Here is a 138,010-nt window from a genome sequence, read left to right on the forward strand (position 1 = left end):
GATGTTGATTCAAAAGAGTAAGCTAGGGGAAGCAAAGCCCGCAGATACGATACGCTAAGTAAAGAAATGGAACTGCTGAGAGACTACTTCACAAACACTGGTGGTTTTAGGTAACTTGGATGATATGGTGGGATGTGTTGTGGAGGTAGTTGGGAAGTAGGAAATCACTGTATTTTTAGGAGAATCAGAAATCATCATTGCCTGTGGCCTGGGAGAATGAAGAATTTAGCCATAGAAGTTGACCTTTTTATTTAATGTGAGGGAAATTCACCCGTGCCACTGTCAGATGGGGTTTGAGTTTCTGGACCCTAGATCAGATCACATTGGCCAAGGAAATGCATTAGGTTGAGTTTTAGATGGAAGAAAAAAAAGTACCGTGATACCTTGAAGCCAGTTAAAAATCGTAAACACAGATACGACAAAAATGAGTGACCAGTACATGAGCTACATATGTATAGAATGGGCTGGTAAGTAACGGTAAAGAACCTCACTTGTTTTATCAATGCTATATCTCATAGAGAACAGGTATTATTTATACTGTGGTGTTTATTTGACAAATAAGGGGCACTCTTTTGGAGAATGTTTTAGTTTTGTAAAGACCTTGGGATAAAGTAAGAATTGGGCCAGCTAAACTGTACAGAAAAGGCTAGATTTAGATGTATACCTGACTGGGATGCCAGAATTCCAAATGTTTAGAGAGGAGAATAAATTAGGGGTGTTGGAAAATTCCATGTTTGAATTTTAGTTAAATTAATCCTAATCAGGAAGGCCTCAAAAGAAAATGTGGTTGCATTAGTAACTTTTAAATTAATCAAAAAACAATATCCCAATTATGAAAAGCAGGACCTGTGTAGAGAGTTGGAGTTAAAGCCCTGTTTGAGCTGGGGTGGGCTTCTGCCTTAAGTCAGGACTACAATAGAAGGGATAGTGTAATGGGGTGAATGCCAAAAAGACAAGTAGCTAACTAAATAGGAGTAGAAGCCCAAGATTTTTAGGAGTCCCACAAAGAAGTTGAAGGAAATAAAAATGTTCTGAAGATTTGACAAAAATTTGCTTGTGCAAAATGACTCTTACAGGACTTTCATAAACCTAAAATGAATAAAAATACTGTTATAGTATGTTAAATTAGTTGTTGAATGGATCTCAACTTTGGTTGTGCATTAGAATTACCAAGGGAGCTTTTAAAATCCTGGCACCCAGGTGTGTACTCCAGACCAATTAAATGTCTGCAGTTGGGACTCGACAGTAATTTTCAGTTTGCTAGCAACACAGGGAACCCGTGCACTGAGAGGCAAAGTGTCCTTTCCAAGGTAAATAAGGTAGAAGGGAGGAATTAGGGCCTTTAGAGAGGGTGTCTGGGTGACTGGCTGGCTAATAAGTTAGTACAAGAATGTTCATGTCGTGTTAAGTGGGTTAAGACAAGTGCTCAAAGTAAAAAAGCATGATGGTGACACTATTTAAAATGACAGCATCTGGTGAAAGGGTGAGCTTGTACCTGCCTTGAAATCTATGGCCAAAGTATAGAAAGCACTGAAGGAGAGGTGTCTGGATAGGGTTAAAAGGTGAGATAAGCTAGGGTTGAGGGAGAGATGCATTGACTAATGTGCTAGTTCTATGGCTGCTAAGCCCTTGAAATGTGGCTAATGTGACTGAGTAATCGGATTTTCAGTTTATTTTTAATCTGAATAGTGTGGCTCTCTTAACTGGATAGTGTAGTGCTACAAAATGAGTAGTTTTAAAATGTACAGATACTGATACGTTAGCTGTAACTTAGGTGAACCAAATGTGACTTTCCGAGGTGTTCCATGTCCTGAGTTCATTGAAAATACGTATTTCTAGGCCCTAGACCTCAACATTGAAGACTTCCTTAGAACATCGTAGACGAACATGGAATACTTGACTGGTAGGACATCTACAAGTACAGACATAGTGTGTGTTACCTTCATTTAGCAATGTTTCTCGCAAAATAAAATCTTAAGTGGGAGCCCATCTTGTCATTGGGTGCCTTGTGCATCCAAGAATGATGCTGGGCAAGCATTTAAGATAAAATCTTAGTTGATTTTCACACAATCCTATTACATATGTATGGAAGTAATTCGTAAGTTTCAAAGAGTGCCCTGTTGAAAGCCCCATAGGTATTAAATGGTAGAGCCAACATTTCAGCCTGTGATCTGGCTTATCCATTGGATTTTGGACCCAAGGAGAGGAAATGGTATCTTTGAGCTTACATCCTGAATCAAAAAATGACACAACTATTTCCAAAGCACGATAACAGACTACGGTCCCAGCACCTTCTCTCTCAAATTTAACAAGAGGTAAAATAACCATTTTTCTCTTGATTCTGTACACTGAATACTAGAGTGGTTCATAGACTTAACAGTTGCAAACGCGTGTTGAAAAACACCTGGCTGAGAGCAGAAACTCTGCTGGGCTATGCAACATGGTTGGGCTTTAGAAATGTAGCAAGAATACAGAGAATAGTCTCCCATCCATTTTCCTTAGCTCTTCCTGGGGAACCCAGGGGCACTATTATAAATTATTTCTTCTATCTCAAACTTTCCAAATATCTTGTAAAAATCATTATTTGTCAGGATAATACCCTGATTATACAACTTCCGACCCTCTACCAGGATGCCTGCATGGTCCATTAGAAGCACCTGGCAATGTCATTACAAGAAAAGTCCTAAAAAGGATTTGGTCTTTCCCAAAAGGATTTATTAATGTGAAAGGGATTCAGTGACACAGGTTGAGTCACCTTTGCAGATTCATACAAGCCTCGATAATGAGTTTCTGGTATGAATGTGGGACCTAAGTGACCAAAAAAGTTTGAACCTGAGAATCTACCTGTCAAGTTCAGTGACTCAGAAACTCCCACCCATTTACTGCTTGGTAAAGAGCTTTAGTAGTTCCCATCCAAGAAATCTTCCTATGGACCATAAAGTCTTATATTTTCTGCCTATTTTTTCCCTGCTCTAAAGGATTATGAATGAGATCCTTAAAGCCTCTCCTGACCCTACTTGGGAGAAATTACCCACCCAGAGGGCTTGTAGTGGAGCCAGAGGTCTGCTAGATAGCTAGAGCCAGCTCGCTGCCCGACCTCACTCAGTGTTCCTCTCCCTACTCAGAACCCCGATACTCCATTTTGTTAGTTTCCTCAGCCAGCCAAACCTGCCCTTTTCCCAGAACTTTATATGGACTCCACAAAAGTTCTGTAGCAGCAGCTAGGTCATTCACAAAGTGACAAGCTGCTGGGGTTTAGTTGCCAAAAGTTACCTGCTTAACTGCTAGAAATGCTGCAGTGGTCTGCTCTCTTGGGCAGAAGGAGGAGCAGCCTTTATTAGACTCTCCGGGGTGGGGGGTTGGCGGGGTGGGGGGATGAAGCAGCAACCTAACTTGCTCACTGTTACCTGACCACCTACGGAGATGGCTTCAGTGTTTGCTGTCAGTGTTTTCATTCCCTATCCTGGGCATACAGTCCTGATTCATTCCCCTGGTGGGACCCAGCAACTGCCTGGGTACATACACTGGTCCCTACTATCTCCCTTTCAGCCTGTGGTTGAGGCACATGGCAGTACTACTCTGAAGTTTATCCTGTCTTGTCCTCATATGCACTCACCTAAGTGTAAAGATACGCATCTTTCCTTCAAAATCTTAACCCTCCAGCACAGTCCCTCACTTGGCAAAGTAATCTGCAGTCTTCACACAAATGACTTGAAAGTTTATTTTCCCTATATCTCTACAAACCTAGGGAAGCTTTGTTTTTAGCTTTGGTGTATCTGAGGAATGCTGTTTTAACTTTTTCCACCAAGATGGCAGCCTCCTGCCTGCCCTGTATACACTGGTTTTTCTTTTTGCCTTCCTTGCAAAGCCTTTTGGGTGTCTGTGGTCCCATAGCCATGTTTTCCTCCACCCCGCCCTCTTTTTTGCAACATTTTGGCAATCTTCAATCCTCTCCTTGAAGAGTATTTATACTTAACAGCTTCAGAATATCCTAGGCACAATTCAGTTGCAACATAACCACACACCATTTTCCTAAGAAATATGCTAGTGAAAGAACAACCACCAAGCTTAACATAATCCATACTCCTGTATCTAACTGATGTAAATACTTGATTATATTTGCTCTGTTCAGAAATAAAAGTGACATGCCATTTTTATAGCTACTGTTAAAGCTCCTGTGCTTCCTATAATGTGTGTCCAATCATTTTTATTTTCTCCCAATCTTCACGGGCACCATTCCAGTCCAAGTTGTCATTCCTTTGCTCCTGGTTTACTGCGATACCCTCCTGTATACCCACAGCCACTGTGATCCTTTTCCAATCACTTCTCCACACAACAGCCTTTGTGATCTTTTCAAAACATAATGACAAAACTTCTTAACCACAGTGCACATGGCATACACGGTCTTTCCTTGCCTGCCTGTCCAGCCTCTCTCTCACGTGCTCCTCACTTCCCTTGTTCAAACTTTCATGCCTCTCACTCCCCATGCTCACTCCCTCCACCTTTGTCCATTTGGTTCCCTAGTGAACTTAGTTCACCCCTAGAGTTCAGCTCAAGTGTTTTCTCCAGGAATCCTCCCCGCCCTGCAGGGTCTCCCAGAACCAAGAATCTCTTTGTAGCACTAATTACAGCCACACTCAGCAATCTGATTACTTGATATTGTTTTTCTTATTAGAGTGGCACTCGAGAGCAGGAGCTACATCTATTACTGTTCAATATTACCCCAAGTGTTTCAGAGTGTCTGATACATCAAAATATGTTGAATGAATGGGCTGGAAAGGAAAAAGTATGGGAGGGTCAGCCCTGGATGAGGCAGTCTTGGAAACAGACTGAATGCCCAGCAAAGCTGGAGAAACTGGCTGTGCAGGACACACCTGGAGGAATGTTGCAATGTCTTGGGCCTGTCCCAAGGGGATGCATTCTTGCAGGTGAACTTTACTGCCCCTGCTTTCACTGTAATATTTCACAATCCTTTCCCAGTGCCTCCAACAAATCCCTAATAATCCATGTCTGATTGCCAAGGATGAGAGAGACAGTGCATTATCCAAAAAAGATGGATGTGCTCATTGAAATTAACCTCATTCAGGGCACATGGGTGGCTCAGTCAGTTAAGCATCTGCCTTCAGCTCGGGTCGTGATCCTGGGAGTCTGGGAGTCTGGGATCAAGCCCTGTGTCAGGCTCCCTGCTCAGCAGAGAGTCTGCTTTGCTTCTCCCTCTCCTCCTCCTCCTCTCCTGTTCATGCTCTCTCTCTCTCTCAAATAAATAGATAAAATCTTTTTTAAAGAAAAATTAATCTCTTTCAATACCTGTAAGTCCAATTTCCCTTACAAAGTGCACTCTCCCCTTAGTGGGCAGTTCTACCCCTCAACACCTGCATTCTTATTAAAGTATACATATGTGCTATAAAATGCATGCATTTTAAGCATACCGCTTCATGAAGATTTACAAAATGAACATACCTGTGTGAACACCACCCTTATCAGGATATGGAACATTACCAGCACCCCAGAAACAACCTTCATACCCCCTCCAACCATTAACCCCCTCTAGGTAACCACTACTCTGACTTCTATCACCATAGATAGGCATCCTCTGTTTGTGAACTATACGTAGATGGAATAGTAAGTACTATTGATGTTTGGGCTCCCCGTGGTAGACACTTGGATGTGGTTTTTTTGGGGAATGATTCCAGGAGACAGGACTTGTGAGAAAGTGGAAGAGTGAGACGTTAAGAAAAAGCCAGTAGAAAGATGTGTAACAGATTAGGTATATAATGCTGCTCAGGGTTTTCTGAGGATGGGAGAACAGGAAGCTGGAATATTTATCCACTAGCTCCTGTTCCCCACTGACTGAGGGATGCCACAAGGAGGTTCACTTCTCTGCAATTTTGGGCTATAACTGATCTGAACTGGCTCTGGCAGCATCGAAGGACATGTAGATTGTTTTTGGTTTGAGATAATTATTTTCCCATGAGCATTCTAGGACATGCCTTTGGAGAACACATCTGTATACATTTCTGTTATGTATGTATATAATTGGGTGGAATTGGGCATAGGGTATGTGTATATTCAGCTTTAATAGATATTGCCAAACACCTCTCCAAAGTGATTGTACTAATTTATACTTTCACTAGCTGTAAATGAAATTTTTAGTTGCTCCACATCCTTGTCAGCACTTGGTATTGTCAGTCCTTATAATTTGTTTTTTTTAATGAGTGTGTTTGAGTTTGTCTCACTTTGCTCTTCGGTAAACTTTTGTGTAATTTACATAAAAGTGCACAAATGTGTACAGCTGTTACTTTTTGCACACTGAACACAAAAATTAGCAAGAAATCAAGAATTGGAGAATCACCAGCACTGCAGAAGTCCCACGCATGCATGCCCTCTTCTGGCCACTTAACACCACCATCCCAAGGACATCTATTATCCTGACAGCATAGATTCTTTTCGCCTGTTTTTGAACTTCAAATAAGTGAAATAATATATTATGTGGTTTTATATGTCTAGCTTCTTTGATTCAACATTATGTCTTTTCAGTTCATCTATATTGTTGCATGTTGTAGTTTGTTCATACTATTGTATAGTATTACATTATACAGTTATACTGCAGTTTATTCATTCTGTGAATAGGCATTTAGACTTTTCAGTTTTGGCTATTATGAATAAAGCTGCTATGAACATTCAAGAGCATGTCTTTTTTTTAAACAAGTGTGTATTTCTGCTGGGTATAAGTCTAAGAATTAAATCACTGGAACAAAGAGTATTATCTCATGCCTTTGCATACCTGCTATTTTCCAATCTTAGCTATTCTGGTAGGTATCCTAGTGGTGTCACTTTAAAAACTTTTTCTTAAGGGGCTCCTGGGCAGCTCAGTTGACTAAGTCTCAGACTCTGGATTTCGGTTCAGGTCATGATCTCAGGGTCGTGGGATCGAGCCCCATGTCAGGCTCCGTGCTCAGCTGGGAGTCGGCTTGAGATTTTCTCTCTCCCTCTCCCTCTGTTCCTCCCACCCCACCCCGCTCACGCTCTGTCTCTCCCCCTAAAATAAATAGATATTCAAAACGAACTTTAAGAATTTTTTTCTTAAAAATTTTTCTTTCCTGGGACACCTGGGTGGCTTAGTCAGCTAAGCATCTACCTTTGGCTCAGGTCATGATCCCAGGGTCCTGGGATCAAGTCCCACATCAGGCTCCCTGCTTAGTGAGGAGCCTGCTTCTGCCTGCCCCTCCCCCTGCTTGTGCTCTCTCTCTCTCTCTCTCTCTCTCTCTGACAGATAAACTCTTCTAAAAAAAAAAATTGATCTTTTTTATTTATTTTTTTTTTAAGATTTTTATTTATTGAGAGAGAGAGCATGAGAGGGAAGAAGGTCAGAGGGAGAAGCAGACTCCCCGCTGAGCAGGGAGCCCGATGTGGGACTCAATCCCGGGACTCCAGGATCATGACCTGAGCCGAAGGCAGTCGCTTAACCAACTGAGCCACCCAGGCGCCCAAATTGATCTTTTTTAAAAATCAGCTTCTAGGGGCACTTGGCTGGCTCACTCAGAAGAGCATACGACTCGATCTCAGGATTGTGAGTTCGAGCCCCACGTTGGGTATAGAGATTACTTAAATAAATAAAACTTTAAAAAAAAAAATAAGCTTCAGGGACGCCTGGGTGGCTGAGTCACTTAAGCGTATGCCTTTGGCTCAGGTCATGATCCCAGGGTCCTGGGATTGAGCCCTACATCCAGCTCCTTGCTCAGTGGGGAGCCTATTTCTCCCTCTACCTGCCACTCCCCCTGCTTGTGCTCTCTCTCTCTTTCTCTCTCTCTCTCTCTGACAAATCTTTTAAAAAAAATAAGCTCTAAAGTTGGAGTAACAGATTTTCAGAAAAATTGCAAAGACAGTACAGAGAGTAAGTGATGAATCACTGAATTCTACTGAAACCAATATTGCACTGAATGTTAACTAGAATTTAAATAAAATTTTAATAAATGCAAGCCTCATCATAAAAAAGACTGTACAGAGAGTTCCCTATATGCCCATCCTCAGTTTCCCCTAATGTTTGTTTGTTGTTGTTTTTTTTTAAGATTTTATTTGACAGAGAAACACAGCGAGAGAGGGAACACAAGCCACAAGCAGGGGTGTGGGAGAGGGAGAAGCAGGCTTCCTGCCTAACAGGGAGCCCAATGTGGGGCTCGATCTCAGGACCCCTGGGATCATGACCTGAGCCGAAGGCAGACGCTTAACAACTGAGCCACCCAGGCGCCCCCTCTAATGTTTTTTTTTTTTTTTTTAAGATTTTTTAATTTATTTATTTGAGAGAGAAACAGCATGAGAAGGGGTAGGGTCAGAGGGAGAAGCGGGCTCCCCGCTGAGCCGGGAGCCTGATGGTGGGACTCAATCCCTGGACTCCGGGATCATGACCCAAGCTAAGGCAGATGCTTAACAACTGAGCCACCAGGTGCGCTTCACCTAATGTTAACATCTTAGTGCCTTTGTCAAAACTAAGAAATCAACACTGGTACATTACTATTAAACTCCAGACCTGGGGTGCCTGGGCGGCTCAGTCAGTTGGGCCTCCGACTCTTGATTTCAGCTCAGGTCATGATCTCAGGGTCCTGAGATTGAACCCTGCATCAGGCTCCATACTGGGCATGGAGCCTGCTTGAGATTCTCCTTTCTCTCTGTCGCTCCCGTGTGTTCACGTTCTCTCTCGTGCATGCTCTCTCTCTTAAAAACAAGAAACTCCAGACCTTATTAGATTTCAGCAGTTACTACATTCACTCGTGTGTTTGTGTTTCCACACAATTTTATCGCATGTATAAATTCATGTAACTACCACCACACTCGATATACAGAAATGTCCCATTACCACAAAAGAACCCTTATACTACTTACTGTCATACTATGTCCCCCATCCTTCTACAGCCATTCCTAACCCTTGGAAACCACTAATCTGTTCATTACTATAATTTTGCCGTTTCAAGAAGTTATATAAATGGCATCACACAGTGTGTAACCTTTTGAGAATGGCTGCCCACCCCGGCAACACACAGCACAATGCCCTTGAATTCCATCCAAGTTGTTACATGTAACAATAGTTTGTTCCTTTTTGTTGCTGTGGATGTACCAGTCTGTTTAACCATTCATCTATTGAAGGACATTTGGGATGTTTCCAGTTTGGGGCTATTACAAATAAAGTTGCTATGAATATTTGTGTATCCGTTTTTGTGGACATACGTTTTCATTTCTCTGGGATAAATGCCCAGGAAGGAGTGTGGTGATGGGTGAGTAGGATGGTGGTAAGTATATGTAATTTTATGAGAAATTGCCAAACCATTTCCCAGAGTTGCTGTGTTATTTTACATTCCCACCAACAAGAACAAGAGATCCAGTTTCTCTGCATTCTTGGCAAGATTTGGGATTGTCACTAGTTACTTTTTTTTTTTTAATGTAATCTCCCCACCCAATCTGGGGCTCAAAATCAAACCCTGAGATCAAGAGTCACATGCTCCACTGACTAAGCCGGTCAGATGTCCCAGAATTGTGACTAGTTTTTATTTTCACTTTTTTAATAGGTATTGAGTGGGGTTTTGTTCTTGTTTGTTTGTTTGCATTTCCCTAATGATTAATGATACCATCATTTCAAGTGGTTATCTGCCACTTGGTGAACTGTCCATGCCTTTTGTCCATGTTATAATTGGATTTTTTTTTTTTTAAGGTAAGCTCTTTGCCCGCCATGGGGCTTGAACTCATGACCCTGAGATCAAGAGATGCATGCTCTACTGACTGAGCCAGCCAGGTGTCCCTATAATTCGATATTTTTAAACTGCTGAATCTCTCTCTTTTTTTTTTAGATTTTATTTATTTGACAGAGCGAGAGAGGGAACACAAGCAGGGGGAGTGGGAGAGGGAGAAGCAGACTCCCCGCTGAGCAGGGAGCCTGATGCAGGGCTCGATCCCAGAACCCTGGGATCATGACCTGAGCCGAAGGCAGACGCTTAACGACCGAGCCACCCAGGTGCCCCTAAACTGCTGAATCTTGAGGGGATTCACCACGTTCCGTGTAGAGCTTATGTAAACAAAAGCTGCTGATTTTGAGAGTTCTTTATATATTCTAGATACAGATCCTTTGTCAAATAGTTTGCAAATATTTCCTCTCATTTCTGTAGCTTGTCTTTGCATCTTAACAGACCTTTTGTAGAGCAAATGTTTTTAATTTTGATAAAGTCCAATTTATCAATTTTTGTCTTTTATGGATCATGGTTTTAGTGTCATTTCTAATAACTCTTTACCAAGAACTAGGTCCTGACCTGATGATTTTCTCCTATATTTTCTCTAATAAGGTTTTTTATGTAAATTCAATTTGCCAACATATAGTAACTTAATAGTTTCAGATGTAGAGTTAAATAATTCATCAGTTGCATATAACACCTAGTGCTTGTCACATCACATGCCCTCCTTAATACCCATCATCCAATTACCCCAACCCCCCACCCACCTCCCCTCCAACAACCCTCAATTTGTTTCCTATAGTTAAGAGTCTCTCATGGTTTGTCTCTCTCTGATGACTTCCCATTCAGTTTTCCCTCCCTTACCCTATGATCCTCTGTGCTGTTTCTTATATTCCACATGAGTGAAACTACATGATAATTGTCTTCTCTGATTGACTTCACTCAGCATAATACCCTAGAGTTCCATCCACATCCGTGTAAATGGTAAGTATTCATCCATTTTGATGGCTGAGCAATATCCCGTTATATATATATACACACCACATCTTCTTGATCCATTCATATGTCGATGGACATCTTGGCTCTTTCCATAGTTTGGCTATTGTGGACATTGCTGCTATAAACATTGGGGTGCATGTGCCCCTTCGGATCATTACATTTGTGTCTTTGGGGTAAAGACCTAGTAGTGCAATTGCTGGGTCATAGGGTAGCTCTAATTTTAACTTCTTGAGGAACCTCCATACTGTTTTCCAGAGTGGCTGCACCAGCTTGCATTCCCACCAACAGTGTAGGAGGGTTCCCCTTTATCCCGCATCCTCACCAACATCTGTTTCCTGACTTGTCAGTTTTAGCCATTCTGACTGGTGTGAGGTGATAATCTCGTTGTGGTTTTGATTTGTATTTCCTGATGCCGAATAATGTTGAGCATTTTTTCATGTGTCTGTTGGTCATGTATATGTCTTCTTTGGAGAAATGTCTGTTCATATCTTCTGCCCGTTTCTTGACTGGATTATTTGTTTTTTGGGTGTTGAGTTTGATAAGTTCTTTATAGATCTTGGATACTAGCCCTTTATCTGATATGTCATTTGCAAATATCTTCTCCCATTCCATAGGTTGCCTTTTAGTTTTTTTGGTTGTTTCCTTTGCTGTGCAAAAGCTTTCTATCTTGATGAAGTCCCAATAGTTCATTTTTGCTTTTGTTTCCTTGCCTTTGGAGATGTGTCTAGCAAGAAGTTGCTGCGGTTGAGGTCGAAGAGGTTGCTACCTACCTGTGTTCTACTCTAGGATTTTGATGGATTCCTGTCCTGTTCACATTTAGGTCTTTTATCCATTTTGAGTTTATCTTTGTGTGTGGTGTAAGAGAATGGTCCAGCTTCATTTTTCTGCACGTGGCTGTCCAATTTTCCCAACACCATTTGTTGAAGAGATTGTCCTTTTTCCATTGGATATTCTTTTCTGCTTTGTTGAAGATTAGGGTTCATTTCTGGGTTCTCTTCTAATAAGTTTTATAGTTTTATCTTTTACATTTAAATCTATGATCCATTAAAAAAAATTTTGTGTGTGTAATATGTAGGGTTTAGATTGAAGGGTTTTTTTTTTAATTTGTTTTTACCTATGGCTGTTCAACTGCTCCAGCGCCATTTGTTGAAAAGACTATCCTACCAGTGAATTGCTTTTGCAATTTGTCAAAAGTCAGTTGTGCATAATTATTTGAGTTCTGTTTTTGGGTTCTCTATTTTGTTCCATTGATCAATGTTTTTATCCACCTGTCCATACCATATTTTTGTTAACTGTAGCAATATAGTCTTAAAATTGGGTAGAATGATTATTTTATTCTTTTATTTTTATATCTTGATCTTGTATCTTGCAACCTCACTGCACTCTTATTCTAAGAGTTTTGTTGATTGCTTGGTTGGTAGCTTCATTGAAAAAGCAATTTTCTCAATTCATTGAGAAGTTTGTAGACCCCTCTGCCTAGATAGTCACGTCAACTGCAAAAAGAGATAGTTATATTTCTTCCTTTCCAATATGTATGCCTTTTGTTTCCTTTTCTTGCATTCTTGCATTCTTGCACTGGCTAGGAGTTCCAGTACAATGATGTATAAGGGTGGTAAGAGCAGATATCCTTGCTTTGTTCCCATTTTTAAAGGGAAAAGTATGCAGTCTTTTACCATACGTATGATGTTAGCTGCAGGTTTTATCAGGTTATGGTAATTTTCCATTTTCCTCTACTTTTAACTTGCTGAGTGGTTTGTTTGTTTGTTTTCCCCATGACCTAGTGTTGAATTTTGTCAAGTGCTTTTTGTGCATCAGTTGATGTTATTGTGTGCCTTTCTTCTTTCACCTATTAATATGGTGGGTTCTATTGACTGCTTTCCAAATGTTGAAGGAATCTTGCATCCCAGAATCAACCCCACTGAGTCACGTTACATAATTCATTCTACATGCATGGTTAGATTCTATGTGCTAATATTTTGTTGCAGACTTTCATGTCTATATTCATGAGGCTTTTTTTTTTTTTAATTAGTGTGGTCTTATTCTGGTTTTTGGTTTGGTTTGATTTGGTATCATAGTTTGGAAATAGTACCCTACATAATAGCCTACAGTTCCATCCACATCAGTGTAAATGGTAAGTATTCATCCTTTTTGATGGCTGAGCAATATTCCGTTATATATATATATACCACATCTTCTTGATCCATTCATATGTTGATAGACATCTTGGCTCTTTCCTTCTATTTTCTTGAAGAGATTATGTAGGATCGGTGTAATTCTTTTTTAAACATTTGGTGGTGGGCGCCTGGGTGGCTCAGTTGGTTAAGCGACTGCCTTCGGCTCAGGTCATGATCCTGGAGTCCCGGGATCGAGTCCCGCATCGGGCTCCCCGCTCAGTGGGGAGTCTGCTTCTCCCTCTGACCCTCTTCCCTCTCGTGCTCTCTATCTCTCATTCTCTCTCTCTCTGTCTCTCAAATAAATAAATAAAATCTTAAAAAAAAATAAAAAAAATAAACATTTGGTGGAACTATCCACTGAAACCATCTAGACCTAGAGATTTATTTTTAAGGATTTTTAAAATAGGTAACTCAGTTACTCATTATCTATTTTGTATTAAGTGATTTTAGTACTTTTTATTTTTTAGGAATTGATCCATCTTATCAAAGTTGTTGAATTTATGTGGGTAGAGTTGTTTCACCTATGCTCTATTTATTCCTTTTTTTCCTATGTTCTTATTATTCTTTTAATGTCTGTGGGCTCTGTAGTGATATCTACTGTTTCATTGTTGATATTAGTAACTTGTGTCTTCTTTTTTTTCTTCTTCGTTAGTCTTGCTGGAGATTTATCAAGATTGTTGATCCATTCAAAGAGCCACATTTTTTCAGTTTTTTCTATTTTTCCATTCTCAATTTTTCTTATCTTTATTATTCTCCTTCTTCTGCTTGTTTTGGGTTTGTTTTGCACTTTTTGTAGGTTCTTAAGGTATAAACATTTACTGCTACAAATTTATTTTTCTGCTCTGTTTTAGCTTTGTCCCACAAATTTTGATATGTTGTAATTTAATTTTTATTAAACTTGAAACTTTTTTCATCCACAAGTTATTTAGATTTGTGTTGTTTAAACATTCAAGTGTTTGCATATTTTCCTATTTCCTATTCTGTTATTGATTTCTAGTTTGTTGCCATTATGATCAGAGGACATATTCTGTATCATTTCAATTATTTTTTAAAGAGTTTATTTGAGAGAGAGAGTGAGAGAGCATGAGCGGGGGGAAGGGCAGAGGGAGAAGCAGACTCTCCACTGAGCAGGGAGCCTGACTGAGGCTTGATCCCAGGACCCCAAGATCATGACCTGAGCCGAAGGCAGCCACTTAATTGGCTGAGCCACCCAGGTGCCCCTTGATTATTTTAAAGTTGCGCTGAAGTTTGTTTTATGATCCAGGATATGGTCCATCTTGGTGGATGTTCCGTGGATGCTTAGAAAGTATTCTGCTCTGTTGTTTAGTGGAGTGATGTATAAATTTCAGTAAGATCCTGTTGGTTGATGATGTTGTCCAGATTTTCCATATCTTTTTTTTTTAAGTAGGTTCCACACCCAACTTGGGACTCAAACTCACGACCGCAAGATCAAGAGTCACATGCTCTACCAGCTGAGCCAGTCAGTTGCCCCTCCATATCTTTGTTTATAATCTAGTAGTTATATACATTGTTTAGAGAGGGATATTGAAGTTTCCAACTATGATTGTGGATTTATCTACTTCTTTCAGTTATCTCAGTTTTTGCTTTATGCATTTGAAACTCTATTGTTTGGTCCATACATATTTAGGACTTAAAGCTAACACTAACAAATGGCAAGTGGGAAAAATAAAATATAAGGCATTCTCAGGAAAACATTGTCTTAAGATGAAGTTGAGGATGACAGTAAATTTTGTTAAGACTTCAGAAAGACCCAAGGTGCTACTTCAGAGAGTAAGTAGTTCAGTCTAACAATAGGGCTTCTCGAAAGTTTAAAGGTGTTGTCCTTCAGCAGTCCCCGCAGAAGCTCAAGGTACAGAGTTATCTCAAAGACATACTAATGTGATTTTTGCTAGGAGACAAATCCTAGTAAGATTCAGAGAAGACCCTCAAGTTTCTAAGAGAATCACAGTGGCAGAACCACTGCCAGCTTGAACTGTAAGTTAGTAGAAAATAAAAGGAAGAGTTTCAATCCTCACACTTTTTTGGACAGGAAGCAAACTGGGAAAATTACTCAGCTACAAACATAACCTAGCTTTCATTATAAAATAAAGAAGAGTTCTGTGGGCAGAACCATGATTTCAGAGGTGGAGACAAGAGCCATGGACAATTATTTCCAGAACTTGAATCCTAATCAAGGAATTGCCATCAAGTGCCCTACTGGATTTCAGAATTTCTATGACTCAGTGACTTTTGTGTGCCTACCTTCCCCATCTCCCCTTTTTATTCTATAGTGGTTATCCCATACCTGTCCTGCCATTATATGTTGTGAGTATAGAAGCCAGATGTAACTTGTATGTTCATCAGTCTTATGATTGAGTGAAATTTTACTGGAGAAATGCTAGGTAACTCTGCCTAATGAGTTTCATCCTTACCTGTACCTAATTTAGATGATGTGATCATGGACTTGAGCTGACACTGTAATGGGATGTGACTGCAGAGGGCCTTGGGAGGGAGTATTTTGCATATAAGGTGGACATGAATCATGGAGAGCCAGAGGGCAGACTGTGATAGCCAGTCTTCAAGATGGCCCCCAGGATTTTCATCTTCTGGTATTGATACCCTTGTGTAGTTCACTCCCACAGCGAATAGGGCCGATCTGTGTAACCAACAGGATACTGTGGAAAATATAGTATGTCACTTCTAAGGAGGATAATATAATCAATGTTTATTGATTTATTTTTTTAAGATCTTATTTATTTATTTGACACAGAGAGAATGTGAGCACACAAGCAGGGGGAGCAGCAGAGGAAGAGGGAGAAACAGGCTCTCTGCTGAGCAGAGTCCAATGCAGGACCCTGAGATCATGACCTGAGCCAAAGGCAGACACTTACCGACTGAGCCACCCAGGTGCCCCTCAGTGTTTTGATTCAAACTACTAAATTATGGGAGAATTTATTGTATGGCAATAGAGAACTAATCCAGTGACTAATTAATTTACTTAAATATCACTATGAACTCAGGGTCCCTGGGTTGGTTAAATGTCTGACCCCTGGCTTCCACTCAGGTCATGATCTCAGGGTCATGAGATCCAGCCTCGTGATGGATTCTGAGCTGAGCATGGAGTCTGCTTGAAATTCTCTCTCCCTCTCCCTCTGCCTTCCTGCTCATGCTCTCTCTCTCCCTAAAATAAATAAATAAATAAATCTTTTAAAAAATATATCATTATGAACATATTTGATAAGCATATTTGATAGACTTAAATATCATTGTTAAATATTTAATGATAGCTAATAGAAATAAAAAATCAGTAGAAGGGGAAAAAAGCACATTGAAAAACAAAGAAAATTTAATCCAAAAATTTATAAAAATAAGGCCGGAGAGTGGGAGAGGGAAGCAAATTGGAAAAAGTATGATAAATGGAAAAATCAAAGTGAGATGTAAAAATAAATTCAATATATATCAAAAGTCCCCCAAATTGTAAAAAAAAAAAAAAGCCAAAAATCAAAACCAAAACCCCCAAATCTCACCAACATAAAAATAGAGATACTCTGGCTAAAAGGGAAAATTCCAGATATATGATGTTTACAAAAGCAACACCTAAAACTTGGGAGTGTTGGTTCTCAAAGTGATTTTAATGAGTAGCAAGCTAACAGAAACAAATAAAGGACATAGTAAAGGATGTGAGGGACTAACTGAATAACAATACCCGCACAGGGAAGAAGACACAGCTGCACTCTAGCAATGGGACAACTATCCCCGGCTTTCAGGTCTCCACAGGTCTCCACTCCCTAGGATAGCATCTGATCAGGGTGAGGATCTTGTCCCCTTCTTCACAAAGTTGCCTTTCACAGTGTTTGTTTGATTTTTGCTTAGTCCATACCAGTTTTTCTAGTAAAGCTTCAAAACATTCCTGAATATTTACTGTGTGGCAAGGTACATCTGAAATCAGTTTTTCAGGCCTACCATCATCCTAAAAAGACCCAGATTTCAGGTCTGCTTAGGGAAATTCTGCAAACATAATGGCACAGAAAAGTTGAAAATAAAAAGTTAAGAGTAAAGGGATGGTAAAAGATCTAAGATCTACCATGCTAGTAGTAATCAATAAAATTGTAGTGACAGTATTGCTATCAGAAAAAGTGTATTTCAGAGCAAAAAGTATCAGCAGGCATAAATAAAGTAATTTTATAATGGTAAGTGGGTAAATTTATCAAGAGGGCATAACAATCTTTACATGCTTATTTGCCTAATAAAGGAACTTCAGAATACCCGAAGCAAAAGGTAAAGAACTGTAGGGAGAAATAAGCAAACTCACAATTATAGTTAGAGATTCATTATACTCCCCCCTCAATACTTTATGGAACAAGTAGGCAGAAAATCAGAAAGGATATAGTAGACTTGAACAACACTACCAAGCAACTTGACCTAATTGGTGATTATGGAACACACTCTACCCAAGAACAGCAGAATATGTATTCTTTTTAAGTGAACATGGAGCATTCACAAAAACAGAACATATTCTGGACCATAAAACAAGTCTCAATAAATTCACAAGCATTCAAGTCATACGAAGTATGTTTTTTGACCACATGCTATTAAATTAGAAATCAAGAACAGAAAGATCCCTAGGAAATCCCCAAATATTTGGAAACTAAGTATATAGCTTTAATTTTACTATGACCTTGGGCAGGGAGGTCTTAGGTGTACATTGGCTAACTGGCATACAAGAAAGAAAAGCTACAAAAACGTTTTCCAGTGGAGCAGAAATACAATTAATAATTACATAAGAGTTAAGTTTAGGGTTAAGGGAGAGCAGTCCTTTGGGGCTAATGATGAGCATATTTATTGCGCTCTCGTGTGGATCCATTCTTTCTATTCCCAGGTTCACAGTCACCTTATTATTCTTCTGGATAGAGGCTCTTGGAGATGCTACTAACTTCGCAAATACATTAATGGGTCTACCTGGGGCCAATTATTCTTACTTCCTCAGCTGCCTCCTAAACTCTCATCAGTGAACACATCATCCTCCCCAGCTGTGAGCTGCTGGGCTGCCCAGGGGAAGGGATGTCTCTCCCCACCCTTGAGGATCAGTTGAGAGGATGTCTTGGGGAGTGGGGGGTGTTTTCTTCCATCACCACGTGAGAGGTTGAAGTCAGTAGCAGTCTCTGATTTCCACATTCAGTCTACATCCAGGTTCATTACTTGCTTTAAATCCACTCTCTCGGGGTGCCCAGGTGGCTCAGTCGGTTAAGCCTCTGCCTTCGGCTCAGGTCATGATCTCAGGGTCCTGGGATAAAGTCCCACATCCGGCTCCCTGCTCAGTGGAGAGCCTGCTTCTCCCTCTCCCTCTGCACCTCCCCTGCTCATGCTCTCTCTCTCTTTCTGTATCTCTCTGTCTCAAATGAAAAAATTTTAAAAATCTTAAAAAAAAAATCCACTCTCTCTCTTCCCCTCCACTTTCCCCTCTCATCTCTCTTCTCCAATCTGCACTCAATTCAGAATGAGTCTCTTTGGGTCAATGGACCCAAAGAGTCTGGCTTTGTTTTTATTGTTTTTCTACTGAAGGCTTGTGTTCTGATTCCCAGAGTAAGAGCTTTGCCATCAAGTCATATGCTTTACTAGAAATAAATGATTTGTTTAAGAACATGTCAAGCAACTTTGAAGGAGGAAGTTCTCTGGTGTTTGATTATCACGAGGTAATATTCAGATTTCTGGAAATTGTTGACCATTGATACACATTCGGGAAGGAAGAGAATAGCCTGGACAACCATCCTACTCACGGGCTGATTTTCCAGGACATGGAGAATTCCAGCAGTTTAGAAAAGGATGTTTATATGTGGCTCAGGAAGATCTGTCTGCTCCTGCAGGTACCCCATGGTTTAGTGTTTCTCAAAGTGTGGTTCAGAGATCCCCTGTTTCAGAATCACTGGATTTGGGGGCCCAGCTATAGACCTACTTGATCAAATTTTCTGAGGTTGGGACCCAGAATCTGCACATTTAACAAGCTTCTCCGGTGAACCTTGGGCAGGGCACCTTAATGCTTGAGAACCATTGTTTGGGGTCACTATTGCTCAAGACACACTAGCTGTTTCCTTGGCTGCCTTCTCTCTATCTGCGCTCCCAGTCCGCTGTCCCTGGGAGGAGGGCGAGGAGGCAGCTGTAAATAAAGCCCCTTGCCTAGTCCACCCTCACCTACAGGCCCCAGGCATCGGTAATCACTCCTAGACACTCTCCTCCCCAATCCATTTCCATGTGAAAAGACCACCCTTAAGTTTTCTTCCTAGTTTTCATTTACGGGTACAAACTGTAGCCAACAGAAATAGTGGTTATTCCAGCGTCCTTTGAAAAACTGACAGAGATGTCAGTTTCTTCACCATCCCTTGCTTGGCTTACTCTATATTCTGAATAATTCTGAATTGAGTGCAGATTGGAGAAGAGAGGGGAAAGTGGAGGGGAAGAGAGAGAGTGGATTTTTTTTTTTAAGATTTAAAAAATTTTTTCATTTGAGACAGAGAGATACAGAAAGAGAGAGAGAGCATGAGCGGGGGAGGGGCAGAGGCAGAGGGAGAAGCAGGCTCCCCACTGAGCAGGGAGCCCGATGCGGGGCTCGATCCCAGGACCCTGGGATCATGACCTGAGCCGAAGGCAGAGGCTTAACCGACTGAGCCACCCAGGCGCCCCGAGAGAGTGGATTTAAAGCAAGTAATGAACCTGGAGCCTCCGATCAGCGACCTGCTGTATTCCCACCACCCTATCCTGCCCCATCGCACCTCCCCACCTCATCGACGGAATCCTGACCATTGACCACGTTCCCACTTTTCTCAGCTGTTGTCCACTCTTTTCTTGAGAGAGACACCTGCAGGCCAGTTACCTACAATGAAATAGACTATGGAGGGAAGATGTGAAGTTGGGTCTCAAGAAGTCCTATTCCGCTCTTCACAGCCATTTCTCAGCTTACTTGAAGTTCCTGTAAGTTATTCCATCCTGGGATTTTTATAGTCATTTCTCTGAAGGCCTTGTAATTTGCTTTGAAGTTGGGTTGGCTTTTGAAACCAATGGAGCCAGCCACATTTGCAACCCAAATCTAGGGCTGCCCACACTCCTACAATAATGTAGTTTATTATAAACTAGCAGCTATTAGTTTAAGAATGGCTGAATGGGGGCACCTGGGTGTCTCAGTCGGTTAAGCATCCAACTCTTGATTTTTGGCTCAGGTCATGATCTCAGGATCATGAGATCGAGCCCCACATTGGGCTCTGCCCCTAGTGCTCAGTGCAGTGTCTGCTTGGGATCCTCTCCGGCTCCCTCTGTCCCTCCCACTGCGCTCATAAATGCTCTCTCTCCCCCTCCTTCAAATAAATAAATAAATAAATAAATTAATTAATTAATTACAAAAAGAATGGCTGAATGTTACATCTCAGTGACATCAAATAAATCACAGAGTTATGCTTCATGTGCTTTAAAAGAAGTTACCAAGGCTCTGTGTTCAAATTTGCCCTCTTATATTTTGAGTGTCTCAACTTTAGTGGGGCATGTGACCTCTTCGGGCATTACAATGCTTTCTGCTTGTCACCATTCACAGTGCTCTAGCAATAGCCATAGTGCCTTCATTACCTACTTGACAGTCGAGTTTAGTTATCCATATATTTAGAGTCTTCTCCTGCCCTGGTAGTTTGATGATTCTGGAAACTCTGCCAGTGGGATAAATCAGAAACTTTGCTCAATCCAGCTCTCCTCTCCCAAATCCTCCCAACGTCATCCACAGCTGTGTCATTCACTTACACTCCTGCCCTGAGGAGCTCCTTGAAGAGCTTCCATCCTACCCAATCACATCTGCTGGCTTCAAAGTCTTGGCAGCTGAGGGTCCTCACCAAAGAGCATGGAGTGCTTAACTGACTCCAGAACCCAGAGGTAATTCAGAAACATGGGCAGCACAGCAGCCAATGGAGTGGAAAAGAGTATGGTGTTTAGGTGGTGCAACCATGGCCTTGTTCATTCTCTGAATAGGAAAGGCATTTACAAAGCCCTGGGGAGGAGCTATTCCTTCCCCTCTGGCCCCAATGGCCTTCGAGTTCAGGGTAAACCTATTCCTTGGAAATGATTCGAGACTCTGCAAAGGATGCTTCCAAGAACAAGGTCTCGGTTTGCTCTTCATGGCCCTACACCATCCCCATCTCTCCACATCCCCAACCCTCATCACTGTTAGAACTCACAGTAGTGCTTAACTTGTGCCAAGTTCAGAGGCCATTTTAGAGCTGAGTCAACAAATCGCCTTCAGCTCCTCTAGAACATTCCTCTGAAGGTCTCTTCAGTCACGCTTGCTCAGCCTACATGTCTCTGTCTGTGTTGTTTGGTGGTGGGTTGCTTGCCAAATTTTGTCATTGTTTCATTTTATTGATCATATTTAGTTATGCACTAGGTCTGTCTCTCCAATGAGAATAATTAAAGCTAACATTCTTTGAACTTTCTTAACACGCCAGGCTTTGTTCAAGTGCTTTATGTGGATTAACTCATTGAATTATTATAACAATCTTTTGAGATTAGTGCTATTATCCCTATTGTACAGATGAGAAAACTGAAACTCAGAGAGGTTAAATAAATTCCCAAGTTTACACAGCTAGTTAGTGGTGAGGTCCCAGCTTGGAACCCTGGCAGTCTGATGCCAGGGCCTGTGTGCTTTAACATAAAATATACTATCCCTAGAATGTAAGCTTCCTAAAGACAGACACTTGAATTTCTGACAGGAAGAACACAGAGCTCAGCATATGGAAGGCTATCAACAAATATTTCTTAACTGTTTCATTATTTAGAACTTCTTAAGGTTGCGTAGAGACCAAATTGTATACATTTCTTTTCTGTGTTCCACTACTACTCTAGTAATGCTTACAAACTAACCAAACAACCAAGTAGAGAAGACCTTCTCTATGAAAGAGTTCTACCTACAGAGGACCTCCGCAGTGAGACCAATCTTCAGACGGCTACCCTTGGCTAAAGCAGAACCAAATCCAGTGAGAGCCTCTGGGTGTTCCCCCTCATTTTGGGTGGTACCCTCGTTCTGCACACCAGGGCACTGGAGAAATATGGAAGGGGCAAATCTGAGCCAAGAGATTGAGTTTGAGCTCTTCGGCCTCACCAGTGACCCCCAGCTCCAGAAGCTGCTCTTCACCATGTTCCTGGGCATGTACACCATCACTGTGCTGGGGAACCTAATCATGTTCCTTCTGATCCACATGAGTGCCACTCTGCACACACCCATGTACTCCCTCCTGAAGAGCCTCTCCTTGGACTTCTGCTACTCCTCCACCGTTGTCCCGCAGACCCTGGTGAACTTCTTGGCCAAGAAGAAAGTGATCTCCTATTTTGGCTGCATGGCCCAGTTATTCTTCTATGCGGGTTTCACCACCAGTGAATGTATCTCATTGCCGCCATGGCCTTTGACTGCTCTGCCACCATTTGTAACCCCCTGCTCTTCCCACTCACTGTGTCTCCTGAGATCTGTGTCTCTTTGATTGTGGGCTCCTATGGTGCAGGATTTCTCAATTCCCTTATCCACACAAGCTGTATCTTTAGTCCGAAATTCTGTGTTGCTCATGTGGTCACTCACTTTTTCTGTGATGGACCACCTATCTTGTCTCTCTCTTGTGTGGACACCTCGATGTGTGAGATCCTGCTCTTCATTTTTGCTGGTTTCAACCTTTTGAGCTGCACCCTTACCATCTTGGTCTCCTACCTCTTAATCCTCATTTCCTTCCTGAGAATGAACTCAGTCCAGTGCAGGTTCAAGGCCTTTTCCACCTGTGCTTCCCACCTCACTGCTGTCTGCCTCTTCTATGGCACAACACTTTTTATATACCTGTGCCCCAGGTCCAGCTACTCATTGACCCAAGACCGCACAGTTGCTGTGATCTACACAGTGGTAATCCCAATGCTGAACCCCCTTATGTACTCCTTGAGAAACAAGGATGCGAAGGATGATTTAAGAAAGGTTTGGGGCAGGAAAATAATGGAATGATCCTCTCAACCCATTACCACATATCTTTAGAAAGCCAAAGGAGGGGCGCCTGGGTGGCTCAGTCGGTTAAGTGTCTGCTTTCGGCTCAGATCATGATCCCAGAGTCCTAGGAATGAGTCCCTGTGTTGGGCTCCCTGCTCAGCAGGGAGTCTGCTTCTCCCTCTCCCTCGGCCAGCCCCTCTCTCCCCCCACCTCAAATAAGTGCCCTCTCTCTCTCAAATAAATAAATAAAATCAAAAGAAAGAAAGAAATAAGAAAGAAAAAGAAAAAGAAAGAAAGAAAGAAAGAAAAAGAAAGAAAGAAAGAAAAAGAAAGAAAGAAAGAAAGAAAAAGAAAGAAAGAAAGAAAGAAAGAAAGAAAGAAAGAAAGAAAGAAAGAAAGAAAGAAAGAAAGAAAGAAAGAAAGAAAGAAAGATAGAAATCCAAGGAAACTACCTTATGTGGTGCCAACCCAAGCTCATGTCCATGCTCCTCCCTGTGAATAAATGGCATATGCTCTGGTCGCTGGTGCTTCTGCATCCACCTGCCACAGAAAGAATTGGTGGTATCATAGAGACTAACCAGAACTGAGAAGGGAGTGTCTGCTTGTGGCCGAATTTGACCCATTGGCAAGATTTAGCTATGCCTTTTTTCAGATGCTTCGCTCATATTTCCACGTTTGTGAATACTTTATTTTTAGAAACTGATGTTTATATTCTTCATAATAAAGTCTCTCATTAACTAAGTTGAAGACTTTGACTGCTTGGGGAACTCCTCCCCTTCTGTATAGTCTCCTCTTTGTAAAAACTGACTCCTGATTGTCTGATTATTTGACAATTATCATATTGTCTAATGATACTGTAACAATGTCAAAAGTTCACATGATGTTTTATTGTCTTTGTTGACCTTTCCCCCCACTGCCTGGCCAAATAGCCACTTGGTCACTTTCAAACTGGATAAACTTGGGCAACTTACTTAACTTTTCCGAATCACAGACCTTTCCCCTTTTAACTGGTGTGAGTTTTAAATTAAGTGTTCCGGGCGCCTGGGTGGCTCAGTTGGTTAAGCAACTGCCTTCGGCTCAGGTCATGATCCTGGAGTCCCGGGATCGAGTCCCGCGTCGGGCTCCCTGCTCGGCAGGGAGTCTGCTTCTCCCTCTGACCCTCTTCCCTCTCGTGCTCTCTATCTCTCATTCTCTCTCTCTCAAATAAATAAATAAAATCCTTTAAAAATAAATTAATTAATTAATTAAGTGTTCAGTGAAATATTGCAGGTAAATTGTTCAGCGCATGGTCGGCATTTGTATGCTTCTTCACCTTTTCCTTTATAGCAGAACCTAAGCTCTCACAAAGTGAGAGAGAGGACTGTTTTGCCTAGCTCTCTCTGCCAGCGTTTGATTCTTGATAACTTGTAAGTTGTGATTAAATTAAGTTAAATCTATTTATTTATTTATGTATTTGAGAGAGGGGGGTGGTGGAGAAGCAGAGGGAGAAGGACAAGCAGACTCTGTGCTTAGCGCAGAGCCTGACTGAAGCCCGATATCATGACCCTGAGATCATGACCTGAGCCAAGACCAAGAGTTGGATGCTTAACTGACTGAGTCACCCAGGCGCCCCTAAATTAAACCTTTAATTTTAAATAAGAAGAATCACTTAGAGGGAGTTCAATCAAACATGATGTTCCTGGGATCTCTGTACCCACTGATAAAGGTGAAGAAAATAAACCAGGAGGGCTTGGCTAGTCCCCTCACCAGGGAGACCTGCCTCAGCTCAGTGCATCCATCTGGTGCTGACTGGGTCAGCAAAGTCTGCCTAACTCTGCAGTTTAGCTTCATAAAGACCGATTTCCCGCAGATGCAATCCATGGACTCTGATCCAGCCTTTAATAGTTTCCCATCTTATTATATTTTATCCTTTCTCTAATGTGTTCAGAATTAGGAGGGAAGATGGTGCTGTATATTGACACATCCTCACAGAGATTTGGACACTGAACTTGTTCCTGAAATTTGGCCTTTTATTTGTAAAGTTTATTGTTAGTCTTTCATAATATTATTAATGTTGATCATATTTAAGTATAGTGATTTCTTTTTAGTGCTAACCAGAGATTTTGTTAGAAGCAGCGCAGTATAGCTCGGTTTGGGTTCAGGAGCCACTCTGCCTTGGCTCACATCCTAGCTTCAACATTTCCAAAATGCGTGACATTGTTTCACCTCTCTGAGTTTCAGTTTTCTCTTTTGTAAAATAGGAAAACTAATAATTGTAGCAATACAGTTGTTGCTAGGAGAATTAAGTTGATGCCAGCAAAGCACTTAGAACAGTGCCTGGAACAGAGCAAGCACTTAATAAACATGAGCTCCTATTATTGGAAATGGCTGCTAACTTTTAGCAAAAGCCTTTCAGTAACTCTTGATATAATTGTGTGATCTTCCTCCTTTATTTTGTTCCTGTGCTGAATTGGAGACACATATGTCCTAATGTTAAACCATTTTTGTTTCCTGGAATTCTACCTGGTCGTGAAATGATTTTCTTTTAATAGATGGTTGGATTTGATTTGCAAAGATTTTATTTAGACTCTTGGCATCTATATTCAAAGATAAAGTTGGTCTGTTTTCCTTTTGTATTATCTTTATTATGTTTTAGTATTAAGAGTAAACTAGGCTTGTAAAATGTATCAAAGTTCTTTCTTCTTTGATGTAGTGTGGAATAATTTAAGTAAGATAGGAATATCTGTTCTTTAAAAATGCTGTATACTTTGTGGTGCCTGGATGGCTCAGTTAAGTGTCTGACTCTTGGTTTCAGCTCAGGTCTCCATCTCAGGGTCATGGGTTCATGCCCCACATTGGGCTTCACGCTGGGCATGGAGCCCACTTAAAAAAAAAGTAAAATAAATAAAAATTCTGTATACTTAGCTATAAAACCATCTGAGACTGTTGCTTTCTTAAAAGGTAGATCATTAATTAACTTTCTTATTTCTTATATGATTATTGGTTTCATTTTAGTTTTTTTCCCCTGCTTATTAAGTCAACTTGGTCATTTGTATTTTGTTCAAAAATTATTTCCTTCTGGGGCACCTGGGTGGCTCAGTTGGTTGAGCACCCTTACCATCTTGGTCTCCTACCTCTTAATCCTCATTTCCTTCCTGAGAATGAACTCAGTCCAGTGCAGGTTCAAGGCCTTTTCCACCTGTGCTTCCCACCTCACTGCTGTCTGCCTCTTCTATGGCACAGTACTTTTTATATACCTGCAACCCAGGTTCAGCTACTCATTGACCCAAGACCGCACAGTTGCTGTGATCTACACAGTGGTAATCCCAATGCTGAACCCCCTTATGTACTCTATGTAATATATAGTATTTTTAAAAATAACATTATCTGGATATTTATTGCATGTGTACAGAAGTAAAATTGCCTTTTATATATTTACTTTTTTGTCCAAACACACTGCTACACTTTCTCTATCAATGCCAAATTTTATCTATAGACTGGGAAGGGTTTTCATGTAGGGAATATTATCTTTTCCCTTTCCAATCCTTATGCTTAAAATAATTTTTTTATTGCTTGACTGCACTGATTTGGAACTTCAGCCTGATGCTGAATAGAAATAGTAAAGAAAGACTTTTCTGTGCGTCAGGAATCTGGGCATGGCTCATCTGGGTCCTTAGCTTCAGGGTCTCAGAAGGCCACAGTCAAGGTGTCAGCCAGGACTGGGTCTCATCTGAGGCTCAGCTGGGGAAGGATACATTTCCAAGCTAACATCCTTGTTGTCAGGAGTCAGTTCCTTGTGCTCATGGGCTGCCAGCCAGAGGCCATGCTCAGTTCCTTGGCATGTGGGCCTCTCTGTAGGGCAGTTTACTTCATGAAATCTAACAAGAGGGAGGGTCAGTAGAGTCTGTAGCAAGATGGAAGTTACAATTGCATTTAACATGATCACAAAAATGATATCCATTACTTTTGTTGTATTCTATTTTCTAGAAACATATCTCAGGCCCCATTCATACTCCAAAGGCAATGGACTACACATGGGCGTGAATATCAGGAAGCAGCGATGACTGGAAGCATTTTAGAATCTGTCTGTCACTACCTCCTACTCCACATCCCCAGTTCCTATTTTCAGGGGAGCAGCTCCTCTTACCTGTTCCTTGCAAACCCATCTAGAAATATTGTATGCATCTATGGGAAATCACACCTCCAACACACACTCAAAAATGTATACACTTGTATACACAGTGCTCAGCACCCAGATTTTTACATTTAACAATATGTATGTTTTAAAAACTAGTCCATGTTAGTAGTTACAGATCTCGTGTTCTCTTTTATGACTGTATATTCTTGCATTGTTTGGATATCCCACCATTTATTTTACCAGCCCCCTCTTTCATAGATACTTAGATTGTTGCAAATCTTTTGCTATTACTAACAATGCTGGAAGGTATGCTGCAATTCCTGACAAAAAGTACATACATTTTAAGCTTTGATAGTTATTGCCAAATGGCCTTCCTAACAAGCTGAAGAACCAGTTTATACATTGATCCGCACTGAATTAGAGTGCCTGTTTCCATTCTCAGTTTACGCTTTGGAAATACTGATCTGTTTGTACATCCCAGAGTATACCATGCTTCCTTAAGCTTTTTTCCCTTGGCCTCATACTTGTACACTGTCTGTAACCTTTTCCTTCCATTTGCTTTCTTGGAAAAAATCCTACACATTCTTCAAGTTCTTTGCTCAAATGTCACCTTTCTGTGAAGTCTCCTTTTGCCGAGGATCCTATGTTCCCGATAACCTTGTGCGTATCTTTATTAAGGGATGTGATTATTTTGATTTACAATATTATAATTATAATAGAATCATTTCTCTCCTTCTCCACTAGAAGGCAGGAACAATTTCTTTTCATTTTTATTTCCAGCACATAACACCATGCTTGGCTTGTAACCACGCAAGTATTTGTTGAGTTAATTAAGACGAATCTTAATCGACAATGTAGTCCAGATCCCTTCCCAAGGTGCTAATTATTGCACCAATGACAGTAAATCAGCCTTCTATAAGTGGTGCAGTTTGGGGGTTAAAAATATCTCCAGGCCAACGCCTCCTCTCAATAACAATGCAGTAACCTCCCCCAGTAACTGCAAGAACTTGTGATGAACCAGAACACACCAGAAACCATTCAGATGGCAAATTAGCTCAGGTTGCTGGCTCCTTCCTCGAAAATCAATCCTGGGGAAAATATAAAGTAAGAGGAAAGCAGAGAATCCAGGAATGAACCACCATAACCACTCCCTCGGTGAGAAACTCCTGGGGAAACCAGTCTGTCTTCAACTGGAATGTGTGGGAAGAGATGGGAGAAGATGGGGGTTGGGAATGGAGAGTAACAGAGTCAGCAGGCTCTGCTCTGGGAAGAGGGTAGCAGTGAGAGTAGGCGGAGAAAAGCTTCCTGAAGTTCTGCTCTCCAGTACAAACTTCCAGTTACAAAATAAAGTCACAGAGAGGAGAAGTACAGCATAGGGAACAGAGTCAATAATATGGTAACAACGTTGTATGGTGACTACACTTACTGTGGTGAGTACTAAGTAATGTATAGACTTGTCAAATCATTTTATTGTACACATGAAACTAACATAACATTGTATGTCAGCTATACTTCAATAATAAATTTGAAAATATTTGCTTGTGCGATGCCTGGGTGGCTCAGTTGGTTAAGCGGTTGCCTTTGGTTCAAGGTTGGGATTCCGGGGTCCAGAGATTGAGCCCTGCATCAGGCTTCCTGCTCGGCGGGGAGCCTGCTTCTCCCTCTCCTCCCCACTCATGCTGTCTCTTGCTCTCTCTCTTAAATAAATAAAATATTAAAAAAAAAAAGCTCTGCTCTTGCCTTTCTGCAGAGTTGTTTTGGGACAGACAGTTATTCCTGCCCTTTCACCGCAAAACGAGTGGCAGCATCCTAGACCCTTGGGGATGGTATCCATGGGAATTGTATCTAACAACTGCACGATACTCCATGATTTTATTGGTTATTCTGTTACCCACTCTACCAGAGCTGCACACCAGTTTGCCTCCAAATTCCCTGCCACAATTCTATTCCCTTAAATTGTTTCTTTTTCTGTTTCTATTTATTTATTTGTTTGTTTATTTTTAAAGTAGGCTCCACACTCAACATGGAGCCCAACATGGGGCTTGAACTCATGACCCTGAGATCAAGACCTGAGCTGAGATCAAGAGTTGGACGCTTAACCAACTGTGCCACCCAGGCACCCCTCTTTTTCTGTTTAAACCATCCAGTTAGTTTTTGCTCTTTGTAACTATTAACCTCGACCATTAGTGGAAACAAGTCTGGAAGAAAGGAAAGTGTCAGGAGGTTATCATAATAAACCCGATGAGAGATGTATGGGCAAGAATGTTGGAGGAATAAGAGGTTATTGGATTGGGGATATATTTTGGATATAAAAGAGACAGAACTTCCTAAAGGATTGGAGAAGGAAGAGGAAGAAAGTAAAGTAGTTAAGGATGACTCCTAGGTTTTTGGCCTGCACGACTGTGTGACTGGTAGTGCCATTAATTGAAATGGGAAAGACTGAAGGAGAAGGTTTTTCTTAAGGGTGGAAATAGAAGTTCTGCTTTGGTCATGCTCCACTCCAGATTCCTGTTAGACATCCAAGTGGAGATGATATATGAGTTTGGGCTTCCACACAGAGACATGGCTGGAGCTACAAACTTATGGAATCAGCAGCAAATAGAGAGAGTATTTAAAGTCATAGGACTGTGCGCCTGGGCGGCTCAGTCAGTTAAGCATCCGACTCTTGGTTTCAGCTCATGGCATGATCTCAGGGTCATGGGATCGAGCCCCGCATTGAGCTCTGCATTCAGCTGGGAGTCTGCTTGAGATTCTCTCTCCCTCTGTTCCTCCCCCAACTCGTGTTCTCTCTCTCCAATAAATAAAAAAAATCTTGAAAAAAAAATAAAGTCATAGGACTGGATGAGACCATTAGGAAAATAGTATATATATATACATATATATATGAAGAAGATGTCCACGAAATGAAGCCTGAGGCAACTGATACTTAGATATTGGGAAAAAGGTGGATCTAGCAAAGGAAATGAGAAAGAAGCAGCCGGTGAAATACAAAAAAACCAGGAGAATGCGGAGTCTTTGATGCCAGATAAAAGCACTGTTCCAAAAGGAGGGAGAGATTGGTATGTCAACATGCCGCTAAGAGTTCAGTAAGCTGAGAACAGAAAATTTATTGTGAGATATGAACAGACAAAAGTAATCCATGAACTTGGCAAAGGCATTTTCATACAGCACGGTGTGGAGAAAAGCCTGGGCTTTGCTTCCTTTTTCCCTCTGTCCAATGTTCTCTCTTCTTGCCTGGAACCTAGATAAAATGGCTGAAACTATTGCAGCCATACTGGGTCATGAGGTGAACTTGAGAATGGAAGCTTTGTACTAAAGATGACAGAGCAGGAAGCCAAAGGGCGCCTGGGTCCCTAGTGACAACATGGAACCATAATATCTACCTCTGAGCTTCCTTCACATAAAAGAAAACAAACCCTATCTTATATATATGACTCTAATTTGGGTTTTCTATTTCTTTTTTTTTTAGATCTTATTTATTTATTTGAGAGAGAAAGGGAGACGGAGCATGAGCAGGGGAAGGGGCAGAGTGAGAAGCAGGTTCCCCACCGAGCAGGGAACCTGATGCGGGGCTTGATTCCAGGACCCTGAGATCATGACCTCAGCTGAAGGCAGACGCTTAACCGACTGAGCCACCCAGGTGCCCCTAATTACAATTTTCTGCTATGTGTGACTAAAACTAATTCACACTGACATAGGAGAACAAAGAAAAGAGGCAGTGTGCTGACAGAAACAAAGTGTTTTTTTCCCCCCCGTTGTGTGTGTGTGTGTGTGTGTGTGTGTGTTTTAAAGAGGGGAGATACTAGGGGCGCCAGGGTGGCTCAATTGTTGAGCATCTGCCTTCGGCTCAGGTCATGGTCCCAGGGTCCTGGGATTGAGCCCCGCATCGGGCTCCCTGCTCAGCGGGAAGCCTGCTTCTCCCTCTCCTACTCCCCCTGCTTGTGTTCCCTCTCTCGCTGTGTCTCTCTCTGTCAAATAAATAAAATCTTTAAAAAAATAAATAAAGATGGGAGATACTATAACATATTTGTAAGCTGGTGGGAATAATTATATAGAAAAAGAAATTGATGATGCAGACGAGAGATGGTATAATAGAGGACCAAAGCATGTAAGGAAGGAAAAGGGACTGGAGTCCAGTACACGGGTGAGGGGATTGGCTTTTGATGGTAGTGAGACTAGTTCATCCGTTATAAGGAGAGAAGGCAGACAAGTACAGGCCCAGGAACTTGGTAGCTTTGGTGAGGAAAAGGAAGTAGTTTCCAACTAGATTCTTCTATTTTCTCAAGCCAATATGAAGTGAGTCCTGAAATTAATTACAGTTTATCTGTGCGATGGGGATAGTAATAGTGTTGCTTCCAAGGGTTAATTCGCACGCATGTACATCACGTATGGTATATAGGCCACGGCTAGGTTTGCTGTGCCGCAATTTCTGGGAGACCTGATTGCACAGCCAGAAACGACACTTGCAAGGAGCTAAGTTATATGAAATGATGCCTGTGCATTTCATGACTGGGTTATACTTTCACGGCACAGGATGAATACATGAACCTAGAACTCAGGTATTAATTAGTTGGGGTAACAGACATTCTCTCCCAAGGCTCAAAATGGAAGAAAGGTCTACTGTTCTTGGCCCTTACGGCTGAGGTCATTGAACTTTGGGTGCAGCCCCATGAGAAACAAGGGAAGGGCTGGGAAGCTGCTTCAACTTTGTCCTCATTCTCAAAGTCCTCATTCTTTCATCCTCCAAGTCCTTGAACCTTGGCCAACCCTTGTAGTCTGTCCTAGCCTAAGTGGTCACTTTGGAATTTGTATTATCATCTGGGTTGACGTAGTTTGTTGGAGAAAATAAGTGGCTAAAATAGTACACTAAATCAGTTATGCCTTTTATCAACCCTCCCTTTTGGTTGTTGAACAATTCTCTCATGCTTAGAGGTCATATAGAAAAATGTCATGCCGGGGGCGCCTGGGTGGCTCAGTTATAAGACCACTCTTGATTTCGGCTCAGGTCATGATCTCTGGGTTGTGGGATCGAACCTCATGTTGGGCTCCACTGTCAGTGGGGAGCCTGCTTGGGATTCTCCCTCTCCTTCTGCCCTTCCCTCCCCGCCTCGCGCATGCTCTTTCTCTTCCTCTCTCTCAAAAAAAAAAAAAAAAGTCATGCCAAATATGAGAATCCTTATGACAATGTCAGTAGTATGGCACTCTAGCCAACTCAAACTTGCAGTCGACTGGGAATTCCGCCTCACCTGATTGACCCTTGCTACCTAATATTAGATGGAAACCTGCCTCCAGGTTAGCTTTGACCTACTGGTATCTTTTGTACTTTCTGGAGTCACACAGGTCTTTATATATGGTGATCACTTTTATTTCTGCAAGTTTTCTTTTCAAGCTAAACAACCACTAAACCAGTGTTTTTCAATGTGTGGTTAGTGGGTCTTTTGCTTCAGAATCAACTTTTCAGCTTAAAAAAAAAAAAGAAAAAGAAAATTCCTGAGTCCTATTGTCTAAAAACTGAATCGGTATCTCTTGGGGTAAAGCCCCAGAATTTGCACTTTTAATTAATTTATCGAAGGATTCCCATGCACCCTTATGTTTTAGGACCATTGCTCTAAACTCCATGAGTCAAGGGACTTCGCTACTCTTGTTCACTGCCATAGTCCCTGCACCTGATACAATACCTGCAATGTAGTGCTCAACAATGAATGAATGAATGAATGAATGAATGAACAAATGAATAAATTATGGCAAGCAGCCTTGATTATTCCTTCAGAAACCATGTTCCCTTTACTTTAGGTCAGGCGATGGTTCTCAAACATCTTGATTTGAGGATCCCAAACAGCCTGACATAGAAAACCCTAGAAAACGCAAGACTGTACAAACACATTTTTTATTAGCCATTAAAGTTGACATCATTGGGGCGCCTGGGGGGCTCAGTTGGTTAAGCGTCTGCCTTAGGCTCAGGTCACCATCTCAGGGTCTTGGGATCGAGCCCCACATTGGGCTCCCTGCTCAGTGAGGAGTCTGCTCCCTCTGCCTCTGCTTCTTCCCTCACAGTCCCCCAGCTTTACTCTCAATTTCTCTCTCATAAATAAATAAATAAATACCTTAAAAAAATAAAGTTGACGTCATCACACTTCCTATAGCCTCTGGAAAACTCTGTATACTCTTAAGAGAGTGAGAAAAAAAATTTTAGCGTTATTATAGAAATAATTTTGACCTCCTGGACTTCCTGAAAGGCCTACCCTTAGCGAACCACTGCTGGAGGGGATGTTTTGGCCACGGGGCTGGTAAAACATCACGGTTAAGTGTGTGAACTCTAGAGTAAGGATGACAGGATATGAATTGGCTCTTTCACTTATTAGCTGTGTGACATTGAATTGTGACACTACGTGACCTTCCTGTGCTTCCTTCTCTGTAAAACAGGGATAACAGCGCCTGCTTCTTAGGGATGTTGTGAGAGTTCAGTGAGTTAAAACACCGAGAGTGCTTAGGACAGCCTCAAGCACACAGTAAGTAGGACAGAGGTACATGTAAATACTATTATTAGAAATGAAGGTATCATTAGCAGGAGTAGTCCTAGTATAAATGCTACATGATTGCTTATAACTGCTATGTTCTCAGGCCCCTTCCGAATGCTTTCTCACGGATACAAACCACATTTGCAGCCCATCTGCCCTGCAACCCAGTGGCCAGCTATAGTCAGAGATCACCGTTTTGGACTACAGTTTTCTAACTCCTTCTCTGACTTCTTTTTAAATCCCCGGGTGCTGTTTGTCACATACTGTTGCAAAAGCAATTTCTAGTCTACGCTTAGTATGATTCGGTTGCGTCATTTTCTTTGCTTGCCTTTCCCTTTTAGAAGAAAGGTACTTCTCCCTTACAATAATAATGTTTATGAGTCTGTTAGTTAGCTCTGCAAGAGAGTTTTTTTTTCTTTCTAAGCACATGCTCATCTCTGAATATTCTCTTGCTTTTTCCTTTTAATAGTTTCCAGGTTCTTTGGTGTTATTTCCCTTTAAAACTTTATCTTGCATTTTTTCCCCAACTAAAGTTTTCATTTAACAAGCAAGGAGAGTTGTTGGCTCAATATAAGGAAAACTTTGAAGAGCATATTTAAAACGCAGATTATGAAGGTAATATATATTCACTGGAGGAATTCTGAAAATGTATGTATGTATGTATTTATTTATTTTATTATGTTCAGTTACCCAACATATAGTACACCATTAGTTTTTGATATAGTGTTCAACGATTCATTAGTTGCGTATAACACCCAGTGCTGAAAATGTATTTTTAAAAAAGTAAATAAAATTCACCTATAATCACTCCACTGAAATATAACAATTAATATGTTGGCATATGCTCTTCCAATAGGGTTTTTTTTTTGCAATAGGTGTATTTTTACAATAATTGGGACCATTTAAATATACTGTTTTGATAGCATATAAATATATGATGAACACTCACTCCTCTATTTCATTACATATTATTTTAGAGCATTTTTAAAAAGATTTTTATTTATTCATTTATTTGTCACAGAGAGAGAGTGCTCACGCACAAGCAAGGAGAACAGGGCAGGAAGGGGGAGAACGTGGAACTCGATCCCAGGACACTGGGATCAGGGCCGGAGCCGAAGGCAGAGGCTTAACCGACTGAGCCATCCAGGCGTCTCCCTACAGTATGTTTTAAAAAAGGACTCAAGTAATCCAAGATTACTGTAGAAAAATTAGAACATTAGTTCTAAATGACCATCAAAGGACAACCAGAGTAACTTGATATTTATCCTTCTACACTTTTTTTCTATGCATGTTCTAGAAAAACAAAACCAACTATACCTTCTATTTTGTAATGTACTTGTTTTTATTGTGGTAAAATTCACATAATATACAATTTACCACTTTAACTATTTTAAAGAGTTCAATTCAGTGGCATTTAGTACTTTTACAATGTTGTGCAACCATCCCCACTCTCTAGTTCCAGAACATTTTCACCATTACAAAAGGAAACCCCATAGCCATTACGTGGCCACTCCCATTCTCTCCTTCCCCCAGCTCCTGGCAACCATTAATATACTTTCTGTTTCTATGGATTTGCCTATTACTGCATATTTCAGATAAATGGAATCATACAGTATGTGGCCTTTTGTAATGGCTTCTTTCACTTAGCATAAAATTTTCTGGGGTCTTCCATGTTGTAGCCTAGTGGAATAGGAAATATTCCATTATACAGATATATACCACATTTTGTTTTTCCATTTATCAGTTGATGGACACTTGAGTTGTTTCCCCCTTTTGGCTACTGTAAATAGTACTGCTAAGAACATTCATGTGCAATTTTTCGTTTGAACATCTGTTTTCTGTATACCTATGAGTGGAATTGCTGGATCCTATGGTATTTTATATGTTTAACGTATTGAGAAACCACCAAGCTATTTTCCACAGGGGCATTTTCCATTCATACCGGCAGTACGTAAGAGTTCCAGTTTCTCCACATCCTTGCCAACACTAGCTTCTTTCCATTTACTGTTGTTTTTATAGCTAGCCATTAGGTGGGAAGTGGTAAAGTGGCATCCTACTGTGGTTCTGAATTGCATTTCCCTAAAGACGAATGATGCTCAACATCATTTTCATGTACTTATTGGCCACTTGTAAATCCTCTTTGGAGAAATGTCTCTCCAAGTCTTTTACCTATTTTTCAATTGGATGCATTGTTTTTTTTTGTTTTTTGTTTTTTTTGTTTTAGTTAGAATAATACCATGGGCATCTTTTACTCTTTATCATTTTTGTGCCAGGGTAATGTAGTATATTTCATTCTCTAGGTTTATTACACTTTAGAAATCAATTACCTTACCATTAGATATTTAGACTGTTTGCACTTTTAAACTTTTTAATTGATGCTGTAGTGAACATTTCAATAGGTGACTCCTTGGATGCATGTCCAAGAGTATTCCTGAGAAAAACTCCTTGAAGCAGAATTGCTCAGCCAAAGATAGGCAATTCTCTCTCTCTCTTTTTTAATATTTTATTTATTTGACAGAGAGAGACACAGTGGGAGAGGGAACACAAGCAGGGGGAGCGGGAGAGGGAGAAACAGGCTCCCCACCGAGCAGAGAGCCTGATGAAGGGCTCGATCTCAGGACCCTGAGGTCATGAACTGAGCCGAAGGCAGATGCTTAACGACTGAGCCACCCAGGTGCCCCAAGACAGGCAATTCTTAATCTGTAGATAAAACATGTTAACTTGCTTTCCATTCTGGTTGTACCCATCTACAGTCTTACCAGAGGCACTAGAATGTGTCTATTTCCTTGCATATTCATCAACAATGGGTTATATGTATTTAACAATGTTAATAATGTGATTGGCACAAAATGGCATCTTATCATTTTAAATCTCATTGATTTAACTACTGTAAATATAAATCATCTTTCATAGATTTATTGGCCATTTCAATTTCTTTATTTCTTTTTGGTAAATTGGTTGTTTTGTCTTTATCAATTTTTTAATTCTTTTCAATATTAATGCTATCAATCTTTAAGCTATATGTCACTTTCTGTCATCCTCCCTTAACTTTTCATTTGTTTTTATTTTTCTTTTTAAAAGATTTATTTATTTATTTGAGAGAGAGCAGGGGGAAGGGGCAGAGGGGGAGGGAGAGAGAATCTCCCGCAGACTCCCTGCTGAGCACAGAGCCTGATGCAGAGCTTGATCCCAGGACCCCAAGATCAAGACCTGAACTGAAGGCAGACCCTTAACCAACTGAGCCACCCAGGTGCCCCATCTTTTTCAAAATTTTTAAAAAGTAAGTTCTATACCCAACTTGGGGCTTGAACTCAAGACTCCCAAGATCAAGAGTCTCATGCTCAACCAACTAAGCCAGCCAGGCACGCCTACATGAGCTCATGTTTTACTCTATTCTGTTCCATTCATCTGTCTGTCTATTCTGGTGCCAATACCACACTTTTAATTTTTTATCTTCATAATATACATTAATAGCTGATAGACCAAGTCTCATCTTATTACTCTTTTTTTTTTTTAAAGATTTTATTTATTTATTTGACAGAGAGAGACACAGCGAGAGAGGGAACACAAGCAGGGGGAGCAGGAGAGGGAGAAGCAGGCTTCCCGCGGAGCAAGGAGTCCGATGTGGGGCTTGATTCCAGGACCCTGGGATCATGACTTGAACCGAAGGCAGACGCTTAACGACTGAGCCACCCAGGCACCCCTCATCTTATTACTCTTGTTAGAGGCTCTTTCTCTTTCTTTTTCTTCCTTCCTTCCCTCCCCCCCCACCCTCCCTCTTTTCCTTCCTTCCTTTCTTTCCTTATCATGTGTTTATTCTTCCAGATGCACTTTACAGTAACTATCGAGAACAAGGTGAAAAACTTGAAGCAGCAGCTCGGGAAACTGAGAGCTGCCAGTAATAGTGTTACGCTGTAGCCTTCAAGATCTCGTGCAGTTTGTGACCATGACTTTGTTGCGGCAGCTGCTGCCACATTTGAATGATTTTCTCCAGTGGCACCATTATTGTTAATGTTTTAGCCGACTGAATAAGGCAAAAGACTGCACAGGACTTTATATGTTGAGTAGAATGCCTTTTAAGGTTCCTTCTGGGGTGCCTGGGTGGCTCAGTGTGTTGAGAGTCTGCATTTGGATCGGGTCATGATCCCAAGGTCCCGGGATCAAACCCCGCATCAGGCTCCCTGCTTGGTGGGGAGTCTGCTTCACCCTCTTCCTCTGTCTCTCCCCCTGCTCATGCTCTGTCTCTCTCTCTCTCTCAAATAAATAAATAAATAAATAAATAAATAAATAAATAAATAAATAAAATCTTAAAAAAATAAGGCTCCTTCTGTCAGTCTATTTATTCATTTATTCGGTAAATATTGAATGTTTCCTATGTGTCATTCACTTGGCTAAATTCTGGGGCTGTAAAGATGAATAAAACAGTTTTTCCTTCAAAGATGGACACATAAATGATAATTTCAATTGTAGGGGAAGAAAAAAACTTTTCTCTATCCTCTTAGGCTTAATAGCTGGAGCTTGCAAATTAAATTGACAAGAGTCAAATTAACAGGAGAAGGGGCACCTGGGTAGCTCAGTCGGTTAAGCATCTGCCTTCGGCTCAGGTCATGATCTCAGGGTCCTGGGATGGAGCCCCACATCGGGCTCCCTGCTCGGTGGGGAGCCTGCTTCTCTCCCTCCCTCTGCGTGCCACTCCCCCTGCTTATGCTCTCTCTGTCTCTATCAAATAAACAAATAAAATCTTAAATTAAAAAATACAATATTTTAAAAAATAAATAAAAAACTTGGACCTGATCTTATAGGTGATGGGAGCCACTGAAGGGCTTTTAAGCAGGGAAGCCATGTGGTCACATTTTCATGACTACGTGCAAGACGTATAGCAGAAGGACAAGTCTGGAGGCATAGAAATTCTTTCAGAAGCTTTTCCTGTGGTCTAGGTGAAGGACGGTGAGGGCCTCACGTGGGACACTGGTGGTGGAGAAAATTGATTCAAGCAGGAAGAGAATCTATAGAACATGGTGAGCATTTGGCTACAGGAAATGAGGGAGAAGAGCTTAGCATCCAGCTTGTGTGACCAAATAGCAATACCGGTTAAGAAAGCAAATTCAGGGGGAAACAAAGATAGAAAATTCAGAAGGGGAAAAAAAATCAGAAGGGGGAGTAAGAGGCAGACAATAAGGGTAGGATTTCAGGCTTGGGATGTGCAATATTGTTCTTGTAGGTCTTTATAGGTCTCCTTCAGTGTAAGAATCTTGGAGAAGTTAGACATTAAGTTCATGAAATCTTTCTTACTGTAGCTCTCTGAGGGATTGGTTTTCAAGGAGGGGGCTATTTTGCTCCCCAGGGGACATTTGGCAATGTCTGAAACATTTTTGATTGTCACGACTCAGGGGAGGGGTGCTATTGGTATCTAGTGGTTAGAGGTCAGGGCTCCTGCGAAGCATTCGACATTCCCCAGGACAGCCTTTCACAACAAAGAGTTATCTGGCCCAAAAGTCAGTAGCGCCTGGGTTGATAAGCTCTGTTCTAGGGACTAGAGGAATACTTGACATCTTATTTTACAATGGTGCCCAGGGCCAGTCATTCTGATGAGAGGGTCGGGATGGGTCAATTAAAAAACATTATCGCTGCTGAAAAGCCAAATACTACTGTTGGAAAAGAAATTAGAAGTCCTCTATTCTGATCATTCAGCTGGTATTTGAATAGTTGCTTCAATAATCTACCAGTGCAGAAGTACATAGCACAGAACACCTCTAACATATCCAGAGGTTGAAAGCCAAGTTCAAAGCAGATCATTGTTTTTTAAGACTTTTATTTATTTATTTGTCAGAGAGAGAGAGAGGGAGAGAGAGCATGAGCAGGCAGAGGGAGAAGCAGTCTCCCCACTGAGCAAGGATCCTGATCGGGGACTCAATCCTAGGACCCTGGGATCATGACCTGAGCCGAAGGCAGACGCCCAACTGACTGAGCCACCCAGGCGCCCCAAAATGAGCCCCAGCTCATTTTTTTGAAAAGTGTTCAGTTTTTTCTCTTTTTTGATCTAAAATTGGCCTCTCTGTAACAAGTAACCACTGGACCCAGCTTCGCTTCTTAGGTTCACAAAGAACAGCTTCTCTTCATCACAATTATCTTTGAGATTTATAAAGACATCAATCCTGTTTCTCCTAGGCCACGACTTTAAGTCCTCTAGCTTTATCTAAAGCTTAAGTGTGGGTGTAGAGCATTTTCTTTATACATAAAGGGAACAAATAATTATAAAGAAGCAAAACAAATTAAATTATATCTTGGGGGAAAACATTTCAAACAACAAAACTTTATAAAGGCAAGGAAAAACAACCAAGAATCAGCGAAGACAACTCATTTACTTTGGGCAGAACATAGGAAAAGTTTCTGAAAAAAATAAACCAAAGATTCACATGATAAGTAGAATCAAGAATAACATGCAATATAAAATATAGATGAGGGGCACCTGGGTGGCTCAGTCGGTTAAGTGTCTGCTTTGGGCTCAGGTCATGATCCCAGGGTCCTGGGAATGAGTCCCACGTCCGGCTCCCTGCTCAGCAGGGTACCTGCTTCTCCTCCCTCTGCCTTCCGCTCTTCCTGTTTGTGCTCTCTCTCTCTGTCAAATAAATAAATAAAATCTTAAAAAATATACATATATAAATGAAATAAGGCAGAAAAATATATACAAAGAAGGAAAAACAGAAGGAACAGAAGACAACTCCCATTAAGTAAATAGCATCTGAATTTTAAAGAGAAGCAATACACACAGGCTTAGTAGCAAGCTATTCCCAGCCTGAGGCCCTAGGAAATTAATTATACAAGGAGCCCCTTCTCCCTGAAAATTTTTTAAAGATTTTATTTATTTATTTATTTGAGAGAGAGGGAGAGAGAGAGAGAGAGAGAGAGAGAGAGAAAGTGCCCGGGGCAGGGGAGGGGAAGGCAGAGGCAGAGGGAGAAGCAGACCCCTCGCTGAACAGGGAGTCCTAGGTGGGGCTCAATCCCAGGACCCTGAGATCATGACCCAAGCCCAAGGCAGATGGTGACTGACTGAGCCACCCAGGCTGCCCCCTCCCCCGCTCAATTTTTATGCAGGGAAAAGCTGGTTAGAATAAACATCAAGGGTGGTGGTTTCTCCTCCTCCTCCTTCCTCCTCCTCCTCTTCTGGGGTTGGGGTAATGGGGCTGTGGTACAATCAGTGCTCTCCATAAAATGGTGAACATATGGAAAGTATATGGGAGGGGCTAACAACTGTCCAGTTCTACAAATTTGCTTTGGCAACTAGAAGGTTTTCAACACAGTAGTATAATGAAAAAAAAAATAGCACCAACTAAAAATGTTTTCTGCCTTCCCCTCTGGCGGAGTCACTGCTCGGTCACCAGTAGCCCAGATTCCCTGTACCCTGGAGAGGGACCTCTGGTCAGTACGGTGTACAGATCCTGTGGTATTTATAGGAAACATTGCCTCACTGGGAGCACACTGCCACTGTCCTGCTCAACCCATCAATCAAATATTGAACTTGAGGGCGCCTGGGTGGCTCAGTCTGTTAAGCATCTGACTTCAGCTCGGGTCATGATTCCGGGGTCCTGGGATCCAGACCCGCATGGGACTTCCTGCTCAGTGGGGAGCCTGCTTCTCCCTCTGTGCCCCCCCTCCCCCATTCGTGCTCTGTCTCTCTCTCTCTCTCTCAAGTAAATGAATAAAATCTTAAAAAAAAAAACCCAAAAACCAAGGATCAAACTTGAGGAAGCATGGGCTGGGCAAGCCAAGATGAAGGCCGTGGACACAAAGCAACACAAAATGGGCCTACACAAGAAAAAGAAATCCAGAAGTCCAACAAGCGAATCTCTTCTCGCTGAGATTAAGAACACCCCAGGCCTGGGTGGCACTGGCAAGAGGCTGCAGGCCAACCAGGCTCCGACTACTCCTGGATCCTTGGGTTTACTGACGTAGGTGGCTCAAGTCCGGGCCCGCACGACAAAGAGAGGCCCACCAGGGTGACGCGGAGGGGCCCCGCACCTCCCGCCTGCCCGCCGCGGCCGGGTTCCGCGCCACGCGGCGTGCGCCTCGGCCCTGGTGGAGCCACTGCACGGGAGGCATCTGGGCAGCGGCCGCAGCGTGCAGAGGTTCTCCAACTGAACCACTGCCTCACGCCGTTCCCTGGTGGAAAGGCTCTTTGTGAGACCTCGACCGGGACAGCCGAGAGGCCACGAGATGGCAGCAGAGGACACAGCCCAGGACAGAAACCCTGAACCATTTGCAAAAGCAGATCTTTCATTAGGGAGATATGGTCAGTTGCCTATAACCTTGTATTCAAGGCCAGAATAAATGACTGAATTTCAAAGAAATGAGGGCAAAATTCATCAACATGGAGAATTTCCCAACCACCACAGAATTCAGCAGCACATGAAGCCACATATGAATCGGAGATTTCTCCAGGGCTTAAAGCAAGGGATAGGGGTCAAGGCCTTGAAAAACTGACGTCAGCAGGAACCTTGTCACAGTCACTTCTTTCTGTGAACTTCCAATAGGCCGTAATTCAAGTATAATACGAGTGACTTCCACAGAGGCTGCCAAACCGATGAAGGGGCGGATAAGGGTGGTTGCTGGGAAGCCGTGCAGCAGAGCAGAATGCTTTCATGGAGCGGCCAGGAACTCGGGCAGTAGGCAGGGGTGGGGGCAGATAATGAAGATCACAGGACGCCTCAGACAACCTTCACTAGCAGCTGGGGGAGGATGATGCATAGTGAAGGGGCATCAGTAGCCCTGGGACTTAATCTCTGATCTTCTGACTTGTCATCTAATCATCTAATGCTCCTTCCATTATAAACCCCACCCCCAGCACCCAGTTGTTACAAGCCAAAATATCTCTAGACATTGCCAAATAACCCTTAGTGGGCAAAATACCCCTCCCTGAGAATCAGTGCCATAGAGAGATACCGATTAAAAAAAAGGTTAAGATCGTAATGTTAAACCTCTCCAAGACTCTTGAATTTCAAGAGAGGCCTCAAAGGCCTACAAGAGGTATTGCACACCCCAAACCTGAATTCCTATCATATGTTTGAATAGGAAGAGATTATAATTGAAGGACGACAGGCTGAATGTGGTCCACAGTTTAAGAAAAATTTGTTCTCAACATTCTAAAATCAGAAGAGTTCACATTTAAAAAGTCAGAATTTCTGAGGTCCCTGAGTGGCTCAGTCAGTTAGGTGTCTGCCTTCAGCTCAGATTATGGTCTCAGGGTCCTGGGACGGAGCCACATGGGACTCCCTGCTCGGTGGGGAAGTCTCTTTTCCCTCTCCCTCTGCCCCTCTCCACTCCCCCTCCCCCCTACCTCCCAGTTCATGCTGTCTCTCAAATGAATAAAATTTAAAAATAAATAACTAATTAAAAAGTCAGAATTTCTGACTTGTCTAGGAAAATTGGAACTATGTCAATACCAGGCCCACAGTCCCACCTGGCAGTAACTGGGTGGAGCTGAGTGGGGGTAAAGTCTTGAAGTAGTGTGTGTGCATTCTAGCTTCCCACAGTTCCCACCAGTCCCTGTTACATCACACCCAATCTGTTTCACTCATTTACACTACTCCTCATCTCTGTAGGCAATTTATTTTCAACTTCTGAAGTGGCCTTAGAGTTTCAAAGTATTTTCCCATGTATGATTTTATTTTAGCCGGGTACTCCAGTAGAGAGGATAAATACTATGATTATAATCTCCATGTAAGCCAAATGTACTTTAGAGAGGTTGACTTGCCCAAACCTACACAACAAAACCAGAATCTGAATTTCCCAACTCCTAGTCCTATTATTTTTTAAGGAAAAGTTTCTTTTTTTTTTAAGACTTTATTTATTTGAGAGAGAGAACAAGCACATGAGCAGGGGGAGGGGCAGAGGGAGAGGGAGAAGCAGACTCCCCACTGAGCAGGGAGCCTGATTCAAGGCTCAATCCCAGGACCCGGGGATCATGACCTGGGCCAAAAGCATACCCTCAACCAACTGAGCCACCCAGGTGCCCCTGGAAAAGTTTCTATTAACAACTGCCTTTAGTGGTTCAGGGAAAACCGAAGAGGTAGATATGGGCATAACTGCTGGGAAAGATGAGTTCCAATTACTAAACTTTTCAAGAATCACCACAAATGATTAACATTTTTTTCTTTTAATATTTCTGCTTCCCTTCTTCTAGGCATTTGAAAAGATTGCCCTTCTAGCAGTCCTGAAGTTGGGGGTGGCTATATGACTTGCTTTGGCCAATGAAAGCGCTATGTGTTCTGTTGAGGCAGAAGCATGGAAGAGCTCACGAACAATTCATGCTTACTTCACACAGGAGTGGGGGGGTGGGGACTCTAAGCCTCATGGTGACTTAGGTAGGATCTCAAAATGGTGGAGCTCCACCAGCTTGGGTTCCTGAATAACTTACAGTGAGCCGAGCCCACTGCCAGACTAGACATGTACCGTTGAGACCAACCTTTGTGGTTTAAAGCCATTAAGATTTGGGCATTGTTGGGGGGCCTGGCTGGCTTAGTAGGTAGAGCATGTGACTCTTAATCTCAGAGCTGTGGGTTCAATCCCCATGTGGGTCACAGAGCTTACTTAAGGGGAAAAAAAAAAAAAGATTTGGGCATTGTTACTAAAGTATAGCCTAACCTAACCTGACTGATAAGGTTCATTTGTAGGGTCACTGAACTCCAAGAACTAGAACGCAATTCTTAGATTTCTGATATCACTAAAAGCCGTTGATCCTATCTAGAAGACACAGTGAACTGTTGATTTTTTTTACTCCCATTTCCTTATCACCACCATCTTCTTCTCACTTTGAAGAAAATTATTTTCCGAGTCTTGCACACAGAACCTCTGCATTGTTCCTCCGGCAGTTAGACTGGGAGAAGGGGGAGGCCCAGATCTTGTTTTCTCCATTTAAGAGTCTAATTCCACAACTGTCTCCACCCACTAGTACTCACACAACCTTGTCATAGGGCGACTATTACCACTCCCAAGGTGTCACAAACAGAAGCTCTGCCGCGGGCACCACTGCAATGTCAGGGCAAGGCAGCCAGGCTGCGCTCTTTCCTCACTGATGCCTGGGCTTGGCTAAGTCCGGAGAAGCAGCATTCTATAGGGAAAGAAGCCTTCTCAAGTGGGAACAAAAATGAGTGTGAGGCGCACACCCATCCCGGGCACTATGTGAATTTGGGGTGAGTTCTCTTAGTACTCCAACTGTGGTCAATTTCTAGTTTCTCTGGCGGCTAGTAAGCTGCCCGGCTGGTGCTACTGGGTCTCCCAGTTTTCCTGGGCTTTTCGCAAGCCCAGTCGAGCTTGTCATCTTTGCACACGTGCAAAGGTCATAAACAGTGGGGGTTGAGCCCAACCAGAGCTTCAGGACCAGACGGCAGCCGGGATCAAAGGTCGGCGAGGCAGCCGAGAGGCTGAGCCTGCGCAGTCCCGCTCCCGCCTGGAGAGAAAGGGTGGCGGCAACACGGGCTCGTTACACCGGCGTGCTCGCAAGAGGCAGGAAAGTCTTAGCTCGGGTCGCCGCGTCCCCTCCTCTTCCTGCCCCGTCCACCCGTCTGCCCAGCGAGCCTGTCGTCGTCCAGCACCTGGGCCCCGAGGGAGGGGGACGAGAAGGGCCCCGGGCTTCTGACTCATCATCTCCAACCCCTTTCTCGCGCGCGCTCCAAGTCTCAGGACTTTGGATTTGGGCTCTGTGGGAGGGGGCGCGCCGACAGCATTTGGGAAACCCAGCCCTGCCGAGGGCCAGCCCCCAGCCCCTGTCCGTCCCCGAAGCTGCCAGAGGGAGGCCCGTGGACCCACAGTCAGCTCTCAGTTGCCGTGGGTGGGGCGGCGGCGCCCCCGCGCAGGATAACCCGCCTGGCGCTCCCCCGCACGCGGGGCCAGTGGTCGCGTCCGAGGAAACTCTCGGCTAGGCCCCGACTTCCAGCGCCTCGCGTCACTCAGCAGATGCACAGCGCCCCCATCCCGGAGGGAAGGCTCTTTATTTCCCATCAGGCCACGGGGCAGCGGGGCATCCCGGGACTTGTAGTCTTCGCTAGAGTAGAAAGGAACCGGATCGAAGGGAGAAAAAAATAAAGCACCCGTGAATTGATTGCCGAGAATGGGCTTGTACGGGACCCCGGGCTTGGAGTGGATGGGCTTGTGAAAGGTGGAAAGAAGAGAAATAAGTGAGATGAGGCAGATGTGAAGCTGTATGGGGAGGCGATGGGTAGGGAGGGGAAGGATGGAAGGGAGGAAGGGGGTACAGCTGAAAGTTGGTTTAAGGATGTCCTGCAGGAGGGCAGCTTTCCAGGGCAATGAGGCGAGGGAAGACTCCGGTTCAGGTATAGCTTCCCCTAGCGGGGAAGGGAAGAGCAAGGGGCCTAGTCTGGATGAAAACTGAAGGCGCTCCTCCGGACTTCATGTAGGTCTCAGAGGACTCCATCTAGCTTCTGAGTTCTGTGGAGTGGGGGCAGGACGGACGGTCTGGAGAACGCTCCTGCCGGGTTAGTGGAGCAGGACTTGTCTGCCTCCGCTTGTCCCCTCACTCATTTATTGCATTTGCTCTCCTAGCCACTGTGGGACCATTCTCCAAAGCAGCAACTTCCTCCAACTCCGAGAGACCCTAAAAGCCAGACAGTTGTGAGGGGAGCAAACTGTAGGGGTGAGAAAGGAGGAATCCCAGACAGAAACAACTTCCTCCTTTTCTTCCATTTTTTTCTTGTTCCTATAGTTCTTCCGATATTTAGGCAGCTTCCTAATGCTCTCCTGCATTTTTAGTCTCAGCCATTTAGATACCCAGTTCCCTCTTACTCAACACTACGGAAGAAATGTCTAAAACCAGAAAACCAATCAGTTTCCGGCTACGACCCCTTCTCTCCCTCTGCCCCCACTAGCCCCATTATTTTCTCTTAAGTGCCACTGACCACAATAGCCAGTAAAAAAATCAGCTGCTAGCTAACTGCTCCATATTTTCCTCCATGCCCTGAATACCTCCTCCAGCTCCTGGTAGTGCAGACTCTGGCTCCTGCAGCATCCTGGCTTCCTCTGGCTCAGCAGGAATAGCGAGTATGTGGAGACCAGCACTCCCCCTAGGGTGAAGGCCTCAGTGCTGAGCTCCACCACCAGCAAGCCAGCCAGCTGCGGGTAGACAGGGCTGAGGATGCTACAGGGAACCTGTGTGCCCTGCCCCTTTCCCTCTTCATCTCCTCATCCTCCCACCTTCTCCTTTATTCACCCATACCTGGGAGGGGGCAGCTGGGGCAGGCCCCAAGGCTGTCTTCATCACCTCGACCACCACCACGATAAAGCCCAAGATCAGACTGAAGATGTTGAGTATCATCATGGCCTGCACCTGCCAGTGAGCCAGTTCAGCCCTGCCCAGCCTAGGGGACTCATTGCCACCCCTAGGCCCAAAACAAACTCAGGTCCTATTCCAGCCTAGGGGACTCATTGCCAGCCTAGCCCCAAAACAAAACTCAGCTCCTATTCCTCCACCTCCAAACAGGGCCATGAGCCCTCTAATTTCTTGCTTTACCTCCTCAGTTTTTGAGTCCAGTCAGGGTCAGAGAGCTGGAAGGATTAGTTAACATTTAGTCACTTCCTGGGCTGAGTGGTTTGCGTGCGTGGACGTGTGTGCATGCATGTGTGTGGGGGGGGCGGGTGTGGGAGAACAGCGCTGCGTTCTCTTCCCCTCTTACCTTCCAGAGGCGGGGTGCTCTGCGCAGCTCAAGGGTGACAATCCCAGTGAGGAGACCCAGAATGGTGAGAAAGGCAAGTGTTGAGCTCTGGCCCCATTAAGGAGGGGCCTCCAGGACCTTCCTTCCACCCTTCCTTGCAGTGGGTCTTACCAATGCTCCAGGCCCAAGTGGCAGTGCTGTGGCCATGTGACAAGCAGAGTTCAGGCAGGCAACGGATACAGCAAAGGGCACCATAGCCACTGCCAGCCATAGCTGGCTCACCTGGAGGCCGGACACAGGGTAGTTGAAGGGGATACAGAGATCAGCAAGTGGGAGGAATGCACGTTACGTTGGCGGAAAGTAGTCAACCAAGGACAAGTGAAGGAATGGGATATTATATTTCATTTTTCTGCCTCATGTCCAAGTTTGGTTACTTACCTATGTGTTTTCCCCACACGATGGAAGCTAATTGGGGATTAAGTGTCTTGCTTCATTATTCTATGCTTTCTCCACCCTCCTCCCACTCAGAGGCTAGTACAGTTTCAGGCACAGGGTGGGTGCTCCCTAAACACAGATAGAATCGAATTGGGGTGCAATTGGACATGCTGAAGGTTGGGGTGGGGCAGCCTGGCCTCACTGCCAGCACCAAGAGGTGCCCACTCTGCCTGTGCCTTGCCCAGTGCTGTAGCTTTTCCAGACGAAGCCTGGGTCTCTCCTGCTCCCACTGAGCAGCTTTCTCCTCCATGGCTCCCTTGATCACTGGAGTTCAGTGCTTCCTAGGCTGGGAGAAATGCATTATGGCACCTATCAGGAGATAGGACATGCAGAAACATCTCTTTCAGCTGTCCCTTTGCCCACTTCCAAAATCTGGGGAGTTGAGGCTCAGGGCCTCAGACCTACCTAGTCTGAAGGTGCTACTCCAAAGGGTTGGGACCCAGCCGAGCCTGGAGCTCCTGGCAGGGTCCAGTAGCTCAGAGCAGACGACGACAAACTTGTTTTGGCAGAGACGGGCTGTCAGGGCCGGGTGTGGTGGGGCAAAGGTCCCCATGAGAGCCTAAGGATCCAGGGAGTGGCCATGGGCAGACACCAGCCTCAGTTCATTCCACAAGACCGCCCAGCCCTGCCTTGCTCTGTCCCTCTTTCCCGCTGCCGCCCTCTCTCCCCATCCAAGGTCCTCTTCTGATTGCTCACCTCATCCCAATGAACACTACCACCCTGGGGTCCCAGTTTCCCCCCATTTCCATCTAATCTTTCTCCTTTTTTTTGCTTCCACCTCAGATTACCTGCTGTTCCCTAGGGAAATCCCATGTTATTGTCTGGATTGGTCCCCTGTCATTACCACTTGAAGTGTTGTCTCAAGACCAGGCAAGGTTTAATTCCCCTGGCTTCCTGTCTCTCACTTTCTGGACAGTTTCTCCTCTCTTCTTCCTTTCTTGAAGGATTTACTCTGGATTGAACATGAAGTAGATGGGGATCCCTATTTATAGTGGGGATTTTTTAATGTTATGGTGTTAACTTGCAGCGAGATATGTATAGAAAATAGTCCCCAAATGGTCAGTCTTCGGAAGGACACTACCGCACCAAAGGATATTTTTGAGAGATACAGGTTGCCTTGCAGTCAGGCTGACCTGGACTAGAATCTCAGTTCTGTCACTTTCCCACCTGTGTGACCTTGGATACATTATTCTACCTATTTGAACCTCAGTTTGTTCAAACTGAGTGATAAAAAGAGGGCTAATAATATGACTCACGCTGGGCACTTAATAACCATTGGTGGGGCAGTGAGGTCACACTGATGTGCCTGATGCCCATATACTGCAGGCTTATTCAGAAGTAAGCTGGGGACATCTGTTTCTACAGTAAGAAGCAGAACCAGCTGGGCCCGAATATATACTCTCTGGATCAAAAATAGGAAAGGTGCAGAACCCGAGATCTGGAGAAAACCAGACCTATGTTCAAATCCCAGATCTACAGGGGTGACCTAGGGCAAGTTACTTAATCTCTCTGTTTCCTTATCTATAAAGGGAAGTTAATAATACTGATCTCAATCCAGTACTCAAGGGGTTGCCTTGAGTATTAAAAGAGAAAATGCAATGAACTAGCTCAGCCGGGTACCTAGCACTTAAGTGCTCAATAATTGTTAGTGACTATTATCATTATTATTACTGAAGGTATTAGAAGACAGAGCCAGAAGACTTCTGGGAGTTAGTACTGACAGGCAGGGTCCTGGGAGGCAAGTGGTCCTTTGTAAGACCCTTCTGTCCTGCTTCTGCTGGGCCAACACTCATTGGAGCACTGTGTCCACTCTTCTTTCCTGGGGAGTGGGAATCACATTTAAAGGGATCTGGAGAAGTTGTGTGTCTACTCCTGCCTCAGTCCCCGTGTGCATTAATTTTCTTTGGTGGCAGTGGCCTGGCAGAATGTGAAATGTTCAGCTTGCTCTGAGGATCCCTGAGCTGGTAGGCCAGTGGAAAGAGACTCTAGCTTCATTTTCCTTACCTGTAAATGCAGACTGATTATATTTCAGAATGTTATTGCAAGGATTCTATCCTATTAAATATGTGAACAGGCATTCTGTCAATATTGATTAAATCTGAGTATACTACTTACAAATTTGTAGCCCCTGTCTAGATTACAATCTGCTTATGGGAGGGTACTACAAGCCCCTCATCTGCTCATCCCCCACAGTGCTAAGCATAGTGCCTGGTACTCGGTAAGCAATTAGGAAATATTTGTTGTATTGAAGAGCCATTAAAGTGACTTAGGGAATGGAAAAGAGGATTCGAGAGGAAGGAGTAGGAATGGTTTATCAAGAACAGAAAGGACCGAAGAGTAACTTTAATAATGTTTCTTATACGGCAGACATTAACTATCTCTATTATCGCCCCTCCTCCTCCTCCCCAAAAAGAGAGACAGAAATTGTAAGGGAGAGGCTTTGAGATAAAACCCCAGGAAGAACTTCCCGAGTCTGTGCATGTTGGGGCAGAAAGAGCGGCAGAGCCAACTCCTTCCCTGGTATGTCCGGGTTTAGGGTGGGAGGGGCAGTCCGGCTTGGAGGCTGGGGGAAGGACGAGATGACCTTTCAAAATCTCTTCCAGTCTCCTGTTGGAATCGTCTGTGCGTCCCACCCCCGCTCACTCCCTCCCTCCCTCCGACAGCGCCCCCCGTCTCCAAACTGCCCGTACCCCGCCCCTGGCGGCCGCCTCTCGCGGCTCCCGGGGTCCCCAGCTCCCTGTCCCCGGAGCCAGAGCCCCGCTCCCGCTCCCGCGCGGCTCCCAGCCCCGCCGCGCCGCCCCCCGCATGCTAATGGCCGGGCCGCCTCCCGCCGCACACAATGCGGGCCAGGGCCGGGGGCGGGGGACCGGGGAGGGGGCGGGGGCCGGGCCGGGGGCGGGGGGGCCGGGGCCCGGCGCATCTCCCCCGGCCCCACGTAACGCTGACGCCCGCGCCGCCGGCCCGCCGCCCGCCGCCGCCGCCGCCGCCCGCTCCGCCGCCGCCCGCCCGGGGCTCGTGAGTAGCCGCTCCCCCCACTCCCGGCCCCCCCCCTCCGCCACCCGGCCCCCGCCCCCGGCCCCCTCCCCCCCACCCGGAGGGGGGGCCCGCTCCGCGCGCCCGGCTCGGAGCAGGTGCAGGGGGCGGGGGCGGGGGAGGGGCGCCGGCTCGGCCCCAAGCAAACTTCGCCCAGAGCTCCTGGGGGGGCGGGGTGGGGGCGGCGGCCTCGGGAGCCGAGAGAGCTGGGGGGCCTCGAGGGAGGGGGGGCCAGGTGGGGGAGCCGGGAAAGCGGACACCAAAGGGGAAAGGCCAGCGGGTGGGGGGGGCGCGGACGTCTTTGTAGGGGCCCGAAGGCAGGGCGCGAGGGGCCTGGGGGTGCAGGGCGGCCGAGCCGGGAGCCAGAGTGGATGAGCGCCCCCCGGCTCAGGTAGGGCTGATAGAAGAGGGGGAAGGGACCCAAACTCTCCCGGAGCGGGGGTGGGGGAGGGGAGAGGATGGGGGGTGCTTCCCTCTCTGCGTCCCAAACAAAGTGTCACAAAGAGCTCGGCCGGCGGCAGCGGCGGAGGCGGCTGCAACTCAGCTTTTGTTCTCCCGGCCGGGGTAGCTGAGCCCTGGCCTCCCAATCTCCCAACCCTGCCCCCCATCATCCTTCTAGCTTATCTTCCCCGGGAAGGGACTAGGGTGCTGCTGGAAGAATCTCTTGTGCAGGATCACAGGTCCTGCCCTACTTGCCAACCTACTTCTGGGAGGGAGATTTTCCCAGAGGCTCTCCTGCCCACCCCCCACCCCCTAATCTGAGGACTGAGGCTCATATGGGTACTAAGACTCTGACCTTTCTAGGGTCAGCTCCAGTTAAGGGGACTTAAGGCTGGTGCCGTGCCCCCTCCCCCAAATCAAGGTCCTCTAGAACTTTCAGAAGAGGGGTCAAGTTGGGACATGCCTGTGGAATAAGATCCACCATGGTGGCGTGGCAATAGGTCAGCAGGTGTACCTTCCTCTTGTCTCCTGCTGCACATTTGGAGTCAGTGACTGAGGTGCCGTGCCCCCACATCAGGACAGTGAGGATGGAGGCAAGGAGGCTTTACCAAGAACTCAGTGTAAAAGATGGGCATGCTGTGATGTGGGGTCAGTTTAGAGGAACTCCCTGAGCAGTGAGGTTCAGAGGGCCATGGAGAGGAGACCATAAAAGTGAGCTACTGGCATTTGCTTGTGATAAAACTGGTCTTGACTCTAGACCACCCGAGAAGCCCCCTTTCTTTCTTACCTCATCTTGTGCAGCGTTAATCATAATTGGTAGCCGACTTCGGAGGTGTGGGATTCTCAACAGAGGGAAGAACATCAAGTATTAGAAATGACCAGTGACAGAGGCTTAGCCACAGCTATACCTCAGAACTCCTGAATCCTTGCCCCTTACACTTTGACCCTAAAAACTTTTGAACCACAGGTTTGAGGGACAATCTTTGAGGTCCTTCAGGCAGCAGATGCTTCTGTGTACTTGTCCTTGTTTCTAAGTCTTCTCACCAACCCTTCCAGCCCTCCCTAACGCAGTAAGATTTGATGGTCCACATCCCCTTCCCCACCAGCTTTTCTAGCACATAAAAATAATTGGCCTGTTGCTTTGGAACGATTTCCGATCCCTATCCCTGGCTCTGTATCCCTATAGGACCCAAAGAAGGACCAGATAACCCCCGATTCCCGGTGGGAGTGGAAAGTAGGTCATTACTACTGTCTGGCCAAGTCTCGTGGATGGTGTTTAGGGCCTAACTCTAGAAAACTCTGTGATTATTGCCCACAGGCAATACATGCATGCTGTGGGGTCCGAGCCAGTTCATAGATCTTGGACCCTGCCGGTCGGTGCTCTCTCCTATTGAAAACAAAACAGAACACTCATGGGATCGGGTGCCTGGGGCCTCCTTTGGTGTGGAGATGATTCAGGAGGTCTTGACTGGACCTGGGAAGGTGTCTAAGTGGGTTTTGTTGATTTGAGGCTACCCTCTAGGGAAACTTTCCCTGCTTGGGAATTCAGCTTCAATTTAAGCCTCCTTGTATATCACTTTTTTCCATCCTGGAAAATGCTATGTGCAAAGGAGTTCTTTTGTTTTTGTTTTGTTTTGGCGGAGGAAGCTTTGCCCTGTTCCTACTCTACTAGCTTCATATGTGAGGTCAGCCTCCCGTGAGGTATTTTGCTTGCTGTCCTACAGGCAGTTTTAGGGGCCCTAGAATCTTCTCAGAATCAGAATATGTGCCCATAGGTTAGTCAGCTATGACCATGCAGTATTCCCAGCCTCCCCCCTCCTCCCCCACCATCTGCTTCCTCTGAATATACCAGATTGGCTGTACACCAGGATGTTCCGGGAATCCCCAGGAGAGCAACAGAATGTGATGGACCCAAATACGATGCCTCAGTAACTCATTCCAGGATGTACAAACTGTAACTGTCAGGACACTCCTTATAGCTAATTAAAATTCTTCTAGTTACATCTATTTTCTATTACATTTATCTATTTTCAGTGACATCTAAAAGGCCAAAATAATCCCTCTGGTACCACAGTTCTCCCCCTCCCCCCCCATGGTTCCCAGATAGGAATTTAAAAAAATCCTCCAGCTTTTCTCAGTGCTTTATCTGTGGTGCTAAAATGGCAAATGTGGCCCCTCTAGGACTTCTAGCTCTTTCTATGGTACCGAGGTGGCCAAAGTGGCTCCTCTGGTAGCCCACTGCACTCTCCATGGTACTGAAGGGATGACCATTTGTTTTTAACATCTCTCTGGGGTCCAGAAGAGTCCTGTGACTCAGAACCACAAATTTTCGAGCTGGAAGGGACCATCAATATAAATTAGTCCAACCTCCTTATTTTACAGATGAGTAAACTGGGAGGTTAAGTGATTTACTGAAGGTTGCTGGGCTATTAATAGACTGGGCCCACAATAGCCTTGCACTCCTCAGCCCTACTCTTTAATTCACCTTTCATGACACTACTCACGGAGTCTAGCTGGCCTCTTGGTCTCAGGAAAGGGGTTTGTTTGGAGGATCCAGAAGATGACAGTGGATGCCCTAATTTGGAGCTACAGAAATACAAATATTAAACGTGGTGGTGGAGGTTGTTTAGTGACCCTTGGATGAGGACACTTTGTCAATCAACCAACCTCCTGTTAATAAAACTCCCTTAACCCAGATTTCACATGTAACAGGTACCTGCCCCTTCATGGAGTCTTACCACATTCACATTCATTAAATGTCAAAAATTAAAGAAGCCTTGGACCTCCAGAGCCTTTTCTCTTCCCTGATAAGCAGGGCTGACTCCTGGCACAGTTCTATTCTGTTAAAGATCCTTAAGCAAAGTAATGCTTGAGTCCTTTTCTTTCTCAGTAACCCATTTCAGTTTCACAATGCCTATTGTAAGGAAGTTCTTTATATCTCAAATATTCTTTCTATCTCAGGCAAAAAAATAGGTTAGGCCCACATTCATCTAGTGTCGACCAGATACAATTCTATATGTAAGCTAGGCTGGCTGACTTTTCCTCGGGCTCCCCAGGCCTATTTTCATGAATGTTAATTCTGGGGTTGCTTCTAAGTCCTAATGCTAACCTCTGCAGCTTAGAATCAGGAGAGCCCCCCCACCCCATCTTCTTCTCAGTGTTCTTCTCCTTCCTCAGAACTGGAGCTCTGCACATCCCAGGCCCAGGGAATTTCAGCCTGGAGAATTTTAACCCTTTCCTGCTCAGAGCATGTGCTGAGCCCCTATCTGTGCAGATGGCCCAGCCCCGCCCCCCGTCCCTCACTCCAGCCTCTTGAGCTCAGAGCCAGTGTAATCCTCCTCTTGTGTGAGGGAGCCTCTCCCCTGCAGAGAGGAGGAAAGCCTGCCTCGGAACAGCCCTGGACAAAGGGGCTGAGATGCCCCATCAAACTGCAGGCTCCAAGGTTTGAAACACGGGGATGAATCCTATCTGGTATTTGCAGTTTTTAACCCCTTCCCCAGGCCAGGAGCGCCCCTTAACTTCCACTCCTCCCCCAACTCTCTCTTCATTCCCTCTCCCTCTGGCTCTCTCCCCCTTCATGCCCCTCCCCCTCTGTCTGTCTCCAGACTCTCTGCTGCTGGGAGGTGTTTCTCTCCCATGCATGAATGAGTCTCTGTAATGAATGGAAATGAATGGATCAGGAATCCAGGCGGAGGGAGGGAGAACGAGGGGGAAGAGACAGAAAGACAGGATAAGGGCAGAAGGAAGGACTGTGGAGTGTGGAAGGATGTTTGGCTGGCGGGTCAGTTAGGGGTCTGAGAGCAACTGGTCTCACTTGGATAACTGGGGAGCATGGCAGGCCCACCCTGTTTGCTCATTAAGCTGCACAGCCTAACTTAAATGAGAGAGGGGTGTACTGTGATGGTTTCTACCACCAGGGGGTGGTGGTGGTGGTGGTGATGATATTGGTGGTGGTGATGGTAGTGGTGGTTTTGGGCTAGGCATTTAAAATGAATAATTTGGGGGAAGGCATCTGGGCTATCAGGGAGCCTGTGGGGTGGGCAAATCAAGGAGTACAAATTTTGAAGACGGCAGCCCCCTCCTGTCTCAGGGAGGGCAAGGAAGGGTAATGAAGGGATAGGTTGCCGGAGTAGGGGCTGCTAAGAGTATGGGGTTGGGGGTGCCTCTTTCCATTGCTGAAAACCAGGGCTCATCTTTCCCTCAAAACCTGTCTCTCTTGCTTTAGCTCTTCAGCACCTGTTGCCTTCACTAGCAGCTTTTCCTCCTTCTCTTCCCTGCACTCCCCAGAACCAAAGAATGTGAAGGGGGTCCATGGAGGTGAGTGAAGAAGCCCTGGCCTGAACCAGCAAGTACTTACAATTATACTCCTTCCCCTCCCTACCTCTCTTAGAAGTTATGTCTATGGCCCCAACAGCTCAATTCCTATTCATATCCCACTGCCCCCAAGGTGAGTGGGAAGGGCACTTGGTGTTCCTGATCCAGGCCCCAACCCACCCTCCCTCGAGTTCTTCTGGCCTTCCACGCCCTTGCTTTCCCCCACAGCTGTCCCTTCGCCACCCCTTGCTCTACTCAGGTCTTTCTCCACAGGGCTCACGTCCCCGCGCCCCGGGCGGCCACTTAGCGCCCTCGCCGCCCGCCTTCGACGGCGAACTGGATCTGCAGCGCTACTCCAACGGGCCAGGCGTGAGCGCCGGGTCTCCAGGGATGGGAGCGGTTGGCTGGTCCGAGAGTCGTGCAGGCGAAAGGCGCTTCCCCTGCCCTGTATGCGGGAAGCGCTTCCGCTTCAACTCTATCCTGGCTTTGCATCTGCGGGCGCACCCAGGCGCCCAGGCCTTCCAGTGCCCGCACTGTGGCCACCGTGCAGCGCAGCGTGCCCTGCTACGCTCGCATCTGCGCACGCACCAGCCCGAGCGCCCGCGTAGCCCCGCCGCACGCCTGTTGCTGGAGTTGGAGGAGCGCGCGCTACTGCGCGAGGCCCGGCTGGGGAGAGCCCGAAGTTCAGGGGGCATGCAGTCCAGCCCTGCTACTGAGGGCCTGGCGCGGTCCCAGGCTCCTTCGTCGTCCGCCTTCCGTTGCCCCTTCTGCAAAGGCAAGTTTCGCACCGCGGCGGAGCGCGAACGCCACCTGCACATCCTGCACAGGCCCTGGAAGTGCGGCCTGTGCAGTTTTGGCTCCAGCCAGGAGGAGGAGCTGCTGCATCACAGCCTGACGGCCCACGGAGCTCCTGAGCGCCCCCTGGCGGCCAGCTCGGCTGCACCCCAGCCTCAGCCTCCACCCCAACCTGAACCCAGATCAGTCCCAGAGTCTGAGCCGGAGCCTGAACGTGAGGCAGCCCCCGCCCCCGCTCCTGCCGCTCCCGAGGAGCCCCCCGCGCCCCCGGAGTTCCGCTGTCAAGTGTGTGGCCAGAGCTTTACGCAGTCCTGGTTTCTGAAGGGCCACATGCGCAAGCACAAGGCCTCCTTCGATCATGCGTGTCCCGTGTGTGGCCGCTGCTTCAAGGAGCCCTGGTTCCTTAAGAACCACATGAAGGTGCACGCCAGCAAGCTGGGTCCGCTGCGTGCCCCGGGGCCTGGTTCCGGGGCCGCCCGGGCCCCCCAGCCTCCTGACCTGGGCCTGCTGGCCTATGAGCCGCTGGGCCCCGCGCTCCTCTTGGCCCCGGCGCCCACTCCCGCCGAGCGCCGTGAGCCTCCGAGCCTCCTGGGCTACCTGAGCCTGCGAGCTGGCGAGGCCCGGCCCAATGGTGAGGGCGCCGAGCCTGGGGCTGGCCGCAGCTTCGGAAGCTTCCGCCCACTGCCCTCTGCTCTCCCGGCCCGGGCTCGCCGGCATCGCGCCGAAGAGCCAGAGGAGGAAGAGGAGGTGGTGGAGGCGGAGGAGGAGACCTGGGCCCGCAGCAGGGCGTTGGGCCCTCTGGCTTCACTGCACCCGCGCCCAGGCGAGGGGCCAGGGCACTCTGCGCCTGCTGCGGGGACCCCAGCAAGGTCCACCGCCACGCAGGGTATGTAAGGGGTCTTTTCCCTCCAAGGTTTCCACATCCTGGGCCCATCTGATGCCACCACTGCCCTCCTGTCCCGTCCTCTTTAAAAAGGACCTATCTCTTAATTCTCGACTTTTTTTTTCCTACTCCTGGAGGCCACTTTTCAAGGGCACAGCACAACTCACAACAAATCCAACCCCTCAGGTTCCCTCAAACATACTGTTTCCTTCTGGGGCCCTGAGGGGAAGCAGTCCTAAGGGGTGGGTGCGCATGGCCCTGATAGGGTTAGTGCAAAGGGCCTTTCTGACTTCCCTTAACGTGTGTGTTGCAGAAGAGAATGGGCTGTTGGTTGGAGGGACCCGGCCTGAAGGGGGCCGGGGAGCCACAGGAAAGGATTGCCCCTTCTGTGGAAAATCTTTCCGCTCTGCGCATCACCTTAAAGTGCACCTGCGAGTGCACACAGGTGAGGGGGGCAGCCTCTGGGGTGGGGAGGGACCTGGAGGGCGGGAAGAGACATGAGAGAGCTACCGGAAACGCAGCCTTCAGATTGGCTAGTTGAGATGGTTGGGGGAATGCTGCTCTGTTAAATGAGACGGGGTGGGGGTGGCAGTGTGTTTTTCTGGTCCGGAGGCGCTTGTACAGAGAGCGAAATGCGGGTGGGGGCGGGCGGTGATCGTGCCTCTGTGACCCTGTCGCACCCCTTTCTCCAGGCGAGCGCCCCTACAAGTGTCCGCACTGCGACTACGCGGGCACCCAATCCGGCTCGCTCAAGTATCACCTGCAGCGCCACCACCGAGAGCAGAGGAGCGGGGCGGGCCCCGGACCACCCCCGGAGCCGCCGCCCCCTTCCCAGCGGGGTTCAGCACAGCAGGCACAGCAGTCGGGAGCCAAGCCGGCTCTGCAGCCTGCGACCTGGGTGGAGGGCGCGGCGAACCCCCGGCCTCCTTCGAGCGCGGCGCCAGGGTCCCGTCGGAAGCCCGCCAGTCCCGGGAGGACCCTGCGCAACGGGCGAGGCGGTGAGGCCGAACCCCTGGACCTGTCCCTGCGGGCGGGGCCGGGAGGCGAGGCTGGGCCGGGGGGTGCCCTCCACCGATGCCTCTTCTGCCCCTTCGCCACTGGAGCCCCGGAGCTCATGGCCTTGCACCTGCAAGTGCACCACAGCCGCAGGGCTCGGGGCCGCAGGCCGCCCCAGGCCGACGCGTCCCCGCCCTACGCCCCTGCACAATCGGGAGAGACCCCTCCCAGTCCTCCGCAGGAAGGGGAGGAGGGCCCCGGGCTGTCGAGATCGGGAGAGGCGGGGCTGGGGGGACAAGAACGGTAGGGAGCCCTCTTAGGGGCGGTTAGCTTAGTGAGCTCACCCCGCGGGAGCGGGGGAGCGCTAGAGGTAGTTGGGTAGAGCAGCCAGCAGGGGGCAGCGTGGGACCCATATCCCAGCCCCAGGCGGACCAGAGGTGGAGGGGGTGGAGGGCGTGGCGGGCGTAGGAGGGTGGGCGGGCGCTACCCACCCAGCCCAGGGGAGAGTCACAGTGCCTTAGAAGTGGCAGGGGTGAGGATCAAAGAACGGGGTCCCAGGGCTGGCAGAGGGTTGTGTCCCTGTTGAGGAGCCGCTCTGCCAGTGTTTGCTGGTCCATAGGCGTGAGAGTTTATTTTTGTACAATGGGTGGGGGTGGGGGGCACTGTACCCTTCTAGCCCCTTCAGGGGCCCTGTAGACGTCGCTATTTTTGGTACGATTCCTGTCATCCCTGTCGCAGAGTTGTGTCCCCAATAAACAGGTGTCTTGAGGCACAGGGCGCTGTGTCTGTCTGCCTATGTCCTGTCCTCCTTGGAGGTTTTGTCGGAAATACTTCTTCAGGCGCTTAGTGATCACCCAAAGAGCTTAATGAGGAACGAGAAATCTTGGGCTTTACCCCCAGACTTCGGCTTCAGTAGCTCTGGGGGTGGGGCCCAGGAATTAGCATTTAGCAAGCAGCCTAGGGGACTCTCACGCACTGTGGACGTCATTCTGAGAACTGCTAGACTGTGCTGGATCCCAGCTTGAGGGTGACCACCTCAGCCTCAAGAAGTGGGTGCAGCGGAAGAGGAGGAACTTCACAGAGTGCATTGAGCCTCCAAGAGCCACTGTGGAAGAGGCACATTCTCTTGCACCCAGGCTCAGTTTGGGGCCAGGAAGGGGTACTGGGTACCTCGAAGCCTTGGTTTGGTTTTTTTTTTTTTTTTTTTCTGTGTTCCAGTTAATGGTTGGGTGAGGGGAAGTGTTCAAGGTAGCAGTGTCACCTCAACCCGGAGGTCTGCTCTAGCTCTTCCGACACAAAGTGTGAGTAAATACATTTAATATAACAATAGTATTATAACAACAGTAATTACACGTATAAAGTTTGCTGTTCCCCCCCCCCCAAAAATGGTTTGCATAGCTCCATTTCCTATGACACCCCGGAGTGGAGTCACCAGAACTACAGCTGACCTGGCAGAGATGAGTCTCCTCAAGGAGAGTCCGGGTGGCACCGGACGAACGGGAGGATGCAGGCTGTTGGGGGAGGGCTGACACGGAGCAGTGTCCTGGGAGTATGCAGTGGCCCGGGATGGGGAAGGACTGGATGAGGGATCATTTCTCCACCTCCAGGGTACGAAGGCAAGCAAGTGTGGCCACTTTGGTTCCTGTAGGAAGGCACCTGGCTGGAGAGAGCTAGGGACAGCAGCAGGGAAAGGAAACACGCTGGTCCTGCGACCTCCTCTCTGTCCAGGAAGCAGAGGGAAGGAATTCAGTGCTCTTCCAGTCTTCTGCTATGTCCCACTGCCATCCCTGCCCAAAATGTGCCGACAGGAGGGACTGTAGCCAAGTTCTCCATCTTCTCTAGAAGCCAGGAGAGAAGAGGGAGATGGGTCGGGAGAGGGAGGAAGCTGATTTGCAAGCAGCTGGGGGAAGGAAGGCAGTTGATGCAAGAAGTTAGGAGTGTTGGATATAGTGGAGAGGGGGTACTGACTCACCCAGGTCACAGAGGAGTGGTGGGGTCACTCAGGGCTCGGGCATGACTCTGCAAGGAGATGAACTGCAGTGAACTTAAAGGGCAAGAAAATGTCCTCGTTCCTAGATCTGCCCCCCCAAGCCTGCCAATTCACCTCTCTCCTCCTCCCCCAAATTCTTCAATTTGGCTGATTTAATCCAAGTCCAGATGCTGTTGGCATTACCCCCTTTCCATCCACTCCTGCACTGTGTTCCTTATTAAAGACTCCTTTTCACTTCTGACCTTGCTGCCTCTCAGTCAGCTCTAGGGGGAGAGGAGAAAGGCAGACTGGACAATATATCCAATCTGTGGTCTTGCTGGGAGCACAGGCTCATTGGTTCTCCCTGCCCCCATGGGTTGGATGAGAATAGCCCACTCAGAAGGTGGCTGAAGAGATCACCCCACTGCCAGCCCTAGTATAAGGACTTACCTGCCGGGACAGCCCTAAGATCCCTCCACTGGCCAGAGTGGGAGTGCTGCTCCCAGGGTGGGGGGGTTGCAGGCTGGGGCTGTTTCTTGGTCCTGGGGACACATCTCCAGAAGAGTCAAGTGTTTCTGGGGCTGGAGGGGAAGCTAGGGTGAGAGCAGGGTATAGAACCCCTCTAGATTACCTTAAGCAACCAAGCTGCTCCATCAGGGAAGAAAAAGCTCCATAGCAACAGGAAGCTGTGAGTCACCATAGCAACCCAGTTGCAAGAGAGCCCCCTACCAAGAGGCAGGAAATTGTCAGCAGCATCATTAGAGCAAACCAGGGAAGAAGCGACAGGAAACTATAAGGATTGCCGTGGTGAACCAGGAGGGTACAACAGGAAGCTGAGCAGTTTCCATAGAAACCCAAGGAGAGCTAGAGAGAGAGGTACAGAGGAAGTGCTTCTTAGCAACAGGCTGCTGTAAGCATTATCCTAGCAACCAGACGGATGGCTCTTTTAGCAATGGGGAAGCTGTACATAGTTGTCATGGCAACTGGGCTACTTGGCTAGAAAAAGGAATTGCTTAGCAGCAAGCAGCCTGAACATCACCACGATGACCCAGCTGTTGGGAGCCACCCCTTGAGAGGTGCCTCACCCAGGGAAATTTGCTTGACGTCCAGATCCCAGGCCTCCTCCTCGACGCGGGCAGGCAGGGAGCAGGCTCCCGGTGAGAGGCCGGGAAGGGAAGGGCCGGCATGCTCAAAGGATGACACGGCCACAGAAGCCCGGGTGCGGGCGGCTGCAGAGAGGGGGGCGGGGTGGGGTGGGGTGCTGGTGTGGGAAAGCCCTCCTGGCTCTCTGAAATGTCCCTCAGTCTCGCAGAGGGCCTCCCAGTCAGTCCCACAATTTTGGGGAAGACATGTCCACTCATTACCCTTCCTCACTTTTCCACCATGCCTCCCCACTATGCCCTCACTATCAAGATCTTGACTCCTGGGGGCCACCCCCCCAGCACTGTGGCCCTCACCTCTTCCAGTGAGCAAGGCACTCAGTGTCCGCTCCCCAAGGGCTTTGATGTCCAGGAAGGGTTTATTCCCAATGCCCATGGAGACCATCTGCTGCACTCGGAGCTCTAGGGAACAGAGACCCTGTTACCAACCTCCTTCAGCGCCCCCTTTGCTCCAAGCACTATCATGGTGGACTCTTCTGCTTCTTGCCATTTCTCATTCATCTGGTATCTCCTGTTACTCTTGCTGCCAACTGTCACAACTTGGATGGTGATGGTGGGCCTTGACTACCTCCTCAGACAGCTGTCTCTTGTCTCCTACCTGTTGCATCCTGCCCATTTGGTATCCCAGCCACCTAACTTCTAATACTCACCTTCTGCCCTTTATCTTGGGCATTAAGAGCAAAGCCCTCATTTTTACACACCTTTATAGTTTATCAAGTGCTTCGATAGAAAATCACCTTATTTCATCGTCCCTATCACACGAAGCTGTCACTTTCCTTTTTTCAGATGAGTGGAATGGGGTTCAGAGAATTAAAAACAAAAACCCATCCCCCCAAAAAATCCCAGAACAAAACACACAGAAACACTAGTTCAGGTCACACAGCAAGTAAATTCTGGAACCCGGGTCCAGTGAGCACTCCCTCACCCTCTTTTGCCCTGCCATTTGCTCTTGCTTTTCTGAAATGGGTAGCTTCCCCTTTCCTTTTGGTATACCTTAGACTAATTTCTATGCCAGCAATCTCTCTCAGTTAGATCCGGAATCATCTCCTAAGTCATTCCTTCTCCATTCCACACCCTGTTTTCCCAAATGGTCTCCACACGCTCCGACTAACCTCCTCCAGTAACCTGGACCTCAAGCCCACCCCCCTCCCCCGGCTCTGCCTGGTACCCTTGTTGTGAGCCGCCTGTCTCCACAGCAGCTGGGCAATAGAACTGGTCCACTTGAGCTTGATCTCTGGCGAGGCTGCCTGGAGTGTGTACGCTTCTCGAGTACGCCGCCGCCGGAACCACAGCTCAAAGCAGAGTCCACTGTCCCCGATGTTTTCTGTTAGCCCCATGTCAGCAGTCTGAGAAAGAGCGGAGGAGAGTGGGTGAAGACAGAGTGAGGCCTGGCTAGATGGTACCACATGGAAAAGCACTACACTTAGCTTGGCATCTGGTAGATGTTCAGTAAATGTTTGCTCAACACCTACCATATGCCAAGTGTTCTACATTTAGTCTTCATAACAACCATAATTTACAGAAGGGGAATGCCCAGAGACACGAAGCAACTTGCCCAGGGGCTTATCATAGCTTAGTAGAGAGAGAGGGTTCAAACCCATGTCTACATTATTCCAAACCTAGGCTTTTTTCTCTATACTCCCCGTCCCCCACCTCCCCCCATAGCTGGAACGAATGTAGGGAGACAAAGTTTAGAAACCCTTGCGGGGGGCAGGGGGGTGGCGCCTGGGTGGCTCAGTCGTTAGGCGTCTGCCTTCGGCTCGGGTCATGGTCCCAGGGTCCTGGGATCGAGTCCCACATCGGGCTCCCTGCTCGGCGGGAAGCCTGCTTCTCCCTCTCCCACTCCCGCTGCTTGTGTTCCCTCTCTCGCTGTGTCTCTCTGTCAAATAAATAAATAAAATCCTAAAAAAAAAAAAAAAAGAAACCCTTAGGGGTGCCTGGGTGGCTCAGTCAGTTAAGCGTCTGCCTTTGGCTCAGGTCATGATCCAGGGTCCTGGGACAGAGCCCCACATCCAGCTCCTTGCTCAGCGGGGAGCCTGCTTCTCACTCTGCCTGCCGCTCCCCCTGCTTGTACTCTCTCTCTCTGTCAAATACATAAATAAAATCTTAAAAAAAAGAAAGAAAGAAACCCTTAGAATCCTGCCATACTGCCTGATCTAGGACTATAGGTCTCTCTCTCTCTCTCTTTTTAAAAGATTTTATTTATTTGAGAGAGCGAGAATGAGAGAGAGAGAGAGAGCACATGAGGGGGGGAGGGTCAGACGGAGAAGCAGACTCCCCGCCGAGCAGGGAGCCCAATGTGGGACTCTATCCCGGGACTCCAGGATCATGACCTGAGCCGAAGGCAGTCGCTTAACCAACTGAGCCACCCAGGCGCCCTCTCTCTCTCTTTTTTAAGGTTTTATTTTTAAAGTGATCTCTACACCCCATGTGGGGCTCGAGCTCACAACCCCAAGATCAAGAGTCAGACACAACCGACTGAGCCAGCCAGGTGCCCCTAGGACTATAGGTCTCTACTGATGTTTATCTGGGTACCAAAGCGGTTTCCCTGAAGCAAGGCCTCCCTCCTCTCATGTTCGGTTCCATTGCTTCCGTCAACTTAAGCTATTAGATAGGTAGACAGATAGATAGATAGATAGAGTCCTTTCTCATCACCCCCAGGGACCACCCCTAATTCAGAAAGCATATATTCTTAATGGGAAGGGTCCTCCATTCTGGCTTGGAATGCCTCGTGAGTATCCCACATGAATGATAAGGAAAACCCCAATGACAATGACAGGAATTTCTATCACCTCTGACATCCTAACCTGATAGTTGATTAAGGTCAAAACCTGTTTTAGATGATTCAGATTCTGAACCTGGGTGTTTGGAGTTGAATTTCCAGAACATCTTGAATTCTCAAGAAGAGCATGACTTCCTGTCCCGTCCCTGCCCCCATGCCCCCATCCCAGCATTGTACCTTAAAGGCCTGCTTGTAAACAAAGGTCTCTGACCCCCCCTCAGAGCCCTTGAGCTTGCTGAACAGGAGGAGATGCTCAAAGAGAAAGACATGCCGAAGGCACTTCTTTCGGCCACAGATGACGGTGAAGGGGTCCCGGTGTAGGAGCTGACCCTGCTCCTTCAGATCTGTCTGGGGAAAGGAAAAGGAAAGATAATTGGCCCTGGAGCCCTTTGAGTATATTTTATGGGGAGTAAAAATGGGATTTATAGGGCAAGGGGCCAACTGTACTGGTTCTCAGGCTGAGTCCAGAAATCAGGGAAGGCCTCAGCCGAGAATCCGTCCACCGGTCACCGTGCACAGCACACCTGGCCTAGCCACATAGTCCTGCCTCTCCAGACAGAAGGCACCCTGCACAGTGGGGCTTATTGCCTCCCACGGGGAAGTCTGTAGACGTCAAGTGTTCTACTTGACGTCTGTAGACAATCAAGCACCATTCTGACCCAGGAGGAGAATCAGCAAAGAGCCGGAGGGGAAAGAGGTCTATCAGAGGAGGTAGCTTCCCCACCTGTTCTGGACCTTCTGGGCTAGAAGAAGACTAGGTAAGGGAGAAGAAGGTATGTGTTGGGCGGTGAGGTGCCCGAGGAAGTGCGGAGGAGACAGGGAAAGAGAAGCACTGGGAACAGAAGAGGAAAACACAGGCCGAGGTAGGATTATGGGATGTTGGGCAGGACATAGCTTCTTTACTTATAGAAGAGGACACTGAGGCCCAGGGAAGTTCAGTGACTTGACCAAGGCCATCTAGCTGATTGGAAATTAGAGCTGGGCCCTCTGACTTTGAGTCTGGTTTCTGAAGCCACAGGGCTGGACAGTTTGAACTGGAGTGACGAGCCATGGCCTCACCTCACAGCCACGCACAGCCTCCACGGCCAGCAGGTCTCTGCCACGGGCCTCCTGTTCCCGGAGCAGCTGCACGGCAGCCCCAAGAGCCTGGCGCTCAGAACTCAGCTCAGGCCCAGCTTCCCTCAGGAGCTCCTCCAGGAGCCGCCCATACCGAGCTAGCTGCTCCAGGGGCTGCTCCAAGGCCCGGGGCAGGTGGGGGCCGCTCTCCGCGGAGCCCTGGTTGGGGAGGAGACAGACAGGGATGAGGGGAGGGGCTGGAGCTAGCGGGGGCTGAGCTCTGTCGGGAACGCGGATGGTATTCCAGGCTTTTAGGGGGGTAGATGAAGCCCAGAGACTGCTGAAGGTAAGGTGGAACCTTCCCCAGAAAGAAAGCAGGCAGGAGGTCTGCAAGAGATTCTACCAGCCTCTGAATCTTGAAGGGAGAGGAATAAAAATAATCCCTTATAGTCTCTGGCTTTTAACTCTTGAAGTCACTTTCACATAAAGTCTTTTGATCCTCACAGCACTCTGTGAGTTAGATAATAGTGGACAGTGCTCCCATTTACCAGATGTAGAAACAGAGGCCCAGAGGAATCAAGAGTCTTGCCCCAAAGTCCCTCAGGATAAAAACTCAGGCTCGCTTGGCTCCCAGTCCAGTGCTCGTCCCACCCTCGGCACTTCGGGGAGATTATTGGACACATCCAGGAAAGCTTCTCTTCCCCGAGAGACTTTGAGGTGGGGAGCGTTTTTAGGGATTCCTGGCCCCGCTCCTTCTCGTGGGGGTTGGAGCAAAGGTTACCTTGGTTGGGGGGCCAAGTGCAGCCAGACCATTCTCCAGTTTGTGTCGGTGCTTCACGTATTGGGCGTAAAGGCTGAACTGGTCCCCCTGTGCCAGTGGGGAAGAGACAAGCCATCACCTGGTGAGAGACAAGCTTCTCCCTTTCCTCCTCCCCACCCTCACTACAGCACAAGGGAGAGACAGGCCATTCCGTCTGCCTGGGAAATGACAGGCTCCCACGCAGAGTGAAGGCCAGGCAGCACTTGAGGACAGGGACACAGGCTGAGTGGATCCAGAGGGGCCCAGAGAACAGCTCTGGGCCCCGGAGTCTCGGACCACACACTTTCGAGGGGATGGGGAGCGGACACTGAGAATGGATACAGGTGGATGGGGCTGAGACATGAGAAGGGAGAGGACCTAGAAGTGTTAGGGGTCGCTCACATGGCGAAGGAAGCAGGCCCCAATGCGCAGGGGGTGGGTGGCGCAGCCCTGAAGCTCCCGGAGAAAGTGTGTCCGATGGAAGCTGCGGAGCCTCTCCCGGGTACTCAGGGCTGCGGCCCAGGTGCCCCTCAGTTCAGGAGTCAGCTCAGGCCCCGGGGGTGGCACTGGCTCGCTCAAGGTGGCCACGTACTCCTGCTCACAGGCAATCAGCTCCGACACCAGACGCTGCTGGGCGCTGCAGGGGCAACAGGGAGTGTCAGAGGAGGCTGGGGCACGGGACCCCCAACAACACCGGATTCTTTTCCTGCTGGGCACTTAGGCCTGCCTCTCGGGCAGTAATCGGCCTGGGCTCTCACCTGATGCTTCGCTTGCGCTCCATCCGGGGCGTGCCTACTCCCCAGGGCCCATCTGGACCTCCAGCCCGGCCCAGCAGCACGTGTTCTCGGGGCGAGCACGTCCTGTCTACCACCTCGGTACTGGTGACTTCCAGGCCTCGGATCAGCACGGTCCTCGGAGGCCTAACCTCTGCTTCTGGAGCTGAGTCAGGGCCCTCCTCTTCACAGTCCTCCCCACAGGGGGCCAGGGAGCAATGGGATGGGGCTGCACGAGGCCCGGGGCTGCCGGGGAGCAGCAGGGAGCTAAGGCTGGGCGAGGGGCTGTGGGGGCCCCGGGGGGCCCCTCCGCTGCTGGCGCTGTCTGCCCGCCGCCGCCGGTGGCCCCGCGGACTCGCCTCCTCTCCCAGCTGCTGCTGAATCCTCCTCTCCAGCTCTTGGCAGCGGGCCCGGCAGCGGCCCCACTCTCGCAGGGCGGCCGGGCTGCCCAGGTCCAAGGCCAGGGCCCGCATCTCCTGGAAGGTGCCGGCGCTCGGCTCCGGGGCCCGCCGCAGGGCCAGGGCTGCCAGCACGGCCTCCCTACCGGGCCCCGCTCCTGCCAGCCGAGCAGAACCTTCATTCACCCATTCGTGCGCCTGCCAGGCCCGAGGGGACGGGGATGGGGAGAGAAAGAGTGAGGTCCGGTGCCACTCACGCATGCTGCCCAGTGGCAGCGCCTGTCCTTTTTTGCTGACGGCTTCCCAGTGCCCACCACCCCCCCTCAGTCCTCTGAGAACACCCCCTTTCCTATCCCAGCGCCACTGCCTAACCGTGTCACTCGGAGCTGGTATGGAGACAGAGGGGCCTGGATGAAAGAAGAACCAATATTTACAGAGAATTTATCAGTGGCAGTCTCTGTACTAAGTGCTTCTTATATATTACCTATACCATTCTCGCAGCAGCCCTGTGAGGTGGGTGCCTATGGAGGCATGCTCAGGTTTAGTAACTTGTCCCAGGTCCTTCAGCAAGTAGATGGCAGAGCCAAGAATCAAAAGAGATGGTCTCCTGAGTCCCTGCTTTTAGCAACTACCTGATCAGCTTCCCCAGGCCGAAGGCAGGCTGGGGTGGGCACGGAAGGAAGAGGCTCTGCACACACCTGCTGGAAAAAGCGCTGTAGCCGCAGGGCTCGATGGAGGCCACTCTCAGCCTGCTCCAGCCGCTGTTCAAAGACATCCAGAACCTTCTGGGAAGTGGTGTCCTCCTCTAGGGCCAGGGCCTCCCGTGCCTGGGCCAGGCGCTCCTGGAGAAGGAAGGCTGCACTCAGACCTGGTCCTCAGTCCCAGTCAGTTTCCTCCTCCTTCCCACCCCGTGCCCTTCTCCCCTGCCCCTCTCCCCCTTCTCCCCTGCCCCCTCCCCCTCTCCCTCTCCCCCTTCTCCCCCTGCCCCTCTCCCCCTTCTCCCCCTGCCCCTCCCCCTCTCCCTCTCCCCCTTCTCCCTGCCCCTCTCCCCCTTCTCCCCCTGCCCCTCCCCCTCTCCCTCTCCCCCTTCTCCCTGCCCCTCTCCCATTTCTCTTCTCCCCCCTTCTCACCTGAACCTCCGCGCTGAAAGCCCGGAATTGCAGCTCCGTGTCCTGCAGGGCAGACAGGGAGTCCCCCGGCACAGCGAAGCTGACCAGCTGCTCCTCCCCTGGGCCTGAGAGCCACTGCAGCGCCTGAGGCAGACGGGGCAGGATAGCGGGGCCGTGAGGGAGAAGGAGACCGTGCCATGGAAAGGAAAGCTGAGATCCAGCTCCAAGCCCACCACCCTGATCCATTGACCCTCGGGAGAACCATTTCATGTCAGCTGTAGTGTGGGAATGGTTAACAGTGGTCGGTGGTAGTTTTCACAAGGGTCAAGTGAGAAAGCACCAGAACGGGAAGCTGGGCTGGCAGGAAGCACTGAGGGAGGCGGGCGAGGGTTCCAGGGCTCTGCCCGGAGGGGACATAGATAGAGCTGGTGTGAGCCTGAGGCAGGATGAGGCTCGTCTGGATAACCGAGGAGGAGAAATTTCACATTCACTGAGTCCACCGACGGGTGGGCAGGTGTCCCTGGGACCTAGCTTGAAGAGACAACCCAGTGTGGTGTGTGTGTGTGTGTGTGTGTGTGTGTGTGTATGTGTGTGCGTGTGTGTCCCCAGCTCTAGTTGCCTATTATGGCGATCTAAGGACTCTCATGTTGGTTCTGGGATATTTGACCAAAAAGGGATGGTAATTTTTTTCTCTGAATTAAGGCTGGAAGCTGCGGTAGGACAGCTTGCGGACGAGAAGCCTGAGAATGTTCCCAGTAATTAGGGCCCGACCATAAATACTTGTACAGTCCTTTGCTGAATTCATCTGGTCATCCTAATACCCTTGTGAGGTAAGTGTCATTATGATCCCATTCTACAGATGCGGACTTGGGGACTCAGAGATGCTTCAAGATTTGTCCAACATCTCACTCCTAGCAGAGCTAGAACTTAAGCTGAGAACTGTAGACTCCCAATCCTGTGTGCTAACGGTTTTGAAATGGGGAAAATGGCTAATAAGCAAGCAAGCAACCAAATAGTAAGAGATACCACCCCTTGGATACTGGGTTGGAGGAAGCCAATATGTAGAAACCCCAGAAAACAGAGAGCCCTTCCCCCCACTTTGACATTGACCCTGAGATGACCCTTCCCCTGATGCCCACATGTAGGTCCATGAGGTGCTCATTCACCATGCTTGGGGCTCTGGGGGAACCATCAGATTGCAAAGCCCCCTGTCCCCCTACCCGGCATGTTAGGTTAATCCCCGTGGGGCTCTTAACCCCAGGAGAGAAGAATCAAGGTTCAGAGAAGCCAGCCTTATCCCCAAATCTTCCCCACAAAGAGGCCTTAGTGTCTTCCATTATCTTCTCCTTCCAAAGTGGAGGAAGGTGGGACCTTTCCAGCCTCAGATTTGGGGAAGACATCATAGAAAGAGTTGAGGGAACATGGGTGGCAGTGTAGCTAAAAAGCTGTTATTAATAGACATGTATTATTTTAAGTTATAGGCCCCCTAGAGTCAATCAGCTCCTCCCCAAATCCCCTAGGGCACCCACGCACCTCTTCTGATCTCACAACCTCTAAGGATCCCGGATCAAATATCGCCAGTGGGGCAGGGGAGGTCTGGCTTCTCTGCTGGGGCTGAGATGCTGTGTTCCTCTTGTTGAATCTCACACCCACCCGCCCAACCTCCAGGGTGGGGTGAGGAGAGAGGGAGGGGCACCCAGCGGAGCCAGGTGGGGAGAACACCGTGAGCTGTGGGGGTCAGCAGTAAAGGGAGCGCTGGAGGCCAGGCCCCCAGGCCACGTAAGCGCCGTCTGAGGGTCCTGCCTCACCTGCTCCAGTCGGTGGAGGCGTTGCCGCTGCTCCTGCCGCTGCACGTGCAGGTTGGAGAGGCGCACGAGCTGGTGAATGGCCTCGTCCACCTCCTGGTACAGGGCGGCTGGGCCCGGGCCCTCCAGCCTGGGGAAAGAAAGGAGCAGAATGATCTACCGCCCTTGTCAACCCCTGCCCCCCACCCACCCCACCACATTCCATCCTTGCACAGCAGGCCTGGATTTGAATCCCGACTCTCCCATCGACTGACTAATCTTGGCCAAGGCATTTAACACTTCTGATCCTCCAGATCCCTGTCTGTAATTGTAACTAGAACCTAAAGACGTTATGTGAAGGTTATAGGAGGTGGAAAAGCATGATCTCCTGCCCAGAGGCATGCTCACTAAGAATGACCTGGCGGCTAAGGTTTATTGACGGCTCTCTGCTGTGTCTCCACCTGCCCCCCTCATACTTGCTGCTGTGGGTGGAACGCAGCCTCATCAGGATGGCTCCCCCGTCCCTCTGCAGCTCCGTCAGCCGGGGATCTGCCCGCACCTTCTGTAGGGGCTCAAGCATTCCTACAGCCTCCTGGGGGCAGGGGGCAGCCAGCATTAGGGGCTCCACCGGAGTGTCCCCATCCCCGCCCCATCCCCACCCCATCCCCTTCCGTCTGGTCTCACGTCATACCTCTCCCTCCTCCGGCTCAGTGGCTCCCTCCAGCTCCTCAATGGCTTGCCGCACAGAGCACAGCACCCCTTGGCACAGGCGGCACAGCCTTGCCACTTCCTGAAACACACACACACACACACACACACACACACACACACACACACACACACACACACGGGGATGGAGCGGGGCGGGGGGCGGGGAGGGCAGCCCCAGAGACGTTTATGGAAACAATGCTCGGTTAGTTTCTTTGTTGTTTACTAATTGTATGACATTAAGCAGGTCCAGAAACCTCCCGAACCTCAGTTTTCTTCACTCTAAAGTCAGGACAAGATACACAGAATTTTGGGGCACCTGAATGGTGCAGTCAGTTAAGTGTCCGACTCTTGTTTCGGTTCAGGTCGTGATCTCAGTGTCGTGAGATCAAGCCCCGCATCAGGCTCCATGCTGGGCGTACAGCCCGCTTAAGATTCTCTCTCTGCCCCCCAAAACCCCCATTCATGCTCTCTCTCTCAAAAAAAGATACACAGGGGCGCCTGGGTGGCTCAGTTGGTTGAGCGGCTGTCTTCAGCTCAGGTCATGAACCCGGAATCCCGGGATGGAGTCCGGCTTCAGGCTCCCTGCTCAGTGAGGGGTCTGCTTCTCCCTCTGACCCTCTCCTCTCTCCTGCTCTCTCTTACTCTCTCTCTCTCTCAAATAAATAAATAAAATCTTTAAAAAAAAAGATACACAGAATTTTGTGAGGTTTAAAGAGATGATGCCAGGTAAGCACTTAGTAAGGACTGGCACAGTAAACAGCTTAGTAAATGCAAGTCTCCTTTCCCCCTGTCTGCACTAGGTTTCCACCCTATAAAGCCCTCCTCTCTGACTGTTCAGATCCACTTCCCCTTTGATGTATAGCTTAGCGACTATGTTACAGACCCCCTTTAATACTTAGCTCAGATCGTGTTCATTTATCTTTTCTTGAATATTCACAGCACTGAGATTCATAGACTCAGCTATTATATCACACTTGCAGTACTTTGTGGGTGAGGACCCTGAGGCCTGGATGTTGGTGCATGGGACAAGTACAGAAAGGGTACCATCTCTGGAAATGGGGTACAGTACCTTGTCCAAGATCACATGGAACTAGAACCAGCCTTCCTGTCAGCTCTTTCCAGAACCCCAGTAAAATTACCTTACACTCTTCTTTAATAGCTTCTGACTTATGTCCCACCAAAAACCATATGCTGCTTGATGTCATATTAAGAACTTATTGAATATACTCCTCTCATCTCCCCAGTAGCCCATGGTACATGCATAATATTTTGCTTATGGGTTGTGAGCCATAAATATGTATTGAATTGAATGGAAGGGAAATCTCTTTTTCCCAACCCCATGGTCATGTCTCAGATCTGCCCTCTCTCTCCCAGAATGTCCTCAGCTGGGTCATTCCTGGCTCCCACCGTCGTGGGTAGGGGAGGAGAAGCTTACCTGGTGTGTCTCTACCCAGTAGCTGGGAGAGGGTTCCCTGTGACCTCCCAAGTCCCACGGCAGCTCCTCTGGCTTGGCCACTCTTTTCAGATCACTCTCTGATAGCAACTCAGCGCCCTGGAGACATGTGAAGGCAGGGGGTTTCTGGCCTGGCCACCCAGGGGTTCAGGGACCAGCTTGGGGCTCCAGTCATCCTCTTCTCTCTCCACTACTGAAGGGGACTAGCTGGGAGTGAGGAGCTCAAACCTGAAGTTCATAGAGTTCAGTCAGAGGATCATCATGAGTGAGAACCAGCAGTCGCTGAATGAGGGGAGGGTCTCCTGAGTCCTGAGGGCAGAGAAGAATAACACTAAATGGTGGGCAACCGGGTGGCCTAGAATGGCCACCCAGGGAAGAGTTAGGGTCAGGAGAAGTACATGTGTCAAGGACTGGTTACCTGAAGTTGACTTAGAACAGGAATGAGGGCTGGAGGCAATGGGGGTGCCTTTCGAAGGTCCAACAGGATGGACAGCCCCAATATCTGGAGATCAGGCCTGTGGGGGCAGAAAGAGCCAAGGGGGCCCTGTGTGTGCACGTGTGTGTGTTGAGGGGACGGCGGCACAGGGTCTGGTTTTACTGTTACTAGTCCTCAGGAGAAGTTAGTGCTTGGTACTTTCAGGAAGCAATGGGCAAAGGACCAAAATGTGGATCTGTGTCCAAGAGGCAGTGACCTAGCATTCAGGAGTCTATGTTCAATGATACTAAGTCACAGGATCAGGGTCTGGAAAACCAGGACCGCTATGCTCTGGAAAGGTGTGAATTCCATTCCAGTACATGGCATGGTGCCTCCTAGGTTCTTGGTGCTCAGTAAGTAGCTGCTGAATGAGTAAACCAATACCCTGATCATCTAGGTAGTGTCTTAGGCTATTGAAAGTTAGCAGTGTTGATTGTGAACATTGATGAAGATATCCTGGAGGTCAGAGGTCAGCAAGGTCAGTGCTCAGTGCCTTAAAAATTGATGGGTGAGGAAGTCAGTATCCTAGAGGTCAGGAAGTCAGTGTCCTGAGAAGAAAGGAGGTCAGGGCCCTCATGAGCAGGAGGTTAATGTTCAGGGTGCCAGTGGTGGGCCTCGGTTACCTGAGCAATGAGTGGAGGTAATGAAGAGCAGTGCTCAGCATGTCTCGGGAGGGTGGGTGCTCCTCAGGAGGAAATGGTGGGGTAACAGTCAGCAGAGCTCGCCCACTCTGGTCCACCCCTCCTGAGGACACAAAACGGCCAGGCTGTCCTGGCTGCAGGCAGGCCTTGGCTACCTCCCAGCCACCCGGCCTCCCTCCACAGCCCACCCTGATCGCTTCTCTTTCCTTGACCCCTGTCCCTTCAAACACTGATGCCCACTGACCAGTCAGGACAAGGAATCCAGATGCCATCAAGTCCCAAGCTACATCCGGGTCATCGGAGATGGAGACTGGAGAGGCCTCTTCTGGGACACTGTCCCCTCCCACTTCCTGCACCGTCTCCAGGGGTGGTGGTGGTGGGTCTGGCAGGAGCCCTTCTGGACCTGTGGGTCCTGCACAGACACAAGCAGAGCTTTAGGCCTGAGGTGGGGAAGGTTCTGGCTGTGGGGCTCCCAGCTCCTCCTCCAGCCCCCTTCTCTAGACCCAGCCTATGCTGGCCTTTGCCCTCCTGGCTTCGGTGTCATCTCACCTGCCACCACGCATGCCAGGCTGGGCTCCTCTAGATCCTTCTCACTGGCCATCTCGTCTACAGGTCCACAGGCTTCTGGGGGCTGAGGCTCTTTTTTGTCTGCTGGTTTGAGCTCCTCCTTCAGCTCTGACTCTGGCTTCCCTGAGCCTTTGTGCTCCTCCTCGACTGGGCTGCATCCTGGGAGCTGGTGCTCATTTGGCGGGGGCAGAGTGACAAGGACCTCCTGGTGGCTGGCTTCTTCCTTGTCCCCTGGGCTCACTGGAGCACTGTCCCCTCCTCGGCTAAAAGTCCCTCTGCCTGCAGCACGCTTCTTTCTCCTGTTTCCTTTGCCTGTTCTCCGAGGGGTGCCAGGTGGTCCTTCAGCCCCCTGGCCTGCCCCTCCCCCAGCCTCCCCTGGCCTCAGGGGACAAGATTCAGAGGCTTCCCCCAATGTCTCTGCTGGAGACTCAGACACCTCTAGGGCTGTTGCTTCTGGGAGAGCCTCAGCTCCTGGGGGTGACCCAGGGGAGGCTCCAGTGCTGCTTCCCTCACCCGGTGGGCGTGCCCCATCCTGGTCCCGAGGCCCCAGGCCCTTCTGGTGCATCCAGGCGCGGTGTCTCCTGTGCCGGCCCTTCCCTCCAGCACCCTTTCGGGTGGGCACTGTCCGGGTCCTGGAGAGGCCCGAGGAGCCCTCGGCATCTGTGGGGCTCCCCCTCACAGGCAGCGTCACCTCCAGCAGCTCCACGTACTCGCCTTCAGGTCCTTCAGCGGGGGCATTGTGCCCGTCGCCAGGACTCCGGGTGCCCAGGGCCTCCTCAGGGAGCGGAGGGCTGGGGAGCCCTGGGGGTCCGGAGGGCAGTTCGGGGGGCAACGTGCTTGGCCGGTGTCCAACCATGAGGCCCCCTTTATGCACAAATCGTGGGCAGATGAGCTCTGCCCAGGGCAGCCGCTGAATCCCAGAGGGCGCAGAGAGTAGGCAAGTACTGAGACGACCTGTTGGCCGGTCCTTATTGATGCCTTGCAGCCACTCAGGTGTGAACAGGTAGGCACAGGCCTCATTGGGCACAGGCAACTCCTGCACCCGTCCACCGCCTGGGGCCAGGCACTTGAGTGCCAGGCGGGGTGCTTGGGCTGCTGAGGGCACTACTTGCAGGTAGAAGTCTCCTGGGCGCAGCAGTTGCCAGGGCAGGGCTGCTAGCTGCACCACCACCTGCTCGTGCAGGCAGAGGGGCCAGCCCTCATGGAAGAAGAGGAAACCGCTGTACTGGGCCTGGGGAGAGAGGTGGGACGCCACGTTCAGGCCTCTGCTGATGAAGCCAGCGGGAGAAGGCAGTTAGAACGGGACCCCCCTAGGCAGGGCTGCCCTGTTGCCTGGTGGGTTATAATCCCAGGGGAGCCAGAGGGGTATCTTGGGGTGTTCATGTAGCAGAGGGAGGGATTGGGACTGGCCGGTTTTCTGGTAGTAGGAAGCTTCTCTAGGAAATGAGTTCCATGCGTGGGAGGGTAACAACTGAGTCATTACAAAGACACGGTCAGCAGATGCCGTTGTCTGGAGGGGTCAGGGACTCTTAGGAGTCTTTATGGCCGCAGGAGTGAAGGATCTCTGTTGAGTCATGTCTGGGGGAGTTAAGTATCTTGGGAAATCAATATGGGGGGATGTCTGGAATTGGGTCTGATGGGTCTGGGTCTTTGGGAGTTGATGTTTCATAGGGGGCAATATTTGGGAAAGACGAGTGTCTTTGTGTGTGTTAGTATCTGAGTGGCCTCTGCCTCGGGGGGGGGTCAGTGTTGGGAGGTGGCATTTCTGGGGAGAGGGAAATGAGTCTGGCTAGTCTCTAGAGTGAGACAGTGGATCTTAGGGGCCACTCACACAGGCTTCCTGCTGGACCTTGGCAAGCAGGTGCTTGGCGGGCACCAGGAAGTCCAGCGTGTACCTCAGCGCATCCTCCCGATAAGTCCTCTCCACCACCTGGAACACCTGGCCCAAGAGTGTGGGGGCTGTCGCCTCGAAGGGTGGGTACAGGGCGGCAAGCGTGCTCTGCACACAGTCCTCCACTGGCTCGGGCTCCTGGGAGAGATAAGACCAGCTGCAGCGCCCTAGAGAGCATGGCCCCGGGTACGGGGCTGGCTGTGTCCCCCAGGGGCCACATGGTGCGCCCAGTGTGTGCTCAGAGAGGACACTCGGGAAATGCTGGCTGAATGAGCCTGGGATGGCCTCAGTGGGGCTGGGGCAGCCAGAGTGCCCAGACCTAGCAGTGCCCTCCACGCTGGAGCCCTGAGACGCTGGCCCTGGAGAGCCAGGGAGAATTTGTTGTGAATGTCTCTGATCACAGAACCAGCCCTGCTTCTTGTGAGGTAGGACCACCGCAGAGTTCCTCCTCAGGAAGAGACAGTCCTCTCGGCCTCCAGAAGATTTAGCGATGGCTGAGAGAGCTGGGAAGGTGGAGGGCCATCCTGCAAGCCCCTCCTCACCGGGTGTAAGGGCTACGGAGCTCCAACTTAGGTGGAGGTGCCACCATCTCGAACAATCGTATCCGAGAGATAGTTGTTGGGTGAAGAGGAGGACAGGGAAGGAGGGAGGACTAAAGGGCTGTCTGTCTTTCTAGCAAACTTCTCTCGCCCAGAGTGGCTCCAGAGCAATCACCCACTCCCAGAGCATGTGGGATTGGGTTACAAAGAACTGGGTGGGGGCAGCCAAAAGAGGAAAAAGTCACAAAAGGAACATGTGGGGAAGGGAGGAGGCCTTGATGGTATGGATTTTTCCAATTCCAGTAGGACCTCTCTGCCAACTCCACCTGCCGCCACTGTCTCAAAAGACAGCCCTGCTTCCTCTGGATTTGCCTCCCTAAGTGCATCTCTGGGTCTCTTTCTCCATCTCAGACGCTAAACAAGCACCCGTCAGGCTATTCCTTTGCAGACTAATTTCTCTTTCAAGATGGCTTTGAGGTTCTTTTTATCAGGTTTCTTTGCTGTCAGTGGGCAAGGGGACGCTCTGCAGTGTTTATCTAAAGTTCCCTCCAGCCATCCTCCACCCCCAGTCCTGTCTTTGCCCTGCAGACAAAACTGCATATTTTACCAGTTGCCCATCTGTCCTGACCCTCTGAGAAGCTAGGGCAGCCACTCCAGAGAGGGACATTCAGTGCGTCAGCACAGAGACCCAGTCCCAAGGTGTGTGGGCGAGCAGACAGACCCTCCAGTGTTCCGGGGACCCAGCTAGCTAAAGGCTAGCTAGCGTGGTGAGAGTGGGTGGGGGGAGGGTGGGGGGGCAGAGTGGGCCCGATCAGAGGCCAGGAGGGGGGAGCTAGAGCTTGAGGAGCGAGGCAGCTGCAACCCATTAGGGGCGGTGAGCTCATGGCTGAGCGGGAGTCTCAGCCACAGGAAACTGCAGCGGCAGGAGGGGAGGAGGGGTCTGGGGTGGGAGGCGGCGGGCAGGAGCACAGAGACCGGGCCTCCAGTCAGCCAGGACCAAAAAGGAGACCAGAGAGACTGAGTCAGCTCTCCCTGGCCCAGTTCCTCTTTTTTCTTGCTCCAGCCTCCCTGCCAGGGGGTGCCCTTCCTTCTGTAGAGGAGCAGCCCTGGTAGTGCTCCTCCCCCTACCTCCTGGCAGTGAGCGCCCCCTGGCAGGGCCTCCCCCTCCTCCACTTTGCAGCGAGCGCCCCCTTAGCCGTGCCCCCCCAGCCCTCTGCAGTGGGCACTCTCTCTGGCAGTGCCCATTCCTTGCAGTGATTCTTCAGAGACAACTTCTGGAGTGAAAGTTCCCAGAATAGCGTCCACTCCTGGTGGTATGGACTCCCCCTTAACAGTGCCATTCTGCTTCCTGTGTCCTAAGATGCCGCTGCCAGAGTCCCCTACCTCCTGCAGGGAGCTCCCGCTTGTGCTCCCTCCCCTCTGCAGCGGGAGTACTCTGAGACAGTGCTTCGGCTCCCTGCAGCGAGAGCTCTGGGGCACTTCCCCCCCCCCCCGCCCCATCCTCAATCTCTGGTCGGCTCTGGCAGCATCACGCCCCCTGGCACTGTGAGTCCCCCTCCTCACTCTGTCCATTCTCCTGAAGCAGCCCCTCTTTCTCCGCGGGAACTTCCCTCTTTGGCCATGTCCCTGGCCCCGGCCCAGCCACAGCTGTGGCCGGTCCCCCAGGGCCGGATGGGTGGGCCCAGCTCACCGGGCTGGGGACTGGGATGGAAAATGGTGGTTCCAGGCAGGTCAGTTCTCATGACCCAAGGCCGGGCCCCTTCCAGGGCCGCTGCAGCACCAACCCGCAGGGGTCTCCCGCGGGTAGGGAGCCGGGACCCGGAGGGGGAGGGAGGATCCTGCAAAGGAAGGCACAGGTCGGGACAGAGGAGGGCGGGGGGGAGGTCTGTGGATTGGGGGAGCGACCTGAGGGAGGATGGGGGAGGGGGCGGAGAAGAAGGGAAGAAAGAAAGAGTGAGGGCAATAGCCAGTGGGGACAGAGCCAGACAGTGGGGCAGACAGAGAGACAGATCAAAGAAAAGAAGGGGGGATGGGAGGGAGGAGAGTTCCAGGAGCGCTCAACAGACCGAGGCGGGCTCTGGAGGCACCGGGCTGGGGGCTGGCGGCCCCGAGCGGGCTGCGCGAAGGCGGAGGGGGACACCGGGGCCGCGACGCCGGACTCACCATGGCTCGGCGCGGGGACGCGTCCGACGCTCGGGCGGGCGGGGCCGGGCGCGCCGCCGCCTCCCTCCCGCCGCTCCCGTCTGGCCGGGTCTGGCTAGGGGACAGCTCCGGCCGCGGCGGCGGATCGGCCGGCTCGGGCTCCCAGGCCGCGGGGCCCCGCCAGGGAGGGCCGAGACGGCCGCCCCTCCCCGCCCCGCCCTCAGTGCCCGCCTCCGCCTCCGCGCCGGACCCCCTGCCGGGACGCCCTCTCCCGCGCGCAGCCTCTCCGCGGCTTCCCGGCCGCCCACAGCGGATCAGCCTCGTTCTCCCGCAACCCTCTTCCTCCCCCCGCCCCACCCTCCAGTGGGTAGCCCCGACCCTGGCCCTCGAACGCCCGCCCTGCCGAGGATGCCCCTCTTTTCCCGCCACCGCCTCGCTGCCTGCGGGATCAGTTTAGCCTCCACAAGGGACACTCCAGAGACTGGGGCGTGCGTGAATTTTCTGGGGTACCCAGCCTAGGACTGGGATCGTTTGGCGGCCGGAAGCCTCCCGTCTCTAACTCGCTTGGGAACCTGTTCTCCCCGCGGTTGCCAGACTTGGGCAGCACCTGGAGCTCAGAAGAGACCCCCGGGCCCCTGCCCGACTCGGGTGGAGCTGAGGGCAGGGAAATCAGGGGATTCTTTCCACCCTCCAGGGGCTCGCCCGCTCTCTTTTCCTCCCATCTCCTTCGGCCTCTAGCCTTCTGGCTCCGACAATGGGCTCCTCTGTGCGGCCTGGGCAGGGCGGGGGCGGCAGTGGGGGGAATTAGGGAGCGGTGAAAGGCTTGGGGTGGGGGGTGGAGGTGACTGAAGAGGGGCCGGGTCTTAGGATCAGGATCCTCCTATAGGGGCGTGCACTTCGGCAGACGTTTTCTGAGTTCTTTACTCGCTACCCCTTCCCCTCCGTACCTCGTGTCTCCATTTTCGGCTAGCGGAGGGAAGGCATCAGACCCCCCCCCGGACCCCCCCCCCGGGTCAGACCCCATGATTCGAAACTGGATGCCAGACCCTTCCTTCTTATGGGGTGGCGATAGAGTCTCCCAGGGTCGCTAGGGCTCATGGCGGTGAGGATGGCTATCTGACGCAGAAGACAAAGCGGGGCAGGCTAGTTAAGAAAGTTCTAGTCTCACCCATCCTCCACCGCGTCTGGATGTGAAATGAAGCCCCGGCGAGGGTTTCCCCGGGAGGGCTGGGGAAGCTTAGGCAGAGATGGGAGATGCCTTGTTCCTCCTCTGAGCAGGCACCGGGAAGCCCCGCAGGGGCTGGGGGTGGGGGGTGGCACTTCCAAAGGATGACCATTTGAGAGGAGATCGGAAAGCCAGATAGTCCCCAGATAGGGGCGTGAAGGCATGTGCCACTGCGGGTGGGGGCTGACGTTTGGAAAACATCCTGCCAGTGGATGCAGCACCTGTGAGGCCAGGAGGCTGGGGCCCCTGGGCAGTCGTTAGCCCCGCGGGAGAGGAGGGCGTCGCCGAGGTGATGGGCTCCTCTGTCACCTCTTCAGAATGCTAAACGCCACCCTTTCTCCACTCCACTGGGTCTGGAAAAGAAGAGAGAGAAAATGCTCATCCTTCTTGGAGACAAGAAGATCCCTCTGCTTCATAGCGTCAAAGAAAAAAAAAAATCTAGGGCGGCGAAGTCCAGTGACCATGTTCTCAGCAGAGTTAGAGGCAGGGAGCTGAAACTCTTTTTCATCAATGGGCTATGGGCCCTGGAGTCACTGAGCCTCTCTAGCCTCCTTGTAATTAGTGCTGGGGATCTGGGAGAGTGAGATTTTGCTACCCCCTGGTGTCCACTCTATAAATGCTGCCCAGTAGCTGGTTACAGAGGCCAGCACTTAGGAAACTTTCTTAGAGGATATGTTATGACTCTTACTTGTTTCAAATCCAGCTAACCCATTTCAAGTGTTGAGAAAGAGTCTGAACTTTCCCTTACTGGGTCTTACATTCCTTATACTCAAGCAAATTGTTTGGGAAACAGTTGGTAGAATCCAAGGTTCCTATAATTAGGAAGTGGAATATAAATTAAGCTGGCTCTGGGAGTCCACGAACTCCTGGAAAAAAAAGAGTGGATCATTTTTTTTTTCCTATGGAGAAATGGGAGCCATTGAAAGTTTTTGAACCTGTAGGGGGATGGAGTTTGGATGCAAGGTCTGGGATCCAGTTACTCCTTTCCAGGAATGGTTTTAATCTGTACTAAATGAGAAAGGTTTATTTTATTAAGTAAAGTGACATGTATACTTATAACGGTTAAATACCCTCTCTCCCAGAATGCAGGCTCTTACCTAAGAGTGTGTGTGTGTCTGTACAATAGAGTGTATGTTGATGAGTGTGTTTTGGGGAGAGTGAAGGGGAGAAATTATAGGGGAGGAATTGGAGCTTGGGAACAGCCCAGGCTTAGAAGCCTTCTCTTGCATTCACAAACAGGAATATTTCACCTATTTCAGAGTCTTTGGAGCTTGCCAAACTCCCATTTTACAGATGAAATTCTGACTTACTGAAGTTAAGTAACTTGCTGGAAGCTACACAGTAAGTAGAAAAGCCAGGATTTGAGCCCAGGCAGTCTGACTCCAGAGACTTCACTCTCGACTGCTAAGTTACAGGGTTTCATCTAAGCTGTCAGAGTCCATAAAAGAAGGACTTTGAACACTACCTCACCTTTTCTACCGTCTAACCATCATGTTAAAAAGTGTTTATTTTTGTAACAGCCAGTGCTGAAAGAGTTTCTAAAAGTGACAGATATGTCCCGTGGGTCAGAGACTAAAAATCCTTTTTTTCTAGACTTGTTCTAGAATAAGTAATAGTTAAAATAATCCCCAAGAGATTTCCAATATGGTTTTGATAGGCAAGGAGTGTTATCCAAACATGAGAGAAGGTGGGTGGAAGAAACATTTGGATCTGTAATGTTTATTACCTGGCTTCTGTGCACCAAGAGATGCAACTGCTATTCCATGTAGGGTTGGGGCTGTAGGCTGCTCACTATTTGTCCCCTTGGAGCATAGCAGTGAGCAGGGCCCCGCTTTGGTCCCATGCCTCAAGGCAAGGGGAATTAATGAAGGACCACCAAGGAGAGTTTTAGAGACAGGAAGGGACGGACTTGAGAGAACACGTTCTTGTTACCTGTGCCTTCCACGGAAACTGGGGCCAAAGCCTTAGTTATTTATAGGATAAGAAATCTGTGCAGTATTATACAGTAATATATGTTAATTCTATTTTTTGTTGAATCCCCCCCCTCAGTTTTGGCTTTATTTTATTGGTAATCTTCCTTTAAAAGTGTTCAGTTGTTTTCTCTGAGCTAGGTGTCATCAGAGTCCACACTGCCACCACCATCTCGCCTGTGGTGGTGTATGAGTTTCCATACTGGTTTCTCTACTCTACTCTGTAAGAACCTCCTAAGAACCTGCACCCTCCCCAGAGCATCTTCTAAAAGCTCCAGCCAGGGGTGCCTGGGTAGCTCACTAGTGGCCTTCTTTCAGTCCTTTAAATGTACCTTGCTTATTCCTAATTTGGGGACTTCTTCTCTTTTTCTTCCACCTGGATGCTCCCTTTCACAATTCTAGGGGCTGACTCTCATCCTTTGGGATTTTACTAAAGTGTTGTATTTTCAAATGTCTTCCATGACCACCTGATCTAAAGTGGTCGCTTGCCCATCGTCCCTCCCAATGATGTTATTTTGTTTTGTTGTCTTCATAGATTTATCTCTATTTGATTATGTACTTATTTAGTTATGTCCTGTCTCTCATAATAGGCCCACCCGTGCCACCATATGTCATTTGAAAATAAGCTCCATGAGGATGAGGACCTTTGTCTATTTCGTCACTGCTGTATCCTAGATAGTATCTGACCAGGTCCCAAAAGATATCCCTAATCCAGGTGAAAACTGTAAGGGAAGCAGGAACCCCCACAGAACAGGAACAGTGGTGGGAGGGAAGAAGTGAGAGGTGGAAACGAGGAGCGAGTGGGGCCCAATCCCTGGGGTCTGCTGCTTAGCTTTGCTTTCTTCCTGTACTTAGCCCTCACAAGTTCTTTGGTTGTGGTTGATATTTGCATGTGGAAAATATACAGGACAGAATTAAAACCAAATGTGGGGTACAGCCACTGTGGAACACAGTATGGCGGTCCCCCCCCAATTAAAAATAGAATTACCATATGATCCAGCAATTCTATTTCTGGGTATTTCTTTGAAGAAAAAACACAAATTCGAAAAGATTATCTGTGCCCCTACATTCATTGTAGTGTTATTTACAAGAGCCAGGGTATAGAAACAACCTAAGTGTCCATCAAATGCATGAATGAAGAAAGAAAATGTGGCATGTGGGTATATAAATGATATATTATTCAGTCATAAAAAAATGAAATCTTGCCATTTGCTATAACATGGATGGACCTTGGGGGCATTATGCTAAGTGAAATAAGTCAGAAAAAGGCAAATACCATACGATCTCACTTATATTTGGAATCTAAAATACACGCACACACACACACGTGCGCACACGCACACGCACACACACACACACACACACACACATGAGCACACAGATACAGAGAACAGACTGGTGGTTGCCAGAGGTGGAGGGTGGGCAAAATGGGTAAAGGGGGTCAAAAGGTACAAACTTCCAATTATAAAATAAGTCCTGGGGATGTAATGTGCAGCATGGTGACTATGGTTAATAATACTATATTGCACATTTGAAAGTTGATAAGAGTAGATGTTAAAAGTTCTCACCACAAGAAAAACAATCTGTAACATTTCTGGTGGCGATTGTGAACTAAACTTGTGATCATTTTGCAATAAATACAAGTATGGGATCATTATGTTGTATACCTGAAACTAATATAATGTTGTATGTCATTTATACTTCAATTTAAAAATGTTTTATTTATTTATTCATGAGAGTCAGAGAGAGAGAGAGAGGCAGAGGCAGAAGCAGGCTCCCCACCTAGCAGGGAGCCCAAAGGGGGGCTCGATCCCAGGCTGGGATTGTGACCTGAGCTGAAGGCAAACGCTTAACCATCTGAGCCACCCAGGCGCCCCTATACTTCAATTTAAAAAAAGAAACCAAATGTGGAACGTCATCTGGATCCGTTGTAGTTTCACTGGGGGGCTGGATGAATCCGGAGGAGGCATGGTTTGGAGAGGATGTTCTGGAAGGTTTCCAAAATCACTTATGGACTTTACTGGTGGGCCAGGCCAGAAACTCTTTTACATAGCTGTAGTTCATTTGAAAACACAGTTTTATATTCTGGTTTCTTCATAGAGCATTGCCCGTCCACATTCCCATACATCAATATACTTTTTGTATATTTGTCTTCAGTTGGAGCGGTAGCTTCCTGCTTCAGTTAAATCACTAAGCACTTGCCCATCATCTGTTTAATCGCTCTCAATCTTGAGTTCGTATTATTTCTCGCTTTTCTCCATTACACAGAGTATAAACAGATATGCATACATTTATTCTTCCCTACTTTATTTCCATTTAGCCTATTTTACCAAGTGGAATTAGTGGATCAAAGAGTAGGAGCCATTTTATAGCTCTTGTTATTGTCTGGCGAGGCAGTCTTTGGAGGGCAAGGGTCATGAAACTCCCTTAAAACACTTAAGAGATTGAACGTGAAGAAGCATTGGATTTATTCTGAATGGCTCACAGAGACTGGGCATCAGCGAGTTGCTGCAGTGACAGAGATGTAGATTAGTTTCTATATAGGGCAATTTGGAATATTTAGAGCTGCCAGAAAATGGCGCAGGCTGCCTCCACAGGTAGAGATTCCTCCTTTCCAGGAAATTTTAAGCGTAATGAAAAGAGTTTTTAAAAAATTGTTTTATAAGCTTTCCAGATTTGCAATCTGTGTATTTTCCTAGCCCCTTTCCTTTGCTCTGAAAACAAAGTTTGTTAAACACTTATGAAGACCTAACGTGTGCCAGGTATATCTAGAGGCAGCCGGAACCCTCATTGGCAGCCTCCCAGCAGAGTCCTCCAGGAGCCCGCAATCTGGGAATTACAACAGCATGAAGTCAGGCTTCTACCCCACCCCCAACTTCAGAACTGCTAAGCGTGTGGGTTCAAGTTTGTCTCCAGTTCCTTGACATCTCCTGTTCTGTGCTCATTGTCTACTTCCAGGTCGCTGCCCATATTCCACCCATTCTTAAGACCCCTTATTCCAGAACACTCTCTCTATGCTGTGCCATGCCTCCGAATTCTCCCAAACCAAATCCAGTACCTAAGCTGATTCTAAGTAATTGTTACATTGTCTTGTTTTTTTATTTCTGCCAAAGGATATTTGTATTTAAAATTAGGATTTTTTTTTTTTTTAATGAGGAGGGTTCATCCCCAGAGTACCTGTAATTGTTGGAATATAGTAGTCCTAATTCCACTAATATAACTTCACCTCCTCACCATGAACATAATGGGTGTTTCTCTCTCTCTCTCTTCCAGGCAAACAGCCTGATTTATTGAAGGAACCAGTTGCTTAACAGTCTGTTGGTTTTGGGTTTTGTTTTTTTAAAAGTCACCTACCTAGTAAAATGTAATCTTAAAACTGCAGACTTGGCCAGGGAGGAAAAGCCCCTATTGAGGATGAAGACTCAGCCATAGTCCCTGAGTTTGACTTTTTCTTGGAGGGTATTTTGCTGAATTTCTCCGCCAATGCCACACTGGCCTTGAGGAAGTCCTGCTCCCCTTTCGCAGTTTCTCCAGAATGCAAGTCGGCAGAATGACCCACCCGGAGGCAGCACAAGGCAGAGGCAGGAGGGCAGTGAGGAGAGATACGGTTCCGGGTTCAGCGCTGGGGCCACCCCTGTGGTAGGAGGCCTTCAGCTTGAGCCTGGGCCACTGCGTCGTCATCAGTGACCACCTTCCCTTCTGAGGGCTCAGTAAAATCAGCAAATGTGGGAACACCAGCAAATACAATCACCAGAGCTCACTGTTCATTGTGTCGATGCAAACAGTGCAGAGAACCGACTGGTCTTGTAGTGTCAAGGTGAATTTTTTAAAATGTCCTTTTGGTTCCCAGAAAAAATATTCAGAAGGCTACCTTGGTTTTTTAAGAATTTTGAATTTGTGTTCCCTATATGAAAGATGCAAATCAGAAGCCCAGTTCTTCCTTAAGGCTTGATGGTTTTTTTAAATGTTATGTATGTATGTATGTATGTATTAAGTACATAAGTAAATATTAAGTAAACTCTACCCCCAATGTGGGGCTTGAACTCACAACCCCAAGATCAAGAGTTTCATGCTTTACCAACTGAGCCAGTCAGGCACCCCTTTAAGCTTTTATGTTTAACTTACAAACAAGTACATTTTAATAATCACTTAAAGGATTGTACTTGATGACGATTTGGTACTATTTATAAATGTAGTTAATAATTTAAACATTAAAAAATATGTTTTATACATTTGACATATTCCATGTCCTTATGATGTAATTCAGTCATCTGACAAACCAACAAAGCATTCCTGAATACCTAAAGCACTAAAATCTAAACAATTTGTAAATATGGTGATTCAATTCTTGTTTCCTTCAATGTTCCCAAACTAATTTTATTTTATTATTTTTATTTTTTTCCCAAAGCCCACTTTATTGTTTTTTTTTTCCCCCCAAAGCCCACTTTAAAGGAAAGTTCTACTTCAAATCACACATCTAGGGCGCCTGGGCGGCTCAGTTGGTTAAGCGTCTGTCTTTGGCTCAGGTCATGATCCCAGGGGCCTGGGATCGAGCCCTGCTTTGAGCCCTACATGGGGCTTCCTGCTGCCTGGGGAGCCTGCTTCTCCCTCTCCCTCTGCCTGCAGCTCCCCCTGCTTGTGCACATGCCTCTCTCTCTGCCAAATAAATAAAATCTAAAAACAAAACAAATCACACATCTAAACCAGTTAACACATTTTATTTTTTTTTAAGGTTTTATTTATTTGAGAGAGAGAGGGACAGGGAGCAGGAGCAGGGGGAGGGGCAAAGGGAGAAAAAGACTCCCTGACGAGCAGGGAGCCTGATGTGGGGCTCCATCCCAGGACCCTGGGATCATGACCTGAGTCGAAGGCAGACGCTTAACTGACTGAGCCACCCAGGTGCCCCCAATTACACATTTTAAATTAGAATTGTAAGGCCAATTAATTACTGTAACAGATGAAAAATTTTTTAAAATACTGCAAATACCTAAAATACCAAATACGCACAAATTTCTTAATACAACATACTAATGCTATGTGTTTGATTGTTTTAAATATTTCTATCCTTAATTTAAAATTTTCTGGATGTTAAAACAAACTTACCTACTAAGAGAGAACTGTGTCATCCTAGATGGCTGGGGAGTCCCTTCCCAAGTACCTTTTTGGAAACATGTTCTCAGTGGCCCAGCAGAGATTTTGCCCTAAGACTTTTGGGTAGCTCTTCTCAGGCTCCCATCTGCTCCACGGAGCCCTCTTCCATGGGTGCTGTATCATTGCTCTCTGAATGGGCCAGTTCCACAGTCCAGGGCCCCCTAGGTTCAAGTTACGCTTCATGTAATTCTTCAACCTACACACACGGATGTCAGAAACTCCTACCCAGGTTGCTATACAACTTGTTTGGATATAATTAATCTATTGAAGGATTTAGTCTGTTCTGAATTCTTTCCACACTCTTTTCCAGCTTCTGGGGCCACCACTCTTACAGATATTGAATGGTCCAATTTCTTGTAGTGGTGCCTGACTCTGGTTATAGCCCTGGGGGTATGCCGGAAACATGTAACAGGATTTGTGGGTTTTTTTGTTTTGTTTTGTTTTTTTAAGATTTCATTCACCTATTTGACAGAGCGCAAGCAAGGGCAGCAGCAGAGGGAGAGGGAGAAGCAGGCTTCCCGCCGAGCAGGGAGCCCGATGAGGGGCTCCATCCCAGGACCCTGGGATCAGGACCTGAACCGAAGGCAGACGCTTAACTGACTGAGCCACCCAGGCGCCCCATGTAACAGGATTTGTATTTAACAGAGAGTAGGTTTGCTTAGTGGGGGTGAATGAAAGCCTAGGAGAGGTGGGAGAAAACTGTTCTGGAATCTATTTCACTATACTTTCTATCCTTTCTATATCATTGTACTTTCTGTTATCGTTAGATGGTGTTTCAAAGGTATTGTTTTCACTTGCCTCCCAAGCTAGATAACGAATCCTTGACTGCAACAACTTAGGTGTGTTTGTCTAACTCCACATCACAGACCCCTCCAAAGCCCTCATGTGTGTTGGGCATTCGTTAGGAACCCAAGATATTGGGAAAAAAGAAAACCCGAGAACTTTTGCGCCCTCTTAAGGCAGTACCTGGGATAGATGGTGAATTACCGGAGAAGCAAAGGAAAGAAAAAGAATGAGTTCATACAGGTGTCTCTTAGACGAGGCCCTTGAATGATTGGGTATGATGTTTCCACCAACCAAGACTGGGAGATTGCAGGAGGAGGGGCAAGTTTGGAAGCCAGGCAGATCATGAGCTCAGTTCTGAGAGTTTTTCTTCAGACGCTTGCAGCCCCACGGAGGGGGCTGGTAAGGGCAGGTAGATGGCCTGGCACTTGGGAGATGGGGGATGGAGGTATGCTCTTGGGAGCAGGTAAGTGGCCTCTGAAGCCCTGGGCGTGTATCAAGTGCCTCTCGAGAGTGTTGTTGTGAGAAGAAAAGAGCTAAGAATAGGCCCCTGAGGAACACCCTCACTTAAGGTGCAGACAGAGGAAGTGGAGCTAGCTGCCCACAACACTGGGGAGATGCCAGGGGGGTAGGAGAATGTTGTTTTTCTCTCACTTCCAGCACGTCTTCTTTGGTTAGAAGCAGAGGGGTGGCCAGACAGCGATAGTTATGGGCAGAGTGTGGTGTGGTGGGGCGCCGGGATGTTATGGGGGTGGGGTGGGGGGGTTGCTATATTTGGGGAGGGCCAGTGTGGGTGTGGTAGGTCACGGGGAGCTCTGCTTTCAATCTCTTTCTCCAGGAAGCAGGGAAGAGGGGTGGGCATCAGAACTGTTGGATTCTCTGCTTTCTCTGCCACTTCACGTCTCCCCAAACACCCTTGGCTTATTCGGAGCTCTAATTTGTGTAGGAAAATCTCCTTCTAAATATGGGAAGGAAGCAGAGTTGGTGGAGGGAAGGAGAGGGGTTGCTTCGCTGTTGAGTGTTGGTGTGTGTCCATGCGTGTTTGTGTGTGTTGTCCACACACGTGCACGTGTATGAATATGTGTCCCTGTGTATGTGTATGGGTGTGGATGTGTGTGTCTTATGTTAGTATTTATATGCTAGTATAGTATAATATATATATATTATGTGTATAATATGTGCATGTTTTTCTCTGAGCGTCTCACAGGAAAAATATAGAAACTGAGAGGAAGCCTTGAGACACTTTTATGCCAATTTGATAGAGTGCTTTTATGTTAATTGAATCTAATAATAAGAAATTCGGCCTTGTGTTTTCTAAATGTAAATGCTCTTTCATTTTTCTAGTAATTCACTTTATCGGATTTTATGAAAACATTGGTCTGTGCCAGACTGCATACAAAACTGCTCCTTCCTCAGAGTTAGAGAAGCACTAATTAGGACCAGATCAATATTCTGGGAAGGTCTTGATTCTGAAATTCCCCAGGGAGAGAGAGATTCACTTCAGAAATCTGAGGTTCCTGCTCTGGGTCGTATCAAGGAGGCATGAGGACAGACAAAGGGGTGGGGGTCAGGCCTCAGATCTGACTGGCATCTGGGGGCACAACCTGCTCTTCCTCCCCTTCCTTTTCCCTAAGTGAGAGGGGACCACCAGGCAGTTCTCAAGTGGGTAGGAGACTGACCCTGCTGGGACTCCAAGCCCATGCCGGCTCAAGGTGCTGCCCTCCCTCCTGCCCGCAGAGCAGGTGAAGCTGATGCCTGAGAGGCAAGACGGGGTTTCCAAACCTCCATGCTTTCCCAGGATAGTAACGCACACTCAGTGGGGAAGAACAGAGTCTTTGATTGCAACAAAACGAGACACTTTGTTCCGGTACAGGGAACCCAGGCAGACCTTCCTGCCTTTCTTCCTTAGATAATCTTCCCTGCCTGGGTCCCTCTGAACTGTCCAAACACAGCCCTCCCAAGGCCCTGACTTGGTTGGCATTTGTCATTTTATATTGCTTTTCTTTAAGAGGGTCTCCAAAATTATACACGCCTTAGGCCCCACAAAACCTGGATACACCTTTGCTGAGATCCTCAGTGCTTGACCCTGGAAGGGCCACACACTATCAAACTCAGAAAGCAAGTGAGCAACAGTGAAGGGTTAAAGAGAGTGACTCCTTTCCTCATCATTTGGAGCATCCATAAAACCCCCCATGGAATTAAGAGTATGTGAAGTTGGGTGCGTGGGAGGGAAGCAGCATTTGCAGAGGGGAAGGATTAGTTGAGAACTCAAGGGTGGAAATTCAGCAGCGATGTCCAGAGTGTGCAGAGCTTGGGGTGGGGTTGGGGGGGGCACCTGGCTTTAGATGGTATTATCCAAGTGCACAGGGACCGCGATACCAGCTGGAACCAGGCCATCCTTTTCTGCTGTGGAGGGACACAGGCCATGGTGTGAGGGGTGGTCACTTGCTTCTTGTTGTACAGCAGTTTAGACACATCCCTGAGATGAGCTCGCATGTAGTTAAGAACACAAGCCCTTGGCCCAGGTGGCCCAGTTCTCATGGCCGTTCTTGCAGGGTACGCTGCAGGTGTGACAGGTGGCATCTCTCGTAGGGGAGTAATGGCACGGAGGAAGAGTATGACACCACGGGGGGAGCCCTGCTTGTCCCTCCAAGAATTTCATACCCTAAGGCAGTTATTGCAGGGCTTCTACGGCCTCAGACATTTAAGACCACCACTGACATTTTATGGCTCAGTCCCAGCAGAGAATGTGCCTTTTTATGCCCCCCAGTAAATACTTATATTGTTTATACCTCATAAGAGTTTTATGAGGCAAGTATGATTACTTTTTTTAACATATGAGCAGACTGAGGCTCAGACAACTTAAGGAAATTGCCCATCGCCACACAGCTAAAGAGAATCAGATACAGGATTTTAATCAACGCTTCTTGGTTTCTAATGTCCCTGTTCTTTCCACACTCCCAGGTTTCTTGTTTGAAACACTGAGAAGTCAGACCACAGGGGTACGAATCTCGGAAGAAAAATGGGCTAAGTGTCCACACTCCACTCTCCCAGGCTAGCTCAGGCATTCCTGAGTCAGTGTTAAAGTTGTGGAGTGAGGCTGATTCCTTTCTGTTCTGTGGCCTAGTTGCTCACCGAAGCTAGAAAAACAGTCGCTCCCGGTAAGAGAGTCACTGCTCCAGCTGGTCAAGCAGCATGGTAGTTGGGTTCTTTCTGTGGCAGACATTTTCCCTGTTGGAGAAAGTCTTGGAATGATAGAGTGTCAGAGCTGGAAGAGCTCTTAGACATATCTCAGTCAATTCCCTATTGTACAGATGAAGGAGCCGGAGTTTGTGAAAGAGGTCACCTATGAATGATAGAGCTGGGGCCAGGAGCTTTCTGACTTCCAACCCAGCCCTTTGGTGTGGTGCCAGGCTGAAAAGGGAGGAAGAAAATGGCTCCCATAGGGGGAGGGCACAGTGAATGTGTCTCTGTTTGTAGTCTTGGGTGGTGCATGAACATTGTCTTCAATAATTCTCTTCTGATCCTTGTGATAACATTTAGGAGGAAGTCTCCTATTAGAGCAAGGAGGTAAATTCTTTCTCCCCCTTTCCAATAGAGGCCACAGATCTCAGGCTGAGTCTTTACCTGAAAACAATATCTGGATAGAATTTTTAAAAACTGGATGATACTGGGGCGCCTGGCTGGCTCAGTTGGTGGACCATGGGACTCTTGAGCTCAGGGTCGTGAGTTTGAGCCCCACGTTGAGCATAGGGATTACTTAAGAAAAAATAATAATTAAAAAATAAAAAGGGCACCTGGGTGGCTCAGCTGGTTAAGCGTCTGCCTTTGGCTTGGGTCATGATCTCAGGTTCATGAAATCAAGCCCCACGTTGGGTGTAGAAATTACTTAAAATAAATAAAACTTAAAAAATTTTTTAAAAACCAAAGAATTTATATATAGAGATATACATATATCTTTTAAAGATTTATTTATATGTCTCTATAACTATTTATTTTATATATCTATATAAAGATTTATTTATATATCTATATAAATATATATATATCTTTTAAAGATTTATTTATTTATTTGAGAGGTGGGGCAGAGAGAGTCCCAAGCAGACTCCACACCCAGTGCAGAGCCCCACGCAGGGCTCAGTCTCACCACCCTGAGATTACAACCTGAGCCGAAACCAAGAGTCAGATGCCCAACCAACAGTGCCACCCAGGCTCCCCTACAATATATATTTAGTAAGTTATAATACCAGCAGTAAGGGGATATTGCAGCAGTTGTCAAGGGATGAAGCAAGCGACTGCAGTTGGGGCTCTTGCTCTGGGCTACAGCTTCTCAGGTCCATGTGGTTGTGTTGGACCCCACCCAGCATCTCAACCTCTGGGATTTGTGTGACTTCACTGCCTTGAGATAAAATGCTTCTCAAAGTGGCACAAATTCCTGAGTCTCCTAGGATCTGCGTTGCCAGAGGGGCAACTGCTGAGATGTTTGTCCCTCTGCCACCAGGGTGGAGCCTGGTTCACCAACACAGCTCACCTTTTCCACAGCAGGGATCTCTTCATGCTCTCCTCCCCACAAAGCTCACAAAACATTGATTTTTGAGCCCAGGAGAACATTATCCAGCCAACAGTTGACTTGGTTCCCAGGGAGCAAATATATATATATATATATATATATATATATATATATATATATATCTCCAGGAAGTCATTTCTCTTTTGCAGGCCTTCAGCTGAACCTCTCCCATGGGGTTGGGAGGATCACCAAGTGATTATTCATTAACAGTTGCAGACCCAAGCCTCCAGGCTTTGGAGTGAGGGTGGGGATGGCGGCGGGAGCCAAGGGCTGGCATGAACATTCGCGCTGACCAAGATGGTTGACCACAGACTTTGCAAGCCCTGAATCCAATTAAGTTGCAAACATGCTTTCCCTCAGGTAGGTTCTGAGCCTGCAGCTGGCCAACTCCACTCAGGCAGGCCTGGGAAAGGGGTTCCTTTGATTACGTGTTTGATCCTAGTCATTCATCATAACTCTTCCCAACTGCCACAGTCTCAGGGCCCTTTTATCCATTAAGCACTAGAAGCCCAATGTCTAGGATTTGGGAGGTTTTCAAGGGCCTATGCTATTGGTGACTGGGAAGAAAACAATATAGCCTCCAATAAAGGAAAAGTCAACTTCAAAATCAACTGTAAAATATGTATTTACCTGTTACTGCAGTAACAAAGTTGACTTCATTTATTTTGAAATTTGGCACTCATAAAAACTTATTACATTGCAAAACAATCTTAGGGGAAATTTTCTCATTTTATAGGAATTCTCAAGTACTACAGTTGCAGAAGGAGCGGTACCAATTGCAAAGTATTTGTAGTCAATTTCAGAAGTAAAGCTTTAAATATCATTTCAGATACATTTCTGCAAGAATGATACTGAATAAGGAATATGTATATTAAATATATTCAATGTGATGAAGTGTTAAGGTGTCTAGCACGGTATGGTGGTACTAAACACGGCCCTACTTATGAATCCAGTCAGCACAGGCTGTACCAAGGGATACCACTAACCACCATTCCGTGAAGGTCCGCTTGGCACAGTGATAGGTACTTTGTTAAGAATTCTAGCTAGCGGGGCGCCTGGGTGGCTCAGTCGTTAAGCATCTGCCTTCGGCTCAGGTCATGATCCCAGGGTTCTGGGATCGAGCCCCCGCATCGGGGCTCCCCTGCTCCGTGGGAAGCCTGCTTCTCCCTCTCCCACTTCCCCTGCTTGTGTTCCCTCTCTCACTGTGTCTCTCCCTCTCAAATAAATAAAATCTTAAAAAAAAAAAGAATTCTAGCTATCATATAAAGAAGTATTTACTGGGGCACCTGGGTGGGTTTGTTTTTGTTTTTGTTTTTTATCTGTGTAAATACTTTATTCTGTTTCTACATAAGGTATTGAAATTTACACATTATTTTTAAGACAACTAATATACAGCTAACTGAAATAAAATATACAAGAAGCTTATGAGATATGAGATACAGATGAGAAAACCTGAGAAATTTTTAATTTGCCCTACTGGGAACATCAGAACTCCTGGACTTGATATTGGCCTTGTGTATCAAATATTTTTTTCTGTAAGTACTAGCTGGCACCCTCCCAAAGAAGTCGGTTAAGCATCCGACTCTTGATTTCAGCTCAGGTCATGATCCTGGGGTCCTGGGATGAGCCCTGTGTTGGGCTCTGCGCTCAGTGGGAAGTCTGCTTGAGATTCTCTCTCACTCTCCCTCTGCCCCTCCCCCTACTCATGAGTGTATGCACGCTCTCTGTCTCCCTTAAATAAATCTTTTAAAGAGTGTTTACTGTGTGCCAAGGCATTGTGCTTTATATATAATGTTATCTACAAAGAAATTATGTGGTCCATGTTATTACCCCCATTTTACAGAAAAGAAAACTGAGGCTTGGAGAGGTTAAGGTTACAGATTTAGTAAGTGAGATTGAAAATGAGGTAGGTCTGGCTCCAAAGTTATGTTGTTCCTTTTTGCCACACTGCTCTCCCATTTATTGAAGTTACCTTATAGGCTAAGAGTCACCTGGTCACCAAATTCTATTCTAACAGACTGGTCTCCCTTTTGTCTCCTGGGCATGTTTTGCTCTTTTCAACTGTACTTCTGTTTTGTTTTGTTTTTCTTCCCTGAGAGCCCTCCCTCAAATGTTAGTCATCTTTCAGAGCTCGGCTTGATCACATGTGTGAGCACTGCCGGTCAAGTCCACCCTAGGCTAATCCCTCCTGAACCTAAACCCTCCTGAACCCTCCTTCAGCATTGCTTCCTGGTACCACTCATTTGAGTCCTTAATTGTGTGCTACCTTGTTTTGTTATTTGATTCTCACATGTGTGTCCAGTCTTCCCAACTGGTTGGAAAACTCGTGGGACAGGAATCGGGTCCTGCCGTGCTTCGCTAGCCCAGAGGCGACACTCAGTGCCTGTGTTGCCTCTCAGAATCCTCGTAGTTTCTAACACAAGGGTGCATGAAGTTGCATAACTTCTAAAATGCTCCCGGTACGAAGACTCTATGAAACAGGAAGAAAACATCCAAGTGCTCGCAGCCAGACTAGTACATAAGAAGAGGCTCCACAGTTAGACCCTGGAGGCAGCTCAGAAGAGGACGAGCAGAGAGTCCGCAATGATCCCCTAAAGACCAGTGTTTTCCGGATACCCGAGGAAGGGTAGGTAGAAAAGTCTGTCTGGGTCACTGGTGGGAAGGACAGAGGCAGCATGAGGATAGAGGGCAGTCCTTGACCTACAAGTGCCACCCTCAGTATGGGTCATCAGGCTTCCCCCTGCGAACGGACTCCTGGTGGGTAAGAGGCAGACTCTTCAGGAAGAAGGGGGTTCTGGAGGAGCGGGGTGGTGCAAGAGGGGCCGGGGCCACTACCAATGACCAGGAGTGGCTAAGGGGGACATGGGGGTGTGCATTTTCTGATCCTTTGCTTGGGTCCTTTGTGAGATTGTCCAGAAGCAGTTCCCAGTCCCTCAGTGGAGGGCAGTGGTAGGACCCATTCATGGAGCTTGTGTACGAAGTCCAGCGGTGACTACTGAACTGGAAGTGACGTGCTCTGGTAAGTTTGATAAGTTCCTCGTGACAGGGTGTGAGAGGAGCTGTTGCTGCCTGCGGGCGCCAAGGTGGAGACCAGCTGGGGTGCAGAAGGCTTGAAATAGAATCCACCCAGAGGCAAGCCCGATGACGGTAGAACATCAGCTGCTGGAGGCAAGTGGCTGCTGACAGTTGTGTCTCTGGGTTCCACGTAGCTTTTCAGCTAACTTTCTGCCAAATAGCTTGACAAACAAACATCCATGGTGGACCCCCTGGAGCCAGGACAGGTGACAGGAAGGAGCACTTACTCCTGACAGTGATCCCCGCCATCCTGGCCTTTGACCGGCTGCCACTGTGCAACCTTGCTGCAATGCTGATTCAAAAATGAGACTGACACTGTGACTGTTTAGCTCCCCCAGTGATGTCCTGAGTACGTATAATGATATCCCTGAGAGAGAGAGAGAGAGAGAAGAAAGGAACAGAATAGTGCAAACCGAGTGAACGTCTAAGAAACTGGGTCGAGGCGGGCTTAGGCTGGAAAAGCCCAAAAGCGAACAAGAAGGGTGAAGGGACTTCAGGGCAGCGTCCTGCTCTTGAGCAGCTCTGGAGGACAACAAGCCTACCATGCCCTGCTCTTCTGAATACCCTTTTTCGTCTCTTTGCTGGGATCCAGGATCTTGGCAATGAAGTTAACCACCAAGGCTGGGGGAGCTGGGTTGGTCTCACGTTGAGGCAGGGGTTTTGTCAGAAGCTTCCAACAGGGCGCCTGGGTGGCTCAGTTGGTTAAGAAACTTCCAACAGGGAATCTCTCCAAGAGAGATTCTCGTCCAAGAGGGGTCCTTGGCTCTGAAGACCCATGGCCATGACATATCTTGGATCCTGGTTTCTGAACTCTGAGGCTTAGAGTTCTATTATAAGGAATTCGTTGCCATACTTCTTCTAAAAAGACTCCCTCTGTTCCCAGTGGCTGACCCTGTCTCCTGCCAGGTCCATTTCCTCTTTACTGTGTAGCTCTTCGGGGCCTTCTCAGGGAGCCCAGTCCCACCATGATCTTGCCTCAGCAGGTGGACTGTCTCCCTTGTTCCTGACTATAGGCTCTGTCCTCAGGAAACACAGCATGTAATCTTCAGCCTAACCAGAGCTGAGGCAGGGGGCTCCCCTCACATGCGTTTTGTGGTCTTTGACTTACTACAGGCCTGTGTGCAGCATTTGGACCTCCCAGTGGTGACAAAAACAGCAGTGATAAAAATGATTGTAGCTAATATTTACTGAGGGGTTTCTATGTTCCAGTCACTCTTCTAAATGCTTTATGTCTGTTTTTTTTCTCTCTCTCTCTCTTTTTTAAGCACACGAAGGACCTTCCTACTGCCCTTGCCCCATAACTGTCTTATCTTTCTCACCCAGTTCTTGAAGAGAAATACTGGTCAGAGACTCAGACACCCAGAGAGCAAGTTAAGGAAAACCCCACTAAGGCCAGTGTACTCCTACCTTTGACTGAATGCAAATGTGTGAGTGCTGTACAAAGACACAAGATAAATGTCTTTTTTCCCAATTTTCCTGAAATTATTTTGGGGGAAGAGGAAGTAATTTAAAACATTATTTTTACATAAAATAAAATGATATGATGGAGTATATTGAAAAATTCAAATAAATTACAAGGTATTTACTTTACAATTTAAAATGTTTTTGCTTTGAATTTCAAATTTATATGTAAGTTTCAGAAAGAGTGCACAGAGCTCCCCTGTATGCTTTGACCAGATTCCCCAATTATTAACATTTCTGAACTATTTGAGAATAGGTTACAGACATGATGCTCCATTACCCCTTAATACTAAAGTGAGTATCTCCTAATTACAAGTTCCCTTGGCTACATCAGCACGGCACAGCCATCCAAACCAGAAAATTAGCTTTGATCTGTTATTACCTGCAAATTAAATTTTAAGGTAACATATAAAACATCTTTGCACTTGGCTATTCTAAAAATATTAGTTAAGTGAAAGAAGGAGGCTTCAGAGAAGGCTCATGCTTGCTGGTCATGACTTTAGGTGTTTTAATGAATTCCCCTCTGCCATTACTAGCTCTGAGTAGTCTGAGACACATTGCTCTGTGTCTAGTTGACCATGAAAATCCGGCCCTGGATGCATCAACTTTGAGGGTAAAGAATAGTGACCCTTACCAAAGATAAAATGTTTTGGGATGTCTCAGGCCCACCTGGAGGTCTCTGCCAAATGCTTTCAGCCTGGCCCCAAATAGCAGATGGAAAGTGAAGACCTTTGTTCTTGCTGCATGCCCTTATTCATGTCTCCAACAGCCAGTGGTATGGCCTAAGGACATGCTTGACTTGGTTCATAACCAAGTCCTTGGGTGCTGTTTTGTTCCCATCTTCACTGACACAATATGAACATTCAGGTGAAGGGGATGTGGTCCATGGGTGAGAGGCAGAAATGTAAACATGTTGGGATTACGGACACTAAACCCTATTTTGAATGAACATGATTTTGTCTCAAGTCCGGGAATCTGCCTCTTTGCAGATTGATTTGCCAGTCCATGGATAGTGAATTTTACCTTGGAAAATGTCTGAGATCCAACTGGGACAATTAATCAGAATGTCAGTTTGGGAATATCACTGGACCGGTTCAAGAAGCCTGAGTACTTACTTAAACTAGCCATGTGATCTTGGACAAGGTGTTTAAGTACTCTGGGTTTTATTTTATTCATTTGCAAAATGGGGAAGGCTGGACTAGATGATCTCTGAGGTCAGTGGACACAATCTCTTGTAACATTTAATTTTATGAATATCTGCCGAAAGAGCCTAAAGCTTTACAGACGTGTAGATCTGTGTTGTGCTAAATGCCACGGCCCGAGCAGGAGTTTGTACTCATTTACACCACATCTGTTTATGCTTTAAATGTGTAAGCTCAAGTAAGTTTCTATGTGAAGGCCATTGAAAGTGACAGCTATGGTGCTTTCCCACTGCAAGCAGTCCATTGGAAAGCAGGGAAGGACCATGAGCCATGGGCACTGGTGGCACTTTTGAGTGATTGAAGACAAAGTAGGAAAGGGAGCTGAATCTGGGAGTGGGAAGAATATGAGTCCATGATGTAGGCAAGAGCATAGTAAGCTCACCTGAGGACTGATTTCAATGTCAGGAGGGGAAGTTGGAAATGTCGCTAGAGCTCTCTCGCCATTAATTGCTGTGATACTTGAACCCTTTGGAGAGGAGCTGGCGTGGAGGACACCCTCAAAAGTTAGTGGCCCTAAATCCTCTGTCTTCTTTTTATATCTTTTGATTCATGGAAGGTAGAGTTGGGAAAACAAAACAAAACAAAAAAACAACCCTTAAGTAGTCTTAACAGAAATACTCAATTTAGCACCCCCCTTTTATTCGCTCCAACTGAAGCATTGTCCCCTACCACTCCAAATTACTTTACCTAGAGAGATAATGCATATTGTCCTTTTTGTCTGACCTTGAGCCTTACTTTATCCGCTCTTGGCTAGGGACTACTTTTGGCAAAGGGAGGCTAAGGAGGAGTTTGGCCTCGTTTAAATCCTTTGTTTTTCTGTCACGGAAGTCAGGCCTGTTCCATCCATCACAGGTTTGGTCACCCAACATTTGACACCACAGCAATAAATATAAATGATAACACCTCTTGAACTTTTCCTACAGGCCAGCCACTGTACTAAGTGCTTTAAATATATCGTCACATTTAATCTATCTAATACTCCTATGAAGTAGCTTACCTTTATAGAGATAAGGATTTTCCATCATAATGTGTATTTCCTTTATAGGTAAACATCTTTCTTTACCTCCCCTCTTGGGAACAATGGGCTTCCTACAAGGTCCCATTAGTGATGTTTTCTCATGCTTCTGTGGACTCATGGATGCTCCCAGGCTGACTGATTTGGAGTCCTTCACAGGTAAACATCCTGGCAAGAGCCGTACCTGCTCTTCTTTCTACCTTCCATGGTAGGATAGGGGTAGGTGGAGACCTTTTAAAAGAGAGAATCTAAAGTCTTCAAAATACTTTTGGAAGCTCAGTCATGCAGGAGCATAAGAACGGGCCAAGGCTCCCTGAATGTTATTGCTATCGGTATGTTTTCTGCTGCCATAGCACTGGGGTTATCCCCTAGAGCCATGGATATTATGAATAAGGCCATTGACACTATGAATCAATGTGTGGAGAAGGGTCCTCATCTCAAGGGCATTTCCTCTTCTCACATTCTCCCCTTGGGTTCAGGACACTTCTCCTCACATTGACTCAGTTGGCCTTCTTCATAGTGTCTTTGGGTCATTTACTTCAGAGTATGGGACTGGGAAACCAGGGTCATGTAAAAGAGTCTCCTACCTAAAACACCTCGGTTCTCACTTGTAGGAAAGTGAGTGAGCTTTAGCACCAGTTCTTGGGTTACTTTCTTTACTGGACTCCATTTCTTTTCTTTCTTTTCTTTTTTTTTAGGGAGAGCGCACATGGGTGAACGGGTTGGGGGGTAGAGGGAGAGGGGGAGAGAGAATCTTGAGCAGTCTCCATGCCAGCACGGAGCCTGGAGCCCGACATGGGGCTCCATCTCACGACCCTGAGATCATGACCTGAGCAGAAATCGAGAGTCAGACGCTTAACTGACTGAGCCACCCAGGCACCCCATACTGGACTCCATCCCTGCTTCTTAGGTCCAGGTTGAAACAATTTTCTTTAAAGACACCTACACAAGGCTGAGTAATGTTCCCTTCACACCCTCCTCCCCTCTCCAAGCTCCCACCCCCAGAAACAGAAGTGTTTAATAACTAATCAGCCTCCTTTTCCCATTCTTCAAGTTTTAGGTAGGAATGCATCAAACTTCAGCCAGGCTTGGTAATTGGCCCACACCTGTTATTCACTTTGGACCTCACATTTGACCTTTGGAAAGCTGAATAACCAAATGCTTATTTCAACATTATTCTTGGCATCTGTCAACTTGGCTGTGATCAAGGTCATGTGAAGGAATGGGTGACTGTCAAGCAGTTGAAGCATCAGTAATGAGAACAAGGCAAGTCATTTGGATTCATTGTTAAAATCTGAATCACTTTCAAATATTAGTGAGCATTCTAGATGTAACTTGGGAGTGAAATTTTCCTTATGAACTTTTTTAAATGTCGAAATTCTATCAGTCAGGAGAAGTATAAATGCACATTTATTATTTTAAGAAAAATGCTATAGGGGTGCCTGGGTGGCTCAGTCGGTTAAGCATCTGCCTTCGGCTCAGGTCGTGATCCCGGACTGCCGGGATGAAGCCCGGCGCTAGGCTCCCTGCTCATCAGGGAGTCTGCTTCTCCCTCTGCCCCTCACCCCGCTCGTGTTCTCTCTCTCTCTCACTCTGTCTCTATCTCATCTGAGATAATAAATAAATAAAATCTTTAAAAAAAGAAAAGAAAAGCTGTAATAATGGTTGTCAAAGCTTATATACAAAACAATGAAGAATTTTCACATAAAATAGGAAAATTAGCTGACAGTTAATATTTAATAAGAGATAGTATATTAATTAGATAACTTTAAAAAGAAGCTTATGTACTTTTTGAGCCAAAAGTATTTATAACAATTTAATAAATAGTATAAGTACTATTAAATTCAAAACATAGTATAAGGCATAACAACAGAAATTAGATTATATCTTAATTCTACCTATGATACCATGATATCATAGTTGTTATAGAATTGATTCATGTATTAGCATTTATCATGTTAAATAAAATAATTCTTTTTTTTAAGATTTTATTTATTTGACAGAGAAAGACACAGTGAGAGAGGGAACACAAGCAGGGGGAGTGGGAGAGGGAGAAGCAGGCTTCCCGCTGAGCAGGGAGCCCGATGCGGGGCTTGATCCCAGGACCCCAGGATCATGACCTGAGCTGAAGGCAGACGCTTAATGACTGAGCCATCCAGGTGCCCCTAAATAAAATAATTCTTAAGAACTATACATTCAGGAGGATTTTTTTGTTGAGGTATAACTCACATACAGTCAGGTACACAAATCTTAAGCATACAGCAAAATGGGTTTTCCGACAAAGTAAACATATCCAGACCGAGAAAGAACATTTCCAGCTTACCTCTTACCCCTTCCCAGTTAGTGCTCCCCAAGATACCACTATTCTGAACTCTACCACCACAGGTTACTTTTGAATTATGCTGAATTTTTAGTTATTTAATACTATTTAGGTCATGAATCTTTCAAGAAAAAGTTTTATTTGGAAATTCTTCTCATTTTGAGAGGATGCATTAGAAGTATCATTTTAGCCACTTCAAAATTTTGTGAGGAGGATGTCTTCAAAACCATAACATCCATAAGAAAAAAATCAATATATATAATTTATATTTATATGTGATATCAACTTATACAGTTTATGTCTATATGAATATATAAAGAGTTATGAAAAAAAGTATAAAGGGAAAAAATCAATACCCCTAAGTATCTTGCTTTTCTATGCATCTCAGTCAAAACCATCTGTTTAGAGTGATAAATGTAGAGTATAATGACCATTTACACTCAGTCATCTGGCATTTGGCTACAATGTGTATTTAGTGCATCTCTACTTCCAAGACTCACCAATGTATTGGTCCCACATTCTGCTTGAATTGTTCAATGTTCTGCTCTTTCTTTGACCATACCCTCCCTAGCTTCTCTCCTCCTCTCAAACCACCCAGCCCAGCTAGCAGGACTTTGCTTGCAGACCTGTCCTCTAGCATACTCAAGAACCTCTCTCTAGCAGGAGAAAGCCCTCAAGGAAAACTGAGTGGGGTATTTGCCTTCATCTGCATGCTTGCCAAGGTGAATATGACTGGACTGCTATTTGCTACTTCCAGTGATCATTATTAAATGCCTACCAGTGCTGAGGGCTGATTAAGGCTACATAAATACCATTTCCAAATCTTCCTGCAATCCTGTTGGGTAGGTGGGATTACTCCCATTTCACTGTATGGAAACACAGCTGCAGAGAGGTGCCTTAGTTTGCTTGAGGTCACATAGCCAGGAAGACCGAGCCAACCAAGATTTACACCCAATTTTTTCTGGCTCCAAAGCTGACTCTGACTCTGGTAAGGAGTAAAGGAGCACTGGCGGTGTCGGGGAGGGACAGGAAGAGAAGAGACGCCCTGGCTGGGAAGGGAAGGTCTAGCAAGGTAGCTGGGCAGTGAAGTAGGGCGGGCATGGGGCATCGTGCAATTTGTCTGGCACTGAAATAAAGGAAAGAAAGAACGGTCAGGTGATGGTCAGGGCTGCAGGCAATGGGGGTGGGGTGGGGCGTTTGCACCTCAAAACAGAGCCAAGGTAAAGCTGTAGCTTCTCCAGTTCTGCTCACTAGAGACAGAGCAATGGTGTCTGTAGCCCAGGGGGACAGGGAGATGGCATTTCCACATCTCAAGCCCTCCGGCCTGGGCAGACTGCCAGAGTGGGGAGCCAGGGAAGCACCGAGGCAGGACAGATCATTATCAGAGGAAGGAAGCTCTGGCAGCTCCCACCAGCCTGTTTGTGACCAGCAGGCTCTGGGCCACGGAAGTCCCTTGAGGTCAAGGGAAATGTGATCCTGGAGCAGGGGGATGAAGCTGGGACACTCCCCTGACCCTATGCCTTCAGGCCAAAGGGATCTAGCCAGAGACAGGCCCGGGGCCCAGGTCGGAAGGGCAGTGGGCTAGAGAAGGGGGAGGCCAGTTAGAGAGGCAGAGAGAGAATGAATTACGATCCCTGGAGGACCTCATAAACAGGTCTTGGCTAGAGAGCTAGTGACCTTGATTACAGCGGGCACAGGGTAACTGGCTCCTAAAAGCTCTCAGGGTACATATCTTCATGGGTGAACTCTTACCCAGTTCTCTCGTCCCTGCAGAGGTCTCTCCTTTTTTGCCCAAGGGACAAGTACAAAGTGCACTGTATTTAGAATAAGGAGACCTAGGTTCAAGTCCAGGCTCTGCTACTCACCAATTTGACAAGCTCTTTAATTAATTACGCTTTCTGAAAGCTCCATTTCCTCCCCCAAAGAAGGCCCACAATCCCTCTCAAGTCTATCCCAAGGGACTCATGTGGCAACACCATGAAAAACCTAAAGTGCTATATAAATATGGAGTGGTACCTCGTTTTCTTTCTTTCCACCCGCGTCTCCTCACACAGGTCATATCACTACTACGTTAGCCGGGGAAGGTTCCTAGCTCGGGAATAGGAACAGCTCTGTCCATAAATCCCAATTTGTACTTTTGTTTCCTCCTCTTGTCAGGCTGCCCTGAAGATGGGGCAGGGGAGAGATGTCCCAGGCACAGACCCGGGAACCCACACCCCTAGCTTGCTCAGCCCCTCCTTTGGAGATAAGCTTCTGGGAAAACAGCCACAGAAAGAGGAAGGACCGACCATCTCTTCTGGAGCTCAGCCCTTTCAGAAGAGGTTGAGCTAAGAGGGGCCCTAAGACACGGGAGGAAGATATAACCTGTGGGCCATACGAGGACTGGCCCAGGGGTCTGCAGAGGGAAGTCAGGCACAGCACGAGAGGGAGGAAGTCCGAAAACCTACAGGATTTTGTCCAAGTGCACAGGAACCAGCTTGGATTTCCTAGAATCCCCTTTCTCAGGAGGGTCACAGGCCACAATGTAAGAAGCCTGGGTACTTTGTACTTGCAGCCTGGGTACTTCCTTGAGGTGAGCTCACATGTGCTCAGGGAGACAGGCTCTTTGCTCTGGTGGCAGTTTCTTTGGCCCTTCTTGCAGGCTATGCTGCGGGTCTGACAGGTGGCGGCCACACTGGAGAAGGACTGATGCAGGAAGGTGTTGAAGGGTTTGCAGTGTTTCGTGTACTTGTTGACCTTGCCCATCGCTGTGTTGCACCGCTGGGGCCTGGGCTGCACGTGCTGAATTTCAAACCACTGAGCCGAAGTCACGGTGCTGGGCTTGGCCCTGACAGGGACCTCAGCCACCCACAGCCCCAGCAGCAGGAACAGCAGTAGGGGGCAGGATCCTGCTCTGGCTGCGACCCTCTCTCGCAGGGGAGCAGTGCGGATGGAGGGCTGGGGTTGCTGGGGACGGACAGCAGGGGGTGAGAAATTAGTCTTTCTGTATGTGTCCTTCTATCTCATCACCGTTACCCTCCCCTGGGTCTCCTTCCTCCCTCCCCCTGTGTCTCATCCTCTCTTCCGGCTCCGTGTGCCCTCCTCACCCACTGTGACCCCATCCCCCTCACCCCATATGCCTGTCTTCCCTCATTCTGTCCTTCTCGCCTCCTATTCTTTGTTCTCTCTCTTCTCCCTCGAGACCGATTCCCCCTGTGTGCTTATCCCTTGCTCTGTGTCTCATCCCTCCCATGATACCATTCCGTGGCCCCCGTGGCCCCACTCTGTGCCTCCATCCCCCGGCATCACTCTCCTCTCTCCCCTATGTGTGTCCTTACCCCCTCCTCCTTTGTCTGTCATATCACTCACCTGCATCAGACCCTGTCCCTTCTCTGGCCTCTCTCCCGACTCAGGTCCCACCACAGGCTGCACCTCCTCACTGAGTCTGGGGCTCAGGATGCCCTCACTTGTCACTGGCCTCAGATCACTTGCCTTTTAACTCCTTAAGAGCTGGCCTGATCTATGTTGCTTCTGTTTGGGGCAGGCCAGGGAGCAGTCGGGGATCAGGAAATGAATCAAGTACATGTGCCTTTCCACCTACATGTCCCAAATAAGTGGATACCTAGGGAGCTAGTGTACCTGCCTAAACAGGTTCAGCAATGCGGAAACTTCACTCTTCACACTCAAAGACTGGATTTGGCCTCTGGCCACATGGTTTTAATGACTACTAAAGCACCTGACCCAGGTGTCAACCCCAAATGAATTTCAGGGAGAACTGCCGTTTATCTCCTATATACATCTCTGGTTCATGATTCTGGGAAGAACCAATCACTGTGGCCGTAAGAATAGCTTTTTCTCTAACCTGAGATACAGAGAGAATAGCCTAGAATATTGCTTTGTATGATTTCTTGTCATCAGGACTTCCTGCTTATCTTTTGGAGGAGATGGAGGAGCCAGGGAAGTGGATGAATCACCCCAGTCACGATGCCCAACACCACCCCAGCTCAGCTATTCTGCAGTGATTCACTCCTCTGGGCCCCTCAGTGCCAGGTGCTGAGCAGGGCCACCTGGCTTTACCTGGAGAAGGCACCCAACACCTTCCATCCTTCACTCTTTTCCTCCCTACTTCATTGAGATCGGCAAAACTTAAACAGTGTCCAAATTTGAAAATGCTGTTGGTGGTGGTGGTTGCTTCATTCTGCCTTAGGCCTTGACCTTGCATGGCCTGCTCCTTGTGGTAGTTATAGGTGTGTGGAGAGCCCGAGCTGGTACTGCTCTGGGGGCTCTAGTGAGCTTGCCACATGGCCCTCAGAAGAACCGAGACACCGAGGAGTAGAAGCATCACTACTTATGGGTGGGAAGTTTGGAAAACTGAGATGAACAGTCCTTTTTTTTTTTTTTTTTCAGGATTCAAATATTTCTCAAGTGTCTACTATGTGCTGAGGTGCTTGGGATAGATCAGTGAATAAAAGAGACAAAAATCCCTACCTTCGTGGAGCTTACATTCCATCGGGAGAAAGACAGTAAAAAATTAATATACCCTTTGCTTGAAGTGGTAACTGCTAAGGACAAAGGTAGAACAAGAGGGAGGTTGGTAGGCAGGGATTTTTAAATAGGGACATTTAAAGTAGGCGACTCTGGGACAAAGACCTGAAGATGGGAAAGTGAACTTGTGCTTGCCTGGGGAAGAAGGGTCCAAATAGAACAGTGCTGTGAAAGCCCTAAAGCAGACAGATGCCTGCATGTTGGAGGGACAGCCAGGAGTCCAGTGTGGCTGGGGCAGGTGCCGGACGGTGGGATCGGAGAGGGACCAGAGGCCAGATCATGGAAAGCCTCTGAGACCAGTGAAGACCGTGACTTTTACTCCAACACACTGGGGAGGCCCTGGGGCCGGAGGGGTGTGGTGCAGGAAGACGGTTCTAAGCAGAGGAGTGAAAGGCCCTTGCGTAGATTGTAACTGTAGCAAAGCCATGTAAATGGTCTGCGCCTGGGTGGCTCAGTCAGTTAAGCACCTGCCTTCAGCTCAGGTCATGATCCCAGGGGGCTGGGATTGAGCCCCATGTCAGGCTCTCTGCTCCGCCGCGTCTGCTTCTCCCTCTACATCTGTGCTCTCTCTCGCTTTCGCTCTCTTTCAAATAAATAAATAAAATTAAAAAAAAATGATCTTGATTATAAAGTTTGTGTTCTGGTCCAGAAGTCAGAAGTTTGAGTTGGGAAGAGGAAGTGTTTGTCTTTGAGGCTTGGAGGACATCGTTTTAGTAGGCAGAGTGCCCAGGATGATTTTTGGAAGAAAAAGTGGTGTTGGAGATGGGAAGCACCACTAGATGGGGACAGAGAACCGGGAACAAGTTCCCCGGGGCCTCCGGCGCCTCTGTTTCTCAGCGAGGCTTTGGCTATGGGAACAGCATTCGCTGCTTTGTTAAGGTGCCGGAATCTCTGCAGTTTGAACTTCTGGATATAGAATTATGCCCCTGCTGCTGTAGAAATGCAAATGTTTGGAAATAAAATCCATGGTTTAAAGCGGACTGTGGACAGAATGCGGATCAGCACAGGCCCGTCCAGCCCCGGACCAGAAGCTGGGCTCAGGGGATGGGGTGGGAGGCCAGGAGCTCATTTGAATTCTTAGCCAGGACTCCTCACTTCTCATTCTAGAGTGAGATGTTTCCAAACCACGACTTGCACTGCTCTGTGCTCTTGTGTTTTCCTGTCATTATAATTATCCTAGTTTGCTCTTCAAGTCCATTATCCTGAGGTCTCCAGAAGCCGGCCTGAGTGCTGTGTGAAAGTCAAACACCACCCTACTGTCTAGGCCAAAGGGGAGAGAGAGTAAAGGTTTAGGTTTGCATACAAAAATTAAAGAGTTGAAACTACCACCTTCACAACTCAATCTGAAACCCTTACTTTGCCTCAGTTGTTTGGATAAGGCCGGTGATTTTATTTATTGATTGGTTTGCCCCAACTCTCCACCTTCCAGGATCTGCTTCCCTTTGCACTTGGTAGGATAATTTTGCCAGTTTTCCTTTGCCCCGTGTAAGGGGCAAGAGGAAAAAATGGAGGAAGGGGGACAAGATTAGGGAGAACAAAAGGGGTCAGGCATCAGGCCAAGGACTGATCAGAGAGTCTGGCAAAGGGGAAAAGAGAAAAATTTGAAAGGGGTGAGCAAAAAGACAAAATGGGGCGGGGGAGAAGATGGGAGGGAAGAAAGCCCCTCATACAAGCAGCCTCTACCCGGGGAGATGAGGTAGCTACCCCCACCTCCTCGTTCTATGGTCATAGTCATAGCTCCTGGCCCAACCCCTGCCAGGCCACTACCATGCATGTGCGTGTGCGTGTGTGTTTAAAGTCACTGGGGCGGGCGTTGTGAAAATCCCAGCAGTGCCAGGTGGACCTCTGCCTGTCTTCCCCACAGGACAACAGCTGTTGCTTCCTCTGGCCTGCACTGAGAGGGGGTGAGTGGAGCTGGCTGAGAGGAGGGCTGGGCCTGGATTGGTGCCCACCCTTCAGAGGCCAGCCTCTCTCTCTTCCGGAGTTCCACACAGCCTCTGGATACCGATGGAAAGCCCATGAGAGTTTCCCTCCAGGCAGGAGCAGATCCAAATTCTGTTATCCTAACTTTGTAACTCCTAGGATAAATAAAGGTAATGGGCTCATTTTTGTAGACGGGGAAAGTGAAACAAACAGCAAGTTGGGGTCAGACGTGGGACTTGCTCTGGGTCTTTGAATTCTCATGACCTTTCCTGGAACAGCTGTGGGTCTGGAGGAGGCAGCACGGACAGAAGGTTGGAATCCTTGGCTCCCAAACTAATGCCTTTAGAGAAGCCAGGATGTAGGAGGGGGGGACCTGCTCTGGGGTTGAGAGTCCTCATTAGGTCATTCTACCTCAGAAGCCATTATCAGCTCCCCCGTTAGCTACAGAATAAAATTCAGATTCCTTGGCCTGATATTCAAGTTCTGCCACTGAAGTGCCTCAATTCTAACCAAGGTGGTTTTCTCTATTTTCTTAAACACATCTTTCCTAATCCTCTTTATCTCTACTCATCTCTTAACTGTTCCTTGAGATCCAACCCAAGGTCCCAGGGTGACCTGCCCCTCACACAGAAAATTTGCTCCAGTGCCCCCAATTCAGAGGGATCTTCTCCATCTCTAAATTCCTACAGTTCTGTCTTCAAGACGTACAATTTTCTGCCTTGAATCGTTGGTTGTTTCTTCATATGTATTTATCATTTTCCTCCAACTTACACTATCGATCTTCAGAAGACAAGGACCACCTATATTATACTTTTTCCTACTTCTCACAGGGATAGCTTAGGGCTTTGCATATAAATGGTTCTTAACTGATTCAACTTCTAGGTTATTCATTGTGCCCCTGAATGATCTGAGTCCCAGGTGGGACGAGCAGCAACCTCAGCACTGGTTAGCAAATGGAGGAACTGACAATACAGCTCCTGGACTTCAACCCTGGGTTGAGGTGAAGTCATGACAAGAAGGTTGAGCTGCATGAAGCAATCCTTTGTGTTCAAGGACAACCCAGGAACTGCCCATGACATGCTATGCTGGTTAGATCAATTTGGGTTGGATAGGGCAAAGAAGTGACCCCACTGAGATTGTGGTAAGCTCACTCTGGGCAAAATCTTGGGGTTCCCCTCAATCACAGGGAATCACCCCTGCACCTGCTACGCTAGCCACTTGTTCTGGGAGGAAAGGAGAGAATGTGTAGAGGACTACAGGCAGAGGGTCACCCTTACAGGAAAAACAACTCAAAAGTTTCAGTGGTGAACAGTCAGTGCTCTTCTTGCTGGTAGAAAAACCATCACTACTCAAAGCAAGATCTAACACAAATATTTCTAAGTTCTGGAGATTTGCCAGCCCTCTTCAATATATAAGGCATAAGTAATTCTGCCTTTGTTAGGAAATTTGATTCACTCATTAGACCAGGGTTTCTTTTCTTTTCTTTTCTTTTTTTAAGTGTACTTATTTTTTTTAGTAATCTCTGCACCCACTGTGGATCTTGAACTCAAGACCCTGAGATCAAGAGTTGCATGCTCTTCTGACTGAGGCAGCCAGGTGCCCCAGACCAGAGTTTCTCAACCTCAGCACTGTTTACATTTGGTCTAGATAATTCTTTGTTGTGGGAGCTGTCTTGTGCAATGTCGGATGGTTAATGGCATCCTGGGCCTCTACCCACTAGATGCCAGCAGCCCCTCCCAGTTGTGACAACCAAAACTGTCCCCAGACATGACCAAATTGCCTGCCCCTGCCCCTGTTGAGAACTACTAAATTAGACATATGACCTTGAGCAAACTACTCTCTCTCAAACTTAGTTTCTTCATCTCTAGGGTAATTCTCATGTATGTAAAGCCCAGTGTAATGAGGCAATGAGTTCCACAAATCTCAGGCCTTGGGAGCAGATGAAACCATGACAAGGATGTCAGCGTGGAAGCAGCAATGCTGTGGATCAGCACCTTGAAGACAGGATTTTAAAGACCGGGCCACTAGAATTGCAGTCTGGAACCTGAAGGCCCATCGCACACTCAGCACCTTTCCTGGTCCTGGGCTCAGGCCTTTGTAACATGCTTATACGTGTGTCTTTCTTGCTGAATTATACATGTAATCTGGGCTGGAGCTGTTTTATTTACCTTTATGTTGCCCCCAACATTTGTCATAGTGCTTTTCTGACAGTATTTAACAACTTTAAAAAAATAAATTAAAAAAAAAATTTTTAAGGTAATCGACACAAGGCATGGCTAATAATAGAAAGCTTCATGAAGATGAATTTTAAGTCAGGTGTCAGAGGGGCCTCCACGTTGGCAGAGCGGGGATGGGGGAGGTTACGTGGATCATCTGGGGAATAAAAGAGGCTTTGCCGATGTTGAATTGGGGAAAAAAGTGAGTTAGTGTAGAACCCAGGAGATCAAATCTAGTTACACGTTGTTTATACACCGTGCGATGGTTGAAATTCACGTTCATGCTGACCATCTCACTTTCTTCTTGCAGCCTCATGAGGTAAGGAAGGTATTCATCCCATTTTATAGACGACGAAGCAGAAATTCAGTAGGTTATCTGAAATCAAGTCCTGAACTCTTTCCTCTGTGAAGCGCTGTTTCATTTTTGTAACTGTGTGTGCAGAGTAGAGGGGTGGTAGGTAGGCATCGAATGAAGGAAGAGGAAGACCAGGAGCCTTTCGTGAAAAGCCCCTACCTCTTCTCAGGGAAGCTGCAGCCTTGAGCCAATAGGGAAGAGGCATGCTTTGAGGTGGGGACAACAGCAGACTTCCTCAAAACCAACACTTGAGTCAGCCAGGCTTAGGCACCACCCTGCAAGTCTCCCACTCAGTGTTGGCCCATAGACCCAGCCTGAAGGATACAGATGAGCCACTGGCCTGTGTGGGCTTCACCTTCACTTGCTTGGCTGTGCACACTTCCCTGGGGGTGGTCTTCCAAGCAGAGCCTTCTTAAACAGGATTTCCGGGTTGAGACTTCACATGCGCTAGCTCAGTGGAGGTGATGGGGGTAAGAGTGGAAGGAGGTGAGGAACAACATCCTGGGTAAAGGAGGTGGCATGAGCCAGGATGAAGAGGTGGAGGGTGGCACAAAGGGGGAAACAGGGATGGATGGAGATGCAGTTGGAGACATGGCAGGGGTCAGGTCATGGAAAGGCTACACCTACGAGGTGTAGAGCCTTACTGGAGTTGGAGAGCATGTGGTGTCCCAGACAGGGGAGAGCCTGAGCAGGGGAAGAGACAGGGATGGAAGGGACAGTTTCAGGAACAGTCTTAGGTGTCAGGGCTGTGTGACTAATGGACTCATGCTCATATTAAGTACTCACCAGGTGCCAGGCACTGGGCTAAAAGCTCTTGATATACATCGTAATGAATTCTAATAGTGCCATGAGGTATAAAAGATTACCCCCATTACTAGATGAAGAAATCGCAACTTAGGGTGTTTTTAGCAAACTTAGATTGGTGATACACAGCCTGTAAACAACAGGGCCAGGATTCAGCCAGGATTTCTGGTCTATTTGACTCAAAAGCCTTGCTCTTAACCACCTTGCAGCCACTGCCTCCCCATGGTGGGGTTAGGGAGCGGGGAGGGCCTAGGATCACAGATTTCTTGCATAGGTAACTGAGGAAACGGGAGACAGACAACACGGGAGGAGAAGCAAGTTGTGGGGAGGATGGGTTCAGTGTTGGACTCCAGTTCATACCGGCAGGAAGAGCCACGCCAGTAACCCCAATGCCTCCAGTACTCTGCACCACCCCCAGACTACACACTGGCCTTAGAACACTTGGGGCTCTGTGTTCTGACTCCTGGCTCCCATTCTGCAGGACATGGATGGAGTAGGCTGTCCTATGAGGAAGCCCACCACCCGGACAACACCCTGCAGGGAGGCCAGGCCGTGAGGCCTGTGGAGGTCAAGGGCTGCGGCTGGCAGGCTCTCTAGTTCTCATGAAGCGGCAGCTGTTGACGAAGAGAGTTAGGAGTCCGGCCCTTTCCCCACATGGCAAACTACAGTAAGAATCTGATCCTCTGGGCCCACAGGGCCCACCCTTCCTCATGTCCAGGCTGTGCTGTCTAATCCCACCTGACAAGCTGGAGGCTTCAGGGTCAGCGTGCGTAGGTTTCCGGGAGTGCTCAGACTCTGATAGGGCCTGAGGTCGGAGGTGAGGGAGTCAGCTGATAGTGTGATTGGGACCGGTATGGAGGTGATGATGGGGACTGCGGGGCTCCACGTTGATGTCTCTGGTTCTCGACCCAGCACTCAGTGGGAGGCCCTTGTGTGTGTGCGCGTGTGGCCTCCGGGGCGAGTGGGGTGAGCAGCCGACCCTCTGTTCTCTGAGGGTCAGGAATAAGCAGCACTTTGTCCCTCAGAAACATGACAGTACTTTCCTTCTCACCTTTCCACAGGAGCACGGCCTACGGGCCAGAGAAAACATCAAAGAAAACCTAAGAACTTCGAGCCTTCCGGCAAGGAGCTGGTACTAAGTGTTCTGATGACAGCAGAAAGGAGGAGACCAGACAGCAACGTCTCTGTCCTCCCACCCATCCAACCCCCTCAGCGCAGCGGCTCCTCAAACTCAGGGGACGCTCCCTCCTCCCAGACTGGTCTTTGTCCAGAGAGCTCTCTAGCCTCTTCTCACCTTTGGGCTGTCTTTGGCCTTGGCGGGAAGAATTCCTGCCCCTGCTCCTGCCCCGCTGGTCTTCCAGCCCCCGTCCTTTCTCCAGAGCAGTCAGTCAATCGTAGTTCAGCCCGTTCCTTCTGTCCCCTTTGCATTTTTTACCAGAAAGGTTGACCAGAGCCGGGGATAATCGGGAAGAGTCGCTCCCCCAAGAACCAGTTGGACCTCTTATTCTGTAAGTGTTACAGTTCACAGACCGGGTGAAGCTGAGACCTCCGGGTGGACCAAAGGAGTGGGGGGAGTGGCTGAAGGTGGCCGGCCAGCTGAGTGACTTTGGGCAAGTGTCTCCTCTCTCTGGGACATGAGGACCTGGGTTAGATTATCTCTGAAGTAGAGTCCAGCTCTTAGGGTATAGGGGAAGGCCCATGGGGAAGGCTGGGGGAATGCTGGAGGCTCTGGGAAGGGGCAGGCAGCCACTCTAGACCCACCTCTGCCTCCAACCACTTAACTCTACCAGCAGGAAGAATGGCACCAGCTGTGGCCCGGCTCCTGTTTCTCCAGCTTGTTATAGGGCCAACTCTGGTTGTGGACATCAAGGTGCAGATTGCCATCAAGAACTTCCGCCTATTACACATCGACTATCCCCGGGTTAGCTACCCAAAGGGTTTCCAGGGCTATTGTAATGGTCTCATGGCCTATGTGCGGGGCAGAAAACAGAGCTGGTATTGCCCCCAAATCCATTATATGGTGCATGCCCCCTGGAGAGAGACCAAGAAGTTCTGCAAGTACAGCGATAGCTTCTGTGAGAATTACAATGAATACTGTACACTCACAGAGGACTCCTTCCCTGTCACGATCTGCTCTCTGGCCTCTAGACAGCCGCCCACGAGCTGCCACTACAATGACACCCTAACCAACCAAAGGCTCTACCTGCTCTGCTCTGGAAAGCATGATGCTGAACCGATAGGTATCATCGGCCTCTACTAGGAAAGGCAGGCTTTCATTCTGAACTGCCCCCTACTGCCACCACACACCAGCCTGTCCCTACTCCCAAACCTCTGATCCCTGGTATAAGGCTTCCTCCCTGACTTCAAAGGCAGGCAGGATCCCCTCCCAAGAGACCAGAGAGGTAGGACAAATGTCTCGAGCTTCAGTCACCATGCAAAGTCATACTGCCTTGTAGCCTCTTCCCAACTTGTTTACCTCCTTTCTTCCCCTACCATCCTCCCTCTCCCACAGACAGTCTTACCCACCCAAGAAGCTGACTGTGTCCAGTTGGCAGTGACTGTCCATCCACTGGGCCAGATCCTGATTCCTGGATGGAGGCCCAGAGCCTCAGCTCACACCATGGCAACCGGCACCCAGTTCCACGTCTCAACTCCCCATCCCCACCACGCTTCTCTTCTCAGCCTTCCCCATCTCCCTTAGGACTCTCCACTCACTCGCCTACACAGAAGGTAACTTTAGCTACAGGGACCTCCCTGGGACCCTTAGACTCATTCTAGCCTCACTTCTCCAGAAACCCCCTCAGGTCCCAATCTGCTCCTCTCTATGAAATCACTGACCTTCTCTCCACATCACCTGTTCTTTCCTTTCTTCTCTACCACAGAGCCCAGGGTAGTCGCTCCCTGACACTCCCAACCTCCTGTAGTCACCCTGTCTTCCTTTCTCTGACCCTTTTTTCTTCCATCCTCCTCATTGTGGCTCACTGGAGTTTCAAGTTACCTTCTCTGACCTGTTCCCTCCAAGATTACTGCATCCTTTTCCTTCCCAAAGCTCCTCCTGACACCCCCCAAACTCCAAGATCTCCTGCTGACAGGACAGGGATGAGGTGAGCCTGGCTGTAGTCATGGAAGGTTTTAAAACCACATCTGAGTGATGTAAGATATAACCACTGGGTGAAACTGGGGTGAAGGGTATGTGGGACCTCTCTGTACTATTTTTGCATCTTCCTGTGACTCTATAGTCATTTCAAAATAAAAATATAAAAGCACATCCGAATCAGTTCTCAGTTCATTCCTTTTTTCTCAGCGCACCAGAACTCCTTCTCTTGGAGCCCTGGAGGCCACCCATCTCTGGCTGTCTTCCTGGGCAACCCTTAGCAGTGAGTGGGATCTTCTGTTCCATGTGTACCGCGATGGAGGTGGGGTGGGGTAAAACTCAGCTCTGGGCTGGATATTAAAAATGGATTCTCTCCCCCCTCCCCCAGCTCTCCCCCCTCCCCAAGCCGAGTAAGTCCTTGGCCCATTCTAGCTGGTTTCTATTTCTCCAACAAAACCTGGGCTACCACAGATGAGGAAGGTAGAGGGACAGGGAAGCGTCTAGTTGGTGGTGTCTGGGTCATACTATGTCAAAATAGGAACTGCTACTCTCCTCTGAGAGATAAGGATGGTGGATACCAGTAACGTATGAATGCAAAGGAGCACATACTTCCGCCTCCGCATCTGGTTTGTCTCTTACCCCCAAATATATTCCTCAGCTCTGTTCTTAGAACCAGTTGTTGAAGGGAATGCTAACTTTTGGCTGGGAGGCATGAGGCTAAGTAGAGAAAGGGTGCAGAACTGGAAACCCTGACTCCTCGGGCTCTCTCTTCTCTCTGCACCGGTGGGCCCATCTATCCCTCATCCTGACGGAAGACAGGGCTCATTGGCTGCTGTACACACAGATGTTTATTGTTCCCTATGCTCCCTGGTGTTTAAGATGCCAGGCTGAGGACTAATTGACCCTAGTTGTTGAGGCTACTTCTTATTTGCTGCTCTTCTTGTCATAGGTGCCAGCACCCTTGTAGCCACTCACATAGCCTGAGCTGTCAGTCGTCTCTTCCCGTCCTGCGATGCCTTTGCCCTTGCCACTCTCGTCAAAGCGCTCCTTGTGCGTGCCTGTGTACTTGCTGGTGTCCGTCAGCCGGCTCACCCCACCCACTGTTGTTGCTTTCTGCAAGCCAGAGGAGGACGGGTCTGATCCCTCTCCCTTCCCCTTCGCTGTCACACCCCTTCTCTAAAGATGGCCTCTGATTCTGCTAGTACCCTATGCTCTGTTCCACCATTGGCATGGGGCTGCTTTCTCTAGGGCCCAGATGCAGCCATGGGCGGGAACTGTGGCAAGAGCCATCCACTCCTGAGAGTGGAAGAGTTTGGTATATGGGAATGCATGGGGGTGTGTGTGGATTTTTCTATTTCCAAGGGAGTTATTGTGACCAGGCTGCAGCCAGAGCACTTCAACCCCAGACCCAATAGGCAAGGTCCCTCCTACTGGGAGGGCCCTATTTGAAACCTAGAGTAGAGGGAACTTAAAATAGAGAGCGGACAAATAGGGAACAGACGGAAGGTGAAAGGCAGGAGGTCAGAGATTACACCTTACAGAAGATCAGGAAGAAGAGTGGGGATCAGGTACCAAGTCTTCTGCACTCAGCGTTCCCCCGCAAAGCCATCTGGACACTTGGGAATAAGTCTAAATTTTACTATTAAAATAGATGTGGACCCCTCTCTGGGCCACAAGTTCCTCATCTCTGAAATTACTACGTGATCTCTAAAGTCTGTTCCAATACCAACAGGGCACCGGAGGCTTTCTGCCTTGTCTCCCTACAGTATTACTAACGGCAGAGGTGAGGGACAGTGGAAGGTGGGAGGGGAGACAGGAGCAGCAGGGATCTAAGGAAGTTGGGTCAAGGGTGAGGGATGAAGCATGTCACTCACGGTAACACCAGTGGTAGCTGGATCCTTGCCTTCCATGAGTTTATAAACGTTCTCCAGAGCTTCATCTGGGTTCTTGTCCTTGAATCGTTTCTGGCTCAGTTCCTTCATTGCCTCCTGGAACTGTTGAAATGTGATGGTTCGGGCATTCTTGGCCCTGGTTCAGCCGGACAGAAATCCAAAAACTCTGGAACATGAACTCATCACCTTCCAAGGTCCAACCTTCCCCTTACTCGGATTTGGCCTCTTGACACTGAGTGTCCTGAGGACAGGTGATAGCACAGGGCCAAGGACCCAGCAGGTGCTCAGTAGACCCATTACACATATTCTGCTCCATGTACCCTTCCATGTCCCACTGCCTTGTTGGTTCTACTCACCATCCCTACCTCCCATCTCTGGTCCCTTACTTGACTTTGCTGAATACGATGTCCACATCAGTGGAGGTGACTGTCTTGCCATCCATGATGCCACAGTCTTTGCATAGCTTGGAGAAGTTTTTGTTGTTCATTTCAGTGCCACTGCTTGATGATTCTCCAAAGACAGCAAACCGCTGGAAAGTTTTCCCTGCTTCTGATGCCATGATCAACTGGAGGTGGGGGAGGACAGCAGGGGGCGGGGAGACTTGGGGGTGAAGGAGGAGGGGACGGGAGGACTGAGGAGTAATAAGGTTGGGAGTTAAGATAAAATCCGGATCAGTAATAGGAACAAAGCCCCTCTTCCCTGTCCCTCTCTTTCCTTTTCCCCCTCACTCCCATCCCACCTACTGTTTCCAGCATTGGGGTACTAGTGTGGATCCTACAGACTGAATAATCACACTAGCACCCACTTCCCCACCACTTTTGTGCCCCTAAGAGTACCCGAATGGTGTCTGACCCTTCCCCAGCCTTTGTTTATGTGTGTGCAGGTATGTGGGAGCCGGCTGAGCAGAGAGACTGTGTGGCAATAGGGAAACAGGGGAGGAGAGGGAAGCTTCTATGACCTCAGCAGTGTTTATGTGACATCACCTCCAGCCCCAGCTACAACCCTAGTCTTGGGAGTGGGGTCCGTTCACTTCCCCACTTTGCATGCTACATCGAGCAAGTTGCCAACCTTCTGATCTCTCCAGTTGATCAAGCTCTCCCTCATCATTCCAGTCTTCTGGGTCCTGGTCAAATTGGTTTATGCTCTGCCCCAAAAAGCTGAGAGGAGCCCAGGGAAGGGGTTAATGAGAACAGGCTGGCATCAGCCCAACAGTGCCCTCCTTTTTAGTCTCAAGCCCAAGATACTGACTGACGTGGAGAATCCCAGTGGCTTTGGCAGACCAACCTCATTGAGAACTTTAAATGGTTTCCAATGTTGGGCCCAACATGGAAAGAGCACAGGCCTTGGAGTATAACAGATCTGGGTGGGTCAAGGTGAGCGAGGTCAGGGTGAGGGTGAGTCTCAGACTCTGAAAAGTTTCCAGGTAAGTTTCTGTGCTGGTCAGGGATGTTCCTCAGGGGTTTCTCTTTGCCTGTTCTCTGGTCAGAAGCCATATAGATGGATGGACTTCAGGGATTCTAAAACAGAGCAACTAGGTTGGTGACTTCCCTCCCCTTCCCTTCTAATCAGTCACCAATTCCTATGAATGTCACTTCCTTGTCTAACAAACCCTTTCTTTCCATTCCTATTGCTCGCACACTTAGTCAAGTCCTCGTCATCTCTTATCTAGTTGATTTTTCTGGCTTCTAAACGATCTCTCTCCTAGGGGCACCTGGATAGCTCAGTCACTTGATTTGAGTGTCTGACTTTCGATATCAGATCTGGTCCTGATCTCGGGGCTGTGGGATTCAGCCTGCCTGTCATCGGACCCCTCACTCTGTGGGGAGTCTGCTGAAGATTCTCTCTCCCTCTGTCCCTCCCCTGCCCCTAAAATAAATAAATCTCTAAAAGAAAGAACAAATGAAAGAATCTCTCTCCTAAATGGAATGCTCCCCCCCATAATCCATCTTTATCACCCACCCATCAGATTAATTTTCACAAAACTATTTTTTATCCATTAATCCTGCTCAAGGGGTGCCTGGGTGGCTCAGTCGGTTGAGCAGCTGCCTTTGGCCCAGGTCATGATCCCATGGGTCCCTGGGATTGAGCCCCATGTTGGGCTCCCTGCTCAGAGGAGAGCCTGCTTCTCCCTCTCCCTCTACCTGCCTCTCTGCCTACTTGTGCTCTCTCTCTCTCTCTATCAAATAAATAAAAACCTTTAAAAAAATGTAAAAAAAAAAAAATCCTGCTCAAGAATGCTCTAAGGATCTTCAGTACCAAGACTCGTTGCCTGTCATTCAAGAACAGTCACACTAGGCCCACGCTTTTACCAAACAACACCCACCTCTCATCAGTGTTATTCTTCATCTGGAACCATATGGCTTGATAGGCTACCTCATAGTGGCAAGAGCATAGCCTTGGAGAGGAATGAATCTGGGTGGGGATTTGAGTCCTGGATTTGTTATTTACAGCACTAGTTGGTTGGCCTTGGGCAAGTGACTAAAGCTTCTAAGAAATCTCTGAGCTTCCTTGAGTCCCTCACCTGTACTGTGAGGACAATAATAGTATTGCGGGATAACACATAGGAAGTACCTTGCACATAGTAGTTAATATTAAATTCTTCAAAGTAACTTGTGTATTTCTGCCCTCAAACTTTCCCTCATGCTCTCTTTCTTCCTGGATAGAATGTTCCTCTCTCCCACTCAAATACACTGTGGTTGTACTCCTCATAGGGTGGTACACTGTAGAAACAAAACCCTTTTCCTCCTCTGAATTAAACCAAGATAATGGTTCCTACTCTGTAGGCTGTAGTCTCCTGGGAGAGGATTTCTGAATTATTACAAGGGCCCCTGGAATCTATATGTACACAGAACACTGATCATCAACTAAATAAATGATATGCTTTGCACACGTAAGTATATACATAGGTGTTATCATGATCAGAATTCTATACAAACTGGGGTGCCTAGCTGGCTTGGTCAGTAGAGTATGTGGCTCTTGATCTTGGGGTTTAAGTTTGAGCTGCAGGTTGGGTGTAGAGATTACTTAAAAATAAAATCTTAAAAAAAAAGAATTCTCTACAAACCCATTTAAAAGTATTGCTGAATTCATGGTTTGTCTCCATCAGAAGATACTAAAACCATGAGGTGGGAATGGAGATCTCTGATCTCCCACGTGAGAAGGGTGCGAAATGATTGCCGTAGAATTTATTGCCCAATCTTGTATAAGCATCATTTTTCTTAACTTTTTCTATATTTATTACTTCTCCCACCTACTCCACCACAAGCTTCCAGAGAGGGTAGGACTACCCGTCACACTTCTTTGAATTGCATGCATACAGTGGCTTGCACACAGTAGATACTTAAGACTGTTGCTTCATTGAAGGTATAGTTTGAAGCCGCTTCTGGCCCAAGGGAAAGAAGTTAGAGATTACCCTGGTTGGGTCACTTATAGCTGGGCTGCGCTGGGACCTCCCTGAGAAGAACCCTACCTTAGGGCTTCTGCCTCATTTCTGCCTCTGGGAGGCTGAGACCCCTAGGCCGCAGAAGCAAACAGATCCCAGTGGAAATTTCCCACCTCCTGCCCGCCACACGCCCCTGCCTAGGCCCCTTATCAGGTTCCCCCTGAGTCATCCTGACCCAGAGACGAATTTAGATGCTGGAACCTCCAGGTCCCTCCCTCCCCCACTCCAAGTAAGACTACTTTAGACACATCAGAGATTGCCGCAGGCAGGCAAGGCAGAAGCTCTTGCTCTGGGCGTTCTTCCTTCCCCAGCTCCAGGAGGGCTAGTGAGCTCTCTCTCCTGTCCTAGACAGCTTCATCTATGATCCTAGATGGAAGCCTGTCGGCAGGCTTTTCCTTGTCCAAGAGAGTGTTAAACTGGCCTCCAGAGGGGAGAGGGGACTAGGCAAGCTGCCAGGGTGCCCAGCTTCTGGGCCAGTTTCTGAGGGAAACAGTTATGAAGAGAGTGGGGGAAGGGAACAGAGGAAAACTTCGGTGCTCCAAATTGGGAGAAGGTACGGGGGTCCTTTAGATGTGAGGTTGTTGAAAGCCAGGTTTAATCCTGACCAGTTCTCCTACTCTGGGTCACCTCCTCCCTCTTGGTCCCTCCTTCTTTCCAATAGACCCTGCCAAGTGGGGATGAAAGGGGCATTGATGTTCCTTGGATGGGAGGGGGTTGTGGGTGGTGAGGGTGGTGGTGGGGGGTGGTTCTCAGGCAGGAGGGGGGAGGGCAATTTGGGGGTCTTGGGGGGGCAGTCTGTGCTGGTGTTGCCGTTGGCAGCTCCAGTTCCATTGGCCATTGTTCCCAACTGGCCTGCCGCCCAGCCCCCGAAATGGTAACTGAGGAACCAGGCTGAAGGAAGATGGAGTGAGGACCCTGGTGGGGAGGCGGCGCTGGAAGGGTGCAGGTGGGGAGAAATTCAATCTGGTTTCCTTGTGCCTAAGACAACTTCGGAACCCCATGGGAACCCCACCCCCCAACTATCCGATTCCAGGTGGCCTTCCTCTAGGGGCACAGGGAGGGTGCATCTACGGTGGGGGGAGGACAAGGTGAGTGAGGAGTCTAGGACGGCAAACCCACCCCTGGCCCTGAGAGGGACACGCAGCAGTCCCTGAGAAACCACCGCCTGGGCACTGAGATTCAGCCGGGCGGAGCTGGTCTCACCCTCCTTCTCTGGGCCGGACTAGGAGGGGTTAGCGCCGAAGCCACAGGGTCTCTTGGGCTCCAGCCCAGGACACAGCGTCCTCCCCAAGCCCCCACTCCACCCCCGCGGAGTTAACTCCGCCCCCGCGCCTGTTTACCCTAGAGTCGGAGCCCCTGGGGGTCCCTGGCTCCTCCTCCGCCCCCCCTGGGGCCTTGACCCGGGAGTCCCCGTCGGCCATCCTCTCCCCCCCCCCCGCCTCCTGCGATCTCCCTCTATTTATAGCGGCTCCCCGCATTCCCCGCCCCCCCCGCCTTGTTTTCCAACTTCTCAGGGAGCAGCCAAGAGCAGGCGTCGGGACGCAGCAGAGAGAGGAGGTACCAAGACCCTGGGCACCCCGAAGTTGAAACTCCTGCGCCCCCGACGGTCCCCCACCCCTGCCCCGCTCCTTTGGTGCTGGCACACCTGCCCCTCCCAGCCGGCGAGACCCTCGCCTCCTCAGCGGCGATCCCCGCCCACCTCCTCCTTCCTCAATCTAGCTGTGTTTACCCGCGAGCCCGGTCGAAATCATGGGGTGTCAGCACCCTGGGTTCGTCTCCCCACTACCCGTCCCCACTACTGAGTCTGGGGGTGAAGGAAGGAATCACAGTGCGATAGGCAGATCCAGGTCACGGGTGGGGGGCGGTGTTGAGGGCGGGCGTGGGGATCCCCCGCAGGACTAAGGGATCCCAGCACACCCCACTACAGCCCGGTTGCGGGGTGGGGGAATGTCGTGGGGAGCGCGAGCGGAGCGTGGAGGCACCCCGCAGTTTGCTTCCCTTGGAGTACCCCTCGGGCCCCCAGCACAGCCCCTCCCTGAGCGGCAGACAGCCTGGGGCGGGGTAGAGGGGAGGCGTGTTTACGGGGGGTCTGGGGCGGATCTGCAGGGAGCTGTCGGCCCGTGGGCGGGCTGGGGCGGGCCGGGGGCGGGTCTGTGGGGAGCCCAAGCCGGGCGGGCCGGAGAGTCAAAGGCAAGTGAAGGTGGAAGCGGCCGCGGCGGCAGCAGGTAGGGGGAGGGGCGGGCGAGGGGCCGCAGGGCCTGGATGGCGCCAGCCGGGCCGGTGGGCCGTTGGATCCCAGTCCCTCGGAGCTGACCGCTCGCGGGAAGAGGCCCGCAAGGAGGGGGCGCTGGGCTGCGGCGCACAAAGGCGGAGGCTCCGCGAGCGGCAGGGCGTGTTTGGGGCGTGCGCGAGGTTGTGTCCAGGGTCCCGAGCGCTCCTCGCCGGCCGCGCGAGGGTGTCGGTCCCCACGCGGACGGACATTGTTGGGACTTGTAGGGACAGGTCCCGGGTGCCGGGCCCGGTCGCTCCCAGCCGTCCTACCCATCCCTTCCCAGCTTGGCGCTCGGCCCTTGCGGGCCGTCGGGGAGGCTGGGAGGAGACTGTGGGGGCCGCCCTCCCTCCCCTTCTGCGCTCGCGGGACCCACACCGAGACTGGGTGGAGGAGAGACGCGATGGCACGAGGCTTTTTAAATTTTGTTTTTAAAAACGTTTAACTGGGAAACAGTCATGCTCAGCTATCCTCATCTCACTCGAGAGCTGTCAAAAATCTCGAGGATCCCCTAGTCCCCACTTCTAGTTTGCAAATAGGAAATCGAAGCCAAGGGAAGTGAGTGAGTGGGCCAAGGTCACACCCTTAGCAGCAGAGCCGGGACTAGAATCCAGAGGTTCCGACACAAGCCACGCTCTTTCCTCCACATCAGCACTTCCTTCTCTCCTCCCCCAGCCTGGACTGATGATACCTGCTCTCCATGTTGCCCCGCAGGCCCCTCCAGCCTGTATTGATTCTAGCTGAAGCCTAGAGAAGACGTGTTCATTGGACTCAGGGGTACAGATTAGGGAGGGTTAGTGACCTGGGGAGGGTTGGTGACCCACGTAGTCTAGATCTTGGCTGAGGCTTTCTGCCCCTAAAAGACCCAGCTCCTGTCTCCCATGTCATTCACCTCATTGCCCTGTTTTCTCAGACCCCAGAGCCAGGAGAAGAGAGAACCCTGACCCCTAACCACACTGCATCCAGCCAATAGGAGCACAGTAAGTGACCCCACCCCCAGGCTGCAGACTCTTAACTGCCGATCTGCACAGGTGTTCTGCTCCTCACCAGCCCCACTAATGTCGAATGTATGCTAATTTATTCACAGTCGGGAGGGAGAGTCTTGGGAGGAAGGAAAGGAAGCATTGGGTCAGTTGGACACAGGTGCCCCTTGTTCTTTTTGTTTTCCTCTCCCCCTCTTGGTCATTGTACTCGGGTCATTTTTAGCCCCTTTCCCTTTGAGCTGCTGACCTTGAGGCTTAGTTGAAGGTCACAGTTAATTATGAACTCTGACTACTCAGTCCCTCAGTATCTTTGGAGTACCCAGTCACCGAGCCACAAGTTTCATCCCTGCCTAACTCTGGGAGTGTGGGGTGGCCCCTAAATATAGCCTGGGAAACCAGAGCTGCACTCCTGCCCCACCCTCGTATTTCCATCCAGGACAGGAGAGGGGGGTCCGGAACTGTGGGTGTTGAGGGGCAGCCGTGGGGTTGGCCAGTCGGAAGAGAAGTGGTATCCTGAGTCCTCTGCCCCCAGCCCTCCTTCCCAGCGGCCTGGACATAGAGCTGGGAGCAGGAGAGGCTCTGTGTGGGTCCGGTTGTGGTCTTCAGCTCTGGGGCCCTCTGCACCCTGCACTGTCCCAGGTTGAGAGAGGAAGTCAGGTGTACGAGATGGGTGGGCGTGGAGGCCACCTCCCCAGTCGCGGTGTTTCCTCATCCTGCCAGGCCACCATGGCGGAGCTGCAGGAGGTGCAGATCACCGAGGAGAAGCCGCTGTTGCCGGGGCAGACACCCGAGGTGGCCAAGGTTATTAGTACCCCTGACTCCCAGGCCTGAATTCCAGACCTGCAGGCATCCCCCTCGCCTCCTGCCTTCCCAAACCCATAATCTCATTCTAACCCCCAGCCCTGTTTTCTCCACCTAAACCCATGTCTCTCCCCTATAGACCACAACAGGAGTCCAGGCCTTTGTCCTGTCACTGCACTAACCTTCATCCTCTCCATGTCTCTTTTTGTCATCTCTTTCTGTCTCTCATCTTGGTGGGCTCTTTGCCTACCTTTCTTTATCTGTGTCTGTCTCTCCATCTGTGACTCTCCTTGGCTGTGTGTCTCTGCTTGTGTGTGTGTGTGTGTGTGTGTGTGTGTGTGTGTGTGTGTGTGTATGTGTGTCTCTCCAGGAGGCTGAGTTAGCTGCCCGAATCCTCCTGGACCAGGGACAGGTAACAACTTGGGGGCAGTCCCAGGGCGGGAGGAGGGGTTCTCCTCTCTCCCAGTAAGGAGAGAGCTGCTACCGGGCTCTTTCTCCTCTCTCTGCTCCCTTTCCTTCCATTCCAGTCCTTTCCCTTCCCCATCCCTCTTTTTCTAATTCTTTGTTCCCGTCTCCTGTCTTTGCTCCTCCCCACCCCTACTCCCCGACTTTGGTGGGACTTTTGTGGGCCTCCTTCTTCTGCCTCTTTTTCCTCTCAGCCTGACTCCTCCCTGATGGTGACCTGTTTTTCTGCAGACTCACTCTGTGGAGACACCTTATGGCTCTGTCACTTTCACTGTCTATGGAACCCCCAAACCCAAACGCCCAGCGATACTCACCTACCATGATGTGGGACTCAACTGTAAGGACCTGAGCTTCCCTTCCCACTCCTTTCTGGGAAGAGGCTGGTGGGAAGGGTAAAACCCCAAGGGAAGGGAAGGGTCAGCACGGGCGGGAAGGGAAGGGTCAGCGTGGGCAGGAAGGGAGCCATGTGGCATTTCAAGGGGGAGTTCTGTCCTGGTCTGACTATGGCATAATAAAAAGAAAGAGGGTGGGTTCTGACTTGGGGATGCTTTTCCCTGGCTGATTCTACTGTTGGGGTGGTGGGGACTCTCTTTAGATAAATCTTGCTTCCAGCCACTGTTTCAATTCGGGGATATGCAGGAAATCATTCAGAACTTCGTGCGGGTTCATGTGGATGCCCCTGGAATGGAAGAGGGGGCTCCTGTGTTCCCTTTGGGGTGAGAATTAGCTCCCTCCCTCCTCACGAGGCTTCGCGGCACAGGGCAGGGGCAGGGAAGAGTGACCAGGGGAGGAGGAAAGGGGGGGACAGTGGAGGCTCTGGTAGAGGGTGAGTAGGGCACCCTGAAGTGCGGGGGCACTGGGGGCAGCTTGGTGTTTTCCTTAACGTTCTTCTCTTTCCTAGATACCAGTACCCATCTCTGGACCAGCTTGCGGACATGATCCCTTGCATCCTGCAGTACTTAAAGTGAGAGGCCTGGGAACCCCTCCAAACCAGAGTCCTCTGCCCGGCACAAGGGGGCCCTTAGAACTCCTGTGTCCACCGGGGTTCCTGGGCATGTTGTGGTCTCTGGCCTAGATAGATCCTTCCTCCTCCATGCCTCCACCTGGCTGTTGAGAAGAGGAGGGGTAGGTTTGGAAATGGACTTGAGTCAGCAGAGTAGTCCTGATGGGAAGAGGCAAGAAAAGGGAGCGGGCTCTGCGTGGCCCTGCTTCTCGGGTCTGGAAGGTAGAGAGGAAGAGGAGAGGTGACAGAATCCCAAGGAGCCAGATAGACTTGTCTCTTTTCCTCCCACTTCCCCTCCTCCACACACACACCTGGTGCCCGGGAGCCCTGGGGGTGAGGGAGAGTGGAAGAAGGAAGGGAAGGCCTGGTGAGCCTCCGTGGTGTGCACGCTGCGAGCTGATGACTCCCGGGCTCTGGCCCTGGCGCAGCTTTTCCTGGGCACCCGGGCCCTGGGCAGCTTGGGTTCACCTTGTTGGCTCTGTTTCCCCCGTTCTCCCTATTGTTCACTGAAGTTGTGTCTTTTTTTTTCCCCCCATCTTGCTTCAAGTTCCCTTCTTCCCGGTTCCTCACAAGGAACCAGGAACTAAAACAGAACAAGTTGAACTAGCTCCTGAGGATTGAAAATGGGCACAGAGCTATGTAGGAAAACAGTGTCTGGTTGGTGGGTGGGTGTTTCCTTTCAAGACACTAGCTCCCCAAGGGAGAGCTGAAGTAGATTTCAGGGACCTACTGGCTGCCAGTGTCAACGGTTAAGCTCCTCGGCACCTTCCATTTTCGCACCCCTCCAGGGAAGGTTGCGTTTTGTCCTTTGTGCGTGTGGCCTTGGGAGGGAGGATGAGGATTTTGAAGGGCCAAAGTTTGGGACACCAGGGCCCATTAGATATACATTTCTCTTTCGCAGTTTCTCCACAATAATTGGAGTTGGTGTTGGAGCTGGAGCCTATATCCTGTCACGATATGCTGTAAGAAATTAAAAGAAAAACCCAGACAAGGGAAAGGCAGGTTTGAGGCCCATGGCAGACTGAGTAGGAGAATATTGTTTGCTAGTGTGTGTTTGTGGGGAGGACTTGGGTACAAGGGTGGGGGGCAGGCCCCACTGGCTGGAGCTCAGCGGGAAGGGAATAAGACCCTGCCCAGCCTCTGATTTCCCTTCCTTCTGTTACTCCTCAGCTTACCCACCCGGATATGGTCGAGGGTCTTGTCCTCATCAACATTGATCCCAATGCCAAGGGTTGGATGGATTGGGCAGCCCACAAGGTTCGGAGGGGCCTGTGTGTTGAGGCCTAGGTTGGGGGGCCCCCTTGGGAGGGGGAGCGGAACAGGAAGGACGAGTCACTTTTTAGCCTGGGTCTCTTCTCCTCATAGTATCCTGAGCTTGCTCATCTGTCCGTTTCTCGTAGCTAACAGGTCTTACCTCTTCCATTCCGGAGATGATCCTTGGACATCTTTTCAGCCAGGTAAGTGGTTGTGGAAGGTGGAAGAATTGGAGGGGACCGGCAGGAGCCAGCAGGGGCTTGAATGCTTGGGGTGATTTCCTTAGATGGGATGGGATCTGGGGAGGGAAGAAGGCTTGCCTCTTCTCATCCAGTAATGGGTGACTTCTTTTCTCAATCCTATTTCTCCCTTGCCTTTCCTTCAGGAGGAGCTGTCTGGAAATTCGGAGTTGATACAAAAGTACAGAAATATCATCACACACGCACCCAACCTGGAAAACATTGAACTGTACTGGAACAGCTACAACAAGTGAGTGCGTGGCGTGTGTGCGTGCGCACGGGAGAGAGAGGTGTGGTCACGGGGAGGCGAGGAGGAGAGGGAAGGCTGGGAACCGCACGGAGCAAGGAGGGCAGGGTTTGGGGTGCAACTGGGGCAGCTGCAGGCCAGACCCCCAGGGGATGAATTGTAAGGAGCCGTTCCCCTTTTTCTTGTTTACTTCCCTTGGGTTTTTTGATTCCCTTCCTCCGCCTTCACTGCCTTCCGGCCAGGGACCTGGGGTCCAAGTGACCACAGGGATTCGAGGCCTGCCTGCCACCTTCCCCTTTGGTTCCCACTTTTAATTATTGATAATTGACTATAATTTTGGGGAGGAAGACCACTTCCTCAGGGAGGAGATGGCTTCCATCCGGATGGATAGCATGGCCTGCCTAAAATTCTTGCTCTTCTTTGAACCCCTTTCTAGCCGCCGAGACCTGAACCTTGAGCGTGGAGGTGCTGTGACCCTCAAGTAAGACTTTAAGAGATAAAGCTTTGCCTCTCTCCCTGGACCTTCCCTGGGTGCTTACCTTCTTTAGAAGAAGAAAAGTCTTTTAATAGGGAATTTTCTTGTCACCTCCCACCCTATCCCATGAAGCAAATCCCACCATCTAATCTTCCCCTTTTGGGTTGTCTTGGAAGGGTCAAGGGGTTCAGAAGACTGTTTCCTCTTTGGAGGCGAACATTTTCCAGCTGCTGTTCTGGGAGGCCTGTGGGGGAATAGCAGGGGCTCACCGTCTCCTCCCTGACACTGTGCCTGTAGGTGCCCTGTGATGCTGGTGGTAGGAGATCAAGCACCCCATGAAGATGCAGTGGTCAGTAGAGAATTTTGGGGTGGGCGAGGGAGGGTTGGAGTCCTTGGGTGGTGGTCAGAGGGGTATCTTGCCAAGAGGCAAGCTCTGTTTGGAAGTGGGAGAGCAACCATGGGGCCTAAGAGGCTGATTCCTGGTAAGAACGAAATGGGTATGGGGCTGATGGGAAAGGAACTGGGATCTGGGTCCCTGGGTCCCTGGGTCCCTTGGAGGGGAGAGGTCACAGGGAGTATAATGTCATTCATTCAGCCTCCTGCTTACACCAGGTGGAGTGTAACTCAAAGCTGGACCCCACCCAGACCTCTTTTCTCAAGGTCAGTCACCCTACGCCAGGCGCTGCCTGACTCCTGGCCCCCTGTCCAGAGCCATAGATTCTCTTTAGATTCAACTTCTAGGCCTTCAAGGTCCTGCATAGGTACAAGTGGGGTGGATAAAGAAAACAAACCGTCAGGGCCTGGAGTGGGGAAGCTAGGGAGGAGAGACCCTTTCCTACCTCTTGGCATGGCTGCTTGTATTTACATCTGTATCATTTCTCTCGGATGGCTGTCTCCATCTCCTGGACAGATGGCCGACTCTGGAGGTCAGCCCCAGCTGACTCAGGTGAGTACACTGTCCTCTGTGAGAGGGGATATTAATGGCACTGAACTATACACTTTGCCTCTCACCCCACCCTCAACCCGCCATGGCCTTGGGCTCCAGCTCAGCTTCGAACCTCATCTCACTGTCCCTTCTGCCCATCTTACTTCCACAGCCAGGCAAGCTGACCGAGGCCTTCAAGTACTTCCTGCAAGGCATGGGCTACAGTGAGTATGGGGGTCAGAGGCTATCATGAGAGCAAGCAAGAGATTGCTGCACAGGAGGAGGGATGGGCACGGAGGGGGAGGAACCATTTCAGGCCAGTTCTGGGACTTACCACGGCCAAATCATTGACCCCCTCCCCGCCGCCAGCCCCATTTGTCACTCTCATCTCCACCCAAGCACCCCACTCGGAGTTGCCAGCCTCTCTTTCCCACCTCTTCTCTGCCTGCCTGCTTATGCTTCCGTCTCCACAGTGGCCTCATCCTGCATGACTCGCCTGTCACGATCGCGCACAGCCTCCCTGACCAGTGCAGCGTCCGTTGATGGCAACCGGTCCCGCTCTCGCACCCTGTCCCAGAGCAGCGAGTCTGGGACTCTCCCTTCAGGGCCCCCGGGGCATACCATGGAGGTCTCCTGTTGAATGACCTTTGTTGCCCTGGTGTAGGACCCAGCCCTCACCTCCCCCAGCACTAACCTGGGAGGTGCATAGGGCACTGGGCCAGAGTAAGGGAAGATGGGCAGATCATGTGGGGAGATGACCTTGATCTTTGATTGCTACCCTAACCTTGACCTCTAACCTGTGATTCCCCTCAGATCCTGGGAGAGATGTTCTAATATCTCTTAGGGACCCAGACCCCTAAATTATCCCTCTCCCTCATTTTGGTGTTAAGGTGGAGAGGGCATGTGTCCCCGCTCCCTAATCTGGGTGTCCATAGATAAGGGATAAGAGGTGGTTGTAGTTGCCCCATGGTGCCTCCATCAGGCTCTCCCTACTTATCCCATTGCAAGGGTAGGGGACTTGGGGCTGGGACTCCATTCACCAAAGCTGATAATGGCTTTTCATTAACCCTTCAGATCTCTGAAGAATATGGGCCTAAATGAATGTGTGTCAGAGGAGGCTTGCTGGTGGGTTAGTGGTCCTCAGGATGGGGTAGAAACATCTGGTGTGTGAAATGGAAGTTGGAATGGGAAGTGGTGGGCAATGAACAAGTACGAGGGAAGGATTGGAGCTGGGGCAATAGGAAGGGGCCTGGGGCCATTGGCTGCACTAACTTTGGTAGCTGTCTAGACAGTGTGTCTAGAGTGGGAGGGGGAGGGAGCTAAGCTGGGGCAGGGCTGCTTGGGGCTTGGCATAGGGGTGGGAAGGGCTATCTTGGGGCTCTGCCCACACTGTGTTATGTGTGGAGGGTGCCCTCCTGTGTCCCACAACTTCTGCTGTAACAATAAACTGTAGAGGAACTGAGCACCATTCTTCTTTGTCTGAGTGTACCTGCATCATGCCCCTTTCCCCAACCTCCCCATCCAACTCACATTGTCTTCTCAGATATGACCTGGATACTTCATAGAATGTGTCTACATAGTCAAGGGCCTCTATTCCAATAGGGTGGTATTGTCCTTGATATTGATAGTATTTCCAAGTTTTGGGAAGAGAGGAGCTACTTAGGTCTTACAAGACTTCCTTAGTAGTAATGGCTCCTTGAGAAATGCCGTAGGCTTTCAGAGATGTCACCGACATCATGATCTTAGGAAGGGAGTATAGGATGCTGACTGAAGTGTTCAAGGACATCTTGTGATCACCTTCCTGCAGAATCCTCCCTAGGGGGCACCTTGATTCCTTTTTAGATGGTTCGTTGCAATGAGTAGACCAGGCCTCACACAGTTACTGGAGAGGTTGGGTTGCTCATAGTTGGTCCCAATCTGAAGACTCCTTCAGGAGAGTAACAGCACAAAGGAGGATTTCCTCTAAGGGGTCTTCCTCCCCCATGAATCCAAGAATTTGGGGTGTTCATTAGACTATGTTTGTGGTTCTCTGAGAAACTTTTCAACAAGTATGCACAGTACTCATCAAGAGGACTTGAGATACTCTTTGGCTGTTGCAGGCTGATTCTTGGGCTCTTCGGGCACAAGAAGTAAAACATGAGAAGGCACTTTAGATTGTTATTGATAAGAGTACCGTGGATGGAATATTACAAGGTCACTTGCTGAATTACTTTATAGAACCTCCACAGACAATGACATGCTTTCCTCAATGAAACTGAGCTGAGGACTAATGCGGCTTGATGTCTGGTGCTGACACACTTGACATGGAAGTGAGGCATGGAATATGTTATTAACTCTTGAGCATTTCATCACTCATAGGACTGAGTCTATTTTATTTTTGTTTATTTTTTTAAATTTTTTTGATTCATTATGCATTCACTAATTAATTAATTAATTAGACAGAGAGAGACACAGCGAGAGAGGGAAGACAAGCAGGGGGAGTGGGAGAGGGAGAAGCAGGCTTCCCGCAGAGTGGAGAGCCTGATGTGGGGCTCGATCCCAGGACCCCGGGACCATGACCTGAGCCGAAGGCAGATGCCTAACGACTGAGCCACCCAGGTGCCCCAGGACTGAGTCTATTAAATGCAGTAGGCCAGGGGCGCCTGGGTGGCTCAGTCGTTAGGCGTCTGCCTTTGGCTCAGGTCATAATCCCGGGGTCCTGGGATCGAGCCCCGTATCAGGCTCCCTGCTCCGCGGGAAGCCTGTTTCTCCCTCTCCCACTCCCCCTGCTTGTGTTCTCTCTCTCACTGTGTCTCTCTCTGTCAAATAAATAAATAAAATCTTAAAAAAGAAATAAAATAAATGCAGTAGGCCAGGATAAGGGGGCAGGGGTATTAGGTGACTTGCAGAGTTCTAGAGCTAGTTATTGATGGCAAGGGTGTTGGGTGACCACATGCAGGGCAGGCAGCAAAGAGTGCTTAAATGCCACCCTAAAGAAAAGAAATAGCATAATTGGAATCACTGGACCAACCAGCTCCTAGGTAAACAAAACATGAGGAAAAGGCAAAGAACTCCAACAAGCATCAGCCTTGACCAGCAAGAGGTGCTGTTGTGAGGGGCACTTGGCTGGTTCAGTCCACAGAGATTGAGACTTTTGATCTTGGGGTTGCGAGTTCGAGCCCCATGCTGGGTGTGGAGCCTGCTTAAAAAAACAAAAACAAACAGAGGTGTTGTTTTGCATTATGGAAGGGAAGGCAGGTCTTCTCAGCACATTTGCCTACACAGATAACACTGTTGGCAAGGTAATCTTCAGAAGAGGGAGGAAATGATATTTGTGTACATGTGTGAGTGTGTGTGTATATCTGTCGGGAGCTGGTGTGTGAAGTGGGTGGTGACTGTGTGTCTGTCTCTTATAGATGTGTCAGCACAAGAACCCCAAAAGTTAGGAAGAGGGAGAGATGCTCTCTGCTGGGAGCAAGGCAGAGGGGGTTTGCTGTCCTTGACTGACCTCTTTACAGTGTTGGTCCCAGACATTCCGGGCTAGCCCATGGGGATGCAGTGCCCTCCTGTGGTTGGCATGGTTCTTCCTAACTTTCTCCAGGTCCCACTTCCCTTCCTGTATCTCTCAGTGTTCTTTGTGATTCTACGTGGTAGCTACATAGGGAGGGAGTGGTCTGTGGCCCCTGCCTGTTCTCAGGAGAGGTGAGGGGACTTCATAGAAGCAGAACCACAAACTCCCTACTTTTTGTCTCTGCTTCAGGCTTAGGACTCCTCTTTCTCTCTTACTCTCACTCTCAAGGGATGTGTAATTTTCCTGACTTCAGGGACAGAAGCCCAAGAGAGCTAAGACAGGGTTCACTGGGAAGGAGAATAAAACTAGAAGAATATGGGGATGAGAGCCTGATGGGGTCAGTTTGAAAATTCCGGAACTCATGAAGAGATTTTAAAGAGTGATTCTCTGAAGGTACACACAAAACAGTGAAACTGCAGCAGGAGGGATAGATGTCAATCTTTAAGGGCACTCCTTTACATACTTAAGGGAAATGTCACAGTGGGAGCCGCCACCTTTCTAGAGAGATTTGGGGACTAACAGGAAAGTGAGACTCAGTTCTGACTAGAGGCCAGGACTGTGGTCAGCGTAAATGGTGCCCAGAGCAATTAGGTTGTTTGCACCCTCTCTCCTCGCCCATATTAGAATTTCCCCCAAATTGGATAAATATATAGTAAAAGTAGAATGCATTCTGTATTTGACATTCAATACTTCTAAAGATAGTAATTCCGAACAGAATTGAAATAAAAAGGAAATCGTCAACAACTGGACTCTTTAAGCATCCCCGCAGACTGGGGCCTGAGGGTGTCACCCCTGTCTACACCCTTTTTGCTTCACCTTTGCTAGTGGCCACAGGCTCCTCCCTGAGGTGCAGGGGTGGGGGTATGAGGGTGTCTGGCCAGCTGGCTCACTTGCACTCACACATACCAACCCACTCCAATTCTGGCGACTGTTCTTTGTACTCCATCACCCAAAGCCAGGAGCCAGGGCACTGTTTCCTATAAGGGAGGCATGATACTGGAAAACTCCTTCCGGGGAGGGGTGAAGTGGGCGAACTGTCTCACAAGAGCTAGCCTGGAGCTCTGTGGTTTTGTTCCTGGGTGCCTCTTGTTTGCAGGTGCTGGTCTTTGGCTGACCTCCCACCCTGCCCCAGGATACTCACTAACCTCTATTCTCTTTGATGCTGTGCCCCGTCTCCTCTCAACTACAAAAACCCAAGCCTGCGCTTGTATACAAAGGAAGGTGGGAGAGTTCCAAAGGTTTACTGCAGGGAATCATTTATTGGTGCAAGAATGGAAAGCTGGTTCTAGGTGAGAGGGCAGTTGGAGATCTCACTCTTCTGGTTTTTTTTTTTTTTTCTATTTAAATATATAAAAAATACATGTGTGGGGGTGGAGAATAAGGGATGGGGAAAGGGCACAGGGGTTCAGGGAGACTTGAAAACTGCTCCACATAACTTCTCTTGTGACTATTCCAAATAGCTTCTTCTCTGATCCTTTTTCCTAACCTGCGTCTTTCCTCATATTTCTTTCAGCTCTCATGATTCTAAATGTTTTCATTTACAACCTATCTCTCACGGCTGAGTGAGTAAAGGTTCGCTCGTGACTCTGGCTTCCGGTTGCCATGGCCCAGCTACCTTAGCCCTCCCTCCTGTCCACGGCTCTCAGGCCTGTCCTAATTCCATCCTTCGTCACTTCAGGCTCACCTGAAGTCACATTCTTCTGCTCCCTTACAGCCCTCTCCGACTCCTGGCTGGGGAGTCAGAGCTTTGGAAAATGCTCCGATAGTTCCTTTTTCTGACTCTGATGTGTTTTTTATTTTATTGTATTTATTTGAGAGAGAGACAGAGAGAGAGCATGAGCAGGTGGGAGGGGCAGTGGGAGGGGGAGAAGCGGGCTCCCCGCTGAGCAGGGAGCCGGACCCCAGGACGCTGGGATCATGACCCGAGCCAAGGGCAGACGCTTAACCGACTGAGCCACCCGGGCGCCCTGATCCTGATGTTCTAAGAAGCCATTCTCTAGCTTTATTGCATCTCTTGCTACGAAATGGTTTGAACTACAGACGGTTCCTGCTGGGGTTGGTAAGGTGCTGGGAAAAGGAAAGGAAGTGCTTGCTCACGGGAAGGGGAGAAAGCACTGATGGCTGAAAGCAGAGGTGGCTGAAGGCCAATGTAAGTGCTCCCGGGATGGGAGGAGGCAAAAAGTGCATGACTCACCCATGCTTGCAGTCTTCTGGCCTCTGCTCACTCCCCTCAGGTGCTGATAGCATCGGTGACCCAGAAACATATGAAGAGCCCCAGAGTCTGATGTCCTTCTCAAGTCTCCTTTCTGTAGCCCTACCAATCCTCTGTACCAGAAATAGCCAATGTCCGCATAATTGTGCCCCCCTCCAGTTCACCCTTCCAAAGTCCTGACAGAAAGCCCCAGAGAGGGGATGGCAGGCTGGATTTGCCCCTCTGGATTTCTTGATGTGCCTCACGAGGCTGACCTATCTGCCATGCACCATCAGACGTTTTTGTCCTTTGGCTTCAGTTAGCATGACCAACAGGAGACACCAGTGGTAGAGGACAGAGCAGAAGGAGAAGGAGCATAATCCTCTGGCTTCCTCCTGGTCGAGCCCCAGCGGGCTGGTTGTATCCCTGCACCCAAGGCCACAGCTCTTACTGGGCGGCCCTCTCTAGTTTCTGCTCCCTGCTCCCTCCTCTTCAGCCCGGGTAGCAGCATTGTTCCTGCTCATTGTTCCCTCAGCTGGCTGGCGTGTCGCAGCACCTCCGACCCAGCATTGTTGTTGCTCAGCCCCCGGGGATTGCGCCACTGGCTGTGGCTCTGCCAAAATCCTGCCCACACCTCCCTATAGACTCTCTTTATTCAACTTGCCTCAGTTCTCCAATGTGCTCCCCGCTTCTTCTGAGCCCCTGACTCATAAGATGGGGAGGTAAAGGTAAGATAAGGGAGGAGAGAATCTGTGTATTTGAGCTTTTCTTAAAATCAGAGAAACATGGGTTTGAGGCCCAGCTAGCTATGTGATCTAGTTATTCGCCTCCTCCACATGACTCACGGCGGGGATAGCATCTACGTTGAGGGGAGGCGAGGTAGTATCTGTGACGGCGGCAGCACCGTGCCTGGCACAGAGCAGGTGCTCCGCCTGGAGACTCGGCTATGATTATGACATACGAGGCACCATTTGGAGAATGTATCCCATTACTTCATGCTGAAGGGAAAACAGAAGAGGATGGTGCTTCAGGGAACTTGTTTCCCGTATCAGATATTTTGATTTAGTTTTGCCTAAAGCTTGCCTTCTCCCTCATGCCTGGGTGTGTTGGCTGGGCTTGTGAGGAGGTCTGCGTCTCTTAGTTTGTGGGGAGGGCAACGGGATGAACAGGAGACAACTGTGACAAGAGGGACACTCAGGAGACCTTGTCCATGTGAAGGTGACTTGGGCTTCTGCACTGAGAAGATCAGAAGGGGCAAAGTGGGGAGAGTGATGGAGCTCATGGGGCGCACCTTCTCTCTCCCTCCTTCTCCACTAAGTCTGAGATACTCCTCCATTTCATGGGTCAGGGGGCTGGGCAACAGCCAGATGATCAGCTTTGTATTTGTCCTTAGTAGTGTTTAAGAGAAGCAACCATTGTGGGGGTTACTCACACTGAAAGACAGACGGCCTAGTGGGGAGGGGCTGGAGGCAGAGGGGCAGCTATAGAGCAGGCAGAGCGAAGGCCACCGAGCTGTGCCAGAGCCCAGTAATCACCCTAGGCATTTAGCTGGCGCCTTTCTCCCTCTCCAAACACACTGCTTCTTAATCCCTCAGCACAAGGCAGCTGGATGGAGACAGAGGCTCAAAGGGCCACAGCATCCTCGAGGCTACACAGGGCTCAGTGTGAAAAATAGGAACCGGATGGAGGGAGGCTCTATTTAGCCTGATCTCGAGTCTGCTGGACACACTATGGTTGGCTGATAATAGGTACTGGGAGTGGGGTGGGTGTGGTTACTGTAGGAAAAAATCTAGATCCCGTGGTTTCTGTTTTTACACTTCTTCTCTCTAAATGCTGGGAACTCTGGCTCAGTTTCTCAACACCTGTGGGCAAGGCAGGAGTAGTTTGTTGGAATTTCAGCAATGCTCCCATTTGTGGAGGGCATGGCCTGCAACTAACTGACAGAATGGCTAGGGGCCTGGATTCCAGAAGAAAATACAATATCCAATATTCAGCCTTTCCCTCCCCACCCCACCACTTCCTATACCAGGCAGCTCCTGGGCAACCTGGAGAAATGAAGTATAGCATGGCTGAAGGGGAAGGGTAAAATGGACATTTTATTATACACAGTAGCATAAATGAGACAAGAGTCAAATCTAGAGTGATGGTCTTCATAACAATTCTCCAATTTATAGGCACTCAACCTAAACGTCCTTTTCTCAGTCCTGGAGGAGAAATGGATTCTCACGTAGGAGAAAGCTGTAGTCCAGTTCATGAGGATGATGCCTAGTGAATGTCGCTTAGTCTCAGTGGAGGGCCAAAGCCATTTGGGGAAGTGTCTCCCGAGGGCAGGAAGGCCATCCTAGATAGGTCCATCAGAAAAACCAGCAATCTCTTAGGCCCACAAGGCAATAAAGGCCATGAAGGCAAAACCAGCGGCTACGCAGCCCCACTTGGCCAGAGGGGCCTCAGGGCCAGCTAGCTCCCGGGGCAGAATTTCCAGGAAGGTGACATACAGAAAGGTGCCGGCTGCCACACCTTCTAACACCACCTGGGCTAGGCCCTGCCCCCCTTTGGAGTCCCCTTGGGTCACAGCCAGCCCCAGGACCAGGCCCATGGGGGACATGAGAGCTAATGACAGTATGGACAACGTGGCCCATCGTGAGCCAGTGCCTATCTGCACCAGCCGCAGTCCTACCCCAAACACTATGAGCCCCTTGTGAGCCAGGACAGCGAGACAGAGCTGCACGGTAGTTGCTACTGTTGGCTGCAGCCCCACGGCTAGCCCTTCAAACACTGAGTGAAAGGAGAGTGACAGCAAGAGGACGAGGGCCCGGAGGGGGCCCTTTGAGGGTGAGGGTGGGGGTCCGTGGCTGTGGAGTTCCAGGACATGAGTCCCGCCCCACTCTTCCTGCACCATGCTTCCTCCAGCGGCCTGAGGACAGCACTGCGATGCCAGCGACTCCAAGAAGAAGATAAAGAAGAAGCCCAGGGAGACGATAAGCTCTCCGTAGGGATACTCCACCTAGGAACAGAGAGAGGGGCTGGGAGGTGGGAAGGGAAGAGAAGCGAGTACACCGGGTGGCCGTGGGAGTGGGAGACTGAAGAGAATGGGAAACATGGGGCTCTGCCCAATTCGTAAGACCTGGCCGCCTGTTTGCCCTGCTGGCACTCACTCCGGTCTGTGGCCTTATTCCCATCTGCTTCAGATGCTTCCAGATTGATGCCGCATGTTGGGCATAAAGAAGGGCAGGGGAATGAAGCCAAGAGCAGGCATGGACAGCAACAAGAAGAATCCCTGAGGGACTAAGGAACACCAGAGTGACAGGGTTAGAAACATGGGAAAAGAACGTGAGGCCTGCCAAAGGGCCAGAGAAAGAGTGAAAGAGTAAAGCAGAGCTTTTTCTGGGGTTCCACAGACCCAAGAGGATGGGGTGGGCTCCTCCCTTCCTCAGTGCTGTCTGAGCTGAGGAGCAGAGAGGATCCGTGGTTTCCTCCCTCACATACTCCCCTCAAAAGGGTCTGGCAGTGAAAGGGGTCTCCGGTTCTCCTCCCCCTCCAGGGAGGGGCTGGCGGGAGATACTTACCTGAGCTGAATCAGCATCATCAGAAGCATTTCCCTCCCTTTCTGTCCTGTTCTAGGGAGAGAAAAGCAGGAATCAGGCGGGGGATGGAGCAGCTCAGCTTCCTGTCCTGCCCCTTCAGCTCCGTTGATTTCCTTAAAGTCCAACGTGACCAGCTTTCACCATGCCCCGAAAGAGCTGTCCTCTCCCTGTCCTTCCACCCGTGTCCTCGGCCCTGTCATGGTCCCCCTCATCATTCTGGCCTCACAGCCCTGCCGCTCACCATTTCTGCTGCTCACCTGCATCTTAAACTTCTGGATCTCTGAGTCAATTCCCTCCAGGGCTTCAGCGGTCATGTGCATGAGCCCTGCTCCCAGGAAAACACCAGCAGAGGTGCAGCCCAGGAGGCTGAGGACCCGGCGGTGACGACCTAAAAAAAGGAGGAGTTACAATCCAGTTGGCAATGAGATAGAAAAGGTGACAAAAGAGCAAACAGGTAGCACCCGATGTCCCCAGCTTGGGGACGGTGAGAGCCTCGGAGCAAGGCGTCGGGATAGGTGATAGGGCCGTAGTTAGGCTGAGGTTAGGGGGCCGGAGGCGGCAGGGCTGTACCTGTGGCGGCATCAATCTGGAACCACTTGAAGCAGATGGGAATAAGG

The 138,010-nt window shown here is 48.8% G+C and overlaps 9 protein-coding genes and 1 long non-coding RNA gene across 15 annotated transcripts in view; 5 read left to right on the forward strand and 5 right to left on the reverse strand.

The window, feature by feature from the left end:
• The first annotated feature begins 21,810 nt into the window (after window positions 1-21,810).
• Window positions 21,811-22,898, forward strand: OR5AU1 (olfactory receptor family 5 subfamily AU member 1). Its single transcript, XM_028095142.1, is given in 2 exon segments — window positions 21,811-22,297; window positions 22,300-22,898. Coding segments are annotated over 2 exon segments (1,086 nt in total).
• A 23,146-nt stretch (window positions 22,899-46,044) lies between these two features.
• Window positions 46,045-47,924, reverse strand: TMEM253 (transmembrane protein 253). Its single transcript, XM_028095141.1, has 6 exons — window positions 47,817-47,924; window positions 47,355-47,461; window positions 47,201-47,261; window positions 46,744-46,854; window positions 46,494-46,640; window positions 46,045-46,125 (listed from the first exon to the last, which is right to left on the reverse strand). Exons 1-6 carry the CDS (start codon window positions 47,922-47,924, stop codon window positions 46,045-46,047), a joined length of 615 nt encoding a protein of 204 aa, XP_027950942.1.
• Window positions 47,925-55,430: 7,506 nt separating this feature from the next.
• ZNF219 (zinc finger protein 219) lies at window positions 55,431-58,517 on the forward strand. The gene is made up of 4 exons (XM_028095162.2): window positions 55,431-55,465; window positions 55,736-57,143; window positions 57,454-57,585; window positions 57,833-58,517. The coding sequence occupies exons 1-4, from the start codon at window positions 55,460-55,462 to the stop codon at window positions 58,441-58,443; spliced, it is 2,157 nt and encodes a 718-aa protein (XP_027950963.1). The 5' UTR covers window positions 55,431-55,459; the 3' UTR covers window positions 58,444-58,517.
• Window positions 58,518-59,436: 919 nt separating this feature from the next.
• On the reverse strand, window positions 59,437-78,468 carry ARHGEF40 (Rho guanine nucleotide exchange factor 40). Its single transcript, XM_028095181.2, has 24 exons — window positions 78,407-78,468; window positions 75,645-75,842; window positions 73,796-75,044; window positions 73,491-73,658; window positions 73,229-73,349; window positions 72,549-72,645; window positions 72,359-72,439; window positions 72,113-72,229; window positions 70,658-70,756; window positions 70,443-70,558; window positions 69,991-70,117; window positions 68,204-68,326; window positions 67,772-67,915; window positions 66,661-67,271; window positions 66,305-66,539; window positions 65,885-65,971; window positions 65,107-65,322; window positions 64,225-64,395; window positions 62,434-62,611; window positions 61,563-61,667; window positions 61,191-61,334; window positions 60,556-60,686; window positions 60,109-60,155; window positions 59,437-59,974 (listed from the first exon to the last, which is right to left on the reverse strand). The coding sequence occupies exons 1-23, from the start codon at window positions 78,407-78,409 to the stop codon at window positions 60,114-60,116; spliced, it is 4,563 nt and encodes a 1,520-aa protein (XP_027950982.1). The 5' UTR covers window positions 78,410-78,468; the 3' UTR covers window positions 59,437-59,974; window positions 60,109-60,113.
• Window positions 78,469-92,239: 13,771 nt separating this feature from the next.
• Window positions 92,240-100,098, forward strand: LOC114202100 (uncharacterized). The gene is made up of 5 exons (XR_003607754.1): window positions 92,240-92,444; window positions 94,387-94,710; window positions 95,001-95,103; window positions 98,868-98,996; window positions 99,892-100,098. It is a non-coding gene; the product is annotated as an uncharacterized LOC114202100 (long non-coding RNA).
• A 3,502-nt stretch (window positions 100,099-103,600) lies between these two features.
• RNASE7 (ribonuclease A family member 7) lies at window positions 103,601-104,511 on the reverse strand. Its single transcript, XM_028095154.2, is given in 3 exon segments — window positions 103,601-103,689; window positions 103,692-104,103; window positions 104,506-104,511. Coding segments are annotated over 3 exon segments (507 nt in total).
• A 4,620-nt stretch (window positions 104,512-109,131) lies between these two features.
• On the forward strand, window positions 109,132-114,201 carry RNASE13 (ribonuclease A family member 13 (inactive)). The gene is made up of 4 exons (XM_088024684.1): window positions 109,132-109,682; window positions 111,461-111,646; window positions 112,041-112,487; window positions 112,770-114,201. The coding sequence occupies exon 4, from the start codon at window positions 112,778-112,780 to the stop codon at window positions 113,237-113,239; it is 462 nt and encodes a 153-aa protein (XP_087880810.1). The 5' UTR covers window positions 109,132-109,682; window positions 111,461-111,646; window positions 112,041-112,487; window positions 112,770-112,777; the 3' UTR covers window positions 113,240-114,201.
• Window positions 114,202-114,997: 796 nt separating this feature from the next.
• TPPP2 (tubulin polymerization promoting protein family member 2) lies at window positions 114,998-116,524 on the reverse strand. Its single transcript, XM_028095183.1, has 3 exons — window positions 116,352-116,524; window positions 115,948-116,101; window positions 114,998-115,186 (listed from the first exon to the last, which is right to left on the reverse strand). The coding sequence occupies exons 1-3, from the start codon at window positions 116,522-116,524 to the stop codon at window positions 114,998-115,000; spliced, it is 516 nt and encodes a 171-aa protein (XP_027950984.1).
• Window positions 116,525-121,584: 5,060 nt separating this feature from the next.
• Window positions 121,585-129,340, forward strand: NDRG2 (NDRG family member 2). Of its 4 annotated transcripts, XM_028095172.2 has the most exons (17): window positions 121,585-121,632; window positions 122,590-122,656; window positions 123,380-123,460; window positions 123,831-123,872; window positions 124,157-124,262; window positions 124,521-124,641; window positions 124,827-124,889; window positions 125,830-125,890; window positions 126,099-126,185; window positions 126,329-126,385; window positions 126,568-126,671; window positions 127,105-127,149; window positions 127,441-127,492; window positions 127,756-127,803; window positions 128,054-128,089; window positions 128,241-128,292; window positions 128,542-129,340. In XM_028095172.2, the coding sequence occupies exons 3-17, from the start codon at window positions 123,386-123,388 to the stop codon at window positions 128,706-128,708; spliced, it is 1,116 nt and encodes a 371-aa protein (XP_027950973.1). In that variant the 5' UTR covers window positions 121,585-121,632; window positions 122,590-122,656; window positions 123,380-123,385; the 3' UTR covers window positions 128,709-129,340. The 4 variants fall into 4 exon arrangements, with proteins under 4 accessions (XP_027950973.1, XP_027950974.1, XP_087880811.1 ...); XM_028095173.2 differs by lacking the exon at window positions 123,831-123,872; XM_088024685.1 differs by lacking the exon at window positions 121,585-121,632 and having other exon boundaries at window positions 122,518-122,656.
• A 6,546-nt stretch (window positions 129,341-135,886) lies between these two features.
• Window positions 135,887-138,010, reverse strand: part of SLC39A2 (solute carrier family 39 member 2) — a 3,576-nt gene continuing 1,452 nt past the window's right edge. For all 3 annotated transcript variants that reach the window (XM_028095169.1, XM_028095168.1, XM_028095167.2), the window contains 4 exons: window positions 137,964-138,010; window positions 137,651-137,781; window positions 137,376-137,426; window positions 135,887-136,813 (listed from right to left, as the gene is read on the reverse strand). The exon at window positions 137,964-138,010 is cut by the window's right edge and continues 69 nt beyond it. In XM_028095169.1, coding sequence (XP_027950970.1) covers window positions 136,184-136,813; window positions 137,376-137,426; window positions 137,651-137,781; window positions 137,964-138,010 — 859 coding nt within the window. In that variant the 3' untranslated portion in view covers window positions 135,887-136,183. The remainder of the gene's footprint in view (window positions 136,814-137,375; window positions 137,427-137,650; window positions 137,782-137,963) is intronic.

This window comes from Eumetopias jubatus, unplaced genomic scaffold (assembly GCF_037043125.1).
Source record: "Eumetopias jubatus isolate StellerSeaLion01/CBP00866 unplaced genomic scaffold, mEumJub1_p1.0 scaffold_7, whole genome shotgun sequence".
Lineage (NCBI taxonomy): Eukaryota > Metazoa > Chordata > Mammalia > Carnivora > Otariidae > Eumetopias > Eumetopias jubatus.

Coding starts and splice junctions, on each gene's coding strand:
- TMEM253 (XM_028095141.1), bottom strand. CDS start 47,924: ATGGAGGAGAAAGCTGCTCAGTGGGAGCAGGAGAGACCCAGGCTTCGT. Junction 47,262..47,354: donor CTGCCACTTGGGCCTGGAGC/ATTGGTAAGACC, acceptor CTTTCTCACCAT/TCTGGGTCTCCTCACTGGGA. Junction 46,126..46,493: donor ACTACCAGGAGCTGGAGGAG/GTATTCAGGGCA, acceptor TCTGGCTTTTAG/GGTCTCTCGGAGTTGGAGGA.
- ZNF219 (XM_028095162.2), top strand. Junction 57,144..57,453: donor AAGGTCCACCGCCACGCAGG/GTATGTAAGGGG, acceptor TGTGTGTTGCAG/AAGAGAATGGGCTGTTGGTT. Junction 57,586..57,832: donor GCACCTGCGAGTGCACACAG/GTGAGGGGGGCA, acceptor CCCTTTCTCCAG/GCGAGCGCCCCTACAAGTGT.
- ARHGEF40 (XM_028095181.2), bottom strand. Junction 72,646..73,228: donor TACCTCCACTCATTGCTCAG/GTAACCGAGGCC, acceptor CTGCCCCCACAG/GCCTGATCTCCAGATATTGG. Junction 62,612..64,224: donor TTTACAAGCAGGCCTTTAAG/GTACAATGCTGG, acceptor GCTCTTTCTCAG/ACTGCTGACATGGGGCTAAC.
- RNASE13 (XM_088024684.1), top strand. CDS start 112,778: ATGGCACCAGCTGTGGCCCGGCTCCTGTTTCTCCAGCTTGTTATAGGG.
- TPPP2 (XM_028095183.1), bottom strand. CDS start 116,524: ATGGCATCAGAAGCAGGGAAAACTTTCCAGCGGTTTGCTGTCTTTGGA. Junction 116,102..116,351: donor ATCGTATTCAGCAAAGTCAA/GTAAGGGACCAG, acceptor CGGCTGAACCAG/GGCCAAGAATGCCCGAACCA. Junction 115,187..115,947: donor CAGCTACCACTGGTGTTACC/GTGAGTGACATG, acceptor TCTGGCTTGCAG/AAAGCAACAACAGTGGGTGG.
- NDRG2 (XM_028095172.2), top strand. CDS start 123,386: ATGGCGGAGCTGCAGGAGGTGCAGATCACCGAGGAGAAGCCGCTGTTG. Junction 124,642..124,826: donor GCTCCTGTGTTCCCTTTGGG/GTGAGAATTAGC, acceptor TCTCTTTCCTAG/ATACCAGTACCCATCTCTGG. Junction 128,293..128,541: donor CCTGCAAGGCATGGGCTACA/GTGAGTATGGGG, acceptor CCGTCTCCACAG/TGGCCTCATCCTGCATGACT.